This window comes from Cyanistes caeruleus, unplaced genomic scaffold, assembly GCF_971803275.1.
Source record: "Cyanistes caeruleus unplaced genomic scaffold, bCyaCae1.hap1.1 HAP1_SCAFFOLD_74, whole genome shotgun sequence".
NCBI classification, from domain to species: domain Eukaryota; kingdom Metazoa; phylum Chordata; class Aves; order Passeriformes; family Paridae; genus Cyanistes; species Cyanistes caeruleus.
The window spans coordinates 12,448-156,626 of NW_028255887.1; the positions used below are offsets into that span (position 1 = coordinate 12,448).

The window sequence follows — 144,179 nt, forward strand, 5'->3', positions numbered from 1 at the left end:
GTTGGCTGTTGTGCATTAACCTTGGCTGTTGTGCATGAACTTATGTTGCATTCCTGCCTCCAACATCAAAATGACACTTGGTCTTTTAGTCATACTTGCTGATGGCCCAAATCCTTTGGATCTGAGTAGAGGTTCCTTAAAAAGCAGCATATGCTATGGCTAGAATTATTGGATGACACATTCAAAAAATCAAGAATCGAAAGTTTCTACAAAAATTGAAAAAACTCAGCTGAAGCTGGGACCTTCCCACATGTCCGAAAGTATAGTTACAATTATGACGACTCAATTGTGCTTCCCTCAAGAACCTACTAGGCCTCTGAATCAATTTCAGCCTACAGGAAAATCCTTTAAAGATTATAATACTTAAAAACACCCTTTAAAAGATAAAGTAATAACATTATAAACAAGTGAAGTTTCTTTAGGCCTAGAATCAATGTTTTAGCTTTTATACTGCCCATAGAAGCAGAGAAACAAGTGTCACTATCTGAAGATGAGAAAGATGGATCCTAATGAGTTCTTAGCTGGATACTGATAAGACTTCTTACATGAATGTTTGCCCTTCTGTTTGGTTTACTACCACAGAGGGATAACCGCAACTGCTTTTAATAAAGTGCTTTGCAATCTTGCTTACATGACAGCAGTATAATTGTGTGGCTGCATTGCATGGAATGTATAAAGTAACTGAATAAAGCAAACAAATGCTCCACCCACACAATTGTAATCTAAAAAGCCCACTTAAATGTTTAGACATTCTGTGCAGTGTGACAACTGTTAGTGCAGTGTTTAATGAGTAGGGACAGGCCCTTTGCATAAAATATTTCCCTGTACAAATATCTATCTAAATTGTGTGAATGAGGGAGGTTCTTGGAGAGGTCTTGTCTTGATAATAAATAGATTCTTTGCCTCCTTATTTCTCTTCTCACAGGTACTGCAATGAGCATTTGTTGTGCACCCCTCATGTGTTTTGGACAGGCTGGGGGCCATGGGAGCGTTGCACGGCTCAGTGTGGAGGAGGGATCCAGGCACGGCGCAGGACATGTGAAAATGGTCCTGACTGTCCTGGCTGCAGCATGGTAAGCAATTTCCAGCTTTCTCTTCATCAAATTTCTATGGCCATATACCACAGATGTCTCTATGTCATAGAATCATAAAATCAGTTCAGTTTGATAGGGCCTCTAAGGTTATCAAATCCAACCATTAATTCAGCTCTGACAACTCCTTCACTGAACCATATTACCAGGTGAGTCATCTATGTGTGTTTTAAATACTGGCAGGGATGGTGACTCTGCCACTTCTCTGGGCAGTCTGTTCCAGTACCTGACAACCCTTTCAGTGCAGAAATTTTTCCTAATATCCAATCTAAACCTCCTTTGGCAAAACTTGAAGTCATTTCTGCCTGTCCTAACACTAATGCTCTGTGCCCATAAAGCATCTATGTATATCTATAAGCTGTAACGCTAACATGAGTGGTCAGCAGACTGTTTTTGTCTCTGTGTTGCTTGTGTGTGCTGAAATACACACAATTTATCAATCAGAAATATATATAATTCAGCTTTTTCACACTATCATCTAGAATTTAAGCTTCTTGAGGTGAGGTTGGTATAGATCTAGATTGTGTCATTGCATGTTTATAGTGTTTTTTTATTTTTATCATCAGAGTGCATAGGAACCCTAGCTATGAGCCCAGGACTCCAGTGTACCATGTTCTGTACAGCAGAGAAAAAGCTAAATTTCACATCTAAATACATAAGAAGCCAATCAGTGAATTCATGGAAGCACAGGAAAGTGCTGAGGTGAGACTGGATAGCAGTAGTGATCTTGGCACAGCAGCAGCCTAGCAGCTGTCAGGGTTTGAATCTACAATGGGATGATTTGAATGAGTAGAAGTGCTTTATTGATACCCAGTTTATTAAGAGAAACATATGGGAAAACATGTAGGGGATTTTTCTTATATCTGAACAAATAAAGGTGTGTAGGTAAAGAAGCAGAAGATTCTTTTTTTCATTTTTTCACAGTTAAACCAATTTTTACGTCTTAATTTCAGAGAGGCCTAATTTTGAGGTTTGTCATAATCTGTGGGCTGTTTGTTAGATTGGCAGTAATACAATATTAAAGAGAGGATAATTTATTACCGATTTCTAATTTGAAGATTTTATGCATTTTCCCAGGATTTGTTCTCTTTTTAAAATTTATTCTGGTGATAGAATTGCATTTTCCATAGATTAAAAACATCCAAGAGGCTTGTTCTTTTATTTCAGTTGAACTTTAAGAATTAACCCAATAACTTAGAATTCTACAAAGTTTTCCAAAATATTTGTCTCTTCTGATGGTACACGAAGAAAGCAGACATATGGTCTAGATATATTGGTAAACCTTCCTGACTTGCACTGAAAAGAGCACAATATGAAGGTTTTCTGCCTCATTTGTTCCTATTTATCCTATAATAATGTTTGTGTACTACAGCAGCATTTTATTTTGCAAAGGACCTTGCCATGGTCTTAAACCAAAAATATGTGGCTCTAATTTTCGTGGAAAGGTCTATGAGGAAAGTAGGAAAACCTTTAGTGCCAAAATTTCTTATTATAACTAATTTGAGATTAATGGTACTGAGGTGTATAATTTATTAACAGTCTCAGCACATACTCGGCTGCATCATAGAATAGTTACCAGTTCAGCTATGGAAATGTTCTGGAGATTTTTTGTTGATTAGAAAATTATCACATTGATGTTTTCAAACTTTGGAGTACATAGTTGTCTTGCTAGAACTTATGCACCAATGGAAACCCATCCATTGTAGAAATCCTCTAGAAACCCCAGTGGTATTGCAAGGAATGTGGTATGAACTCTGTTTTCTGTTTAAGTTTCACTGAATTTGAACCTGTCTTGATTCAGAGGCTTTGCAGCCATAGCAGGCCCTAGTCACTAAGAGCAGCTGGAGAAAAAGTACTTTATTTCTTCTCTGAGTTTGTTTCATTAATCTAAGAAAGTGCAATCAGAAATAATTTTATGCCTTCTTGTAATAATTGGATGGATTAAATATTTATATTAATAAGGCTTTATGAATGAGGAGCACAAATATGAAATTTGCTGGATGTTCTGCTCCAACCAAATTGTGGTTTTATTGTTGTAGGTATGTATTTTTCCAAACAGAATTATTAATTTTTACCATAATGAATAATGGAGAAGTTAATGTGTCTTCTTACTACTGTTTTCCAGTCTTTACTGCTTATAGTGATACTCAGCTTAGGTTGTACAAGATATTTAGTGAATTTAGTTTACTTCAAAAAACTTTTATCCTGAATATCTCTGAGTACTTGAGAAACTAAAAAAATCTCAGGAAGGGTTGCAGTGAAAGTGACAGTAATCTATACTATCTACTGTTTGTTTTGTATGGAGTAAAAGGTGTTATGAGCCAAATATTTACCAAGTGTATTAAAGGCATAGTTGAAAGTAGACTCAGAGACTTAAAGTGCTTGGTTCTCTCAACCATTAAATTATAGCTTTAAACTATGAAGAGCCTCTCCAGGTTTCTGGTTTACCTTCTTCAGTGAGGATGAACTCTGAAACCTTCACATCATTTGAGGAGCATGAGTTGCAGCTGAATAGTTCAGTGTCTGTGGCCTGTGAAGAGAAGAAAAATGGGTAGAGGACTGGAGAACTTATTTAAGATTATTTAAAATATTAAAAATTTTTAGGTAGTAATCTAAATATTAAAATATTTAGATAGTAACTATGTTACTTCATCTTCATTTTCATCTTGAAATGAAAAGAAATTTTTGATGCATCAGAGGTGTAGAATGGATGAAATGCAGTCTTGCAACCCCTTTCAGCTGTGCCAATTTTTTGTTTTTAGAACTTTAGTTTTTAGGGAATCATGGTAAAAAACCAACAACAACTGCTTTTTATAAACGTAAGAAAGGGAGTCTTACAGTATGCTTGCCAAAAGTATCAGGAGACTTGATTTAATTTCTTATGAGAACCCGCCTCTTCTGCTTTCCAATCCTGGCTGTGAGACTGCAGTATAGCCAATCCTAATCTATTTTCCTGTCCTTATTTTGCAGCTTTTGCCATATTAATGGCTATTTTCTATGTCCACCTAATGATTTATACCACCTAATTTTTAATGAAAAGTGTTTCTTCCTTCTAGCTTGATTGTATTGCTCCTATGCTGCAATATCACATCAGGCAGCTACTGCCTGTGCTTGTCTTTTTGCATTTTTCTTATCAGTTGGTTTCTTGACTTTATCTGTCTTATAGCAGATATCAGCCAAGCCACTTGAATATTTTTTATCAGGACTCTAGAGTTGCCTACCATTAATTCCAACTTATTTTATAAAATAATAATGATAGATCTTTTGATGCATATTCCACAGAGAGAAAACCATGATGGTATCTTAAAGATGCATCTGTTGCTTAAATGCACTCAATACATGAAAATGGGTGGCCAGTAGACTTAGGACTGAAGGTATTTTCACTGAATATGGAAAACCATAAATCAATATGATACAGGAGAATTAGACCATAGAGGCTCATAAAAGTCAAAAAGATTGTGTCCTGGGGTGATTTTATGATGTTTGTATCCCAAGTAGTCTTGCTTATGTTACATGTTAAGTTCTGCACCTTTAAGACTGGCTCTAAGAGTGAAGCAGGGAAAAGAAGAAGCCGCAGTTTGTGTTCAGAACGAGTCCTCACTCCTCCGCATCCTGCTCCTGGACCATGTTGTCTGCAGCACGGACAGACAGCAGGACATTTGCATTTAGTTAGTTCTTAGCTCGCTGAGGCAGAGAAGTTCCCTGGACTGTTTTTTCCCTTCTTTCTTGGATCTGTTCAAACCTGCTCTGGACTGCAAACCCAGACAAACCCTGGGAGCTCATACCTGTGGCCCACTGGTGCCTGGGCCTCAGCACTTTACAGTGCAGGAGGGACTGATAAGAGACTGAGTGAGCTAAGCTACATCCCATGAAAGGACTTTTTCTGGATTTGCCATCTCATCAAACAGCAAGAGGTTTTATTGTTTAATATTATTCAATTTCTGTTAAATAAACAGCTTTTTCCACTTTTCTCCAAGGAAATCTTTTTCCCGAACCAGCTGGGGGAGGGAACCAGTTGGTGTGCAGTCCCTTAGGATATTACTAATATAGACCACTTTGTATCTTTCTGACACAGTTCTTCAAGAAGATAAAAAGGGTTTCTGACAATCACAATGGAGTGACTTCAAAGTAAATGCTATTAAATTCATGATAGAGGGGGTACATAGAGTTATTATTAGCTATATTAGTTTCGAGATCTCTGTTACATCAATGCTAGATTTGCCCATTTTTTTCCAATGGACATACTAGTAGTTTGTCCTAGAAGGAGAAACATCAGATTATTGGAAGATTACTCTAGATCTTCTAAAGGAATGTGTTTAGACAGATTTTACTTATAAGTGCTTTTAGTAATTTTGGATGATAAATTTGGATTATGTTTTCTGGTGACCTGAACTTTTCGGGCATCATCGATACAAAAGTTGATTTGCATGTCATATAGGAGGCACTAGATGTCTTTGGGGGCTGAAGTAATAGAAATTAAGAGTTCTGTATCATAATTGCAGATATGAACTTGACAGAAGTGTCTGCTTTCACCTTGAAGCACAGTGAGGAACAAGACAGGAGAATGACCATGGTGTGTGAATTGTTTATGATTCTAGCTATAAGCTAGAATGGTTGTGCTGTGGTGGAAAAAAAAATCAGTTATAGCATTCAGGAAGTTTCAGCAAGTTATTCCCAAGGGAGACAAAAAAAAGGTAGTCTAGGGATTCATATGTAAACTAATCTCAGAAGAGATGATTGTAGCAGTCTGAAGATGGATAAAATCACAATTTTCATTTCATGTCTTGCAATAATGTGATTTCTCCAATATAGCGTTCCGGGGTTGCAAGATCATGTCCAGGGAGGCTACAGTTGCTGGTGACTGGCATGGTTTTCCAACAAGAGGGTCTTCTGCTCAGGAAACCGTTTATTCAATACAACAACAAACTTGGCTTAGATTAAGAGAAAGAGTCCCAAACAGAGGCAGGGTGATGGGCTTTGTAGGACAGAACCAGGGTGGAGTTTAAGGTCAGAGACTAATAGGAATACAGCAAGGGAGAAACCCCAGGCACTCAAACCCAATCAGACCTCCCTGGACTGCCACCCCATGAGGGTCCAGGGTGGAGCAATTCCTCCTGGGCTCACAGGGCCCATCCACTGAGGCAGAGGAATAGAATCCACTCTTCCCAGGCTTTAAAGCCACACCTCTCGCTTTAACAATGCTTATCTGAAACTAAATCTTTGTCTTCCTGGGTGGGGGACACCTCACACTCCAACACTGCTGTTGTCTTCGAAGTTGAGCTTATTTTGAAGCTGAATTTATCTGACAGCTTTGTGTCAATGATTGAAGTCATGAAAGCTTATTATGATTTCATCTACAAATTTCAAAGTCTCTTCCATTACAAAGATACATCTTTGTTAAGTACAGAGAAACCTTAATCTTACTGTAGTCAGTTCAGTAGCAACCTTCATTGTACAGTTGCAATTAAAAATGGGGGAAAAGGGTGCATGAAGCATAACATTGAAAATTACTTCAGAAATCTGATAGAGCAGTTACATAAAAATGTTCTGTAGCCATGCTTACTGTTCTTAAAGGATATGGCCCACACTGGAAGAGGGCTGAGCTTAGGAAAATGTGCCAAAGAAAGGGAAAAGATTGGGATTCTCATAAATCAGAGTACACAGGGTTCTAGTGTATAAAGGACTAATATATAAATTAGTGACAGGTTTAGAGAGGGAACACTGGGGTTTCTGTGCACTCTGTACTATACTATACTGAGTTTTAAGGAAATATGAAGCTAGTGAAGGCAATTAATTTCTATCCAGGGCATTGTTAAATGATGTAACTTGTTGCCAGAAATTGTTGAGGCTTAAATCTTAAGAACCAATAAAACTCCACAACTAAAATTTTGGAGGATATTAGGATGTAGCAGAATTCTAATAGATAAAAAAATTTAGATTGTTAGCATAGTAAATAAAATTTTAAAGTTTTAAAGCTTTTTTCTGAATATTAACAATTAGATTTAGAGCTGTGCTTTTTTCATTCTGCTTATGTCTGTGCTGCCATTTGACAATTACCAGGGAAGGCATGTCTGATCTAGAATGGCATTTCCTCTTTGTAAGGGAGTGTTGAATCAGTTTGCAACAAATCGTCCCTCTGATTTATTTTGTTGTTTTAGGTTTGGTCACCTGTACTTAAAATGTCACAGTGCAAACACAGTAATTGTGTTTAAACATTTTATACCAGAAAGTCTGCTCATATATAGACCTTAACACAAAGAAGTTTTGTTTCAGTATTCTTCAATTTGACCTCTTTAAACTGAGGGATGGATGAAGCCTGAATAAGTAATATGTACTGTTGCCATTTATAGCTTCACTAATGCAACAACTCTTGAAGAGTGCAAGACTGATCTGTTAGCTGACCTGACTGACAGTAGTCCTTAGCCATCTGAGTGCAATTACATGGAACTCCACCCAAATTAATTATATTTATGTGCCAGCTTTTATTTTTACTTGGTCTCAGGGCATAATAGTAATTTTTAATTTATTTGGCTATGGTAGGATTTTAATTTTCATTGAAAATAGTGTCAGACAGCCCTGTTCTTACACAAATTATATTAGGTTGAGAAATAATTAAAAAAACCTTCTGAATATTTATTGATGGAGTTATCAAAACATCCTTTTTTCTTTTTTTTTCTACTTGTTTCATTCAATTCTCCCTTTCACATTAAGTTGTTGACTTAGAATACTTCTGCACTAATAGTGCTGCCACCAAATGAAAATTTAGTTATTCAAAGCCTCTGACATTCATCTTGAACAAATACATTTGCTATATTTTTGTCGCTCTATTAGGAACGGCGAAAAGAACGACACAGACTCTCAAGGGAGCCAGAACAGGAGAATTCCTCCAATTTATTGCTTTAGCCTTGTTATATAGACTAGTTCGTGGAAAATACAGAAAGGAAACTCTTATTGGTTAGTTAACTGCTACATCACCATCATTGGTCAGTGGTGTACACCACCTCCTGACTTTCTCCTGCAGGGAAAACAAGAGGACAGACAAACAGCACCTGGCAGTTGTTTTCTGTCTCTGAGGATTGTTTTGAAATCCTCCTATGAATTTCTCAGGCTAGCTCTCAGGCAGGACTGAGAAGCCATGGGGCCTGCAGCTTGCTCCAAAGCTAGCATCCATATATTTTATATACATTCACTGCCTCTCTATAGCCACATTCCATCCCACTGTAACCAGGGAGGTGGGGAAGATATTATAGCATGGACCAGAGGCCCAAGTGAGGCTCTCTCCCTTGCTGAGATGGTATTCCAGCTTTATTCCAGAGATCGTGTGGGGAAAGAGAGAGAAAATTGATAACGCACTCCTTTTTGAAGTCAGGGGAAGGGTTGCATTCACACAGCCAATAAGGAAAACTGGGGGGGAAGAGATAAGGGGGGAAGCTAACATTCTGTATTTCAGGGGTACATCTTGGGTTATACCATTTTTCTAAACGCATTACAACACATGTTCCTGAGCCTTAAAAAAGGCAAACATACATTTTCATTGTGCTTATTTATAACTTGTATCTCCAGGATGATGTGACTGAGCTTATAGCAGCATTCTGAAATAATAATATTTAGATCTGAATACTCCAGTAAATGGGATTGTATTCTTCTTGTCTGAGAGTATAAACTCATGCAAACACTCATTTACCAGAATACAGAGTGATTTGTCCTTACAGGTTGAAGAGCAGGATGAAGTGTCACAGCCATCCTATTACAACCCCTTTTGTTACTCGAGAGCAGCATCATGCTGTGTATTTCTTCCAGCTAGAGAAATGCAGCTGAAAATAAAAACGTTAATCCTTCCAGAACAGTTTTTCTAATTCAACAATACTTGTAATTTCATCCGAAACATCAGAAAACTGAAGTCATAAAAACAGGCCTCTCAGTTTATGTTTTGAAAATCTCCAACCTTTTTACTTAGAACAATTTCTAGCATAAGAGATCAGTGAAACAAGTTACTACCTTGTAAAGATACAGGTGTTCATTTATCTATCATTTGAAATTTGTAATGCCCCTACATAGACTATGTAATGCCCCTACATAGACAGGGACTGGTCCAGAATTAGGTCAGCCCCAAAAAGCAGTTTTTGCTTTGCCTTGTCATAGAGGCTTGAGATGGAGAAAAGCCGCTGTAGATAATATCTGTATTTTTTCAGCTATCTGATTCAGAGGAAGGACAGATTCCCTTCAATCTCTTTGTAATTTAAATTGATCTCCAGAAGGAAAAGTGGAAAACCCTCCACAGCAGCAGAGCTGATTATGGTGCTGCAGATTCTTTGCCAGTTACACAGGCTGGATTGCCAGGCACCAGGTCAGATACAAGACTGTTACTCAGCCAACATCTGTGCAGTGCTCAGCACAATTGCTCCATTGCTCAAAAGAAGCCCCATCTTTAATTTATGAAAATTATGAAGGTAGTGGCAGATTCCAGAATTCAGGAATTGTAAAAGGTCATTTATATGTTGGTGCTTGTGGGGACATTGTATATGACTTTGTCAATTTAATGTTCTGGTAATGTCATACTACTGTGGATATACCACTTATTGGCAAAAATTACACTTGTCACAGCTGAGTTTATTCTGCTCCCATCCCATCAGTATAAACTCTATGAAAAACATGAGAATTAGTCAATAGACTCACATCTCTTGGCATTGCCTGACTTAGCCAAGTATTTTCAGTCTTGGATGACATTAGCAAGCAGAAATCCAGAGCATATCTGGCTGTTACTCTACCTAGAAAATTTATAATTCCACTTTAAGCTGAAATGAAATATGTGCACTATGTTCAAAGCATGAGAATAAATTAATTCAGAAGTTTCTGAAATTTTCAGGGAGATGTTCACAAAACTAGAAGTATACTGTATGTTTTCACATAGAAATACATAAAGCTCTTTGCAAAGGCACTAAGCTCCGTATTAAAAATAATTAATTTATGTATCCTACCTCTAACTGAAAAGCTGATCCAGAATTGCAATGCACATATTGAAGCATTTGTGTGAGATAGCTTGGCAGAATGAATATTTTGTTAAAGAGTTGTAAAGTGTCTCCATATGACTCTCACGGTTAGGTTCTTTTTCCCCTTGAACTGAAGTTGATGAGAGTGAGGCTGTTTTTTCTCTTGTTCGGACTTGGTTGTTTATTCTTCTCTTATCTGCATTACATGCATACAAGCTACAAGGAGCTATGTGCGCTAAGATAGAAAGGCGCAAAATGGCTAACAAAGATCTTCTTCAAGGTCTTTTGTATGTCCGTTTACCCAATTAACAGATGCCAAGTAAATTATTTTTCTTAGTGACCCAATGACCCAACAACTGTGTGCTGCACTGTGGCATCTTCTATCCAATTACCTACTACTACCCAAAAACCTCTAGAAGAAAAAGATGAAGAAGAAAGGACAAGAGACAACACTCTAAATCCTCCATCTTGTCTTCTGTTCTCTAAACAACTTTAAACTCCAAACTTTAAGTTTTTCACCCAGTGACATAAGAAAACTTTCTAATTTACACATTTACACTCCTAGCTTTTCTATTTAACCTTAACAGTTGTTTTCAGGATGTTATATGAAATTCATTGTTTTCTTGGATGTCAGAGCCAGGTATCAGAGATAAGGGCACACTCTGTGCCTCTGACTCCAACAGTACTTAGAAAAAGAAGTAATAGCAGTGCATATTATCTTCTTCTGAAATGTAGGACTAAATTAAATATTAGACATATATACCATATATATATATATATCTCGTATATATATCATCAGCAGTTTTGTATGAAGTATAAAAATGATCCATTACACAGAAGGCAAGGAAAAAAACATTGGTAAATTATAGGAATTAATCCATCAAAAATCTTGCTGGGAGTCATATGAATGTAATTTTGAAAAAAAAATAAAAGTAAAAATGTAGTGTTGTTTGGTATCTCTAGTTAGGGAACTGTTTTCACTTGTTTCCTTTGTTTTCAGAATGACTGGTGTTGTATTTGTTAGTTAGTTTTCTAAGTAAAACTGAAGAAGTATAACAATATGAGATACTCTGTCTGTAAAGCAAAATCTGGCTTTCCATTATAGTCCCAAGAAAACTAACTAATGTTGCTGTAAACTTCATAGGAAGAAAAATATATATGAGCAGAATTTCCTGTGTTGTGAGAGGCAGGTAGTATGAAATGTGGAGAAGAAAGGAAAATTTAAATAACAAGAGTACATGATTTTACAAAAGTATTTGTCCTTTCTAAAGTTACAGAAGAGCTTTGCCTAATATAGTCAGACAAATAGAGATGAGAATGAACTATTAATCTTTCATCTTTTGTAAGGTAGGTACCTTTGATTATTTGTAGGAAATTTATTGATGAGTTTAGTTCTTAGAACTGCATTTTCCCTGCAGTCCCAACCTGATAAGGAGCATGTGCTTTTTTCACTTTATACTCACCCTTTCCTTTTTTCCTCCTGCAGCACACCCTCAAGAGTGGTTTGATTTTGGGTTTTATTTGAATCTAGGTACCATCTTAGGTACAGTACTTTCCCTGCTGTTGAATCAATTTAGCCACACAGGTTTACAGCACAGAACACCATTCATTGTGGAAAAACTGACCATTTATTCCTCTCTTCCATTCACCATCTTTTAAGCAGTTAATTATCTGTGAAAGCATAATAGATTTTAGTTTAGCTTGTGGCTGCAGGTCTCCTAAGAGGGAATAACTCCTTTGGGATACGTTGTGAAATTTCTGAATTCAAAGTAAACTGTATCAGCTTACCACCAGTATCCATAAGTTTGTCAACTTCTTCAGAGGTTCTGATAGGTTTGTAGCTTCCTTTTAAAGAAGAGCATATAATGTTTTTCTCCAGAAGATCATATATGTTCATGTTCCACTAATTTCATGCTTTATTATAATTTCCCTGCTTTGCCAAATTCAGATGTCATGCTCTTTTTTTTTAGTTCCTCTGAACTTCCTGAAGTATTTACTCATTGGGATAAAGAATGTGATTAAGAAAGCAAACCCTAGAGCTGGAGCACAGATGCCAACAAACATAACTTGGATGCTTCACAGATGATTTTGAACACAAAGCTGTTCCAATTGATTCCTTCCCTGCATTTTCCTTGGAAAAAACATTAAATGCTCTGTGATTTGTTTGTTGGTGTTCTGAAGTGGTGAAGGGATTATACAAGTTCATAAAGAAAGGGTTTTTCCTAAATGAATGCGTGCCTGTTCAATTCTATTAATTAAAGTTAACAAACCATATGTCCATAGATTTTTGTACTTGTCCATAAGTGTACAGTACAAACAGTGCAATTTTCAGTGCTTTTCTGGATGTGAGTTTTTAAAGGTAAATGAGGATGTGATACATTTATTCTGTGATAGGAAACTTGAAGGTTTAATGCTAGAGAGTTTGTACCATCTCAGAAAAATTTTAACTTCAGAAAAGCACATAAGCCCTTAAAGGCCACCTGTAACACTTGCCAATTAAAATCTTGCAGTCTAACTTCCAGTTAGTGTTGAAGTTACAGAAGGTATCCATACAGATATAGGTATATCTGTGGCATATTGTGTCGTAAATAGATTGTTTTGAAGGTGTGTAGGCACTGATGTACATGGTAGTTGAGTGTATTTTAAAGTTTTACTAAGAGTCAATAGCACAGTTGTATTGGGAGTCCAAAACAGATACTAGACACCTGTGTGCTGGGGAGCTGCTTAATTCAGGTTTGTCTGAGTGACTGCCTAAGGTGAAGGATATGGAAGGTAAAGCCAACCGATTAAAAAATGTCTAAAAGGATTTTTGAGCTCTGCCTTGACTGAATCACTATAGGTTCTGCTGGGATCAGGAGATCTTTGGAGAAGATCTTTGGAGAACTCAGGCTCATCTAGATTTCCTGAAAGCCATTTTGTTGTGAAATGGTCATTTTGGTAAGCAATGACTTTACCTGTTTCAGTTAGCAGTTTAATTAAAGTGTTGTTCTCATTTCTCATACTTTGAATAATACCAATCATTGCATGAGCCTGGGTTTGTTTCTTTCATCAAAAGCAGTAAAGCATGAATGACTTCTCTGAATTACTACCAATAAAATTTGTATCTCAGTCACTGTAAGTCCTGCACAGTCCCAACTATAATTAAAAACATTGCAGAAGAGAACTTCTGAATCATATTGGCAATATTCCAGGTAGCACAGAAAGATTAGACAAAACAAACAAAAAAAAAAGCATTAGAAAACATAAAGGTTTATCTTAAAGAGCTTGTTTAATAACAATGTTGTTATTTTCAGATCAGGAGCCAAAGATGTAATGCCTGTTGTATCGAAGAGCATCTTCCTGACTTTCTGAATTATTATGTCTCCGTTTTCTTACACTTACATTGTGTCTAGGACAGATAGTGCCCATGTAGGGATTTAAAGTACTGTAATTAATACAAAAATATTGCAAATTTTGATGAAAGAATTCTCGACACATTTTTTTTTTTAAATTCAGCTCATCTTTTAAATTATTTCAAAATTATAAATGAATCTTGAAAATATGTACTGGTGAGGGACAAAAAAGTGAAATAAATGGTAGTGGATGATGACTGCAGTTTTACCTATATTAACACAAGTTACAGATTCACATTCACCATTTGCTTATGTCACAGTAAAGTTCTGAACTAAGGAAATCTGAGCTGAATTGTGCCAGGACCTTTATTACAGTTCTCCTCTTCCTACTACCCAAGATTCTTAAATTCTTGGACACTTTTTTTTGGTTGGTAAAAATTATTGCATGCTAGATTTTCACAGCATACCAAATGAAGTAAATAATTTCACTCCTTTCAGAAAAGTAGAAAAATAGTAAGGGGAAACCGTTTTTTACTCACCACTGCCTAAGCCTTTGATGGGATTTGAAATGTTGGAGAAGAACTTCCACCTCTGCTAATCTAAGGGCTAATGACTGGCTGCCTGCAGATGGGAGCTCTACCTGATTAAGGCCTCATGCTCAGAACTATTTTCAGAATTATTTTTATTTTACAATATTCTCCATGACTTGATGCTGATGAGGATTCCTTTCTGTCACTTTTTCTCCCACTCCAACATTGAAGTAGCATGCTATGAATGAGAAGTCTGAATTTGATTCTTTTCTGAAAAGGGTGTGAAAATGGAAGTTTGAAGCTCTGTGGAAAAAAATCAAGCAAATAAAACAAAAAGTTTGAATGTCAGTCTCTGCCTCAAACAATTCCTAGACTGTTATAAAAGTATTCGCATACTCAGAAACAAATTTTAAAACTTTTCAGTAGTTCTCATTATTGTCCTGGGTCTCCATTCTAAAGAGATCTCCATTTTACAGTCCTCTTTACACCCTCTATATCAAAGGACTATAATTACTGTATAATCACAATCAGACCATGACATTCATAGGTCTTTGCTGATATCACATGGTAACAAAGACATCTTAAATATAGAGCATCTGGATTTTTGTTTCACATTTTCTCATCTCATAGTTCTGAATTCAAAGATTCTGGTGGAAAATAAGTTTCATATACCTTTGTTGATATTGATAAAGACATCATCACAATTACATATAAGAAACATCATTTATTTATTTGTTTAGATTTAAAGAAATTGTGAAGTTGCAAACTCAATCATTCCAGTATAGGATCTAGTAACAATAACAGAGTTAAAGTTGCACATGAATATTTGAAAATATTCTTAGCTGTGAAGCATTTTATGAGAAACTTGCAGTTAAGCTAGAGAACAGATTGCTTGGACTCCCACCTATTTACTAACACTTCTAATCCTGTTACAGGCAAAAGAGAATACACAATACACCATTTATAAGCAGCCAAGAATTTAATCTTAGTCAGATTACAGGTTTAATGTTTCTTACATAGCCTTATCAAATAGTTTAAATTATATTCTGGTAACATAAATACAAACTTTTTGGTCTCTGCCTTTCTCTGGTGTTAGGCTGGCCCTCCTGGCGCACCTCAATGTGGGGGTTGATGGTTTCAATATGGGGATGGGTTTACAGCAACTGGTCAGTACACTGAGCCCTTGGCCAGAAGTATGACTTTGATATTTATAATTTATTTTTTCTCAATTTAGAACATCGTTGGGAACTTTTTATGTTTGTTAAGAGGCTTCATGGCTTGCTTATTATTTGTTGATTTGCAAGTCCAAATTACAACTGAATTTAAGGTGTAATGTGTGTTTTACACATGGTGTGTGCTTGCTCTTTCTTCTCTCTGCCATCCCAAAGCTTGAAAAGAATGGCTTGACTTACCTTGCTTCTGAGGTTGCATTCATTTGGTGACCAGCAACCGGCCATCAGAGATGTTTATAGCCCTTGGGCTTCAGGTGTTGCTCTCTGCCAGTTCTTTCAAAGCTTCATCTGTGCCGTTTCTTAAATAGGTCATCCTGCTCTCAGTAACTACATGTTACAAATACCTATTAGTTACAAAATATACATAGGTGTAGACATTATATGGCAACATTATAAGAGAGCTGATGAAAGGTTAAAGCACCTAATAGAGATCTGGTAATTAGAAAATTGCTATTGCTTGCAAAAGCAAATCTTCACGCAAACCAACACAGCTCAGGCACAGCCCAGCAGGTCCTTTAGCCTATCTTGCTGGCTTAATGCAAAAACCTGTGGCCTGATACAAACAGCACTTACTCCCTATTTACTGAGCTACAAAGCTAGGAAGGATGTTAGTGGCTTAGTTATGCTTAGGTTTCAGGCGGTCCATTCATTCTGGAATGCAAGAGGGGCTCCTCAGATGATTTAACAGAACTTGCCATACCCATGAAAAGAAAACAAAACACACTGAATTTTCACACACAAATCTCTTAATATGGACATCAATGTTTCAAAAATCCCATTTCAGCTAACGATTGGGGTAGTTGTCTCTGCATTTTATGCAGTAGACTTCATATCCACTGGAATAAAGCACTTTTGTCATGAGCTTATGATTCTTAGTACTAAATTAGTAGCTTTATCCTGTGGGCAAATAAAGATACATCTGAGTTTTTTGGTCTTGCTAGGGAACATTGTATATTCTCATTTAAGTGCTGATTAGTAGGAGACTTCCTTGATCAAATGCAACTGTTGTATATTCACATCTCACTGGCTGTGATGCCAGGCAGGGCCATGTTTGTTTTCACTTTGCCAAAAAGAAGATGATAACATGTAACATAAATCCACACAATCTTAACATTACATGTTGCTCTTCTGATCAAAAGTTCTTCTGAGCCAGATGCTTCTGTTTATTACTTAATTAAAGTAAATATAAAATATACATCTCTCCTTCTCATTGCTTTTATTAAGCTCCTGTGCCTAAAATATTTTTTTTTTAATTAATAATCTTCAGTGTATGAAAGGGGCTCATGGTACCTCATTAAAGGAATTGCAAGGAAATCTGAAGTTCGCATAATGTGAATCCATATGACCCTCTAGCGAGGGATTGCTTTGTTTGTTAGAAATGCAAGCAATCTCTGTACCCATTTGTCCTTCCTGCTAGAAGAAAGGGTCTCTTCAGATAAAACACCACTTCAGGGTGTAATAATCACATTTAGTACTATTATAGCAGAAGATGGTGTTCCTGTATCTCACTCAGTTTCCTCCTGTGCTAAGAATTGTTCTCTGAGACAAAATTGATGGAAGGAGTGATGGGCATGTAAAGTGCTTGAGAATGTTATTCTCATTTGACTTGAAATACTGAATAATTTAAATTTGCTTGAGGTTCAAGGTCATTGAATCAAACAAAAAGTAATTTGCATTTTCTGTAATGTTTTGTGGTTTTGAGACATATGAGCAGCCATATAATTACAGATCCGGTGTTCAAGTATTAGCTAAATGCCCTTTGGAACATTCACACATACAAAAAGAAAAGTCTTTTTGCTCTGAGCAGGATAAGGCCTTGACACATTGGACTGATTCTTTCTGGATCCCTTGTTTAAAAACAAAAAATTAACCTGTTGCATTTGCCACACTTTCAAAGGAAACAGATAGTGAAATTTCCATTTTGCAAAATCAGATACTTTCTTTGTCATCCTTCAGGGTGATACATTAACTTTTTTAACTTTATCATGAGATTTTAAAAACACTTCCATAATTTAAGAAGTCATTTGGCTATATCAGCTAGAGATTAAGGAACAAACACCTTCAAAGTTGTGACTTCTCACAAACTTGTCTAAACAGAGAGACAGAGAGGCAATCCTAGGTGACAAAACAGCTACAAAAATATTCTTTTGCTTGTATGAAATGTAAAAGAAAGAAAAAGGCTAAGTAAAAAAGCTCTGTTCCAAAATAATATCTGTTGAAAAAATTTCTCTAAGCAATACTTGATGTTGAGAGTAAGAAAGATGGGTAATGATGCATGATTTTGTACACCTTAAACAAATCCTTTGTAAACTTACATGTACCATTCCTGACATCTCTCTCATGCCTCTCTCTGGTACAAAAGTACCTGGGCTGAATGGCTTAGGTTTCATACAGTATTGGGATCCATTAGTGTTGGGGAAGGTGAAACAGGGAAACCTTATGAATGTGATTGTTTGGCACTAGATTGTGAAAATACGAAGGCTAGAATCAAAGTAGAAATGAAAGCCTGCTTTAAGTTATAGGATACTGAGTACTGGTTAACCAAAGAACAATAGCCTAGCCAGCTAGAGGAGAATCCTTGTTGATAAAACAATGTCCTTCTGCTGATAAGAGTCCAAAAGTTAAGAAGCAAGGAAAGAACTTGCAAAGCTCTGTAGAGTATAAAATGCAACACTGTATGTTAATATAGGGAAGCTCATAGGTTGTATGTAAATTCTTAGTGGGTGTGTCTCATGGTGATTGGTTACTAATAATTTGAATATTCACGATAGAAAAAGATATATTGGATTGTAACAAGAACTTTGCTCTCTTTACTCTTACCTCTTACCTCTTACCTCTTCTCTTTACCCCTCTCCCAGCTCCCCTCTCCCCCACTCTTAACTCTCAGCCCCCTCTCCCTGCTCCTACCCCTCTCGTCTTCCCTCTCTTATTCCCTCCCTCCCCCTTCCAACCTCACCTCCCCTGCTTTACCTGTGCTCTCTCCCCTCCCCCGGACCACGTGGACACCGAGGCTGGTGGCAGACATGGGTCTACCCTCCTTTTACCCTTATAATAAATTGCTTATACTTGAACAGTTTGACCCTGGAGAAGTCTCTCCCCGCGAGCATTTTTACATCTCCAATACATTAGGACAGAGAATACAATTCAGTGTCTGCAGAGTGATTGCTTTTATAAACCAAACCTTAACTGCATAGCATGTTCTGTACCTCATCATCACTGATACTAAAATACGTAATGAAACACCTATGCTTTGATGAGAAGCCACTGTATTAAGATGTACTAGAAGCTGTGACCAAAGTTTAAATCCCACATAAGCACATTTATGAATTACAGAACTAAAAGTTAGAAGATATATCATTAATTGTGCTTTTTAAGAACTGCAACAGTGTAAGCAGATGAATTAGCATTTAGGAAGCCACACTCAAGCCTTCCCTTTGTGGATTTGTGAGAATTTTATCTGCATGAAGATTATGGAAAATTCCATTCTGTTATCTTCTTTCTTCCCTCTCCCCTGGGATCCTTGGGACTGCTTGCATCTTCACACCTTCATCTCCAAACTCCTACCAAATACCTGCATTTTCTTATCAATGGAATTTATTTAGCTGTAACTGTTTTTATTTTATGTAGTCACATTAAGAACTTCTTGTGGGTATGAAAACAGCTGAATGTCGTTATCTTTTATTTATTGTCTTTATTAATTTTCTTTTTATATTTTTTCCCCCCATAAGGATTTTTTCCTAGACTTCTTAAGGAAAAATAAGAAACAAAGTAGACTACCTGTTCTACCTATTTTGGCCCATTGTCTGCCTTTACTGGTTTTAATGGTGTTCCCTTGTCTTTGAGCATCTAGAATAAAGACTTCTTTTCTTGAGAACTTCTATATTTTGGTGACAAATTCCTGAGTATCAGAGAAGGCTGTCAGAGAGAAGGATGCTTTACCAACTTGTCCAATATGGAAAAGAAACCCACAACACAAAAATCTTAATTTTCTCTTTGTGTATGTACAACTTCAGGCTACCTTTGCAACCCTGCCATGTCATGCATTGAGGCTTGCTAGATGCCAAGGCTGCTCTGCTGCTCCCCTCCTCATCCCAGTAGGCAAGAGAAAATACAGTAAAAGGTTCTTGGGTTGAGATAAGAACAGGGAGAGATCTCTTACTAGGTTGCCCATCATGGGCAAAACACACTTGACTGGGAAAATTAGTTTATTTTATTTTATTACCAGTCAAATTGGAGTAAGGTAATGAGATTTAAAACCAACTCATAAAAGAACCTTTCCCTCACTTTTCCCTTCTTTCCAGGCTAAACTTTATGGGCGTGGGCATGGATGCTGAAGTCAGTTCATTACACATCATCATTACATCAGCAGAGGCTGCTCCTTCCTCCTCAGGGGTAGACGTCTACAGTCCTCTCCTGCTCCTGCATGGGGTCCCTCCTACATGAGACAGTTCTTCATTAACTTATTCAACTTGAGTTCTTACCACAAGCTGAAGTTATTCAAGAAATGCTCCAGCATAGATGCCTTCCACAGAGTGCAGTCCTTCAGGGATAGATTGCTCCAACAGTGTAGTTATCATCAAACTTACCTTTAAAGTTTTATTTGATAGGCTAGAATGCTTATAAATGGCCAGACATTTCAAATTTAAAATCACAATGTGAATACAAAATACTTACACAGAGCAAATTGCCTTTTTAAAGAAAATAATAACACTAACACTTTTATTTTCCAGCTGTTACTGTCATTGTCCTGAAAATGGCAGAGTTGATGGTATGCTTACAGACCTGCCAAAATGAAGCCTGTATTATAAATCCTACAGTGTAAATTCAGGGCACCCATCCTGACCCTGACCTAAAATTTTGTCACATGAGTTTCACTTTTATATTCTAGCCATGGAACATAGATACAGGCAGTAAGTCTTTTCTGCATTGCTAGGAATATTAGAAATACAACATCATGCATTACCCATCCCTATTTTCCGATAAGTCAACATGGGTTTGTTTACATATTGCTTTGATAAGCAAGCACAACATTCCTAACTACTCAATGGCAAGCTGCAGCCTCAGAATCCTGGAGGCATGTGCCACAGTTAAATTTTCCAGTCTCTGGAATGTAACTCAGCTTGTAGCTTTTAGCTGTCTATGTCCCTTTTCTGGTGTGTTGAACAGAAAAATTCTAGTAGATGTCATATTCACTGAAAAACTGGGGTTTTTTTCTGCCCAATTTGATCACTGAAGTGTGAATCAATCCTCGATCATTTCCTTTTTTCCTTCCTCCCATAAATGACTTTATGTGAATGTTATGTCAAGAAACGGGGCAGAGCTGGCATGCAGAAATTTGATTTATAGCAAGATTTAGATGATCATTTCTGTGTATAAAGAGAAGCTAAGGATCCTGTGTGTACATTAAGTAGTAAAGTCTTTCTTGAAGAGCTCTCATGAGTATTGTGTTAATATATTATTGTATGTCCAACTTGTTGAAACTCATAAAATGAGTTGAATTGAAATTTGAACTGTGCTTTGATTTAAATTTATCAGGAAACCAGACTCTATTCCTTAATTTATTTCCATTACCACAGTATTTTCTTTCCTATGATTTTTTTTACAGTCTATAATCTCTTTCTCTTTTTGCTTTCTTCATTAAGCTTCTAGCTTCCATGTTTTTAGTAGTGCCACCTTGCCCCTATGCAGTGCTTAGCCTTTCTGATGAGACATCAAACAAGGTGTAAAATGAAAGACCTTTAATACTAAGGACTTTCCTCAGAGCAACAGAGCACAGTGTTCAGAAATCCTGAGCTGAAACACACAGGCTATTGTCAATTAAAACCTGATCTGTTTTACACCAGGGTATTGCCACCTACAGACTAGCTCCTATTTGAGGAGGTGCAAAGGAAGCCCTCAGTTATTTTTGCTGTATCTTCCTCATATTGGAAACAGAGCATATGAACTCAGCATACAAGTAGTGCTTTCTTTTTCCCTAGAAAAATCTGTCTTACCAGGAATTGGCTGAAGATCAGAAAGTGTTTTCTTTGCAGACAGATTTCAAAAATAAAATGTAGACAAATTAAACATTTTGTAAATACTTTATATCAAACCAAGTGCATTAAAATGTCTAAAAATAGTGTTGTATGAGAGACATTGATTTATAGGGAGGTTTTTAGACTGACACAAATTAAATTGAAAATGTGAAATGGGAGGTTCAGTTCTGATGTGATTCTGAAAAATGACAGGCACCATTGGTGGACACAAAGGCAGGATGCAGATTTGCCTAAACAGAGACATGTTGCTTTTGGGAAGCTATAGGGAGTGTGAACTTCTGGGTGAAAGTTGTAGTCAGAGGCTGTCGTGGCTTTGGCTATGGTCCAGGTGCTGCGACTTTCCCAGAGAAGCATACTTGGAAGGTCACTGTCCAGCACACAGAGACTTCCTGCCCTGCCAGGGGTGATCTCAGCACTGATCCCTAATAAGGGCTCTTGACTGATTGCAGCTCTTTGGGCAACATGGAAGGAGGGATTGAAGCCTTGTGTGGTGTTCTGCAAGAAGCCTTTATTCTTGGTCCAGGATGAGGAGAGCTCCGGCTACCGTGAAGGGGTCAGGGACAAAAGACTCCAGATAGTCAGAGGGGAACAGGTGTTTCTATAGGAGCATCAGGACTAGTCAACTGAGGGTTCAGGGGCACAGCAAATGGGGAAGGACCAATGGGGTACATAGACTACAAGGCATGCTGGGGAAGACTCCTTTAGTTGCCCAAACAAAGAAGGAACTCATCTAAGAGCTTTCCCTCCAAGGAACAGTTGTAGATTCTTTGTTAATTGGCCCACTGGCCTCCACAAGAGTCCATATGAGAGACTTACATGCTTTTAGAACAGTTTGGAAGCTAGGTGAGGTAATCTACAGCATTTAAAATGGCAACAGAGCCATATATTTAGGAAATTGAATCCTGTGTTAAGTGTACATGGTTTGAAAAATTAATATCCACTCATGAGAAAATCACAGACAATTGTGTATTTTTAATTTCTTTTTGAAATTAACTTTCTGAGCATGTTAAGCACAAATGTGAAAATTTGTAGTTAATTTGAATCTAATTTATAATCACAACTAGAGGCAAAGTTTTCAAGTATCTGTTTCTATGTTTCTGCTTTTCAGTCAGCAACTTGTAAAATTCTATGCTATTGTTTTGATTGTCCTTTTACTTTTTGTGGTATTTTTTTCCCCACATAGCCAGAAGGCTCTAACACATGAGTTAAACTGATGCTTGCTACAGCAATTTAACTAGCTCAGGTGTCCCCCTTTAGTAGAGGTCATGTTTTCCCATAGCAGAGTTGGCAGAAACAAATATGTTGGCTTTTTGGTTTCAGTGCCTCCTTGTCCAAGTGATTACAAGCTATAACTGAAGATGATTTTGTGTTTATCTACTTGACTGTAGAAGCAGTGATTGAGATGTGGGCACACAGTCACAACTGTCAGCTCAGCTGTAACTTCTGCTCAGAGGAAAGGCAGATGTTTGCGGTATGATGACATATTAAATTGTGCTTAAGTGAAATTTTTATTCAGCTTGCTTCCACAGGCCTTGGTCAAGGCCTGAAAAAGATGTTTGTAGCACAATGGATTTTTTTTAACCTACCTTCTATACCTACTTGCCATAGGAGGTGTCTAGGCTCTCAACATTACTTTAAAGGAACTTGGGGAATGGGAGTTTGTGGTTTTTTCACTCTTTTCACTTACATACAGAGGAGTGGCCTTTGAACTATGAAGATATGGATTTTCATATGCACATTAACTTTCCATCTTTGAATATCCTCTGAGTAGATGATTGGAACTTTCTGGTATTTGGTGTTTTTGAAGATGAGATAAAAAACATCTGGTGCTGGATGGATCTGGCAACTGTATCTTTCAATCTTCACAGGGCTTCCAAATCCATATTCACATCCCTTACTAAGTGACTTCATTTTCAGAAGTGCAGATCACAGCCTTTCTGCTACCTCATCAGAAAGTGCAGTGATCAAAATCTCTGAACCTGTCATGTTCATGTGAATAAATCAATCTCCAATGGGTTTAAATAATTCCACAGTTTAATGCATTTCAGTAAGCAGTTCTGCTTTTTACTGCAGCTCCTAGCTTTGAACTGACAACTCTGAATTAAAGTTCATGGCTCCACATCTATTCAGTTTCTACCATTTCCATCACTTACACATTTGTTATTTAGTAAACGCTCTAACATTTTAAGTGTTATCTCAGGAGTGGTGACATTATTAGATTTTACCCTCCAGTGATTGATCTATCATTTAAGTCACCCTTTAAGCAAAAAATACAGTAACCAAATATTATGATAATCAGCTTTTCAGAGCAAAAACAGATTTCAGCTCTTCCCAAAATTAGTTTTCTCAAATTTTGCTTCCATTTTTTTATAAAGTACTATTTATCAATCTTTATAATTAATGTGGGAAAGCCCAAAAAAAACAAGTAAATGAGCTGCAATTGAATGCTAAATGATTGCATAAACAGATAATACTTTCACACTATCAGTTCAGTTTTGATGCACCAGATTAGTAGATACATTTTTTCCCTCATATTTTGATTCTAAAATGTGATAGTTCAGCTGAACCTAAAAGATTGTTTCATTGTAGAAAGTAAGATCAATGATGAACTGTAGGCTGGTAAAAGCATTACTTGTGATATAAGGCTGCACTGATTATATAATGAATGACTGAGGATAAATTAATAAGTATCTGAAAGATTGATATCTGGATAGATATAAAATAATAATGACTGTTTTAGTTTTCTGCATCACTTGGCAGCAGGTTTTTCACATGGTTGATTTTTCAGGTTTAAATATGATGGAGCTAAATGTGTCAGTGTGTACATTTCAAGAACTACTTTATAGCTGGGCCTAATTTGAAACTGCCTTGTTAAAGAGAGGAGCTATTTTGCTGCATTGGCACATATTGTAGCTAGCACTGGGTGAATCCAAGCATCAGGTATCTAAGAATCAAACTTTTTTCAGGTCACAAAGCAGCCAAGTAACTCTGGTGTTGCCTGTGGAAACTGAAATTCCTGATATTCTTCCACTTTTGGTGTTTAAAAATTTGTTGTTAGGCATCTCCTTTTACAACAAGAACATAGCTCTCTTTGTCTTTCTAGAAATCTACATGAAGGAAAACACGAGATTAAGGTAATTTATAAGTAATAAGAGATTTGCAGTGATTATGAAGCAGCACTCTTTTAAAATTCATGAGTTGATTACCTTTTTATGCCCTTTTGACTACTGAATTATCTCCTAAATTTTTAACTCTCAGTTAATAAATACTTGGATAGCCATGACTTCCAGCAGTTTAAAAAATATATTTTAAGTTAATAACTGTTTCAGCAATTTAGAAGATTTTTATCAGGAATTATAGGGCCTACATTAGAAATGTTACTCCTCTCAGTAAGTATTTGAAACTAGTTGCAAACAGCTGAGTTATTACAGCAAAGCAAATCACCCACTTTCCATCTGACTTAATCCTCCTTCCTTTGCATTTGCACTTGTAATGAATGAAGCCACGTGTGCAGATTGTTAGCATGGCCCAGCTGAGCAGTAGCTCCCTGAACTGCAGGAAGTCACTTTTTTCCCACTCATTGATCATACCTCCCAAAATGGAATTTTGAACAACCTCCTTTTTCCCACTTACAAAGTACTGAGTAATTAGGGAAACTAAATTTATTTTCCTGGTCTTTTCAAATGGCACATTCCTAGCTCTAAAAGTAAAATTGAATTCCCTCTCTTTAAGTTTATTAATATGTATTTCATGGCTGCTATTTAAATGCTGATTTTAAATACTGAAAAGATTAATTTTGATTAATTTACAAGTAACACATCATTTACCTTTAATGATATTTATATTTCACCATCTACTTGTCATGATGTTGCTCAGATTTTTGTCCTGGCTTTCCTATGGCAGTTGAGGCCTTCACTATGTGTCAATACAGAAATCACTTTTGAGTCAGTTTTGGTAATCCGTGCAGTTATTTTTAGGTGGACAATCCCTTCAGCCTTGATTATTTATGATCAGGTAAGTAATATCTTATACTTCCTTTCTTTGTAGCAGTCTAAATGGCAACACTCAGTCCTCTTTTTTCAATTTATTTTCTTTCAATTGAATCCTTAGTCCTCTGGCAGGCTCTTCTGATTTTCTCAGATTTTATTGGGTTCATGTAGTGACATTCCCAGCTTCTTGACCCCCACTTTTGGTGGTTCCCACCTCACAGTGGAGCTGCTAGAACAAGAGGCATGCTTTTTATATGCCAGATTGTAACACTGTATACAAAACCACAGACAAGGTGGAATTTACAGTAAGATTCCTGACTATGAACTGGGGAAAATGACCACTGGACACCAATCTCCTTAGCAGCAATTTACCTGCAAAGCAGTAATTTTTGGCAGTAGCAATTTCCTTTGGGAAAGTTTGATGAGTTTGACATAAATTGTAGCTTTCAAGTGGGGAGTTACACAAATGGCTGGTAGAAAAAGGAAAGTGGTAGCTTTGTACACTCCAAAATCTGATGGGTTTATGAAGAGGTGATGAAAGTAGGAATTTTCCTTATTAAAGTAAGATTAGGGATATTGAACTTAGGAAGGATTTGAGTCCTGAACTATCCTAATCCACTGACCAGCACACAGGGCCTTGGGCTCCTCCAGGGAAAAGGGACAAGTCCACACAAATCCAGCCTTTAATTCCTTTTAAATTGCTCTTTACATCAGTGGGGATTTTTCCAATTCTTTTCTTTAAAATACACAAAACTGAATCAAAAAGTTGTGTGCAGTCAGTATTTGCAGACAAAACCCACATCTTTTTGGTTCAGAAGAAACTTATTTTTCTCCCTCTATCCATCAAAATATTTTTAAAACTTATTCTGGACACAATTTTCTACTTTACATTGCTGCAGGATTGCACCTGCAGTAAGCAATAGTCTCTGCAGTCCTGGTTCCACTGGAATCAGAAGAACTCCTCCTATGGATCAACTGAAGCAAGAACACTGTCTACAAACTAGTATCTCTAAGTGTGGTTAAAATACAGTGGGGATCTCAGAAATACTTTTAGGGTTTGTTTTCCAAATATAGCTGTGAAATTTACAGGGTAGAAGATATTTTTTTAATGGATTGAAATTAACAGGGTTTGAGTGTTCTTTCATGTCATGCTTTTGCCATAGTATGGTAGCAGCAAAATTACTCTCAACTAAGGTATATCTAATGGTATTTGGTTGAAGAACCTGGCTTTTTAAACTGTGGAATAAATAGAAATATGATCATGGACTTGTCATTTGTTTGTTTTAGTTTGATAATGCTTCTTTAAATAGAAAAAACTTTACATTTCTGTAGTAAAAATAAATTAACTATTTCTTTTTTAAAGTTCAGTTAGTGATTTTTCTGGGGTTTTCAACCACTGGAAGATAAATTTTATCTTTCTTTTGGTTCTTGGAGAAAGAGAAGGTGTATTAGTCCTTCACAAAATTTACATTTTGATGTATAAACAAGGCCCCCTCTACATGGGAACTGTTTTTCTCTGGAGTTTTATAACCCTTTTGCATTTGGCTTGGCCTTTGCTTTTTCGTACATGTGAGAGTTATCCTTTCTTTTAACTACATATTGCTGTCACAAACTCAGAGACTGAGAGATGGCTGAGAGACTGAGGTTCTCATATTTTACAGCCCTGTCTTGTCTCAGGTGACAGACATTCTACACCATTTGACTTATGAATCAGCAACACTCTTTTCTCCTGGTGTCAATACCTGAAGAATTATTTTGGGCTAGTCAAATTGAAGTTCAGAGTAATGAAACAAAAAGTAAAAATTTCTAAGTACTTTTTAATCAATTGATTGTTTGGTGATTCAAACAATATTTGAGAACTAATACAATATATTGAAAGAAAATCATAAAAGATAACTCTTGGACTGAAAATATTTAAATGCACTGTCAGTGTTGATTTAGCTGCTTTGTTTGTCACACTAACAGGTGAGAAAGAAAAACACAGATGAACTAAAGAAGTGCATTCCACATAGACACACTACATGCATCAAATAAATAAGAGCTTGTCAGGAGAAATCTCTCCATAATATAAACATATAAATGGGAACAGAACTCTGTCTGAATTCTGGTTTTAATGAAAAAAAAAGGTACTTCAAATGTAGGTAATATTTTGGTCTAGTTTTTTAAGGAGATATCAGAGTATCATGTTTTTGGTTAATTAACATCAAATTTAAACTAGTTGTAAAAATCTCAGAGATTCTCAAAATTTTTAGGAATTTGACTAAAGTAGCAATGCAGAGGCAAAAAAACATTTGTCAGTTCCGTGTCCTCCAGGAGAAAACAGTGAGTTTTGTTGCTTTGTTCAGCGCTATTTAAAATAGTCCCCTCTAGTTTGAAATTACATTTTACTTGTCCTTTTCTAAAATAATATAACCAAATAATTCTAAATAGTACTTAGTAAAAAACATGATGTTAATATCCTTTTTCCATTATGCAAAAATACTCGGGAATATAAAATGCTAGCTTGACTCCATCTCTCCCTTCAGTCTGTGGAATGTCAGAGGTGGAGTTTAGCAGCTGCTGTCTCCGTTCCTCTCAGCAGCACTATTGAAGCAGAGTGCTTCACTGCTTTTCTAGCTCTGTCTTACAACTGAGATGAGACCTCAGTGTTCCATCTGAAACTTTTATTCATCTGAGACTTACATGTGTTTACTTGATTAATGTGCCCATGATTCTAGCTTGTAGAATTGCTTTGGAGAGGCCCATATTCTTGAAATCCCTCTTGGATAAATCATTCAAGCATTGGACAAAGTGATAAGAGGAAGATAAACCAAGCTAAGGTACTAGTTTCCATACTCCCTCTCTCTTACCTCTCTATTCTTTCCTGATAGATTATGTCCTCATGCTAGCATCATTTAATATATCCATGTGTAATCTGGAGTATGCCTTTTCTCTCCCCCTTTCCTCACTTCCACATCTGAGGTAATTCAGGGTAAATTCATTGTTCTGCTTTTACCAGAGTTTTCAGCATCAGATCACGTCAGTGTTCTCAACAAGCACTGTGTGGTTTTTGATTCCTCCACGGCAGATGTGGTAGTCAGTAAAGCAGTGCAGCACTCACTGTTTGTGAGAGCAGCCAGTGGGCTCTGCCAGGTAATTTTTAGCACCAAAACTCCAAGGAGTCATCCATTCTGGTGATAGTTCTCTGAATTTTCTCTTGGAGAGACTATTTACTGCTGTAAATATTCTCTGGTTAAACTATATGCCCTTTTGTTTCCTTAACTTTCTGAGCCATTCATGGTTATTATCCAGTGTTGAATAGACAAGCATGATAGCAGTCAACTGTCATATAAAACTATGCAGCAAGCAAGAAGAAAGGAAAAACTTACAAACGGTCTTCACAGACACTCTTCAGGAACATTTTTCTTTCTATACTGGTAACAGTATAGGAGAATGCTTTCTGTCAGGGTGCAAGAAGGGACTACACATCCTGAAGCACACTGAACACTGCCAGTCTGTCTTTCTAGAAGCAAGGAAACTGATGTGTTCATCTCAGAAGTGTATTAGGAAAGCAACATTCAATATATTGCCACTAAATTAACTTCTTCCTCTACTACCTATATTTATTTGGCAAAGGCTTCATTGCATACCTCTGTAATTCTTCCAGAATTACATATTCTGCTTTACATGACGCTCAGCTTTCTATGCCATGTCTTATAAAGAAAGCTCTCATATTTCTAGTAGCTTTTGGTTTTGACTGAAAAATATCAGTACAAAAATCAATAGTAAATGAAGAACTGAAGCTTTTAGACTATCATGACTATATTGAAATAAACATTGTAGTAGCTACTGTACTGGTTGATTTTTTTTCCAGGTTACTTACTAATAGAAAAGAGTTTGGGTTCCAAGATGTTTGAAAGTAATACAGCACATCTCTTTTTCCAAGACATTTATCTTTGCAACAGAAAATAATTTGATTCAAAAATCTGAAATATGTTACAAATGTTAAATGGATTAAAAGCTGGTTCATTGACAAATTGAAAAATGTGGTGTCAATTACTGGGATGTGTCTAGTAGAGTCTGCCTGAAACCAGTTCTCGGGTCAATAGCACTTAACATTTTTATCAACAGTCTAGACAGTTTTATAAGACATTTTCAGTAAAGCTTGAACAGGACAGAGATTGGTAAGGTAGTAATTAATATATTAGATAATTGCAGAAGCTAATAAAACATATTTTAATATTGCCAAATACTAACAGCCTCTTGTGTGGGCTAACAAACTAGAGGTAGTTGTTAAGCTGTGATTTAGAAAAGGACAGGCTATCAAAGATAACTGTGTCTACTTAGACTTTTTGTTAATATTGTGGAAGGAAAAAGCACTAATGCAATAATGTTCAATATTAAAGTCAGACTGTCAGACATATGTGGTGATTTGCATGCATGCTGTATTGGTATTACTTCTTCTAGAATGCCAAGTCATATTTTGGTATCCAGTCTTAAGGAAAATCAGGAAATAGGACAAATTGAAGACATTGGGGTGCACAGGACCTGGAGATCAGGTTTTAAATCCTGCTTAGATTTAATAAGTTGAGCTTAGTTTATCATTATGTATGCATACATGGACATGAAATTTTTTTTGTAGGTTTGGGAAACACTCTCAGCATCATTGATAAAGGCACAGCAAAATTCAGTGACTGAAAAATTAAATTAAGGGGAAAATTCGGCCTCATATTAACTTGCAATTTGTTAGCTTTGCGGATTTCTAAATAGCACAACAGCTGATCCAGGAAAGTGATATACTCATCAGTGCTAGTCGTCTTAAAAAAACAGAAAAAAGAAAAGGAGAGAGAAAGGCAGATTTAATGATTTATTTTTTTATAGTTCATATGCTGCAAGGAGAACAGTCATACATGTTCTGTCCTAAGTCTAAAACACACCTGATTTAAAGAGTTGAGTCCTGAGGAGGCATGGAGTAATTACTTCCCCTGTCGTACCTAATACCAGATAGTTTGCTTGTTCTTTGCTGTCTTCTGAGACAGAAACCAGAGCAGGCTGACACTTGGATCCCAGAAAGGTAGATCATCTTTCCTAAATGGTGCCTGAGTATGATTTGTGATTGCCATAGAAGTGATCGGACAGGTTTTAAGGTAGGAAAGGACTTTGCACAGCCCTCAGGAGGGAACAAGAGTAGTCCAGCTGAAGCCTTTGGGCTAAGAGCTCTTTATTTCTGAAGTAACACAAAACTGTGAAAGCACAAAATTGTCACAAGTCTGTGTGGCCTGAGAAATTGAGAATCCTCAACATAGTAGTGCGTTCTCTGGTGTATGACTGTATTAGTGGGACAGGGACTCCTGGGTATTTCTTTTCCAACTCTAACAGATGGAAAAATTAGAGAGGCTTTCAGATAATAAACTTTCAGATTTGAAATTGTAACACAGATTTTAAATTAAAATATGGGTTGAAAGTTATTGCTCTAAACCTAACTGGGTATGTTCATGAGTTAAACTGTCTCTGAGAAGAGGTAGTGAACTGAGGAAAGTATAAGAAAAAAAGGACATTATCACCATGGGAAAGAGAGGAGCAGGTAACCTATTGATTATTAGAACATGGTATCAACTGGTACCATGTTGGTACCAGTTATAGAGGTTATGGAAGAAGGAGGTTGCACTATATGATAAAACCATTATTTCTATTATTCCATTAGTGTATTTACAAACTTTAATAGGCTCCTTTTCAGAAAGAGCTCAGTTTCTCACTCTCTAACAGGCAAGAGCTAGAGAGAAAATTTAGAAGTTTTCCCACTGATGCCTATTTCTTTCCATCTTTATTCATTTGTCAGTGTGAATTTATTTTGATATTCAATGGTTGTTTAACTTAATCTATATATTTTACAAAGAATTTGCATCAGATGAAGTATATTTTATTCTGGAAAATGAATAGTGTGATAGACTGGCATTTAAGAAAACAAAGAGAAACACCTAAGGAAGTTAAAAGTGCTGGAGGCTTGTTATAAATGCAACGGCAGATTAAGGATAAAAAAAGAGGAATTTATTATAAATTAATAAACAGCAAAACAGCGAGGAAAAACCACAATAAAATGAACAGCGCAGCGCTGGGTGGACAGGGTCTATACGCAAGGTATAGGTGCTCCCAAATCCACGTTTGAGGGTTTTTCGGCCTGGGGTTTTATAGAGATTTTGTGTCCCCAGGCTAGAATTCCAATCAGTTTCCATTCACCAAGTGTCTCTGATTGCCAGGTGAATGGATTTCCTGGCTTGGAAAATAGAGTTAGTAAGTGTCCGGGCAGAGTCTCCTCAAATGCAAAGTGATTCTGTATGTAATTTAACATATTTCATCAGGGCAGAACCGAGGGATCCGGGCTGGTGCCGATGGATATCTCGGCGGGGTTGTTCCCCCTTTGTCTTTCTTGATCGCTTTACTTCAGCATAGGTTTGGCGGGCGGGGTGTTCAGTCCTAGCGACGACTATCTTCCTGGGACTTGTCTCCTTTGTTTAACTTGATTGTCTCCGGCAGAAGTCGGCCGGGCGTTGCCCAGGTCCGGAGGTAGACTTTCAGGCTAGCTCTTTGTCCTTATGATGGCCTTTGTCCTGTCTTTTCCTCCAAGTTGATGTGTCCGCCGGGGCTCGTTATCTGGGTGGATTTTGCAATCTGTAGCTTTGGAGAGAAATCCTGCCTCGACCCGGAGGAGGATTTCTCATTTCATATTTTTCATCATTTACAATTACATATACTTTATTTAAACCTTTTCTTTGAATTTTTATTCATTCAATTCTTTATTACAAGGCTGATGAGAGTTTTTTTCCTAGCCAATAGCTGGCCATTTCTAAGAACTGACAGCAGTTTTAACCGTTGAAAAGTGAGATCAACCTGCGGACACCACCTTAAGACTTAAGCCTGGGAATTTCTTTGTCTCTTTGTTTCCCGGCTGTGAAAGGTAACTGAGATTTAGCTGCCTCCCGTTTTTCTGCCCAGGCCTTGTGGCCCGGGCAGGGGCTGGACTGAGCCTGCCGCGGCTCCCGGCCGGGAGATGGGGCCTGCGGGGCTTGCCCTGGGCTCTGGCCAGGCCAGGCCAGTCCCTGGCTTGGCTGCAGCTTTTGACTGAATGCACCAGAGACTGCCGAGCAAAGAAAGGAAAAAAAAAAAAAAAAGCTCTTGACCTGCGGCGGGCTGAGACAGTGACCACACTCTCTAGAGCAGCCATGAAGAATCTTCCATCAAAGACAGCTCCAGGTGCTGCTCCGGCAGAGATCACAGAACCATCTACAAAGCCCGGGCAAGATTTCAACACTTCCATTACCCAGATGAGACTTGCAGATTAATCCCTTTTTTCCAGAGAAAGAAAAAGAAAAATCAACATGTAAAGAGACTTTATAAACTATCAGAGACAGTAAAGAAAAAAATTAAGCTTCAGAAAAGGTAGATAATAAGGAGATGCTTTAATTAAGCTGAAATATTTTTCTGTTAAAGCTATGGAGATGGACAATAATGTTCTGAAAAAACTTTAATTCAAGACATAGTATATGGGAAGGAATGGAGTGTTTAAATTTTGGATTTTGAGCAAAAGGTGGAGTAATTATGATATAGTGAGGTGCTGGAACAGAAGGGGACAAGTAATAGTTGAAGATTTGGGGCCGTTTGAGGCAAAGAGAAAATTTCTGTTTTCCAGGGAAGCTCACAGAGACAGATGAAAAGAACTTTTGCCTTTGAATAACTCATCCTTAAAAATGACATCCCTAGACTCATGGCCCATAACACACCTCAGAGTGATGTGAAATGGGAGGAGAAAATCTGATGACAGATTTCTGGGCAGCTGGCATCAGAAAAATAGAAAGCTATAACAGAAATAGTTTTCTTGTGAGAAACTCCATAGATTAGCAGAGAAGACTTCTGTTTCCCTACAGAGACTGATGAAAAGATTCTAGCAGGAATTGGGGACTGTTTAAACACCAGAGTTCCAAAGTCTTTTGTCTCTATGTTGTCATGTGAACAAGGAAATGGTTGGGTAGTGGAGGATAAAGGAGTTTTCTGGAAGTTTATTCTGGTGTTCTTATTCTTGTAGTTTTGTTAATAAACTTTCTTTATTCCTTTTAAGTTCTAAGCCTGTTTTGCCCTTGTTCTAATCCATATCTCACAGCAAGAAATAAGTAAGTTTTCTAGTAATTTTTTTAGTTACTACTTTAAAACCACGACAATAGGTAGGACCTACAGACCATGATGATACTCATCAGAAGACATAGATCATGGGGCTTGAGAATACTGACAGGTCTGCATTTCTGAGAATACTGGCAATTCTACATTGGTTTCTTAAATGTCATCTGTTCCTTTTTGTGCATTGTAGCATGCCAGGCCTGGATGGTCTGGCAAGTGTTACCTCGGGGACTCTCAGTGTGAGGTCCAAATAAGAGTGGCAGTGAAATGAGGGACAGCCGTGATTTAGTGACTCAAAAAGAAGTACTTTAACAGCAAAAACAACGAACACATAAACTGTACAACCTATAGGGATGCACTAAAAAGGCAAGATCCAGAGCGGAAACAGTAACTTAATATAAAGTAGTTTAAGGGCAGAGTCTGAGGGTAACAGTCCAATAGCAAATGGGGATTAGGAATATGCAAAAAAAATGTGACAAATTTCACCCAATAGTAACAAAAAAAACCCATAAAACTTTCTAGTAATATTAACATACAACTTCCCAGGGGACAGTGAGGGTGAGTTTTTGCTCATCCTAACCTAAGGAGATCCTTCTTCCCAGGCCCTGATGGACTCCACCAGTGCATATCATTTCACAGGGAATTTGCTTCTGAGGAGAGGTTTAGCAGTTCTGGAGCTATGAGTAACATGCACCTCAGGGAGCCAGAATCTGTAATATAAAACATATTTTATTTGTTGTCCCTTTTGAAGTATGTAAGCAATATGCAAAATGGACAGTGCTTTATTTATTCATATGCCACTAGATGTTACTAAGGAATTATTTTCCAGTTTGTGTCATGTACTTGCACTTTATCAGAATTTTTCTTAATTAAAAAACTTCAGCATATTTAGCTTCACCTTACTTGGGGCTATTAATTTATAAAGGATATGCTTGATTATGGTACTTGGAGTGTTTGATTTACTGTTTTTATGGATGTGATAAATCTAATTTGTACTGGTATATTATTACTTTTATCATTGTGGTACCGTGCTTTGCATAGAAGCTGAAAAAACACTTTCAGCTTGAGACTTGTATTAAAAGTTCATTGATGATCAATGCTATTGAAAATGTTGAAAAAATTTCAGACGATTTATTTAAAAGGTTTCCTTTTTGTCTGCTTTGAGGATTTCTGGGGTGTTTCTAAGGTCGTATTTGATGATTATGTTTATGATGACCTTTTTCTTTCAGGAATATCAGCCTTGTAACACCAACACATGCCCTGAGTTAAAAAAGACAACTCCTTGGACCCCCTGGACCCCAGTGAACATTTCAGACAATGGTGGTCACTACGAGCAGCGCTTCCGATACACCTGCAAGGCACGCCTGCCTGACCCAAACCTGCTGGAGGTGGGACGGCAGCGCATTGAGATGCGCTACTGCTCCAGTGATGGCACCAGTGGATGCTGGACAGATGGTGAGCAAAGCAACACAGGCTCACGATGCCTCCTGCAAGTGACATGTCTGCAGTTCCATTTTCAGCACAGCATGGAAGTTTCTGCTTGCTGGTGTTATGTGTAACAGAACTGATAATTAAAAGGATGGCATAATGATCCCAGTAGGGAACCTAGCCTGTAGTTCTTCTGGAGGTAGCATCATCATTCAGACTAAGCAAGTGTCTTTCACCACCAATTATGAGATTTGCCAGGTTATCTTAATTCTCTTCACAATAATCCTGTTCTTGTAAGATTCTATTACCCCTTATACTCCTCCAAGCTTTTACTAGGGGTGAATTTGTGCAAAATTAATGTATTTACAAGATATTTTTCTAGAATATAGAATATTCTAAGAAGAACTTTTCCTCAGTAGTTAGAAATTAACAACTTTAAGATGCATACAGGTGTTTAAATAAATAAGGAGTTTGTGAACTGGATAATTTCTATTATAAAACTATTATAAAACTATTATTTCTATTATAAAATTTCTATTATAAATTATTTCAAAATATTTTCAAATTTAGAAGACTTTAAATTGGAATTAATTTGTTTCAGAATTTTCTTCTTTTCCCATCAGTAATACCTAGTTCTGTCTATGTATAAAAAAATTAAAAATAGAATAAATTGTGACAGTCATTCTAATTTTATTAATGCATTTCATTAATTATTTAGTTTTAATTGTATATCAGTGTGTATTTTAAAGTATTATATTTTAGTCATATAATCTAAAAAATACTGATTTTTATTATTATATTATAATATTTATAGGCCATATATAAGCTTTCCACTTACATAATCTCTTGTATCTTCACAAGACCCAGGCTAGCTGAAAAAAAAAAGTATAACTGAAGGCATTTGGCTCCACAAGGAGTTTCTGAGTCCCTGGACTTTATAATTCTTAGTATTTTTCAGACAGACCAACTATTGTGAAAGTCAGTTTTAAGCTCTTGCCGGTACTTGGTTTACATATCAAGGTTTTCATAGTGGGGAAGGCTGCAGAGTTGGCTTCTATGATAATAGGTTAGAAACCTCCATTCTCCCCCCATCCCCTTCATCTTGTACAAAACCTTTATTGATTCAATTGGCATCTGTGTCTCTTTGGAGGGGGCAGGATGTTAGTAATTTTTTTAAGAAATATATAGTCATGAAGTATGTGAAATCATAAAACAAAACCCATGGTACTCCAGATAAAACTTAGTTTTGTGCTCTATGTCATTCCCATTTCAGATAATCTACAGTGTCAAATGTTTGGGCTTCATTTAGGTCTGCATAGCAAGGCAAATTTTGGCATTGAGCAACTGTTGACACAAGTATTTCTTCTAGTCTGTTTTCATTCAAACTAAATTTCAGACTTGTAGTGAGCAACGATTTTGCTGTGCTAGAATTGGTGTATGACCTATCACTTGTCCTTAATGAGACTCCAAGGTGGTGCTGCTGCTTTTTGCTGTCTTCCAGCACTTAGACATGAATGATACATTTTTAAAATTTCATGAGATTAAATGAGAAAGCGTATTTTTCTATTAAGGTAGTGCAGACTAAGGAAGTTATCACAAGTAGAAGTAAAGCTACAGGAAGATCTAAATATAATCTGGTCTGACAGCTGAAATGGCAGCATGTAAGAAAGAAGTATACAAAAGCCAATGCATGACAAGAGAGGAGGTCAGTAGGGCAAACCAGAGAAGAGACAGTTTGTTAGAGATCACATTGCTGCAAGAATTTTAAACTTGACATGGAGACACCTCTCTCACTTCTGAAGTCATGATCATATAAGACCTCTCCTGGAGGTGGATGCATTAGTTGACTCCTGCAGAATATAAGAATATAATAATAATAATAATATAACAATAATATAATAACATCATTAATATAATTGTATATTATTATATTATCATTATCTAATTCTATAATAATATAATATAACCTATTCTATTCTATAAATAGAATATTTATAATAGTCTAATAATATAAAAACCCCTACAATTTGTTAAATAAAGCATTTTTTCAGTGTGCAAGTGATGGGGGCAGGGATGGTGGTTCAGGTGTATTTTTTGCTTGGTCAGCTTGAAATTATGGGGTTTTTGTCTTCTTTTGTTTTGTTTTTGTTGGGTTTTTTTGGGATTTTTTGGGGGTTTTTGCTTCTGAACATACTCCTGAATACTGACATTGAATACTCCTGAATTTCCTGACATTGTAATTTTTTTGTTGCATCTTGCTGAAGCTGCTGCTATGATTAATTTAGAAATAATTCATCACTGGAGCAATGTATGTGCATGGCCCCAACCCTGTTGCATAGTAATAGAAATATTTATCTGGGTGAAGGATTTTTGCTGACTAATTCCAAAACTACTGAATATTTAAGCACTTTTTATTGAGTACTTGACAGGGCAGAAACTATTATGCATCTGTCTGTTCTTCCTATGAGTGAGTGCCCCTATGGCTTTGTCATTAATTTGCCGTCATTCTTTGATTCTTTCTGGCCAGTGAGTCTTTAATTGTTCTGTAATGAAAGGGGATATTCAATCAGTGTTCCAAGTGGCTGAATGAAACAATACACTTCTGGTGAAAATAGCACATTTTATTTTGAGGCTGTTTGCATAGTCATTTTCAATTATGGATGTCAGAACAGTATGGAGTGGATCATTTGTTGAGGGAGAGGTGAGGGGGCACCATTTTGACTTGCTGATGATATGAAATTTGCTGACTGCATCTAAACTGCAAGATTCAGGAGCACTTCCCTGTTCCCAGGTTTAGATGTGGGCCAACACACCACCACTACTACTCCTTGATTTCACTAGAAGAAAATACATGAATAGGAGTCATGTAGAGAGCTGTATCTTTTGAAACAGAGGGAAGTCATGAGAGTGGCAAATCATGAATTGTGGTAGACACCTTCACCATTTCTGGCTAGATAGCAAGAAAAACATTGTAACTTACTTCCACCTGACTGGAGCCTGGATACTGTGAAACATTATTTTCATTATCTCCATGTTGAATTGTTGCAATTTTCTGGCTTTTACAGAAAGGTAAGTTCTTGCACAGAATGCTTGGCATACCTCATTACCGAAGATGTGTTCTGCAGAGATCAGTTCTCTGTTCCTTGCAGATAGGAGCCATTTGTTAGAAATCTTCTCATTGCCTGTAATCTCCCACAGTGCGACTATAGTCACACCATGTTAAACAGAAAAAAGTTTCACTGTCAGATGCTAGCAAAGCAAACTTTGCAGTCTGAGCTTAGAGATAGAACTTCTTGCCAGAAACCCACTAGACTCCTCCTGAGTGTGGTAAGATTTCTATCTCAATCAAGTAAGCAGTAGCATTTGCAGACTGTATTCATGCTTTTCTGATTTGAAGTTTGATTAAGAGGGAAGAAAAATAAATCTTGTTCCCTGCCTCTGGGTTTTCATATAGTGCTCAGGTAGGAAAGAGACAGCTATTTCAAATAAACTGAAAGAGATTGTGTACATTGTTGTACATTTTAATGCACTGTCTGTAAAATCCAGCATCCAGAATCTAGAAATTACATTACCCTAGGCTTTAGTATGTGTTTATGAAACATATTAAATATCTACATTAAACATGCTGGCTCTCTGTAAGATTATCTGATACATAAACAGTAATACTTTTATTGAAAACATCATTTTTTAACCCACGGATAAATATTTCAGAAAGTATGAGGTTGCCTGTTATTACTAGGTTGAATTTATCTTACCAAAGTCTAGACTCTGTAGCACTGTACAGAGAGAGCTTCAGCACCCTGAGGAATGAAGGATCCATTGAAGATAAGCGTTGGATATAATGGGTGCAGTTCACCCTCTGGAGATAGATACTGCCAACTTTCCATAGTGTACAATGCAGACAGCAATGGTGGGCTTAGACAAGACACTTGATTTTGACATGGCAAGAGTTAGACCAGGTTAACTTCCAAAAAATTAACAAAGACAATAGCTCTAATTTCAGTCATTTTAGTCTTAAAGAGTCTTTTGTTTGTTTGTTTCCCCAGGCACCTGGAAATCTGCACCTAGATTCATAGTTCTTGCTGCTTCCTCTATCTCAAACCTTGTAATAATAGTTATTTTTGAAGGCAGGATGTGAATTTCTCTGAATTACTCTTCTAGAGGCAATGATCTGTTGTGAAAAGTTTGATTAAATCTTTCCTTGTGTTACCCACAGGAAATCTATAGTGCATTCAGAATTTTTTACAAATAGAACATGTGCTGATAATCAGGAATGTTCTGTAGTCAGGAGGAGTACATTTTGAGATGTATACGCTTATACTGTCATACTGAAGCTAAGCTTTGGTATGCTGAGTAAGAACATAATGAATTCTGGAAGTTAGAACTGACTTTGATGACAAATTCAAGTTTGCTTGACAAAGCACAACTCAGTGGAACTTTGGGGTTATACTTAAATACTTAAACACAGAAAAGCTATATAAAAGAAATAAAGTTATCATGCTAACATGATATCCTCCATCTGCATACTCTTTGGGTTTTTTAAATATGCTGTCTTTGCATTGCATTAATGTTTGCCATTACATTTTACTATTTCAATTTTACTATGTTTTGAAAGTTTATAGTTTTTATAACTTACAGGTATTTAGGCCTGAATATATAAGTTTTATGCTTCAATAATATTGTCAAATAACTTGCAGACTGTTGCGTCACACAACAACATGTCCTGAGAGTGACGAACATGTCTTCAGCCCAGAGTGCACAACAAAAACTCTAGGCAGATGAAAGGCAAGGGACGGGTCTTTGTTTGGCGCTCCAGGAAAAGTTAATTCACTGAAGAGGGTCCAGGGACAAAGAAAACTGGGTGGAGGGGGCAGATTGGAGTGTCAGGGTCCAATGGGAGCAGGAAAAAAGGTGCAGAGGTGGAGTTAGGGACAGGAACAACTAATAGGAAAACAGGGGTGGAGGACTGCAGCAAACTGGGGCCAATGGGGATTGAGGGAAGGGAGGACATTCTAGGTAACATAGGGTAAATGGGGAATGAACAGGGTGACATAAACTTGGTAAACCAGTAAGGGAGCAGACTTAACAATTCATTAACATATAACTGCAAAGATGTGTGGGAGAGAGGCCTTCTCTCACCCCATCCTCAGGAGGTGTTATTTTTTACCTCCTCTCCAGGGCTGAGGGATGGAGATTTTAGTCATTGGCCTCCACAGCAGACTATCTTTAGAAAGTGACAACTCTGAAACAATCTTTGTTTATCCTTGTTACCTCTGCACTTCAAGCAGTGTTTTATGCTGTCATTTAGAAATTATTCAGGACACCTGAATTTTGGCTTCAGATTATCTTTTCCGAAAGTCATTAACCTAGACTGCTTCAATAATTCAATTTTCTTTGTAAGGTTGGAAGTGGAGGACAAATCAGTCAAATAATATAATGTATCAGGTGTCATGTCTACTTCTGTCTTACTTAGGGCTGAATTACTCAGCTACAGGCTAGACTAGGAAATTATTATTAAATTATGTGCTTTAATAGAGACTCACTTTTAAGGCAAATTAATTGAACTTGGTTGAGAGTGCTTCTGTTTTCAAGCAGAATCAGGCCTGCCAAAGTCTCATTACAGGCTTTTGAAAGGGCAGATTTTTTTGTCCTGTGTCAGTCAGGGCAGGTGACTTTCATGTTAACATGTCATTCATTACTTGTGGATTTATGAAGCTATTTTAATTCAATCAAAAACTTTTAAAACTTTACTTATATATCATCAAATCATCTTGGTTTATATCAGAATTTTGTAAATTAATTGAGCAATGGTTGTCAGTTATATTTGCATATGCAGTAAGTAAATAATCAGCAGAGCAGTATTAATTTTTCTGTAATTTTACTGATAATGAATGTGTCATAAAGGTTGGATCAGAATTTGACTTACAGGTGTTCTGTCTGTCTTGGGAAAACTATTCATTAGTTTATTGATGCAGACTGATAATTCTCTTTACAGATTTTTACAACTATCTCTGTAGATGGGCTTTAAATAAGGGCGACTAAGATTTTGTTTTGGCAACTAGACCTTTGCTGCTGCCATGCCAAGGGCATTGGCCTTTGCATCCTGGTTTGGCTATATATATATTTATCATGGGAGCAGTAAGCTGAGAAAAGCAGCTTAATGCTGGATTTTGTCAGGTGGCACAATCTGGTTTCTGTCCCTGGAGTTGGAGATAGAGCAATCTGAAAATGGCCCAAACTGCAAACAGAAGCAGCAAGCAAGAAAACCACAGTTTAATGAGAGAAGATGGAGTTTTCAGTTTTGTACCACTTGCTCTGAAAGATTCTTTTCTATTTATGCCTTCTCCTGTTGAATTTGACGTAAACTGTGATAAGGTTAGGACTTGGTTCTGTATTACACTTACTTTCTGAAGAATTTTTGCTTGAACAAATTCTACAATGTAATCTTTTGATTAATTGTGTATTGCTCCCCATCCCCTCTACCACCTCAGTTAATAAACAGGACTTCTCAGCTGAAGAACTCGGGAATTGGTTCCAGAGCCCTAGATGGGCTCCCTACCAGTGTTGACTGGAGGGGAAGAATCTTTCCTTGACCTTCTGGAAAAACTCTTCCTAATGTAACCCAAACACCTTCTTTTCCACAAGGGCACATTTCAGGCTTACATTCAGCTTCCTGTCCTCCAGAACCCCAAGATCTGTCTCTGCAGAGCTGCTTTCTAGGTGGTTGCCCTCAAAGTATGATTGCATGGGGTTGTCCTGTGCAGATTCAAGACTGTATTTTCCCCAGTTGAACTCCATGAGGTTTCTCTCTGCTTTGTCAAAGTGTGACACAACCCTTTGGTTAAACAGTCAGTCTTCAGAGTCAAGGCAAACTTGTCCAAGTCATTAATGATAGTGTTAAGAAGGATTGAACCTTGCGACTTTTCTGCAGCTGGCCTCTTAATGGTTCATCATTTTCCTCTGGGCCTAGTTGCTCAGCCGGTTTTCAACATATTCCACTTATTCAACACTGTCCACTTATCAAGCTCATACTTTGTTGACTTGTCTAGCAAGAAGTTATGGGAATCAGTGTTAAAACCCATGCTCAAGTTGAGATAAGTAATGTCTACTCTTCTTCCCTCATCTGTGCACCTTGTCCCCTTGTCCCCCTTGTAAAAGGCTGTAATATTGTTCAAGGGATATATAGAACAGTATTTCCAGAATGCATCTGATCTTGTCACTTTCTATGCTGTTAATGACATAATGTTAATTTTTTATTGTGTAGTTATTAGAAAATTCTAAAAGCCCCTTTATGAACACTGTATTAACTGCTGTAAAACTGTGAATAGGCTGGTCCTTATAATAATTTTTTTAATTCTTTGGAAAGAAGAAAATTCAGGGGCACACTTGCTGCAGACCAAATTCCACACTGAAAAGATTCTTTGGAATATTTTTCTATTTCAGAGCTAAACTACCTTAGAGCTTTCCCTTAGAAGATTCCACTCCCCAGTCCCCATTCACAAGAAATCTAATACCATAATGTCAGATAAGGTCATACATTTTCCTCAGGACTTAAAAAGCTACACATATCCTGCAAAAATATCTTCAGAATATTCTAGTATTCTTATGAAGTGATACACCCTGCAGTGATTTATGAATGGAATTGCTGCGGCGACAGAAAGCTCTGAGCACTGCAACTTCTCTAGAGAAATAGCCCTGAGAAGGGCTGAGTCAAAGCATGTGAGCAGCTTCGAATCGGCGAGTGATTTCAGCTCAGTGGTGGCGGCAGGCAGGCAGGCAACACAGGAAGCAGGGACGAGAAAGCTGGTCCAGCGTTCCACCATGGAATGACTGGCAGTCTGGTCTGATTAATACTTTTCTCACTGTTTGCATTGTTCTTAATTTAATAACTTAAAAAAAATCCTTGGCTTAGAATTCTGGTATAAAATATAAAATTATTTTGTTCTCACAGCTCACTGTGTACATAAGTTGAGAATTTCCATGACCAGAGTGATACCAAATTGAAAAAAAAGGTGTTACAGAGCAGGAAAGTGGACCTGTAATCATTATTCACATTCTGTTTCTCTGTACTTGCTCCCTTCTTTGCATTTGAATCTGTATTATATTTTTTGAAATACTGCTTTTAATATCTGTGTAATAGAATCTGGTTCAGTGTGAGAGAAATAGTTACCCTCTAAAATTCCTGAAAATTTTTATCCATTTTTAGTCATTTTTCTATTGCAATTCTACTGTTTTATTATTCATTTCACCAGTTTCTTATTATCAGTATTTCTGTGTCAATGCATCATCATTCCATGCAATAGCATGTTTTCAAGTTGGAAAAAAAATACGCACACCTTCCTCTACTTTGGGACGACTGTGAATGTATTTCTTGGGGAAGAAGTTAAGCAGTGTTACTAATGCCATAATCATGGATAGAAATAGGGTGGACACTGCAAATAAGAGGCTCCTTCATCATGCTTATGCAGAATGCTGATCCTGTTCAGTGCAGAACTGCTGTTGGGCAGACTCTTCCCAGTATTATTTCTGTGGGTCCTCATGGCATTGTTCAGTAAATCTTCCAATCCTTTATCTCCTTTCATACTTCCACAGTGCCTATGCCTGTGGGTAGAGCACAAAACAATTTCTTAAGAAATTTGTGCTGCAGTTAGAGATGCAAACAATCCCCTGCATTTCTCCACTGTTGATGATACAGTTCATCTGTACTTATGTTGGCAATACTGGTCACATCCTCTGCTGGCTGAAGTACCATTCACAGGATCTTCTCTCATCACAGCTACTTAAATAAGTACTTGCAATAAAAGCAGCAGTTATTGGTCCATCAATCATAGTTTCCACTGTGAAAGGTGAACTGCTTTGGCAACAATAGGAAATCCTAGTAATGTTGGTGGAGATGCTTAGTAATGATGCTTAGAGGTAAGGCTACAGCTCAAGGGTGATTTCAGTCTTGTGCTTAGTACAGCTGAAGGAGTCTTTTCTCATGCAAAACCAAGCCTCAAAGTGACAGAGGTACTTAAATGAGCTGCAGATTATTAGAACTTCACCCAGGACTATATCCAGGTCTATTGGTTGAATGCTGTGAAGATCTGTGTGTCCCCTCTCACCAATAAATTGTGGACTTCATCCTTTGCTGTTCAATCTAATGCCTTTACTCTGTACTAAACTTAGAAATATGTTTTCCACTTGCCAGATGAGTATTTTAAAAGTGAATTTTCTATGGGGTGGATGTGTGTGTCTCCAAAAGGCTGATTTTCATAGTTTATATGTGGCTTAGAACACTTCAACTCAGTGGAAAATAAACTGTTTCTTAAAGTGGCAAAACACTGCTTTTCACAAAAGGGCAGTTTTGCTAGACTTTATGGAATTCTTAGTGGACACTATCTAAAGTCTGAATATGGCTAGTGCATGTACAGTGCATGGGATACCCATGAGCCTCTGTGCACAGCCAGCAGCAGTGAAGGCTGGGTGGATTGAGTGGGCAGAGTCCTGAAGGAGGACCAGGAGAGCTGGCTAGATGAGTGGTCACAGGAAGCTCAATCCTGTGTCCTTTGTCACCTTTTTCCTGTAAAACAGAGGAAATTATGTCTATGTAATATATTTGGAGATTTTCTGATGGCAATTCCTGTGCAAGAGAGAAATAATTTTTATCATTCTTCATTGAGTCAATGCAGCCATAAAGTTTTAACTGAAGTTTTGGATCCAACTCTTCACTGTAGTTCTGTGTAAGTGATTATGAAATTTTTATTATGGACCAGATTTTTGAGAATAAAGTTAGATTGTGATTGTGAGACTAAAGGACAAAACCCTCCTGTTCATACTACTTGCTATTATAAGTCCAGAAGTAAATTTGAAGAGGAAAAGGTTGTTTTGGAGTGAGATACTGTTTTAATTCAGTATTACTTTTTCAATCCTTATTTTATTAGGATTGTCAGGGGACTTCCTGCGTTCTGGAAGATACTCTGCTCATACCATCAATGGTGCCTGGTCACCCTGGTCTCCGTGGTCTCAGTGCAGTCGTGACTGCAGTAGAGGTATTCGGAATCGCAAACGGGTCTGCAGCAATCCTGAGCCCAAGTATGGGGGACTTCCTTGCCTTGGCCCATCTCTAGAGTACCAGGAATGCAATATTTTGCCTTGCCCAGGTAAGCTTCAAATGTAATTAAAGAAGTGAAAATAAAATAGCTCATCTTCAAGGTTTTGCAATATTTGGTTTGGGGTTCTTCTATTTTAGTTGGTGAGTTTTGGGTTTGTTTTTGTTCTTAAATCAATTACAGTTCAAGTTTACTTTTTTAATATAAGTGGATTTGGGTAATATTTCCATGTGATGTCAATAAATTTATCATCAGTAGTATTAACAGCTATGTCTTTTTTCATTTGTGAGATTGACTGGAAAAATATAATTTTAGTATGTAAACTTATAGAGAAAAAAATACATAAGAATTCTGGCAAGATATGAGAAATCTGTCCTAGTCTTTATTTAAACTCAAAATATCATTGTCATCACAGTGGTTGCTGGCATTAAATCTTTTATAGCTTTTAAGTATAGAGCCACCAGCAAATAAGGTTCATAACTGATCACCAAATTAGATGGTTATTCAAATACTCCATAAAGATTGTTCTTGGAATCTTGAGTTTCTCCTTAATTTAAAGTGGTTTTATGGTTTTATGAAAATGATTACAAGTAAAATATATGTTTACACAAAACTACTCTGGATTAAAAATCATTGTTGTATCTCCTACCTAGGGGGAAAAAAATCTTGGTTTCAGTCATGTCTCACCCTTCATAAAACAGACATTCAAACTGAAATGATTTTGAGCTTTACAGAGGCTTTGTGAGAAAAGAAAGGGGAAAGATATAGGAGCATACATGAAGAAAAGAAGGTGCTATTGGTTTAGGAAGAGAGCATTTAAGGATAGGAAACCACAGAGAGGAAGAATGAAAGAAGACTGAAAGACTCAATTCTTTCCAGCAGCAACAAGTAAATTTAGAAATAAGCTTTCATACCTCTTTTATTGTACCAATTATCAATATTGTATCAAGTATACAATTTAATTCTATCAATTATTGTATTGTATCAATTCCACCTCTCTTTTATTGAAGAGAGGTGGAAAGGAACCAACAGAGCCAGCATTTTTCAGACAATTAGGAAATTGTGGTCCAAGTCTTCTCCATGTGAGCACAGCCCTAGTGCATGATCTGATTCATTAGTTCCCAGACTGAAATCATAGCGCCTTACTTTTTCCAGAATAATAAAATGATAAATAATTCTGTTTCATGTAACTGTACTGTTCAAGTTGTTTGGCAGTAATTTATTAAGCCAAAGATTTAGAAGACTGTTGTACCAACATGGGCAAACCTTCCCAGGGATGTATGCAGTAGGTGAATCAACCTAGAACATAGCAACTCCTTATTGGCTCCTGCTTCTCTTGCAAATAGAATGTCTCCCTTTACAAGAGGGAGGATATAAGACATTGCCTTGAGCTTCCTTGGAAGTATGTGTGTGGTGTGGTATGAAGTACCAGCTCTGCTCACAAGCTCTGAGATATCTGATTGTATCACCATACTGAAGTAACTGACACAAATTATCTATAAAATGGAGCTAGATTTGTGGTTCAGCCCTTGCTGTTGATTTTCAAATTAAATTTTGTCTTGACTACTTGGGGATTTTTTTTAAAGTTTAAGTCAAAAGTTTTCAGAAGTGGTATTTTTATTAAGCTCTGCAGCTATTCACTGTTACATTTTTGAAAGAAATTGTTTTAGCCACTAAAACACACTTACAAGTTTGTTGTACAGGCCCTAGTTTTTTATGAGATAAACAATACCTCAGACTAAAAACATTAATTTTAAGGCGAAAGTTAAAACTGCACTTTGAATTTGAAAATATTTTAAAAGATGAATTGATATAAAGTGTGGTGGACCTTTCTGAAGTGAGAAGTGGTGCCCTAATCTATCTAATAATTTTATTTAGAGACAAGTTCTATTTTTCTTTTCAGAGCAAAGCAAATTTGAATAAAGATGTAGAGAATGAATGAAGTATTTAGATATATCAAAGCCTGCAACAAGGAATCACAAAGTTCCTCAGCTACAGAAATACTGTTTGCCAGTAATTAAGAAAAAAAATATAGGAGACTAAATCAGATCTCAGATAAATCTGAAGGGAAAACTTCGCAAGCACTAGATGTAATTGATTTTTTTTTTTTTTTTGAGACATGGTAGAGTAAAATATTATTGCAGAATAAGGCTTATCCATAAATTAGACCTGATTATGAACTTGTAGGAGGGAAGTAAATTCTTACTGGAGAAGCACACCAATAAATTTGAATTCTCTTAATTTTTAATAAAAGAGACAGAAGGGCTAAGGAATGTAAAGGGATTTTGTTCTGACCTTGACCTGAAAGTATTTTCCCTAGTACTAGAATTAAAATTGCAGCAAAGAATTTGATGCTGTCTAAGATTTTCCTGAGCTCCCTCAGGGTAAGAACAGCTTCACATGCTCCTTTCTGGCACAGAACCCTTTAGTAATATTCCAGCCCAGTCATTATACTTCCAGAAATATTCTGGCTAGCAGGCAGAGGCACGATGGAAGCCATAAAGAAGCCTTTCTGCCACTGCAAGCTCAGTTCTGCTTTGCTTCCTCTTCTGCTTATTGCAGGCAGAGCAATAATGTAAACTGCTCATGATGTAAACTTCTGAGAATGGGGAGTGATAGAGAAATATACTGAGTGGTATTTAAGTGGTGTTTAAGTCATACTGAAAGTCAGTAGGACTTTATACTTCTCAGTGAATTAATCTGGGCTGTGTCATCCTCTCTTAGTGCTCTGAAGGACTAAAACAAAGAAAAAGCCCATGGTTGCAATCAAAGTGTACAAGTTTACCCTGTTTGGTTAAGTGTCTTGCAACACTTGCAGCATCTTAAATATACTTATTAATATATTAATAAACAGAAATTGATGGCTAAATGTAGGATTCAAGAACTTCAAAAAATTACAGAAGTTATCTAGACTTTGCCTTCAGTAAGTTCTATTAAACCTTTTTTAAGCCTGAAGAGGAGAGAGAAACTGAATTTTTTCTGCAGTAGTAAATGGTCCACTGATGAGCAGATTGGTAGCAGTCACTGAGCCTTTTGCTCATAGTATGTGAAAGCTGAATATATAATAGTAAATTGAACAGTGCCAGAAATTGTATCCAGGTCCTGGAAAATCATTTGTCTGTATTGTTCAAGTTTTAGAATGATCCCTCATACAATTTTTGCCTTCAATTAAATATCACTCTCCCAAATAAGCTGCAGAAATAGTTTGTGAGCCAGTATAGGGCAAAGGCATGTTCTCAGTCCTGTTTCCATCTGGCTAAGCTACTTTGAGGGGCAGGAGAATTTGAACTATTGTCTTGCCCTAGCAAATTAAGCTTTGAACCTGTGCCTTAGCTCTTTTTTATGTTTCAGAGATATGAATAGCATTAAGCTGACAAGAACTGAGCTGAACAGCCTCAATAACTATGGAAAGGATCTGTGAATGCTCACTGACATTTGTTTTCTTCAGGTTACTAATCTTAAGTCAATAATAAAAGGAATCTAAAATCAGTCATATCAGGGTTTTGTTATCCTTCGGGGCTTGCAAGATCATTAAGACAAATAGATGATGATGTTGTTTGAATGATAAATTCTTCAAATCTGAAAAAAATTACAGGAATTTGCTGAGTATAAGATCTGTTTACATGACAATGAAACAACTAAACCTAAAGAACACTGTCCTAGTTCATAGTATTGCAGAAGAATCAATTATCTCAGTAGAAAAAGACAACTTTTCTTCATTTGTGTTTTGTTTTGTTTGTTGTTGCCTTCTCTTATATTCCTTTGCATAGGGACATGGGGACACTTGGCTGATATGCCTTAATTAGACATTTAAAGAAGAACTGTGCAAGCACCACTGAGCAGCATAAGCCACAGGTCTTCTTTCTTCTGCTCAGGGCATGGTGGAGGATCGGAGGGAAAGGACAGTTTCCATCTCTTAGATTTGAAATTTTGATGCTTCATGACAATGTTTTGGGATCTTACCAATTTCAGATTTTTATTCTAGTAGTTCTAGTTTAGTTTAGTTGTGACATTTTAGCTGAGAAGATCTGAATAAATTCATATATCACTGAACATGCTAATAACAGTAATGAGTTTCAGATATACAAAAATCCCTGAGACTATTTACGCTATTTATGCATTCTCTAAAGCCAACTGCTTTTTATTTAATTCACTTTTTTATTATTGTTTTCTTCTTTATTGTTTTCATTTCCTCCTATTATTTTTTTCTTTGAACTAATACTTGGCCACAAAAAAACAAGAATGTATTTAAAAGAGTAAAATTAATCCTGCGGTAGCTTCATAAATCAGGAGGAAAAAAAATACTTCAGGAAATGGAGCCTGAAGCCTATCTCATAATATGCACTGATCTCTCTAGGCTGCTTCTATAGCCAGCAAGAAGAGGGATGACCTGCTCTTTGAAGCAAGTGTTAGTTTTCTGACTTAAAAGTCTCAGTTACAGACTTAAACCCAAGTGGACCCATAGATTTTGTTATTGTTCTTTTCTTAGAATCATTTGTTTGCCTTGTGATTCTGCACTGCACTGTTTTGACTATTTGTGTCATCCAGCATTGCTTTTATGAATAAAAAGTATCACAGAAATAAGACTTTGCCTTTTTAAACTGTGATGTAAAAATTGTTCTTTTCCCACACTGAAACACACAGCAGTATCCCACAGGACTGGGAGAAAACAGTAGACTAAGTGAGGCGGAATGGGATGATCCCTAAGTGTCTGGAAGGGAGTAGTAGGCTGCCCAACATAAAGACAGTTTATAAAAGAGTCTGCAATTTCATCTGTGTTCTCATGAAAGCAGGTGAGGTCAGTGTGTCTACCCACACTTCCTTGTAAAACCCAAAGTGCATCTGGGAAATTGTCCAGTTGTGTGGATGTTTTGTCTTGTGATCTCAGGAGATCCCATTTCTGTACACTGTTTCTTCCTGGCACATCCTCTTCCCTATGGCATGTGGATTTTTTATTACAGTGAAGATACACATACTAACCTCAACAATGGCCAGTAGGCAAAAGGTTGTTTGCTTTACTGTAAAGGAAAGACCACTGTTTGATAGCACCCTCCTAGCCAAAAAGAGCCTTCTTCCTAAAGGGACCAGCTTCAGCAAATTGACTAAAAATGTAAAGACTCTTTAAATCTTTCAATGTGGAACTACTTTAATGACTTTCTTTTGTCCAACATCTCTATGAAATTGTTATGTAAAGAAACAGTAGTGACTGGAACTTTCCTTGCTGCTTAGTATTTTTCCTCCAATAAGAGACAGAAATTAACGGCTCCATGACAAAAGGAAAAAAACACAAACAGATGGTGTTGTGTTGCTAAGCAACTTAAAGATGAAAGAAACTACAGAGCTCTATTTAGGTCTTGTAAAAGCTCAAGCAGTAAATACCCACTTTGATCTTATTTAACCATGATGATACCTTATTATCCTCTGTTACTGAAAAGAAAATGTTCTGGGGACTTTATAAAAGTGGTAGTTACAATAGTCCTTGAAAGGTTAGAGGCAGCTAAAAAAACCTCCAACAGTTACAATTGCACTGTTCAGCTCAACTAGGATCAAATCTAACATAGTCTATTATATTTGTCCTTCCCCACCTTCTCCAGACCGGCTTCTTCTTTTACATCTGAAGACACATTACAGCCATGATCACTGCAGTTGTGGAACATGGTGTTCCTGGGTGTCACACCAGTCTCTGTGTTCTCAGCCACCTGTAGATCGATGGCAATTTCAAATGCAGGTTCATTTGTAATTCTCACTCTGGTCTATTGAAAAATAAGTAGGAAAGTGTTGGGGGTCACTGCCTCCATTACAGTGAATGATGCACTGGCAGTGTTTGCAGACAATTTATGTTCTGTGTAGATAATCTCAGGCAGAATCAATTCTGTTTCATGAAGATCTATATGTTGCAGCAGACATGCCTCTGATCATTCATTTGAGCTAGTCAACGATCACTTAAAAGAAAAATAGAAAAGAAGAAAAAAGGGAGTATCTAGAATGGTAAAGCCTTAATATCATATGAAATAAAAAGCTTGGGTAACAGCTTCTGCTTTTATTTGACATGATTTAAAAAAAACCAAAAAAACCTGCAAGTTCTGAATAAAAGATACAATGTCTTGAAATTGTTATGAAATTATACAGTATATTTCATCTGCACTGAAGACAACCTATGGCTTTCTTTGATATGAGTTTGCATAATGCTGTATTAATAGAGTTATCTCAGGCAAAAAGGCATGTTTGTTTTCCGGCATGAATAAGAAAAATATGAGTAAGAGAGCAAGTCAGATACTCTAATGAGATACAGTATTTATTTATGATAGGTAGTATAAAACTCTCTCATGCATGATGATTTGTTGTAGGATGCACAAATCACTGAATTCCTTAATAATGGAAATAATTTATTTACATTGCATACTTGGAATGTAGTACCAGATTATAGAAATCCTGTCTGCCAAATCAGACTTCAGATAAATTAGTTGCAAGATTTTTCACAACTACAGTTCTTAGCAAGGAAATTCCAAGTCTATGCTTTCTTGATGTTTAAGATGGTCTTGCAAACAAACAAAATAGGGAATAAAATGCAGTATATTCAACAACTTCAGTTATAGGATTAGTAAATAGTCTTTGGTATGCAGTAGTGAATTATCTGTTTGATTAGCAATTGAGAACCTGAATCTCTACTATATCTGAAATGACATTAAAAATGCATGTATAGCTTTTAATAGAAAAATTCTAGCTCATTTTCTCACTGTTGAAGAATTTGCATAGAAATCATTCTACTCAGCTTAGCAAGTGCATTTGTGATATTCAATCCTGCAAAGCCAAGATGATTATTTTTTTTAATGTTCTACATCTCATCTAAGAGAAAATCTAAAAGCAAATACCACATAGATATTTTCATTGTAAGCTAATTTTTTTAAGATTTTTTTAATTTTTTAATGGTAAGAGGTATTGATGGAATAGCATTTCAGAAAACCAGTAGAAACTATTCCTTGAAAGGCTGTTTCATTAATTGAATAGGAAAGAGCAAAAAGACATGGTAAATAATTTACTTCCATAAGAATTCAACTAATAACACTTTAAATAGAGGTTTGAAAACAAATTTATTTCTTGTAGGATTTGAAAATTTTGGAAGTTTATATTTTGTCTCTTTTTTGAAAAAAAAACCAACCAAACAAAAAAATAAAAAACTAAAAAAATCCCAGACTGAGATTCTTTGCAGAAGGAATACTTCCCTGGGAGAACTACATCTGACTTTGTTGTGTACAAATTGCAGGTACAAAGGCTTTGGCAAATGGGTTGCAATGTGGCTGTAAATACCAGAAATACATCCTGGAGCAGTAGCTTTAATAAAAGGGGTTCAAAGGAGCTAGACTGTTGAAGGCAATGAGGTGAACTTTAATTTAAATCTTGGCTAATGGCCATGTGTCATAAACCATACGAAAAATGGGTCTCCCATGAAATCCAGCCTACATTTCAGAGGAATGCTGTGAAAACTCTGACAAGAGGTTGACATACTTGAATTAGTAAATGCAAAAGGGGGTGGGGAGGGGAAGGTAAATAATATTTATTCTTCAAAACTTGTTTTAGAAACTTAAAGTGGCAACTCCTTTTTGTCGATGTGTGTTGCTTTTTTTTAAACTTCTGCCATTGTCCTACTTCTGACATCTGTGGTAGAGCTGTGTTAAGACTGTAACATTATATTGGCCCATTAAATCCTACAACTGTGTTAGATCATTTGAAATGGGTTATAGGGTTAAGGCAATCTACCTGGGTTGTGAAACAAATTCTGTATTCCTCCATCCTTCTGTTGCTATTATTTGCCTAAGTTTTATTTCTATCAATAAAAAACTACTCTGAGCTTACAATATTTCTGCAAAACAAGCTTTGGTATTTTGTTTCCTCAAAACTGAGAAAAGAAAAGGAAAAGATAAAAAAAAGATTTTTGCCCTTAAAAATATTATGATAATCACTAAAAATGTCTTATATGTATGGGTAATTTTGTTAGGCTTTTCCAGCATACCAGGGCCTTTTAAAATTAAATTGCATTGTGATTAAATTTGTGGGAGCTATGTTCAGTGGCAGCTAAAAATATCCAATAATTTCAGTTGGCCATGAATTAGATCTGCCGAATATGACAAAGATGAGCTGGATTATGTCATGTCTCACATCAGCTTGGAAAAATACAGTATTCTTTGTCTTTTCAGTGGATGGAGGCTGGTCTTGTTGGTCATCTTGGTCAAAGTGCTCAGCAACATGTGGAGGAGGGCATTACATGAGAACCCGCTCCTGCACAAACCCAGCCCCAGCATATGGAGGTGATATCTGCCTTGGCCTGCACACTGAAGAAGCACTCTGCAACACACAGCCATGTCCAGGTATCGCAAATTAGCCCAACCATCTTTGTTCTTTATGTGCCCCAGAATAAGGCATTCTCAGTTAGGCAACATGATGTCTTTAATCAATTATTCAGAAGCAAGTAATTTCTATACCTTATTAGGTGCACAGTCAGCTCTTAGATGCTACAATGTTACAGTAAAGTACAGGCATAATATGTTCTACAGGACACTACCTCCTTCCTCCCTCTTTAAATATTAAAATCTAAATTACTATATCTGAATCTGGATTAAGAAAAATCGTGTAAAATTTGAAATGGACCATGCAAATTATTTATGAGACCTTTAATAAAAATATCACAAAGAAGTGCTTTTGTTACAACACCAAACATTCACAGCAATAAAATTGCTGAGGATAATATTCAACACATGTTATTACTAGGTCCTCCAGGTAGATAATATTTGCCCTGTTTTCATATAAAACACAAAGAAAACTTCCATGGTCTTTGTAAAATTCTTTCTTCAACTTTAGAAGTCAAGGAACAAAAACCTGACCTTTTTAAATGACCGTGGAATGCTTAGTAGATGAAATGTCTCCATAATGGTATTATGGATCATGTCTATTTCTGTAACTTTGATTCTGCCTTTTGACTCATATTAAAGAAAACTAATGTTTTTAAAATGTATTTTAAGTGTGAAATTGAGATTAAAACCGCATAAACTTTCATTTATTGGTAATTAGTGGATTACAGGCTACAGCAAAAGGAAAGAAGCTCTGATACCATACTGTATTACTTGCTTCACTTAGAGCTCCTGGACTTCATAGCAAAAGTTTTTTGCTCATATGATGAGGCAGTGCATGTCCCATGAGTTTGAATGGATCATATTATTTGTTATGATTCTTTCCTTTTCTAGGCACTACATATGTTCCAGCAGAATAAAAGTACCTACTTTGTCAAAATTAAAGCACATTGGGTTAAAAAAAAAAAAAAAAAGCGCCAAGCACAGACATTAGTTGATTATTTGATTTTTTGAGACAAATTGTGTACATTCCTATGCAGAAGTTGCATAGCTGCCTTGAAATCCTTTTAAGGCATCTTTGAAGTTTCAGAGCTGGGGTGTTCATTGTACTGGTATTGTAGCTATTTCTCTTGTTGTGCACTTACATTCTACCACCATTTTCCTATAAATGACAGTTTGCAAACATTCATAAATAATGTCTTCATCTTATTTTGACCTTCCTGTGACCCAAATTTTGGAGCAGATGCAGAACAGAGGTGAAGGTTGGTTTGATTCATCTTCGTTCAAGAAATTCTGTCCTAACTCAGAAAAACAAGCTGTTTCTTTGTCACGCAATGCACTTGAAGTGTGTCCCTCTCTGCCTGTTGCAGACAGCTGGTCTGAGTGGTCCAAGTGGTCTGACTGTGACTTGTCTGGCTTCCAGACCCGTGTTCGACAGTGTGTCATTTTATTTCCTGCGGGCAGCCAGTGCACAGGGAATGCCACAGAGAGCCGAGCCTGTGCTGTGGACTCCAACTTTATACCAGGTGGGATCAGCTAGCTCCTTGAAGGATTAGTTTTCAGGTTTCAGGACCAAGGCATAGCACTGTGCCAGACTGCACTGTGCAGATCCATGAGCTGAAGAAGAACTTGCCTTTTGTGAGCACACGGATGTTGGTCTACTGTATAGAGACAGTGTTGTTAGATCTGTTAGGTGTACATAAAAATCTGTCCCGTGGCACCCAGTGCTGTGGAGTTGTCCCTGCTGACACTGCCTGAGACTTTGGTTAGTCACTGTCACAGTATTCTGCAGGTCTCTTCTGTTCTACTTGGTAGCTGGGGACGAGTACACACAGCAAGCAAAAATAGTTTGTTTTTTATTTTAAGTGTTTTTGAGACTTGGATTATTAAAGAAACATTGCTGTAGTTTTTCTGGTTTGCATGTACAAAATGGGTGCTGTGGTTGTTAATCTGGAAATAATTTCAGAGAGTGCCTTACATCAATAACTGCTCAGAAAGGTAAATACTATTAGCTTTGCTTCTAGTCCTTATCTCCCATGACTGCTAAGTACATCGTGGACAGTCATGTTATGTATTAGACTATAGTATTCATTGAAAGTCAGGATTGTACTTTTGTTTTAAAATCACAGGAGTCATTTAAATTCACACAACAGTATGGGTGGGTCACAATGCACTTCTGTTAACAGTTGACTTTCTCCCTGTGTACATTAAAAAAAAGCTAGGGCTCTTTTCACAGACAGAAAAATCTATGTTTTAATGTATCATTTGAAATGCAGCTGTTTTTATTCAGTGCAGCAACCTTTGCTTTGTGTGACTATGCAGTAAACTATAGTACAACGTAATAAAGACATTGGCAAAGTTAAACTCTGTTTTTATGGATGGTGCATAATGCTTTAACTCCCAAATAGGATTTTCCTCTAAAACTAACATGAAAAATGTTAGTATGAGAGCAAAAATTCCCACATTATCTTTTCCCTTTTCTAAGGCTTTTGAAGATCTATTAATATTCACATTCTGTGAATCTGCAGCTTAATCCAATATAAGTCCTACATCATGTTTTAGAAGGTAGGCATTTTCAGAATCTCAAACAAGCCACCATGTCTCTTGCCCTTCTGGTCTGTTTGCTACTCCTCCTTATATTACCAGTAACACAGCAGATAGGATCATGCCCATTACACCCACCTTAGGAAATCGATCTTGCTTTCTTTGGTTCACTTGGCTCGCTTTTACTCATCCAGGTCCTCTAACTCAGGGGTTTCCTCCTTTCAGCTCTTGGTTGAAAAGACTAATGCCTGCAGAAGTGGCAGCCTTCCTGTTTTAAGAACTGGGCACATAATAGTAGCCCATGTCTGTATCTTTTTCCTCACTTCATTTGTTGCTTGAAAAGGAATTATCAAAGAACTCAAAATTCTGCTTTTTTGAAATCCAGGTACACTGTGTCAGCTACCCCAATTGTATACAGGTGATCCTTGACCCTTTCAGAGAGGTTCAAGAGACTGATTTGTAAGGCAGAACTTCCCTTAATAGAAACCATGGTCTGGAAGTAAGGAGTGGAAAAGCTCGACTGCCAACAGATTTTATTCTGTGTTTTCAAAGTTAAAATTGTAAGGATACAGGCTAGAATTGCATTTTATTAGTTTACAACTGAGACCTATGAAATTGGCAGTCATCTTTTTTTAATATGTATAAATTACCACTTTTCACATTAGTGCTAGATGTGACTTCAGAAGTAACGAGCACATTTGAACGCAGGGTAATTAAACTGTAGTTAATTTTACTTCAGTAAATCAAGTCTTTCTCCACGAGCCTAAACTCCACAAAGAATGTTTCTATGTGCATTTCATCCATTTCATTCCAGAGATGTTTTGAGGCAAGAATTAAAAATAAATTGCTGCCTTTTCTTGGGAAACTAAGGAACCTGAAGATATCATGGGTCCTTTCTATTAATTCTACCACATAGTAAAAATATTCTTTACCTTGAATTTGAAGTGGATGTAGTAGAATGAATTTTTAAACCCTTACTATGTTAATCTAACTAGAAGTTCTCTGCAGTATTTTTTTTCCTTGGCCTAAGTGGTTTATTTATTTTTCTAGAAATACCTGTGGCACAATCCAGCAGCATAGAAAAGAAACGATGTGGCGGTAAGCTTTTCAGCTTGAGATGGCTATTAAATGCTGAAATATTGATTCCCCATTTTTTCTTTTATTTCACCTTTTATAATACATATTTTATAATATAAATATAAGATATATTATATAAATAACATATATTTAATAATACCTTAGTATTATTCTACCTTCTAAATGCTGCATTCTCATTATTTACACTTGTACAGACAAAAGTAGTAACTTGTACAGAAAAATGTAGTTACTACAAGGATACAGGATTTCTCATTAAATATCCATCTGTTTGGTGACCTTTGAGAGAAGAACATGCATTATTGGATGTTTGTATTTTCTTCTTTGTCAGTGTGGCAGTCACCCTTGTACTCAAAAAGAAATACCTATAATAATCTAGTTATCAGAAGGTCAAAATTTGTAAATTTGTTACTCCATCATTTTCAGGATATTAAGTCCACAAACCTCTTTTAGACTCAAAATAAACAGCAGACAACCAGCCTGCTAACAAATTTAATAGCCCAGACTCTATCTGGGACTCATTTTCAACTTTATTGCCAGAGATAAAACTAAAAAGTAAATAAAACATTCCATTCTGGAGAGTCATGATGATCTTGAAAGGAAAAACTTTTAAAACCACATAACAATAAGAAGAAGGAAAATGAACTTTTTTTTTTTAATGTGCTGAGCTATCACGCTTAGTCTGTGTCATCATGGTAATAGCTCTTGCCAGTTCTAGTATTCTTCCATGCAAAAATAAGCTGCATTTTTAACCTAATGAAGGGCAGTGAATATACAGAGGTTATGCAAGAGTACTTGTGTAAATAGTAATTTCTTATGGGAGCCAAGATAATGTAATTTGATTTTTTTGCTAACTAACAGTGATACTCTGAAAGCATTTTGCCAAGTTCTACAGCATTGGGAAACACTCATAAAGGTGTAGAAGGATATTTTAGTGATAGACTGGTATATTGATACCGTCAGCTGAATCATCTTAATATTAGTTTGTGTTTCTAAGTACTCAGTAGGCATGTAAAGGTCCTGCCTTAGGTTTTACAAAAAATGAGACACATGTACTGGCCTATTTTTTTGTACTACAGTGAAAAAGGTTTAAGAGATGTTTTTAAGACTAGCACCAGTATAATAGTTTAAAATCCTTTATTTTTACATTTAAGCAACAACAAACAAATTTTCAATCATGCTAAGATTAAATTTCCAACATGAGTTTCTCAATGATACTTCTTCCCTAAAGTAAATCAAAAAGCACAGCTCCATTTCAAAATAACAATGCAACTTGTCTATTTTGAGCTAATCCTACTGGTGCCATATTTGATCTGGTAGTTCTGTTCAGTAACATCAGGGAATGATTGTGCTTCAGGTTCCCTCCTACAGTTTAATGAGCAATGGGCTTCCTCTCAGTTTTAACCCTTGTGTGGGTAGAGAGGGTTTCCCATGGTCTGATGCCATTGTACCTTTGAAGAGCAGAGCTGATAGAAGGGTGCTGGGCTCTGAGTTGTTGATTTTGCACTCTCTGGCTGCCATGCTTAAAAGGTGTATTGAGATTCAAGGAGTCCATTTCTTGCCACTTCCCATTTCCCTCTACAATGCTGCCATTTCTTTGTCACTCCCCTTTAAATAAAGAAAAAATTCCAAGAGCTGGAGAAGAGAACAAACTGGCCAAGATACAAAAAGAATGGTAATCATCAAGAATCAAAGCAGGGATGGAAAAACATTTGCTGATGCTTCTAATAAAAGGATATGGAATGCATTTATGGAAAGCAGGAATGGGCTTAAAAAGGATTTTGTCAGTTCTGCCACAAGTCACTGTGTGTAAGAGAAAGAACGGTAATAGCGGCAGAGGAGGTGGTATTGTAGTTCACTGAAACAAAAAAACTATTTATGTACACTATATACATAATTTATATAGAACAAGTCTGTATTATACCGTCTGAAAAAAATAACCTGATGAACTATTCAAACATATGGAATGAAATTCATATTTCTTTTGTGTTCTGAACTTGTTCAAACATCTTTCAATGATCTCTACTTAACAGGGATGTATGGGTATCTATGATTCTTATAATGGTCCCTTCAGGGAGGTAAAATGAATTTACTACTCTAGGGATAAACCATTGCAATTGAGATGTTTCAGGGAAACGCATGAAAATTCCCTTATCAAACACTTGTCTACATTTTTCCCCAAGCTGAAGCTTTTACTGCTACTGCCTTTAAATTAAGGTTGCCTTCTCTCTGCTCTGTAGAGTTCAACATGTTCCACATGATCACAGTGGGATTAAGTAGCTCAATTCTTGGTTGCCTTCTCACCCTGCTTGTTTACACATACTGCCAGCGATACCAGCAGCAGTCCCACGATGCGACTGTCATCCACCCAGTGTCACCAGCTCCACTCAACACCAGCATCACCAACCACATTAACAAATTGGACAAATATGACTCCGTAGAAGCCATCAAGGTGAGCAGAGGGCTAGGAGCTATTCTATACACCTGGACATTTCTCCAGTATCAAAAGAATTCTCCTTGATACTTTTCCACAGTGGCATTTGAGCTCAATTTATGCTGATTGTTAATGACAAAAGTAGATTGATTTCACTTGAGGTATTTTAATTGCAGATCCTTTCACTTGTCAACCTCTGTTAAGCAGGAAGTTGGGTTTTGCATTTATGTGTAATTTATACATCAGGTTTTCCTGGAAAAAAAGAAAATCATTCAAGTAGTTTTGTGGGATTTTTTCCTACTTGTGCTCCCTGGAGGCTTGTTCAAGAAGTAAATCGGGCCATTCACCATGGCATATACTCAAGGAAGTCCTTTGGCTCTATGATCCAATATCAAGGGCACTGTTCATCTCCCTGCACTATGTCTCTATATGGGAGATGTATCTGGTGAATATATTCTGGGTCAGATTCTCAGTTAGTGTTTATAGCCAAACTACTCTGTGAAAAAGCAGTACAGATAAACTGAGAATCTCTAATGATATCCATATTATTTCATCATTTTTTTCCAAATTTCTGTTTCCTTTTTGTGACATTTTAAAATAACTCTGCTTTTCAGATCCACTGAATTAAGAAAGGATGTGCATTCTGAAAATACCTAGTTCAGTATCTTCAGATTACAAAGTTTATTCATGCAGCTGCAAAGCGTTTCTGCAAATGAGGATTTTTCTTAAATCCTACCTGGATAATCCAGTTCTTAATTTCTGCATTTTTATTTCTAATTCAACAAATTTTAATGCAAATCATTAAAAACAGCAAGAAAACTCTGGATCTTCTAGTCAGCAGTGGAATATGAACCTAATTTGTAGATTTTTAGAATGCCACATCATCTCTCTACATAGCTACAGAAATAACAACAAAAAATAATCCTTTAAAAATTCATATTCTAAATATCAGTATTATTTTTTAAAAAACCAGGATTTATTATCTTAAGGCCTTCAGACATTTCTGCCACTTGAAAATCAGGGAATTAAGACAGTAAAGAGAAAATATAGTAAGTCACTAATTCTAATAGGAAGAACTGCCTATATATGATTAAAAATATTCCTAGAATTATAAAATTAGTTTTGTAATATTGGGAGGGGGAATCCCTGGCTTTTTAAAGTAGAATTGCATTCTGTAGGAATGTGATTATGCAAGAAGATGCTTCTTGCAGATGCAAGTTTCTGTAAATGTATAGGTATTTCTCAATGCATTTTTGATTGGCTTACTCTACCCAGATATTTGCCACAAAAGCTGCCTTGGTGAAAGAGCACTTAGTGGTTATCTTCCCTATGTCCTTTTCATTTTCTGATTTATTTATTTTTTCTTTTTCTTCCCAGGCATTTAACAAAAACAACCTGATTCTAGAGGAGAGAAACAAATACTTCAATCCACATCTTACTGCAAAGACTTATTCTAATACCTATTTTACAGATTTCAATAATTATGACGAGTTCTAATGGGCTTGTGTATTTTCTTGCCTCCTGTAATTCCCCAGTCTCCAAGGCCTTCAAGTGCTCATGTGATTGAGGCTTCAAAGATTAAGTTCAGAGACATTTCAAGCATGATCCAAGCCATCAATGTCCCATTGCTACCAAAAGCCCAAACCACCTCTTTGTGACATGACGTTTTCTTTCTATAATACAAGGTTGGCCTTCAGTGTCAGGGGCAGCTGTAGCCCATCAGTGTTGCTGGACCACTCATGAGGATCACGTTGCTTTGCTCAGTTTCATAAATTTCCACTCATATTTGTCTAACAAGTAACTAAGTAATTCTGGAGTTTTAAAAAGTACAAATCTAATTTTCTTTTTAGGCACTGTCTTTTATTTCCTTGGGGTGTAAAAAGGGGGTCTTGCTGTCAGCCCTCTCCTGAAGCTCACCCTGTCAAAAAGAGCTCACAAGGTGCTGGGGATGACAAGAAGAAATGTCGTGGTTTAGTGATCCTCTGCAGCAATTCTGGGATCTGTGATCTTCCTGGGCTGTGAATCACTCTGACTGCAGTTCAGCTGACCAGAGTGCAGAGAAGTACTAAGGCTGTACTGAGGGATACAATCTTGTAATTAACTCAGACACCTCCAGAGTTAGTGGCTTCCAGTTTGCAAGAACAGCCCAGTCACATAATGCTTTCACCTTGCTGAGTTTAATTTTTGCAAGGGTGTGGAAGGGCATGTCCAACAGGGAGGCCAAGGGAGGAGGGCAGATGGGAGAAGCACACTGGGAGGTTTTTCTCTGTGTCGTTAATAACCCAGCCTTGCTGCAGCATTTGGGTTTGTTGTGGCACTTCTACCTAGTGCAAGCCCATGGGACAGACTTGTCTCTGATGGCTGTGGCACTTGCCACAGGTCTGGCCAGAGAACAGTACAACTGCACCATGGATTGTGTGCCATCTCTGGCTCTCGGGGTGTGTAGGCATAATCATAGATCTGCTTTTTTCTTTCCAGCTTTTACTTTATATGCACAGGTCTGACAAACAAAGCTGGCTCAGAGAATATAGATACATTTTCAAAGGGCTGTCTCATCTTGCTGCCATGTCTGACCTGCATCAGTCAATCCCTAGAGGAACATTCTTATGGCGTTTCAGGTGATGATCTTGTTGCCTTCATTGATATAAATATTTAAAATGCTATTTGAGTTTTAAGTTATCAGTTTTATTTCCTTTTGTAGTGGTAGATGAGGAAACACAAAGTCTTATACCATTTTTCTTTGTCCTGTCCATTTTCACCCACATTCATGACATTTTTATTTTTGTATCTGAAATTCTGTATGTATAACTAAAAAGAAAATTGCAGGGATTTGAGTGAGATTTTACAGAGTATATAGTAGCAAGGAAGCATTTGCTGTTCTCAGAAGCTTGTGAGAAGAAATCAAAAGTTAATATTAAAAATTAAAGAACTAGGCTTTCATTTTCTTGCTAAAAGCAAAGACCATTGCACTAGAGTACTAGGGAGATGTGCAAGGAGAAGCAGAGTAGAAATGATACATTTCTATGTATCATTTGGTATAAGTGATACATCAAATGTACATTCTGTTTAGAGCCCTTGCTAATTAAGTTTTGTTATGAGAGACAAAAAGAGGAAAGTATGTACAGATTATAATGATTCACAACTATGTATAAAAAAATCAAAAAGTACCAATAAACACTTCCATAGCAGTGGTAGATACTGTATCTACTCATGGCAGTGAGCTACATTTTTGAATGGGGATAGATCTGAATGTAGCACTATGCTTCCAATCTGTTCTACAGAAAAATAAAAAAAATTCAAAGTGGTCTTTAAAATGCTATGCAGTAAGATGAAGACACATTTGCTATCTATTAAAGTAATTATGATCAGCCACACATTTTTTTCCCAGATGAACAGTCCTCCCTATTACTAACTCAGTCAAATGAAAACCCCTCACCTTCACACCAACTCTTCTCCAGAAAGTATAATAATGTTGAGACTCTATAATTTGTGATTTTTCACTTCACGTTAGATTTGGTTTTCCAGGAATAAATTAGCTGATTGCTCTGGGTAAGAGAAAATTTTCTTTGCTAGAAATAGAGGGGAGAAAAGCTTTCCAAATCATAACCAGGATGGTATTTGAATTACTGTGTTCATGGCAGAAGATAAACTTTATATTTAAATAAGATAAAACCTATATTGTTGCTACTGCCAAGAAAAAGCAGCACACGTACATACACACATATGAGCAGCATTGTTCCTTTCTTCCCCTGTACTAAGAGCACATTAGTCCAACTTCTCGATTTTATATTTAGACTAATTGTTTTGAGACCAATATCTTTAAAATATTTGAACTATGTATTTTTTTTTATGCCTTTCAATTACAATTACTGAAATGATCTCTTTTTCCTAACTCTTCAATGGTTTGAGGTGCACCTATCTTTATAGTGATCTATTTTTAATTCTTTTCATGCATAAATACATATATTAGATACATGTTATATATGTAGTAATAATACCCTTGGTTAACTCTGCATGATCATAGGTAGAAATCCATTTAGCAGATGCTCAGTCTGCTCACACTTCCCTCTCCTTAGAGGTTTGTTTCAGGTGTTCCAGGTCTTTGAGCAGCTCCCATGCCAGCATGTCAGGCAAGTGTTTCTTTTAATTATTTTTCTTTGTCATTTAGCTTCCTAAATTAATTGTTCTATATCACAGGTAGAAATATATTTAAAACTCTACCTGAAGCAGCAGGGTAAACATGGAAATTTCACATCACTTAAATGAGAAAAATTTGATGGCAAGATCTCCTTGTCATGCATAAAACCTGTGAGACAACAGGTTTTAAAGCCTTTAGATATTTGTGTCTTAGGTAATTTTAAAGGATCCCAGATGCACTGGAGTGTATATCATTATTTACACATGTTGTAAGTATTTTCACCTTCTGAATTCTATATAGCTGCCCAGGTAGTTTAGTACAGCTTTTCCTAGTATATGGAGCAAAGCAAAGTGCTGTATCTATTAATTTTCAACTTACTTTGTTTAGCAATTTTTCTACAATAGGCTACGAAGCTGAAAAGGCAGATTTCATAGAATTGTTTAGGGTGGAAGATGTTTGAGTCCAACAATTAACTTGGCACCACCAGGTCCCCTATTAAACTATGTCTATTTCTTCTTGAAAGTTCTTATTCTTCTTTCTGTCAAAAGTATAATAAGTGGGCATTTCCTGCAAACCCTGTTTAAGCCTGTAGAGTTCTCAAATTTTCTCAAGGATTTGGTTATAAAAGCATTATTATACTGTTTGAAAGGGAAAATCAAATTGTACCTTACTCATCAAATGCCATACTTAGATAACCTTCATCCTTTCTTTTGGATAAAGTGATCTATTTTGGATAAATAATTATATTACCTCTGATGCCATTAGTTAATATTGCTAACCATGTTTACACTGATTGCATAAATTTAAAAATGCTTCTCTATTTTGAATGCAAACAATTTGGCAGATAAATGAAAATTAGTAGAGCTGTTGCCATGTAGCCCTGTTGCATGGAGGAAGGAGGAAGAAAGACTGACAGTCATATCCTGCACAGTATATGCACTCATTGGCCAACTCCACTATGCCTAAGAACTTTTTCTGCTTATTTTTTATGTCTGAATCATAGCATATGTACCTCAGTTGCTTAGAACATGGACTGCTGTGTTTGCAGATATATTTTGGATGTTGATTTGAGTCTGATGATCTTTATGGCCTTTTTAGGTTACTCTATGTAGAAGCCTTTCCAGCCATTTGCAGTCACCTGATGTTGAAGCAGTGTGGTTTGGCTAAAACTAATCGAGATATTTTTTAATAGGATTGGGAATTTTATAAGAGGGTGGAAAAAAATAATGGGTCTTAAATGACTTTGATTTCCAGCCTATTAAGCAGTACTGATTAAAGTCTCACATGGATATAGGATAGTGTGCATTCAGTTAACTCTACCAGAGATCCACACCAGAGTCTGGGAAAATACCACACCAGCATACAAATCAAGAGCTACTGAACCACTTATGTTAGTGAAGAAATTTCTCAGAGCATCAGGCCATATGGCTGTTCAAACCAGAAAAGAATGTAAGAGGTCCCAGATATAAGTAAAATGTTAACAGGATTAAATTCTCAGTATTTTTTTCCTCATAATTATAGTATGGATATATTCACTTCTTTAAATGTGGGACCAGTTTTAATAAAATCATCACATCATGAGCACATTCCTAATCTTGATTGAATGCGTAATGGCCTTGCTGTATGAGATCAGTTCTGTAAACAGTTTGGTCTAAGCTTATCTTGCTCTGCTTGAGGCATCTGGCCAATTTTAATTGTAGCTGCCACCAGCATCGTCTATGTCTCATCTAGGAAAACATACTTAGACTGAGTTACATCCTGATGTGGGCTTGTGTCTTTCCACCAACACTGCAGTGAGCCTAAAGAGATATACTTCTAATTTTCAGTGTCATTTCCATGGCATAAGCTAGGCTCTTGAGTATAATTTTAGTCATCACATAAGTAACCACACCAAGCTCAATGGTATAGATGTAGCAAGTTACTTATTTTAGTGTGTTTACAGAACTGAGCCAAAAATATATTGCTTCTGCACAAATCCATGCACAGTACAAGATGACTTCAATAGTAAAAAACCAGATTCATTAAAAATTGTTCAAAAGTGAATCTGCATCTTGATATCAGGGAATAATTACGTGTTCGTTGTGTGGGGTATTTTAATTCATTCCTTTCTTTGCTAAATAAATGAATGATAAAACAAGATACTGCTTGACTTAATTTAAAAGCTGTTCTTCCAAATAAAGAAGGATTGTGAGATCTATGGACATTTTCCCTTTTTTCTGTCTACTCTTCTCCACAAAAATGAACCTGTGTATGGCTGAAATAGCCTTTAGCTAGACTGCTCTGTGTCACTAAATGAATACTTTACATTGTGTTGCCATGCAATGACATTCTCTAACTGGGAAGGTATAAAGAGGGAAATATGCAAACCTGGGAGGTTTGGCAAAAATTTCAGTTCCAGCAGAAGCAAGGGTAGGCAGAAGTGAAAACAAAAACATAGACGAATGTGACTGGAAGCTTGGCAAACTTGTCAATAGTGTCAAAGGAATGCAAAGGCTGGTTGGGAACAGCCAAGGCTGTGAGGCTATCCAGACTTTAAGCTCCTGGATAATCAAGCCAACTAGTAACTCAAGAAAAAGCAGCCTGACTGCAGCAGTTATTTGTGAAAATTTGCAATTGTTAGTCAGAATGGGGTGAGAAATTAACTGGTGACACTGTCAGCACCAGGTTAACCAGAGTGGGTGGAAATGCTCTCACAAGCAGCGACCACCACCATACAGGTGGCATTTTGATAATACTAAATATCCTTCTTGTTGGCAAAAAGGATAAGGCAAGAGGAGCAGGTCTGTAAAGCTGGTGCTGAACTTGTGTATTTTGAACTAGCTCCAGTCTAGTCTCACAGGATGAACACCCACAGCCAGTTAGAGTGTGCACCCCTTCTATTTCCCCCATTCACTAAAGGAAAAAAAAAATGCACCATAGAGATGGGATGCTCTTAGATTAATTCATGATGGAAGTTAAAGCACACTGAAATGTGTACTCGGAACTGACAAACCTTCTGTTTCCTGTTGGCTTTTTAGATCCAAGTTAGATGCTTTCTCACATACTTTTCCCCTTGCTTTTTCAGCTTGTGGGAAAATGATCACAGCTTCTATCTTGCTGAGTATTTGTCATTTTGAAGGAGAGATTTTATGCCAGTAGTGAGGTCTGCTAAAAATTTTTATTGTAAAACTGACTTCCAGGGCTGTGTGAAAACTGCTATAGTGATAGCAAATCTGTCTGTCTTGCTGTCAGTTTTGGTGATATTTTTTCTTGCTATAGGTTTTAAACTGAAGGTACTATAGCAATTCCTCAACTGAAATGATCATCTGAGCAGAGACGGTAATTTTCAGAAAAAGATTCAGTGTAACTTTTTGCATTCTCATAATCCAATCCTAGAGACTGAGAATGCAGAAGGTGTTATTTGCGTTTGGGTTTGTTTTTTTTTTTCCCAAGTACTCATCCACAAATCTCAAACAACAGTAGATTTGGATTTGAAAAAATAATGGAAGGTAATTAATAATAAAAAAGGTAGTTTTTTTCACCAAAATGTAAGAAAGATATTAAAGTACTAGAGAGTATCCAAAGGAGGGCAACAAAGATGGTGAAGGGCCTTGAGGGGAAGCTGAATACAGGGTGGCTTAGGGCACTGTTTGTTCAGCCTGGAGAAGAGGAGGCTGAGGGGAGACCTTATTGCAATTACAATTTCCACATGAGGGGAAGAGGAGGAGCAGACACTGATCTCTTCTCTGTGGTGACCATTGACAGGATCCAAGAAATGGTCTGAAGTTGTGCCTGGGGAGGTGTAGGCTGGATAGCAGGAAAAAGTTTTTCACCCAGAGGTTGAGCACTGGAGTATGTTCCCCAGGGAAGTGATCACAGCACCAAGACTGACAGAGTTGAAGAAGCTTTTGGACTACACTCTCAGGGACATGGTGTGACTCCTGGGTGCCCTGCACAAGGCTAGGATTTGGACTTTGATAATCCTTATGAATCCCTTCTACCTCAGCATATTCTGCGTTTCTGTGTGATTCTCTAATATATGCCAAGATTCAGCAACTATATTTCCTAATCCACTAATGTGGTAGTTTGGCAATTAGGGAAAGAAGTGGGAAACAACCACAGAAGTGATTTCTCTGGGAGAAGCTGCTGGGAGGTTTTTTCTGTGCTTGAGATCAAGTCAATACTGCCCAGTTCTGAGAACTGACAGCATTTTGCACCAGTGAAAATTAAGTTCACCTTTGTTGTCTCTATATGACTTTCATGGTTAGGTTCTTTCTCCCCTTGAACTGAAATTTATGACAGAGAGGCTGTTTTCTCTTTTTCGGACTTGGTTGTTTATTCTTCTCTTATCAGCATTACATGTATACAAGGTACAAGGAGCTATGTGCAGTAAGATAGAAAGGCGCAAAATGGCTAACAAGGTCTTTTATATGTCCATTTACCCAATTAACAGATGCCAAGTAAATTATTTTTCTTAGTGACCCAATGACCCAACAACTGTGTGCTGCACTGTGGCATCTTCTATCCAATTACCTACTACTACCCAAAAACCTCTAGAAGAAGATGAAGAAGAAAGAAGGACAAGAGACAACACTCTAAATCCTCCATCTTGTCTTCTGTTCTCTAAACTGGTTTAAACTCCAAACTTTAACTTTTTCACCCAGTGACCTAAGAAACTCTATAATTTAAACATTTACACTCCTAGCTTTTCTATTTAACCTTAACAGTTGTTTTCAGGATGTTATATGAAATTCAGTGTTTTCTTGGATGTCAGAGCCAGGTATCAGAGATAAGGGCACACTCTCTGTGCCTCTGATTCCAACACTTTGTGAATACCACCTCTTAAAAACCCAAGCCCAGGAACTTCTTTCTCTTTCTTTCCGGCCTTGAAAGGTAGCAGAACGCTGGTGCGGCTGGCTCCACTCCCCCATGGCCTGTGCGGCCTGGAGGAGCTGGGCCAAACTCAAGCAGCTTCTGGGCAGGGGATGGAGACTGCGGGACACCCCCCAGGCCGGACTGGGCTCTGCTGTGGCCCCTCCTGGGAAGCCCTCTGGGTCCCTTTCTGGTGAGGTGGCTGAAGCCCTTCCTAGGGGGCCCCTGGACTTGGGCTGAGTCAAGCCATGGCTGCTGACATCTCACTGACACCACCACTCGACACACCTTGGCCCACACAGACGGCTCCAGGCTGAGGACCATTCACTCCCTCCCAGCAGCTTCGGGGCTGAGAGAAAGCACCAGCTCAGCCTGAAATCGAACACCATGACTGCCTGCACAGCCTAGGCAAGATTTAACCCTTTCACTACACAGATGACACCTACAGACTTTAATCTTCTTTCCAGAGAGAGACAAGATGGAGCAATTGACACGTAAAGAAACATGAAATATCAAGGTCAATAAAGGAAGACTTAAGCTTGAGATGGAGGAATGATGAGGAGATGCTGAATAGAGCTGAAAAAGGCCATGGAGATGGACAAAGAAATTTCCTTTAATTCATGAAAGAGTACTGGGGAGAATGAAGTATTCAAGCTGTAGATCTGAGCAGATGTATCCATTGACAAAGCTAAGCAGATGTTGAAGTAGCTGTGATCCCATCAGATGCTTGAACAGAGAGAGAGAGGTGAGAGTTGATGAAGACCCTTTGCCCCAAGGAGAGAAGAAGAAAACCTCTGTCCCCAGAGATGATCACAGAGACAGATGAAGAGAACCTTTTCCTTTGAATAACTCATCCTTAAAATAATACCCCTTGAGTTCATGGCCCATGGACACATCTCTGGAAGAGCTGTGAAAATGGAAGGAAGGCATGATGGCAGAATTTTTTTTCCGGGCAGCTGCTATTCGTAAAATGAAAAGCCACGAGAAAACTGTTTCTTGTGGAGAATCTCCATGGCATGACAGGAGAAAAATCTTCTCCCTACAAAGACTGATGAAAAGACTATTGTATAGTTAGTACTGCTTCAGCATCCCAGGTTTTGTCTCTACAGTGTCAGTTGAGTGAGGGGGAGAAAAGGTTTCTGGAGGCTTTATTCGGGTTTCTTATTCTTGTAGTCCTGTTAATAAAGTTTCTTTATTCCTTTTAAATTTTAAACCTGTTTTGCCCTTCTCCTAATCCATATCTCACAGCAAGAAATGAATAAGTATCCTGGTGATTTTAGCTAGTGCCAGAACTCACCACATTATTTAGTGCATTGGCCGGGAAACACAAATTGGTGAATCTAAACTACTACAATTAAACCCATGGTTTTGAATGAATTCTCACATTGGTCAGATACAAGTGTAGAGATTGACTGAAAGTGAAATATAACATTTCAAACAGACAGGAAATTTAAAGCCCCAGCTTTTAAATAAAACTTTGATGACCGGAAATCTGCAGAAGAAGTTGCTTTTATATTCTTATGCTGAAAAGTGTGTTCTTTTGTCATGGTCTTATGAAATAACCTGTGCAATGGAAAAAAATGTTTATAATTGTGACGCATCCAAGGTAAAATATTTGATATAGAGCTTGGAGGTTTTTAGCAATAGTAAACATCTTGGTTTGGTATCATGACAATGCCATTGTTTATTGCAATAATGGGAGTAAATGATCCCTATACAAATCTTTATAGGGAATAATCTTTTCCTCTCCATTAACTTCTTCAAAAACAACTTTGTTATCAAAAATTTACATAAGAGCTGCCAAAGATATACTCACATTTAAGAAGAAATATTGCTGTGGTGATGCAAACATAGAAACACAGGTGCAGGAATCTAAGCCAGTTAAAACTGCAGCCTCTTTCCACTGGTGTTGAGCTCAGTTTGGATTTACACCTATTCAGACAGCTTATCAAATTTCTCCCAACTTGTCAGATTTATCAGCCTGTCTATTGGTTTATTTAGTTCTCCACAGGTAATGTAATATAATCCTTTACTGATCATCTGGGACACAAAGAAGAAGCTCAAATGATGGGTGGTAACTATTTTTCCATCTTACTTCTCATCACATATTATTCTCTCCACTGATGTTTTTGGATATTTTAAATAATTTAATTAGATGAATTATCTTCTATCAAATTGGATTCTAAGTTGGGGAGGGTGGAGAGTATATAATTTTTCTGGTTTTCATTACTCAGATTTATATTATTTGACTGCTGTTGCCGCTGAAGATGAATAGATCACACAGACACAGCTCGAGGTGTGGTGAACGGAAGAGAAGAGAAAGTTTATTTTTCCTCCCAGGATTTATAGGCTTCTGACCACAGCCAGGGATTGGATGGTCAGGATAACACTTTCTCACTGCACTGGCCATGAGAGATGCCCATCACAAGATCCGTAACAGAAAGAATGTACACATCTCTATATTTACAGTTACTGTCCTGGGAAAGTCTTTAGAAAACCATGTCAGCAAGCTCAGAAGCTGAGTTTTCAGGCTGACATCTCACCCTTTTTGGTTTAACAAAAAGAAAAGAAAAAAGAAAAATGAACAAAGGCACTAACAACAATCAAAAACAAACTAGAAACAATCAAAAGGATAAATAATAGGAAAATACAATACTCCATGCAATCAGAAGGCTGTAATTTCAGGGTGATATCTCACCCTTCCGTTATTACAAAAAAAAAAATCCAACAAAAAAAACCCCAAACAAAACCAACAAAACCCCCCCCCCAAAAAAAATTAAACAAATGTCCAACATCAACACCTGCTTGTGGATGGCTCCCAATTTGGTCACAGAGGCAGAATCCATGGCCAAATTGAAAGGTGCCTGGGAAAACTTATGAAATGCTAGGACAGCAGCCTATAATTCCATCAATTGGGCTGATCCAGCCTCATGACTCTCTAAAACCTGCCACTCAGATCCATCCTTCCAGGTAGCAATGGCCTTTCAAGTGTTTTCATTGGCCAATGATACCTGTGGAATGCAAATCTGGAGTGGCAATGAAAAAAAAAACAGTGACATCAATGGAAAGATTAATGTAATAAACTTGATGAGCAGAAACTGCTCGCAGAACTTCCTCCAGCATCTACTGTTCCTGTCGGGTCAGTGTCAGAGGTGACTTTAAATCAGAGTCCCCCTTTAATAGACCAAACAAGGGAGACAGTTGTGTTGTGGTCAGTCCCATATAAGGACACAACCATGTAAAAGTCCATTAATATCTGGACATCATTCATGCAGTGTCTGCACTGAATACAAAAAAAAATAATTGCACCTCCAGATGCGGGACTGTTTGTCCCAAAATTTATTTTGACCCTCAAATAATTTCAGGGAGGTTATATAGACAAGCAGCAGGAAACTGCTCGCAAACTCCAGAGAGGGCTAGAGCCCCATATCATCAGCAAATACTGGCAAATTTTCACAAGCTTTACAGCAAAATCTCCATTGATATCTCTGTGTGGGCTCAGCATTAATGATAGCTGGCACCAGAAAGGCAAATTTCGGTGTGTCATCGGGATGCAAAGGAATCGTAAAAAACAATCCTTCAGATCCACGATGAGGACTAGCCAATCAGCAGGAAGGATGGCAGGTGAAGGCATGCTAGCATGCAACATCCCCATGCTTTCCATCATAGCATGAACTTTCTGGAGGTCTTGCAATAATTTCCATTTCCCAGACTTCTTCTTGATACAGAAAACAGGAATGTCCCAGGGATTGGTCAAAGCTCCAGATCACCATGATCCAACTGTTCCTGCATCAAGTCACAGAGGGTGACTAGTCTATCATGAGACAGGACAACAGAAAATGCTGAACAGAGAGTCAGTCTCAAGTTCTTCTTTGTGTTGAATATGTCGGCATCAGGTCCAAGGGTCACTCTGGGGGCCCGTCAGCAAACCTGACAATCGTGATATCTACGCCAGTATCAAAAACCTGCGGAAGCTAATCTCTGACAGCATCTCACCAAGGATGGACAGGGTGAAGACCCGTTCAGGATAATCCCTGGCTGTCAGAACAGCAGTCCAGTGACCCAGGGAGATCCAGGGAACCCGAAGCCACCATCTCCCCACAGCTGGTTCTCAGCTCTGCGAACAAAAAGGCTCGAAAGGCACAAGGTGAGCAAATCCGGGTCCCGCAGGGATAGAAACAGGAGGGGTGAGTGTGGAACCCATGGCAGAAATGCACCCCAGGAAATCCAAATCAACGTCCCCTAGGTGAACAATGATGCCCTGAGCAGTGGTATGCATCCATGCCACAAGAAGAGCACTCATGCCCTCACCCACTGGACCAAAGCATTCGGAAGCACATGGAATGCCTGATACGCTCAGCTGCACAGTCATCTTACAGGAGGACAAAGTCCACAGGCCAGCCGAAGAGGCTTCAGCAGCCTGGGACCCTTTTTCTGTGAAGGCCACCGGCTTCGCCCCCGCAGCAGCACCACTCGAGCCAATGGTAAAGAGTGCAGGACCTTGGTCTGCCGCGGCCGCAGGAGGCGACGGGAGAGGGCTGCCTCCAGCCGCAGGCTCGGGTGATGCCTGGGAACCCAAGGCGGGGTGGGTTGGAGCCAGCTCGGCATGGCCCGTCTCCAGCGCCAGTAGAGGCACAGCCTGCAAAGCCGCGGCACCATCCTGCTCTGCTGCCAGGGGACAACCCGGGCTCGCAGGAGGGGAAACCCGCAGCATGGGGCCGGCAGAACCCGGCCCGGCGTCCACACCACTCACAGCACCCATCCCCACGCCCCCCGAATCCGGCACGGGGGGGGGCAGCGCTTGGAACCACCCCTAACAGCGTTTCTTCAGGGGCAAAAAGTCCAAGAAGCAGCGCTGGACCCTCCTCCGCTGGAACAGCCTGCGCGGCCGCCGGCGAGGGGCCTGGGCCTGGCCCATCCCCCACCGTGGGGCAGGGCACGGCCCAGCCGCAGCAGGGACATGGGACCAACCCTGAGGTATCCCCCAGGGCCGGCGCTGCCCCCCGTTCAGGCAGCCCCTCATCGGTCTGCGCTGGGAGGGCACACGAAGGAGGTGACCCCGCCCCGGGCTTCCATCGTCAGGGTGCGGGCCGAGGCGGGGTTACACCCCCCCATTCCACGGCGCCCCCAACATTCCCGTTGGCAAGGATCCAACCCCGCCTCAGGCTTCCACTGCCAGGGCTCTGCCTGAGGCGGGGTCACATCCACCGGTCCCACAGCGGCCCCGTTCAACCCGCCGGGGGCCCCAGCAATCCCGGGGGAGCCGACATCGGGACCCGACTTCAGAACGCCACCGCACCTTCGCCAGATCCCCAGCAGCCGGACCAGTCGGGGCTCATAACTGACCAGCAGAGCCTCGATCAGGGAATCACCTAAAGCATCCCAAGCCGACTGCAAAAAAATCGCTTCAACCACAGGGAAAAACCCCTCAATTCTCCCATACTCACACAGTCGCTGAAAGTCAGCGTATGAAACATCAATCCCTCTCTGATCAAACACCGCACGCCGTATTTCCATAACCAGGCACTCCATAGGAGAGAGCCCAAAACCAGCCATAGCCACAGGCTAGGTAATACCCTGTAACCATCACGTGCAAGACACATTGGAGGTCACCAGATGTTGCCACTAAAGATGAATAGATCACACGGACACAGCTCGAGGTATGGTGAAAGGAAGAGAAGAGAAAGTTTATTTTTCCTCCCAGGATTTATAGGCTTCTGACCATGGCCAGGGATTGGATGGTCAGGATAACACTTTCTCACTGCACTGGCCATGAGAGATGCCCATCACAAGACGTGTAACATAAAAAAGAATGTATACATATCTATGTTTACAGTTACTGTCCTGGGAAAGTCTTTAGAAAACCATGCCAGCAAGCTCAGAAGCTGAGTTTTCAGGGCAACAGACTGCCTTTTTTTTCTTGAGTCTTGGGGTCCTTCCAGGTCATTACAGACTTGTGGGATGACCCTGAGCCATCTGTAAAAATGTTTAGAGCTTTGAGAGGTGTCCTGCTTTGAACTAATTTTAATTTTGGGGTCAGATTAGTGTCTCTTTTCAAATGTTGTTAATAATAATTTTTCTGCCTCATTAAGGTGTTTAATGTCAGCATGACCTGAACATTGTCTTTTGGTACCCATCTAACATTTTTCTCTAAATCAGAACACTTAAAATTTGTACTCTAATCTCAGTCACACATCTGTGGTTTTCTAAGCCATACTTTTTCTTTGCCTGGCTTTTGTGCTAGTGGAAGCAGCACTAACCTGGAAGGGAATGCTAAGGTCTGCAGTGATATTTGGAGTCTGTTCAGAAGAAAAGAAAAATCAACTTCTTTACCATTTTATATTCCCTTTAAAGCTTCCTTCCTGATATTATTCAGGTGCCATAGTCTACAAATATATTTCTCTCCCAGTGCTCTTCAAGTCAATGTGTACAGTAAATGTCATGTTTATGGGATTTCTTAATCCCATGAACTGTTGAATTGCATCTGGTACTTCACTAGACATAAAACTTACCATCAACCCATACCACAGAGATGAGTAGAAATGATTTAAAATCTCATGATTTGGCCCCAAATATGGATTTCCTAGAAATATTCATAACTTCTCCAAAACGTCTCAAGTCATTGTTTTGAATCCTTGTTTTTTGGTGCTGGTTTTAGGGGTTTGCCCAACCCCCAGCTGCCACTGACTATCCTGGATAGGGGTCCCATGAGGAATGGCTGTCCAGGGGTCTTCAGGCAATTTCCAGCCGGGGGTAACCCTTATGAGCGCGGTCTGAGGCTTCAAGTGTTCAGCTCTTTTAGATGTGATTTCAGCTCTGTGACCAGCTCAGATCAGCCCAGCTCATGCGTTATCCCAGCCAACACGTAGATGGGAGACAGGAGGCCATGTAGCATTCTGTGGAGTCTTTTAATAGCAGGCTTCAGCACAGGGGGCCAGTGACGAACTTCCACTGAACTGGGCAAAAGCTGGGTTTTTTACAGGGAAGGGGGGAATTGGGAAAAGGATCAATGGTCTAAGACCAGGGAAAAATGACCAATGGTTTACAAGGAGATAACATGGGGTCCCAAAGCAGGGAGGGGTACACAGCTTAGTCACCATGACTAAGTAGCTTTGTCTTATCTTAGTGGACAGATCTCCAAGGAGGAAGCCTTTTGGTTTAGGGTTTTCTCCCTCATCCCTTTACTCTGTTCCTTCTCCCATCTTTCTATTTACTAAAAACTGAGGGTGGGGGAGGTAGGTATAAGGTTTTAGGGAGGTTCTGGCAAGGGTTGATGAGGGGGAACATGAGGGTTTTTAGGGAAAGAAGGGTAACAAAATATAAACCAGGGAGCAATTTGTCACCAGACTGTGTTTGGCCTATGGCTTGACTGATACAGCAGCATCTTGTTCATTTCTTTGTTTTGTCTGCTGTTGGGCGATGGGAGGATCTTTTCTCTGGTTTATGTATGCTCAGCAACAGCTTTGTCTCCATGCAGAGCTGGTCTGGTTTTGTGGCGGTCTTGTATTTGACTCAGGAGAATTCTTCTTGGTGTCTGTGGGGACAGTGTTTGCAGTGCCTAGATATGGTTTTATGTTTTTTCCCTGGGAATCATCTAGGGCCAGATGGTAGTGAAACAGGCATAGCCTCTTCCACAGGCAATCAATGGGAAAGGCCCAGAGACCTGATGTGTTTCTGGGTTCTTTACTAGCACTGGTGGCTTCTCAGTGAGCTTAGCTTGGGTCAAATTTGAAAAGTGGTGAAGGATTGGAGGGTCAGGCTTAGATGCTGTACATGTACATTTATGAAGTTAATGATGTAGAGAGCTTTGCAGAGTCTCTCAACAGGGGATATAATTTCTGCTTCTCTCCATTGTTGATGGAGGACTCTTTTGAGGGTTTGATGAGTCCTTTCTACAATGGATTGTCCTGTGGGATTTACAAGTATTTATTGTGTTCTATTTCCCACTCGTTGAAGAACTCTTTTAACTTACGAGAGGCATAAGCAGGTTCATTGTCTGTTTTGATATTTTTTGGGACTCCCAGAGTGGCAAATGCAAGAAGAAAATTCTTGATGGTGTGAGTGGCATTCTTTCCTACGTGAGCTGATGCGAATACTACTCCAGAAAAGGCGTCGACTGACATGTGCACATGTGGGAAGTGGGTCATGTCAGTCTGCTACAACTGACAGCTCTTCAGGCCTTGGGGATTTACCCCTGTACCCATAGACGTACCTGGTAATTTTGGCACTTCAGGCATGTCGCAATAATAGCTTTTGCTTGACCTTTTGAGAGCTTGAACATTCTGATGAGGGCAGATACATTTTGATGATAAAATACATATGACAACTTTGCCTGAGCAAAGATGTCATGGACGTTAGCAGATTCTATTGACGTGGCCAATGCGTCTGCCTTCTTGTTCCCTTCTGTAATGGCACCAGGCAGGTTGCTGCGTGACCTCACATGCATAGTATGGAAAGGTTGCTTTCTGTGGGATATTAAACAAGTTAATGCAGAGATCAATTGGTGTAATTTTGGATTGGAAACATCTTTGAGAAAAGTGTGTTCTGCCCTAATAGCTATACCAGCAACATAAGCTGAATCTGTGACCAAATTAAAGGGTTCTTTGAATTTCTCAAAGGCTCTGACAACAGCTGCTAACTCAGAGATTTGTGGAGATCCCTCCACTATTTGGACATCAGATTCCCACTCTTGAGTCTTGGGGTCTTTCCAGGTCATTACAGACTTGTGGGATGACCCTGAGCCATCTGTCAAAATGGTTACAGCTTTGAGAGGTGTCCTGCTTTGAACTATTTGGGGTGAGATTAAAGGCCACATTAAAAAGTTTATGTTTTGGTATGTGGACGGAAATTTGGCCTGTATACCTATCTAGGTGTCTCAATATGGACCTCATGGTTAGGTTCTTTCTCCCCCTGAACTTAAATTTATGAGAGGGAGACTTTTTTCTCTCTTTCGGACTTGGTTGTTTGTTCTTCTCTTATCAGCATTACATGTATAAAAGGTACAAGGAGCTATGTGCAGTAAGATAGAAAGGTGAAGAATGGCTAAAAAGGATTTTCTTCAAGGTCTTTTATATGTGTATTTTCCCAATTAACAGATGCCAAGTAAATTATTTTTCTTATAATGACCCAACACCTATGTGCTGCACTGCAGCATTCTCTATCCAACCACCTACTACTACCCAAAAACCTCTAGAAGAAGATGAGCTCTGGGTGTCAGGGGTACACATACCCAAATCTGACCCATCTTGGTTTTGAGCTGAACATGTTTTATACTCTATCATTATACAACTTACATATTAATTATTAAACTTACATTGTTCTATTGTATGCATTGATTTACCCAAGCATGGATTTCTCGTGATCCCCCTCAACCCCCTAACATTGTTCCTCACATTCTTTAAACAATAATTATATCTAATCACATCTAACAATTGTATCATTTATCATACACTGATTACACAGGTGCAGTTTGACATGATCTTTAGCAAGTACAAGGTCTAACACTTCCTAGGGCCTACTTTTCCAGGGCTTTCCAAGCTTAACTTTCTTTCTAAGTCCCTGAATTTTCTATGATTTTAAAACCGTTTAAAATCATTCCCCCCTTTGAAAGCATTTTCATTTCACTATAAGTGCGAATGTTTTCACTTGATAAAACATTTGTTTCTGAGTTCATACTTGACGTTCTTCGAATCCTTGATTGATGCAAATGTTGTCCTGGATGTTGTCACGAACTGGAGAACCAGAAGATGGTGGGTGTGGATCTCACGTCAGTGCCTTTATTAATTTCTGCTTCTAGGATGTTTTCTTCTGTATTTCTTCCTTTAACATGCTGTAAAGTAACCAAATTGCTAAAAATACAATTAGTAAGATTATCACATTTTCAATGATAGATTTAATCCATGAACTCACATTCCACCCTAACCCTTTGAAGATTTTGCCTAACCAACATGTAGTCAAATCCTTTTGCTGTTCCTGTGCTCTATGCTCTATTTGTTGCGACTGATTGATGTCATGTTCTACATCTTCAGTTACATTTGGGATGTGGATGCAGCAATGATCAATCTGTCCCTTTAAAAACCCACACACTCCATGCTATTTCAGGACTAGTAAGTCTAAGGCAAATCGATTTTGTAAAGTCATTTTTGTGGTGGCTTGTAATTGTATGCTTAGTTCTTTAAGTCTTTCTTGGGTGACTCTTGCTATCTACCTGACCTGTTTCTCTATTCTGATAGTTTGCTATAGGACCGAGCAAGGACTCTAGGTCTCACCCAAATTTCACTTCGCTAGAGGGTTCTTGCTAAGTGTCATCTTGATTCTATTCCTATCCTAATTTTTCCTAGCTATGCCTCTGTCTAGCCACTGAATTGATTTTGCCATTGTACCTGTTTGCCATTGTACCACATCTGTACCTGTTGCAGTCCACAACCGCAGGATCATGTCCAGGGAAGCCACAGGTTCTGGGGACCAGCATGGAACACCAACGAGACTGGCCTCTGTTCATGAAACCATTTATTCAGCGTGGGAACAACTCAGATCCAGAACAGAGAGCCCCAAACCAAAGCAGGGCAGGGATTTTGAGGGACAGAACTCTTGACGGTCTCCACCTTTGAGAGTGGAGTTCAGGGTCAGGGACCACTAGAAACACAACAAGGGAGAAACCCACAGGGACTCAAACCTAGTCAGAACTCCTGGGCTGCCCTTCACAAGTGGTTTGGGGTGGGGTAACTTCATCCAGGGCTCACACTGCCCATCCCCCAACACAGGGGGTCAAAGTTCACACACATTGCTTACAGCCATGCCTCTCCTTTAACAATGCTTATCTGAAACTAAATCTTTGCCTCCCCGAGGCACCTCACAACATGTACTGAGATTAATTTTTGCTTTAGCAATTTTACCGATGCCTATGCACCCCAATGAAATTTGTTATGTTTAATTTGTAGAACTTCTTTCATTATCAAGGGGGTTAACACTATTTGTCTTTGTGCAGTTACATACCACTCTTCTGAATTTTTTTGTGCATTTAGCAATGTCCCAATTCCTCATCTTCTATTGAATACTTCTGCTTTGGAGGCAAATTAAATTGAGATACATTAACTTTTAAAGGTATCAATGCCATTGTTGTTTGCACTTCTTGAACAATCTGTCAAGCTGTCCAGTCTGCTTTTCGATTTTCCTCACAAATTTTGGAGTTTCTTCATTAGTGTGCTTTACAGTGTATAATTACTACTTGTTCAGGTTTTTGTATTGCTTTTATCAATTGAAGGACTGCATCTTGATGTTTAATGTGTGTACCTTGAGAAGACAGTAGTTTTCTTTCTTTTTACAGTGCTCTGTGTACATGTACTACTCCAAAAGCATACTTTGAGTCAGTCCATATGTTTACCCTTTTCCCTTTACTCAATTCGAGTGCTCTGGTTAAGGCAACCAGTTCTGCCCTCTGGGCAGATGTATTTGGTGATAATACTTTTGCCTCCACTACTGTACTGACTGTTGTTGCCACATATTCAGCGTTATCTCGTCCAGTTCTCCATGAAGCTGCTTCCATCTCTGAATAGCTCTCACTCTGGTTGCTTTAGTGGGATGTCTTTCAGGTCTTCTCTTACTAAATAGATGTACTCTATTACTTCTACACAGTTGTGCTCTAATGGACCTTCTTCAATTGTGGTACCTAGGAACAAAGCTAGATTCAAGAGGTTAGTTGTTTTTAGTGTGACATCATCCTGCTCAGTCAGGATTACCTGGAATTTCATCATTCTGCTTGGAGATAGCCAATGGCCCCCTTTTTGTTCTAAAACAGTGGTTACAATATGTGGCATGTAGACATTTATGTGTCTACTCATCGTGAGTTTTCTAGCTTCTTGTATCAGCATGACGGTGGCTGCAACTGCCCGCAGGCATGAAGGCCATCCGGCACTCACGTTGTCAAGTTGTTTGGAAAAGCAGCCTACCAGCCTTTTCCAGCTTCCCAAACATTGGGTCAGAACTGCTAGTGCTAGGTGTAGTCTTTCATGCACAAACAGGTGAAAATCCTTGGATGAATCAGGCAGTCTTAACGCCGGAGCAGTTGCCAATGCCTCCTTCAGTTTGAGGAAGACCTCCTTCTGTGGTTAGCCCCAGGTAAACGGCTGCGTCTTCTGGGCTTCATACAGGGGTTTTGCAAATAGTCCATAGTCCATGATCCACAGCACCACTCTGTCATCTCAAGGAAAACTTGTAGCTCATGTAGGTTCTGGGGTTCTGGAATGGCACAAATAGCTTGAATACGATTAGTACCCAGCTTACGTTGCCCTTGTGAGATTTCACATCCCAGGTAAATCACAGTTTGTTGGGCAATTTGTACCTTTTCTTTAGACACCTTATATCCTCCCATTCCCAGCTGATTTAAAATTTCAATTGTTACCTTTATGCAGGTTGTTTTCTCTTCTGTAGCTATCACTATATCATCAACATACTGTAACAGCAGGTATTGTTCTCTCGGCACTTGCCTGTTCTCAGTCCAAATCTCCAGTTCCTTCACCAGCTGACTTCCAAATAGTGTTGGACTGTTCTTGTATCCTTGTGGGAGTCATGTTCAGGTGAGCTGAGTTTTCCTTCCGTTTTCTGGACTTTCCCACTCAAAGGCAAAGTTTCCTACTTTCTTTGTCAAGGGGTATGCAGAAAAAGGCATCTTTTAAATCAATTACATTAAGCCATTTATATTTCTCTTTTATGGATGTTAACAGTGTGCAAGGATTATTTACCACTGGGTAAATATCTTTAGTTATTCTATTTATTGCTCTCAAATCCTGTACTAGTCTGTATTGGTCAACACAGAAATTTGGGCTCTAGTGTTAACTATACAAGTAATAGGTGCATGTTTAGGACCTACTATTGCTGTCGTCAGTATGTCTCTAGTTTTGTTATTTCTAGTGAGCATTTTAAATTCAACCACCCTCTGCCTCTCTGCTTACCCATGAGAGGCAGAGTTATCAGTTTCCCTGATTCTGAGGCTGTTTGGGCTCCACTCCCAGAAGCTGAGAAGGAGACTGCTTTGGCTCACAGCCCAGAGCCTATGGAGGTGTGCTGGGTTGTACAGTGGGGGCATTTGATACAATGATCTTGGAATCAGTTAGAAACAGTTAGAAACAGTTAGAAGCCAGTTAGAAACAGCTTTACTCAACTTTTAAGTGATAAGCCATCCATTATGTTTCTGGGGACCCCTTTATCTCTAGTGACCACCCATACTGGCAGTTAGAGATTTGTTTTCTCTTTTCTGGGTTTTCGTTAAGACAACCAATGTATCTAACACCCTTTGCTTTCTCTGATTTTTCTTCTGGGATTTTTACAGGTCCATATTTTCTACTGTAATTAATTAGCTCTTTTGCAACTTTTCTCTGTGTCCAAATTTTATGGTTTCTAGCAGGAGAATGCAGTTGTGAACCTGATGACTGAGAGGGGGTGATGAAGGGAGTAAACCCAGGATTAGTGGAACCAGGTCGATCAGTCAGGTTCCTAAGAAATCTATCTAGTCTATCCACAGGCATTATAGCTGCTATGTTTTTTTAATTTTTTTTTTTTTTTGAGAAAAATTTCTGTGGGTTTAAGTGATTCTAGAAGGCCTTAAATTAAAGGGGTCATAATTTCAGTTTTCACAGGTAACACCATTGGTGATTCATAACCAGCAAATAATTTTCTTTTGTGTGTCATTTGCAAGCAGGCAGCTTTGTGAATGTTTTCCAGTAGTTGGTTGGGGGTACAAACTATAGATATAGGGGACCCCCTTTCCAAGGGGTTAAGCCCCTCTGGCCAATAAACTGCGTGCTGAGTTAGGGACCATGGATTATGTCTGTCTCCCGCTGTTAAGAAGACTCTATGTCCCCAGTACTCACTGGATTCCTGTTCTCTCAATCGAATTTGATCACCTCCAGTGAGAGACACTCGGAATACGTATTCTGTCTCTGACTTGTGAGGGAGATGCCCATACTCCCTTTTGGGTTTTTTTATTTTTTTCTTTATTTTTTATTTTTAGTGGTTATATGCAGATCAAGATCCTTATCATTGATATAATTATATTCTGCTTTAATTAGAGGTTTCGAACTAGGACAGCAGTGTTCCCCACAATTTTATCAAGTTAGTTCCTTTTGATGATAAATTTGATTATTGAGAGGGGTTTGCCTCTCTCCTGTTTCTTTTAGCAAGTCAGCATTTTTTTAATTTTTATCATGTCAGGCTGCTTGAAAGAGATTGATCTTACTCCTTTCTTCATCCAATTGTTTTTGCAAAATTTTAACTAGGTTTTGGAGGGAGTCTGTTATAGTTCTTTCTTCACTTCTTCACTTAAAGTGAGCTTTTATAGCTGCTGTAAGACAAGCTCCCAAAACTGAGCAGAGTATAGCTTTATTTTTGCCCAGTTGAAATTTTGTTTCATGTTGTAAAAAAAACCATACTCTATCTATCTACATTTTCCATATTAAACCAATTATTAAGCACCCACTCTTCCCCTTCCGGAGGGGGGAATTGTGTTTTGCTAACAGAACATAACATGCATAAAATGCAGCTTTAATTCTGCACTGCCATTTTCAGTCATTTTTAGAAAGGGAAAACCACTACAGGGAGGTATAAACTTAAATTATACACATACACACACACACAACTTTTTGCTTCCCTGTATGGGTAAAAAGAAAAAATCTGCTTGGGAGGCACTCCTTCAATTTAAAATTCTGGTTGTCTCTTCACTACACCAAGCAGTCAAAATTCATACACACAACAACAAGAACAGGCCTGCCCTTACGCACTAAGAGATTTTTTGCGAAATTCTGCAGACGGAGCCCTCAAGTGAGTGTGGGGTGCTTTTCACTTCAGCGTGTGCAGTTTGCGGGAAATTTGAGTCGCCCCCCTTGCTTTCTAGACACCCCTCACTCATTTGGGAGTGTAGGGCTAGGTGTGGCTGGAGCGAGACATCTTTCCTCTAATACCAACTGCACAACAAACCTGCAGCCCCTTCTGTCTGTCAGAAATCCTGTCCATGATTCCAGTTTAAATGTCACGATTTGCTAGCACGAGTGGGAGTCATAAGAAGTTTGTTTGATCTCAGAGTGCAAAAAGGACACAAAGGGATTTCAGTTTTAAATCACAATGATAATGCACCTTTATTTTAGGGCCAACAGTAAGGGTTATGTAATAGAGGAGAGAGAGAGAGAGAGAGAGAGAGAGTGAGGGAGAGAGAGAGAGAGAGAGAGAGAGATAAAGAAAACAAAGTAAAGAGAGAGAGAAGAGGGGGGGTTATAGCTACCAACGGATAAGACAGGGTTGCTGGGGTCTTCTTCCGTGGGGAGATCTCGCTGAATTTAATTTAATCTTATATAATTCTTCCCCAAAGTTACTTCGTTTCCAATGTGCTAATAAGCACCCCAAAGGAGAAGTACCTGGTATGGGAGCATTGCTATCCAAAATCCCTTTAAGCTTCTCCATATTATAACTACAATACACCACAAATGCCGAACCTGCGACACTTTCGCAGTCGTCTGACGGATGGCGCCTAGGCAATACCAACAGGAATTCCTTTATCCCAACCAAGTTCAGCTTTCACTGCATCTTACTGGCAGGCACCCAAAACAAGTAAAGCACCTTACCTTTCTCTCCCGGGGATGTTGTGAGCAGCGGAGATGGTCGCAGCCAGATGGGCTCCCCGAGAATCCCTCGGTGCCGGCTGGAGCGTGATCAGATTGCAAGTTCACTCAGCAGCACACACAAGGTCCCATCTGGGAAGCCAAAATGTTAGCGTTCAGGAACACACATAATCATGAAATGATTATATGAAGGTGCTTTATTAAGAGCTCTGGGTGTCAGGGGTACACATACCCAAATCTGACCCATCTTGGTTTTGAGCTGAACATGTTTTGTACTCTATCGTTATACAACTTACATATTAATTATTAAACTTACATTGTTCTATTGTATGCATTTTTTTTACCCAAGCATGGATTTCTCATGATCCCCCTCAACCCCCTAACATTGTTCCTCACATTCTTTAAACAATAATTATATCTAATCACATCTAATAATTGTATCATTTATCATATACTGATTACACAGGTGCAGTTTGACATGATATTTAGCAAGAACTAGGTCTAACATTTCCTAAGGCCTACTTTTCCAGGGCTTTCCAAGCTTAACTTTCTTTCTAAGTCCCCAAATTTTCTATGATTTTAAAACCTTTTACTATCACATGGAGAGTCCAGGTCTCTGCTGCCACAGAGAAGATTGAACAGGGGTACAAGGTCCTGTGTTGTAATTCCTATCAGAGGACGTATCCAGTTAATGGACCTACAATAAACTGTAAGTCTCTCACGATTTTTGGGTTGTCTAGGATGGTAAGCTGCTGGGGTACAATGGTTTTTTCATGGATCTGGAGTCTCAGATAAGTCCATGAGCTGGTGTACTGCACTTCATCTTCACGAATCTCCAATCCTTCTTTCTCTATGGTTTCAATGGTATTTTTAACCACTTTGTCCAGGTAAGTTTTCTCTGACTCACTTACCAGGATATCATCCATATAGTGGTGGATAATTGCATCTGGGAATAGCTTTTGGACAGGAGGCAGAATGTGAGGGACATACCACTGGCATATAGTTGGACTGCTCTTGAGGTCTTGTGGAAAATAAAGCCAATGGTATGTTTTGAGTGGAGCCTCTCTGTTAAGAGAGGGGACAGAGAAGGCAAAGCAGGGGTCATCTTGGGGATCCAGTGGGATACTGAAGCAACAGTCTTTGATTTCTATGATGACAAGTGTCCAGTCCTTAGGCAGCATCAATGGTGAGGGCAGGCCAGGCTGGAGGGGACCCATGTCCTCAATGACATTGTTGATCTTGTGAAGGTCATGGAGGAGTCTCCATCTGTCTTTTACAGGCCTTTTCAGCACAAAGACTGGGGAATTCCAAGGCCTGGTGGTCTTGACAATGTGGCCCTTGGCAAGCTGCTCTTCAACTAGGGCTTCTAGTGCACACAGCTTTACCTTTGAGAGGGGCCACTGCTCAACCCAGACTGGGTCCTCGTGTTTCCAGATGCGCTGAGGGGTAGTGTGCATTCCTCAGTGAGCCAAATCAGAAATTCTGGCTGGGAATATATAAAGAAGGTCTCCATTGAGATATGTCTCAGCCCCATAGGGTGATGGGGGCCCTTACCACGAATGGCTGGATGGTTGCCATCTAACCTTCAGTTCCTTCAATGATGACATTGTGCTTGCTGCGCATAGACACTGTGATTCCATTGATCCTTGAAATCATACCTGCTATGATTATATGGGGGGAGCGTGATAGGATGGATAAGAGCTGGCACTAACCAGGGGGAAAGGGTCGAAAGAGTCGGTGCTGTGTGTATTGGTTTGTGCCAGGGAAGTGGGGCTGGGTAGCAATGGAGTGGATCCCACAGTCCCTGCCCCAGCAAGCAGGGTGGGGGAGGTGGCAAACCCCATAGTGCCCACGGCAGGGAGAAGGGCAAGGGGGAGCAGAGGGGGCGAAGCAGAGACAGAAGGTGGAGGAGCTTCAGGTAGAAAAACCGGGTTTGCAGGTTTTAGCTCTGAGGCAGAGTCTGGGTCATTTGCAATTGTATAGGAGGGAAGAGATACAGGAGAGCAAGGGGGGTTGGAGAGGGATATTTTTAAGTAAGAAGGGTTTTTTCCTACAGCTTTGGTTATAATATGGAATATATGAATAAAACGTGTAACAGAAAAAAATCTCCGTTAGCTTGAAAGGCATAAAGTTTGGTCCTGATACTATTCAGAAAGAGTTCAGACAGATAGAGTCCCCGTTAAAGTCAGGAAAATGCTTAGAAATCCACTGGATAAACGATTTCAGATTTCTTTTAGAAAGATTTCCTTTAGAGAAAGAAAAACTGCTAACAGATAGGGTTTATAGAATATGGGAATATTAGTCTCTCAGTACGTGATAGCTGAAACTTTCCTAGTTTTAATTCCATACTGGTAGTCCAGGTCCCAGCCCAGCAGAAAAAAAGAAAAAGAGAAAAAAAAAGCAAAAAGACTCAAAGAAAACAAGAAAGTGTGCAGAGAAAGGCTGAGTTAACTTACAAATCTCAGCTGGTCAGGTCAAAATAAAAGACTGCTGGGTTGGTGATTAGGCTTCTGTTCCAATCCTTAGGGCTTTTTGCCCCAGATGGTGAATGTAAGGGTCTTGGAACTGCCCCCTCAGATATCATCTGCTAGAACACAGGGGGTGTCTTAGAGGAGTGATGAATCTGATGGTGATTCAGTCCCAAAATTCCGCTTTAGCGGGACAATGCTCTTTCCCCCCAGGGGCTTCAGCTGAAGGGTCCAGAATCCACTGGTCGCTAGTGTTGCTGGGGGTAGGACAGACCTCCAGAACCAGCCACCAACACTTGTCAATTACTTGTCCATGCCCATAATAAGCCTACCTTTGCCTATGATTTCGCATGAAATCTGAGTTAGGATTTCTCCTAAAGCACAGATTAGAGTGGAAGATACTTTCTAGTAAAAATGTTGGTCTTAACATACACTCTGCTGCAGAAGGGTACAGGTTGAAGAGGGAATTCTACTGTCCCCATCATTGGCACTTATGCAAAAAAACTAAATTAAAGGAAAGTTGGCAGCTTGGCTTGCTGGAAGTGATTTTGGAATATTAATTCCTTACTTAGATCACAGCAATTAACAACCATTATTAAAAGCCATCATGCAAAGTAACACCAGAAGTATCTTCAAGCCTCTTTCCTGGGAGTAAATGAGTACATCAATGTCCATATTTCTGGTTTTCCTTATCTGGATATAATCTTTTTAAAGAATGGCCTTTCCTGATTACAGAATCAAATATTTCTTCATTTTTTATTGTTATTTTTTCTCATAAGAACTGAAACTGTCCAAGTCATAATGAGATTACTTTCTGCATAGCAATTCCCCTCTCCACCATAACTGAAAAGCCCACCCACCTATTACCCTGTGTGCTACAGCACTAAGTTTGTGTGGTCCTCCAACCCCTATTCCAGTACAAGTTTCCAGACACTTTTACACTTGGCTCCATCCTCTTTCCAGGCAAAAGCTGTTTTCTGGTTATGAATTTTACATCTGATACCTGTGTACTCTCTGGTCACCTATGACTGGGTTGCTTCAGACTCTACCTGAAAAGACATGTCAGTTCCTCAATAAAAATGTGATTCCAGACGGCTCACGTGTGTACTTAGGGACAGACAACATTATTGGAATGTTGGTAGGTTTTCAGATTAAGGTAAACATTTTTTTGAGAAAAAACACAGTAAGTATGTGAGCACAATCCTCCGTATTAACCATAATTGATGACAGGCAAATCTGTGAATCAGATCTCAAAATCTTACCCAGCCTTTATGATTAAAATTCATAGAAGAGCTTGATAAAACAAAACCAGAAAGCAGCAAACCCCTAAATCTTCAGTAAACACATAGAAATATCAGGAAAGTTCATCCACCATACCTCTTCAGCACATGCACTTTATCTAGAGTTCAATATCTATTAAAAATTGGCACCCCATTTTTAAATGCTCAGAAACACAAAGTAGATAACCAAATAATCAAAAAGTATATTCAGAGGAGCTGCACTCCTGTCCTTTTGCAAGAACTCTGTAATGACACCAGCCAGTTATCAACCTGGAAAATTTACATATAATAACATTTAAATGTTAGGTGCCTGTTCTAGACAACACCAGGAGCTTTCCTCAAAGATTTCCTGGAAAATCAGAAAGACTTGTGCTGCTGAGCAGGTCAGGATTTGATTTGTTTCATCTGCACATTTTCTAACACAAGTAACAGGTGGGATTCAAGGCTGTTGTTTTTTACATAACTCATGTATCTCTGTCTGTGGATGAATAGACCCTGCTGAAAAGACAAAGTGCTGTATAACTGCCTTGTGGTTTTCTGCCTGCTGTTTTGAATAAAACATTTATATTTTTGTGTTTCTCGGCTCACATGCTCTCTCTCTTATGCATGTGTGCACAAGCACATACATATCCATCACAACAAAGATCACAGTTTTAGGGGTTTTTTGTACATAATGCTATTTTTTTCTTTCTGTTCCCTGCAATCATATTTCTTTCTTACTGATGCTTGAGAGCTCACACAGTATCTGAGACCATAAACACAAAACAGTAAATCAGGTTTCTGTGTGGAAGTTCTCAATGTGAGTTATCTCAATATTTGAGCAATAGCTGCTGACAGCCTTTGGCTTAAATAATGTATTATTATCTTCAAAGAAATGCATCTACAGGGTTATTCAAAGAGTCAATACAAATTCAGTTTAATATCCTCTTGATTTCCTCATTGAAGAAAGCAACATCAGGGTTACAGGGGCCAAAGAGTGATCATTAGCACTGCCTTGCTAGCAAGCTGGTCTGCCATTCCTGCTCCAAAACATTGTTCTATGAAGTTTCAATAAGAGTCAGAAGGGATGCTAATAAAAAATAAAGCACGATGCACACAACTTAAAGTATGCTCACTCACAGGTGGATTCTTTTCCTAAGAACCTCAAATCTCTGCTAGGCATAGTGTTTCATGGGGAAAAAAACATGCTATCCAGCAGTAACAAGGCACCTCTAGGCCAGGAGTCTTACAAGTTTATGTCTAATGAAATGGGCCCAGTGTACTGAACTCAGAGCTATCATTAAAAGGTGGAAACATTGATGTTCAAAACACTCGCTCGTGGTGATAGACTTCTCCAGGGTCAAGCTGTTCAGGTATAAACAATTTATTATATGGGAAAAGGGAGGAAGAGACCCATATCGGCCACCAGCCTCGGCATACATGTGGTCAGGGAGGGAGAGAGAGTAGAGCGGGGAGAGCAAGAGAAGAGAGGATAAAGAGAGGGGGGAAAACATGAGTAAGAGAGGGAGAGTAGGGGGAACAAGGGAGGTTTAAGAGAGAGGGGGGAAAAAGAGAGGAGTAAGAGAGGACACAAGAGAGTTAAGAGAGTGGGGAGAAGAAGACAGTGAGGAGAACACAGGAGTCCAAAGTTCCTGTTACAATACAATGTACCATTTTCCATAGTGAATATTCTAATTCCCAGTAATCAATCACTATGAGACACACCCACTAAAGGATTTACATATTGCCTATAGGAACTACGACATTACCATACAGTGTTACATTTCAAACTCTAAAGGTTTTACAAATTCTTCTCTTGCTGCTTGACCTTTGGATTCTCTAGCTGCAGAAGGACATTGTTTCATCAACAGGGATTCTCCTTTAGCTGGCTAGGCTATTGTTCTTTGGATATTTATTAACTAGCACACAGTATCCCATGACTCAAAGCTAGCTCTCATTTCTACTTTGATTCTAGGCTTCATATTTTCAGAATCTTTTGCTAAACAATCATATTCATAAGGTTTCCCTGCTTCATCCTCCCCAACAGAAACAGCACTGTTTCCCTCTAACAGACGACTCAGAATGTATATCAGAAATGGCAATTGTACCTGGAGGTTCTGTTTATTAGAGCTCTGTGTCCAGATGGTAGTCTGCTTTGTCCACATGATAATAAACTTCTGGCTCCTTCTCTGCAACAGATAAAATTTCTACAAGAATATTTTACTTTAACCAGTTAGCAATTTAGATTAACTTCAGCAATAGCCCTGTAACCTGCCTATAATGACCTTTTCCTCACCAGAGCCTAGATGACCAGACAATATAGACAAATATTTCATAGTATGGTTTCTATCTACACTGCAAGTATTAAAGATAAAATGTTCTTGTTCAGTATTTTTGTCATGCTCTCTGCTTCAGCAAAATCAACAAATAAAACAGACAATTGCCAAGAATTTTTTTCTTTGTGAAAGCACATGAAATGACATTTATCTTACCTAACTGAGCAAGTGTTAAGTTTTGAAAGCCTTTAAAGACAATAAATGTAGCTGCAAAATAATTTCAGACCATGAAGACTGAAGTAGAGTTTAAAATATTGGTGGTAAATATGATTAGAAGTCCTAAGGTGAGAATTATAAAGAGACAAATAAAAAATGGGGAATGTCTACAAAGGTTAAAAGGAAATATGCCACGTAACAGGCAGGAATACTTGTGGCTCTTTCTTACCAGTGCCAGTAGGTGAGATGGGTAAGTGACCTTTTGATCTTTTATAGTTGGAAGATTTGAAATTACTTATAAGTCGGAATCTCACCCAGATCGTAAACCTAGTCTACAGATTGTTGTGAGAGATAATTTTTGTTCTAGAGAAGCCATAGGCCGCTGGCAAAAGAAGAAGCTCTTTCTTCACAAGAATAGATTAAAGGTGGCACCTTGGTTTTCAACAAACACTGCAGTACTTTGTAGGGCATATTTACCCATGTATGGCAGATGCCCTTACAGCACTTCAACTCTTTTAATCAGCCAGAAGCCCACCTGTTCTGGCTGGTTAACTGGGGCTTCCAGGTGCTGAGGGCTTCTGAATAAGGTCTGACAGGTGGGATGAAGTGGTCCCAGAACTTTCTTACTGTAATTTCTCTTTGCTGGGTGGTGCTGGTTGCCCACACCAACGTGGGGTGCATTCACCCTCTGGTCAGCCCAACCACACTTGATCCTCCCTGTTGGCAAGCAGCACCTGGGAACATAATGACATCTTGCCTACCAGTTGTCTGAGTATGAGTAGCCAGGATTAACAAGAGACAGTACAATCCCTTTTTATTGGTGGGGGCACAGTGGCATGGCAAGATTAAGGAGCAGTTTTATCAAGGCACAAGGCTGAATGGCTCTCAATGGAGTGTGAGCATTAAATTTGTAAATTCTCTGAGATGCAAAACTTGACTTGTGGCAAAGGCAGGCATCAAACCATAGCCTCTGACCTGGAGATTTATTCAGAGAAGATAATCCTTTATCTCACAGAGACAGTTTTGAGTTAAAAATATAACAAGGCTCCACATCCTACCTATAATATCCCTAGAAAGGTGTGGGGTCTCATTTTAGCCTCCATAGTCAGAGAAATACCTGACACAGGTCTAAACAAGTTCTGGAATCTGGATGGAAGCATGTCACATTTTAGTGTTCTCTAATTTTTTGTTATGCTGTAACTCATCGACAGTTTTGGCAAAACCCACAGATTTTTCAAGCCTTTTTCCTATAACGAAGTGCAGAAATATGCATTGGCATTTGTCACAGTGGGGAAGGGTGGTAGAGTGCCATGACCTTCCTGGGGAAGCATCTCCAAAGGGACACCCCTTAGGTGCTGTCCTAGTTTAGGGCAAATTAGGGAGGAAAACTCCAAATGGGGATTTCCCCAGGGAAATTCCCCTCCCCACCAACTGGTCCGGGAAAAGAAAAAAAAAATTCTTTGGAGAGAAGTGGAAAAAGCTGTTTATTTAACAGAAATTGAATAATATTAAATAATAAAACCTCTTGCTGTTCGATGGGATGGCAAGTCTAGGAAGAAAAGTCTTTTTCATGTGGTGTAGCTTGGCTTGCTCAGGTTCTTATCAATCCCTCTGGTGCTGGAAAGTGCCGAGGCCCAGGCCCCGGTGGGCCACAGGCGTGAGCTCCCAGGGCTTGGCTGGGTGTTCAGTCCAGAGCAGGCTTGCACAGATCCAAAAAAAAGACAAAGGTCCAGGGAACTCCTCTGCCTTAGCTAGCTAAAACTAACTAAAAGCCAGAGAGAAGCTCTGTCCTGCTGTCTGTCTGTGCTGCAGACACAACAGTCCAGGAGCAGGATGTGTGGGAGTGATGTTTTTCCTTAACACAAACTGCACGCTTCTTCTTCCCCCTCTCTTGCTCTCAAAGCCAGTCTTAAAGGTGCAGAACTTAATATATAACATAAACCAGACAATTGGGAATACCAGTATCATAAAGTCACCCCAGGACATTCCACCCCTTATCCCCATATCGTCAACTTATTATCAAAATTAATATGTATATATTTTAAAAATATATATAATATATATATATATTTTAACTCTACAACACATACATTATATACAGACAAGGGCATTCATTCATGATCTTCACTCAACCATCAGATCTCTGTGAGGTACACATTGTGTTGTTCCATCTTTCCGCATTATCCACCATGTGCAACCCGGTCCCTGAGCAAAAACAACCCCACAAATGGGTTTGTCTGCACTCGAAGTAGAATTGATCCAAACTGTCTTTCTTAACAAACCTCTGAGATGTACTGCTGGGACTTTGTCTCCATCTACTATATGCAGGGGCTCAGATTGGGCTGGGCCTGCTCGGTTGGTGGAACCTTGGCTGTTAACTATCCAGGTGGCCTTTGCTAGCTGCTGCTCTCAATTTTTGAAAGATCTCCCACTCAATGCTTTCAAGGTAGTCTTTAACAGTCCATTGTACCTCTCCACTTTTCCTGCAGCAGGTGCATGGTAGGGGATATGGTACACCCACTCAATGCCATGTTCCCTAGCCCAGGTGTTTATAAGGTTATTCTTGAAATGAATCTCATTGTCTGACTCAATCTTCTCAGGGGTGCCATGCCTCTAAAGGACCTGCTTTTCAAGTCCCAGGATGGTGTTCCGGGCTCTAGCATGAGGCACAGGGTAGGTTTCTAACCATCCAGTTGTGGCTTCTACTAGCACGTAGCGCTTGCCTTGGCGGGTTTGGGGCAGTGTGATGTAGTCAATCTGCCAGGCTTCCCCATACTTATATTTGGACCAACGCTCACCGTACCATAGCGGCTTCAGCCGCTTGGCCTGCTTGATCGTGGCACACGTGTCACAGTCATGGATAACCTGAGAAATACTGTCCATGGTTAGATCCACCCCTCAGTCTTGTGCCCACTTAAAGGTGGCATCTCTACCCTGATGACCTGACGTATCACTGGCCCATCGAGCTAGGAACAACTCTCTCTTGTGTTGCCAATCTAAGTCTGTCTTTGACACCTCTATCTTTGCAACTTGATCCACCCGCTCATTGTTTTGGTGCTCTTCATTAGCCCTACTCTTGGGGACATGGGCATCTACATGACGGACCCTCACAGACAGTTTCTCTACCCTGGTGGCGATGTCTTTCCACTCATCAGCAGGCCAGATTCGTTTTTCTCTGCGTTGCCAATTGGCCCTTTTCCACCTTTCCAGCCATCCCCACAGAGCTACCATTGGCTACCATCCATGAATTAGTGTAGAGGTAGAGTTTTGGCCACTTGTCTCTTTCAGCAATATCCAGGGCCAGTTGGACAGCTTTGAGTTCAGCAAGTTGGCTTGATCTACTTTCTCTTTCAGTGGCCTCTGCGGCCTGTCGTGTGGGGCTCCATACGGCTGCTTTCTACTTCCGGTTCATCTCTACGATGCGACAGGAACCATCAGTGAACAGAGCATAGCAGGTTTCTTCTGCTGGCAGTTGGTTGTACGGTGGAGCTTCTTCAGCTCATGTCACTTGTTCCTGCTCTTCTTCATCAGTGAGACCAAAGTTTTCACCTTCTGGCTAGTTTGTAATTATCTCCAAAATATCAGGGTGATTTGAGTTTCTAATATGGGCACGCTGCGTGTTGAGGGCGATCCACTTGCTAAATGTAGCGTCGGTGGCGTGGTGGGTAGAGGGAACCTTTGCTTTGAACATCCACTCCAGCATTGGTAGTCGTGGTGCCAGGAGGACTTGTGCTTCTGTGCCAATCACTTCTGAGGCGGCTTGAACTCCTTCATAGGCAGCTAAAATTTCTTTCTCTATGGGAGTGTAGTTGGCTTCGGACCCTCTGTAGCTTCAGCTCCAGAATCTCAGTGGTCGGCCTTGAGTCTCCCCAGGCACTTTCTGCCAAAGGCTCTAGGACAGACCATGGCTCCCGGCTGCAGAGTAGAGCACGTTCTTCACGTCTGGTCCAGTTCTGACTGGGCCAAAGGCTACTGCATGGGCGATCGCTTGCTTGATCTGAGCAAAGGTTTGTTGTTGTTCAGGGCCCCACTGGAAAGTGTTCTTTTTGTGGGTGACCAGGTAAAGAGGGCTCACAATCTGGCTGTACTCAGGAATGTGCATCCTCCAAAAACCTATGGCACCTAGGAAAGCTTGCATTTCCTTCTTGTTGGGTGGTGGAGACATTGCTGTGATCTTATTGATGACATCAGTAGGGATCTGACGCCATCTATCTTGCCACTTTACCCCCAGGAACTGAATCTCACGAGCTGGTCCCTTAACTTTGCTCTTCTTGATGGCAAAAACCAGCTTTCAGGAGAACCTGGATGGTTTTCTCTCTTTTCTTAAAGACTTCTTCAGCCGTTTTTCTTTAAACAATGATGTCATCAATGTACTTCAGATGTTCTGGAGCCTCACCCTTTTCCAGGGCAGCCTGGATCAGTCCATGGCATATGGTGGGGCTGTGCTTCTACCCCTGGGGCAGTCGGTTCCAGGTGTACTGCACTCCCCTCCGGGTGAAGGCAAACTGAGGCCTGCATTCTGCTGCCAGGGGAGTGGAAAAAAATGCATTGGCAATGTCAATAGTGGCATACCACTTCGCTGCCTTGGACTCCAGCTTGTACTGGAGCTCCAGCATGTCCTGCACGGGAGCGCTCTGTGGTGGAGTCACTTCATTCAATGCACGATAGTCCACAGTCAATCTCCATTCTCCTTCAGATTTACGCACAGGCCAGATGGGGCTGTTGAAGGGTGAGTGGGTTTTGATGACCACTCCTTGGCTCTCTAGTTCTCGGATCATCTTTTGGATGGGGATCACAGCATCTCGAGTTGTTCTATATTGTTGGCGGTGCACCATCGAGGTGGCAATTGGCACTCGCTGTTCTTCCACTTTTAGGAGTCCTACTGCAGATGAGTTCTCTGACAGTCTAGGCAAAGTGTTCAATTGCTTGATGCCCTCTGTCTCTATAGCTGCTATCCCAAATGCCCACCTAAGCCCCTTTGGGTCCTTAAAATACCCGCTTTGGAGGTAGTCTATGCCCAAAATGCATGGGGCCTCTGGGCCAGTCACAATGGGGTGTTTCTTTCACTCATTTCCAGTCAGGCTCACATCAGCTTCCACTAAAGTAAAGTCCTGTGATCCCCCTGTCATACCAGCAATAGAAACAGATTCTGCCCTTACATATCTTGATGGGTGCACTGTGCACCAGTGTCAATTAAGGCCTCATATTTTCGTGGTTCTGATGTGCCAGGCCAACGAACCCACACAGTCCAAAAGACATGGTTTTCTCTAGCCTCTACCTGGCTAGAGGCAGGGCCCCTCTAAGCCTGGTTATCCTTCTTTCCTTGGGTATATGTCTTGGAGGTTCTTTCAAGGGAATCAGACATGTCATCATCATCATCATATTTGTCAGTTTGACTACAGGCTACTGGAGCGGCTTTCTTTTTGGTGGAGTGTCCTCCCTGAGTCTTGCTGTCTTCTAATTCATGCACCCATTTTGCCAGAGCAGCAGTAGATTTTCCATCTCATCTTTTCATGTTTTCTCTACAGTCACATAGGAAAAGCCACAGATCAGCTCGTAGCTTTTTCTCTCTATCTGGAGAACTTTTGCGTTGAGTACCAGGACTCCTGGTCTATACTGTTGAGACTGGAAGAAGGTCTTCCCTGAGTTTCTTGAAATTTTCCTTCATTTTGTCTTGGAAGTTTTGCATGCGTGTTTTTATAACTGCAATCGTTGCCTGTATGGGGCCATGCACAGTATCTGCATATGCTCGAAGCTTCTTCACCATATCCAGCACAGTCTCCTCCCGGTCATCTCGCTTCATTGTTGCTAAAGCAGAAGCGTATTCTTGTGGCTCAACTCGAACAAGTTTTTGCCACATCACATGGCACCAAGTCTGGATTTCTAGTACCTAAGTCACTCACAAAGACAATCTCTACTATTGCCATTTCTCTCAAGCGCTGAATCCCTTGTTCTATGGTTTTCTAATGAGTTTGCTGTATATAGAGATCATCTGCGCACAGATATCTTTGTGCTACACTTCTTAGGACCCGTTCCCAGAGACTATAAGGATCAGCCCCCCCCTCATAATTTCTTGGTTGATAACCGGATCATGTGACAGGGATCTCAGATGCCTTGCTTCAGTGGCATCCAGAACTGTAGCCTCACCTGCAGCATCCCACAGACGGACTAACTAACTAATTATAGACTCATCAGGTCGTCGAGTGTAATCTTTTCTCAGGCCACGAAGGTCCTTCAGGGGAGAAAGGTTCACCAGTGCCTTCTGATTTTTGATCAGTTGCTGGTCTTGAGGGTCCTTCTCCCGCATTACCATTGTCATCATCTACTGGCTGATCGGTTTTGGTTTTGAATTTCATACTTCTTGTGGTAGGAGCAACAGACACTGGCTTAGACTCACTGTCTGGTTTGGCTGCTGGCTTAGGCCTCACTGTCTGGTTTGGCTGCTAGCTTGGCTGCAGCCTGAGTGACTGGGGTAGCTGTTGATTTATCTGCCTGCCCTACAGTATCTAGCAGCATGCGATAAGCATATGCTAGGGCTCAGCTTATTGCAATGATATTTTTCTCTTTAGAATCATCATAGCAATTCTCTTCCAGATATTTCTCTACTTCATCTGGGTTCTGAATTTGTTCATGTGAAAATTCCCAGGCTGGGGGGTCAGAAAATTTCTTCAGAGTTCGGCCCATTCTCTCCCATTCTCTACACCACTCAGGATTTCCCACACCTGAGTTTACTTCTGGGGCAGGGGTCTCGTTGGCTCCTCTGGATATCTCAGCCTTCACTCTAGAGAAGTTGCAGACCATATAGAGGAAGCTTAACAGCTAAAACAGCTGAACTACCAGGAAAGTAGTATCCTTAACACTCAGGGGAAACTGGATATTCTCAAAGAAGGACATAAAAGATTCAAAGGAGAAGAAGGAAAGAAAAGGCTGAAAAGCCTCATCTGCTCTTCTTCTAACAAACTGGGTACAATTACTAATAAACTCTCAAAATGTGCTACTGGGACTAGGAGGCAGGGTCGGTGAAGAAACCATAAGCCAAACATACCTGACAGAAACTTCAGTCGTTCTATGAACTTTCTATAAAAAATTATCACCAAGCTCAGCACAATAACCATTTTAATCCGTGCCCCTCTACTGTGAAAGAGGGAAAAAACAGGTATTAAAACCTCAAAAAATTCTAGGGACCAGATCCACATGAAGGCTTCTACCCTGAGAGATATTATGTATCCAAACAACATGGCTAATGACTGCTTTATTTTAATACAGAATAAATACACCTAACAATCAGTACAGGTTTTTCCACTTTCCCTTGCCCCACGCTGGGCGCCAGAAACTGTATTTGTCCTAGTTTAGGGCAAATTAGGGAGGAAAACTCCAAATGGGGATTTCCCCAGGGAAATTCCCCTCCCCACCAACTGGTCCGGGAAAAGAAAAAAAAAATTCTTTGGAGAGAAGTGGAAAAAGCTGTTTATTTAACAGAAATTGAATAATATTAAATAATAAAACCTCTTGCTGTTCGATGGGATGGCAAGTCTAGGAAGAAAAGTTTTTTTCATGTGGTGTAGCTCAGCTCGCTCGGGTTCTTATCAATCCCTCTGGTGCTGGAAAGTGCCGAGGCCCAGGCCCCGGTGGGCCACAGGCGTGAGCTCCCAGGGCTTGGCTGGGTGTTCAGTCCAGAGCAGGCTTGCACAGATCCAAAAAAAAGACAAAGGTCCAGGGAACTCCTCTGCCTTAGCTAGCTAAAACTAACTAAAAGCCAGAGAGAAGCTCTGTCCTGCTGTCTGTCTGTGCTGCAGACACAACAGTCCAGGAGCAGGATGTGTGGGAGTGATGTTTTTCCTTAACACAAACTGCGCGCTTCTTCTTCCCCCTCTCTTGCTCTCAAAGCCAGTCTTAAAGGTGCAGAACTTAATATATAACATAAACCAGACGATTGGGAATACCAGTATCATAAAGTCACCCCAGGAGAGGTGCACAGGCATGTCTGCCTTGCCCTAGTGATTTCAGGTCCTAGCCCTAAGAACGGCTGTTGAGTTTTCTCTTTTCATGCCATGGAGAGAAACAGTTTTCTTGTAGCTTTCATTTCTATGAATAGCAGCTGCCTCGAAAAAAATTTTGCCATCATGACATTTCCTCCCATTTTCACAGCCCTCCTAGAGGTGAGGCCATGAACTCAAGGGGTGCTATTTTAAGGATGAGTAATAACTCATCCTTAAACAAAAACAAAGACAAAGGTTCTCTCCATATGTCTCTGTGATCATCTCTGGAGACAGACATTTTCTTCTTCTTTCCCTGGGAGCAAAGGCTCTTCATTGTTCCACATTCCACCCCCCACCTCCGTAAATACACATTTTAAAAATTATTATGAAAATTATATTCAACATACATTTACCTAGAACAATAAAACAATAAAATAAATTAATAGAAGGGAAGAAAAAAATTCACTAACCTTCACCCCTAGATTTTTCACCATTATTACTATATAAGCTTTCCATTATTATGCTACATTACGTTATGACTTAATCATGCTTTGCTCTTTATTTCTCTTAATTAATCCTTATCTCGCAGCTTCAGGTTAGAAACCAGGCAGAAACACTAGAAACATAGAAACACTATTTATGTAGTGTTTTAAATTTGCTAATTTGAGTTTCCTGGCCCTATGAAGGGCCACAGTTCCTTGGGTGACATGTAAGGAAGGGACAAGAGTCTTCATGTAGGGTTACATGAGGAATCTTCATTCTTCTCTTGTGAAGGGTCCAGGGATGAAGAACATCCCCAGAGTCTGAGAGAGCCAGGATTAATAAAGGGGATGTAGAGGGTGGGGTAGAGCCACAGGGCTAATGATCTGAGAGCTCAGAAGTGGAACAAGGGGGAAGGGCCAATAGGATACAAAGAATATACATACAGGGGGAAAGGCATGTTGGGGGCAACTTGTCAACTTGCCATAAATGAAGGTTGTCAACCAAGGCCTCTCCTTCAAGGGGAGTGTGACAAACTGAAACCTATAGTTTCCCTCCAAGGAAGAGTGGCTGCACTACCGGCTGCCTCACCAGCTCCCACAGGCATTACCCATCTCAGCAGCAGAAATGTGAGAATACTTAAGCAGATATAACAGTCCATCATCTCCCTCAAGTTTTATAAATCTACCTGCGGAACTGGGATGCTATAAATCTGCACATAATTAGGAAAATGCAAATGTAAACTGAACTATGTTGTGATCCTTGAGAAAGGAATAACCATTAACCTGTAAGAACTTGGACACTTTGTTTAGTGTGCTGTTATTCCCCTCTCACATTCCAAGTGTTAAGTGTTAATTGTTAAGTGCTATCATTTAACAATTTCACTGCAAAGATAAAACAATACCACTGGAATAAACACATTAACACTGGCTAATTGGTAGGCCACTAGAAAAGAATTTTCCTCTGGATGGAGTTGTTTTTAATAAGCTTCCACAGAAACCTATTTTCACCCTATGCTGTTTTGTGCTTTTTGTGTTAGTTGGGATGAAAAAAAAAAGAAGTATTGAGGTTGTAGACACAGAAATACAGAATTAATAACAAAAGACAAGGAAGACACAAAACCAGAAAATCATGCAAACAAATAGACCATGCAAACTGTTTGCAGGGGCTTGTGTAACATTTCTTGGACCCATGCTTTCCTACCTGAAAGTAAAGCTTGATGACTGCAGCTGATTGTACCTAGCTGTGAAGCCAGATGTCCTTGGAAAGCTAAGACCAGTTGCCATTCTCTTTCTTATCCAGTGACCACCTGTTGCCTGTGGAGTGGTTGTGTGTCCCACAGAAGGAGACAGTCAGAATCAATTAAGAAAATAAGGAATAAGGAGGAAAATTAATATTTTTACAGGGTTATTCATGGCTTTAATAGAGCAGAGGCATCTAAAAGTAGATGGACATGTTTTTCTGATGTTTCATGTATGCTTTCCCTTGCAATTACCCTGTTCCAAGCTGAATGGATGGATAATTTATTCCATAAAGAGTATTATAATCTCAGAGTCCTTTATAAACTCTACTTGTGTTCCTCTTGAGTCTTCTTTTTCTTTTATTTTCTTTGTAATAGCAATTACTTAGCTCACTGATTAATTTGATTTGTTAGGCAGATAACGTGGGATGCTTAAAGATTAAGCTGAGCCATTATTCAGATTTCTAATGGGCAACCCATTCTGAGAGCTCACCAAGGGGGGATGCTGCCATATAAAATGCAATTGCTAAAAGAATGCAATTTCAACTTCAATTTTAGCTTTATTTAATGGATGTTTTCTAATGGTGTAGAGTGTGTCCTTAATTTGCCTCTCTGAATGCGAGATTCTTGAAAAAGGAATTCAGAGGCAATAAATTTAATTTATTTTTTTTTTCCCAGAAGCATTCTTTATTATGGAGGCAATCAGCATTAAAAGCAAGACTGTAAAACACACCATTTTTTGGGATATCTTGTGGGGATTTGTGAGCCCTCTATCCAGGAGAGTGGTCAATCTCCTTGGAAGGATGCTACTATGATTTAATGGTTGAGGCCTCTCCTATAATGTCTCCCTGTTGCTGATATATTGCTGATACATGTACCCCAGTTCTACCCTTCCCCCTGGCCTGTTGGCCAGCCCCTTTTGCCCTCCCCCTGGGTGGTTTCTTCCCTGCTTCCTTTACTCAGGCCTTCCCTTATCCCTAGAACCTTCTCTCTTCCTCAGTTTCCCATTGGCCCAAGTTCTCTACTCCCTCCCCTACCTCAGACCAATTGGTTCTGACACCTTGGACCCTCCTCTGTACCACCCCCTGGCCCTAGTTTCATTGGTCCCAGTTGCTCCCCACCCCCAGTACAAAACACCTTGTACAGCCCTGTTTTGTGCACTTTGTTCCTGGACCCTTCATGAGCCAGAAACAATAAACTCTCCTCGTGGAACCCATAGAAAGGCCCCTCTCAACTCTTTGCCCTGACACCAGCTACATTGATTTGGCAGCGTGAGGGTCTGTGTGAGTGTGTGGTGCTGACCGAAGCAACTCTCCCAGAGATGCTTCTGGGATGGTTGCGGCACCCTACCATCAACTCTGCGCCGCAACAATATCTGTAGTGGCAAGATGTCAGGTTGGAATGCATGTGTTCTCTAATGAATGACCCATAAAAAGATCTATATACAACCTGTATACAAATCAATACAATGTTAGAGCAAAGGACAGTCAAAGCTCTGAATCGAGATTTGTACAGTATACAGAAAAGATGGAAATAAATATGCTTTTAGTGTAACCAGGGACAAGGGATCACAAATGAAGTTCATAACGGATCCAGCAGTACAGTGGTCTCTGCCCCAATCAATACAGTTTCCACCAAGGGGTACTCCTGAAATGTCCAGCCCTTCAGATTGAGTCATTCTGCTACTCCTGTGTTGGAAACCAAAAAACAGAAACTTCTGCAGATACTGAAGGGTTCAGTCTGCAGCCTTGGAAAGAGCTCAGATTGATGTAGTGATGAAGGTACACAGACACTGGATAGAGAAATTACGAATTCATGTTCCTATAATTATAAGTAAGAATATGCCTAGAGTAAGTAAATTATATTAAGTAAAATAGTTTGAGGTTTGAGCTGTAATAGTGTGACTTACAGAGTAGGTTAGAGATCCAGAAACTACAACAGAGGTGTGTATGAGTACACATGACCTGTCAGCTTAGTGGCTAAGAGAGAGATTCAGTGCAGCAAAATTAAGCAAAGGTGATAGGTTAATAAGTGAAAACAAGCTTTGTGTCAACTGCCTATTGGGCTAGAATGTTACATATTGCTGTGCAAAAAGGAAACTCGTGACGTCCCTGAGCTATGGCTGACTTGTTGCTTCTATGAATCTCACGCCTCGAGACTGATATCTTATCTGGCTACTTAAGCAATAAATCATCTCAAAGCATGGTGGTCCCATCCCTTGTTTTTCATTTCAACACCCATACACGTTTAAACGTAATGCACAGGCATGGAAATAGTATTAGTGTCCATGATTTTCTTTCCTCTGACAGGAGACATCCAACAGATGCCTAAACCCCTGAAGGATGTTGGTGGGTGGATTTTCCAAAGGTGGATGTGAACCTCTACTGTGAAAATTCAATCTCGCAGATTGCAGTCAGTCCTGTCTGACAGGACTACAGCTGTCAAAGGCAATGAATGGCAGAAGTTACCAGCAGCACTATTTTCTACAGGCACAAACAGACTGACAAATGAAAGGCAACACTTGGATTGACTGAAGGGTTCAAGCACAGGCATTGGAGGCAGCCTGATACTAGGAACATAAGAGAATGAAGGCTTTGCACTCAGCTGCCCTGTCCTGCCTCCCCATACTGAAGAAGTGTTTCTTGTTCTGACAAGCAGGTGTAGCTTTCAGACACAGGGCAAGATTGGGTGTGGTGTAAAGCTGGTGGAGGTCATGTGAGGCAGCTCCTAACAGGGGGCTGATGCTTGGGGGTGGGGAAATAGTTTACCAGCCTGTTCCATTATTGAGAGACTGCCAGCTTATTCATGAGTCTTCACAGAAGTAAAAGTGAACGTTGTCTATTTCTGTGTTTAGCACACATTTTATAAGGTTTTACAGGGTCCGCAGGCTAAGCAAGTTACTATTGGCTAATACACACAGGTTTACATTTTTTCTCCTGTACACAAGGATATTGTTTTGCCTTATTCTCTCTCCTGCAGGAAAGTTCCAAGGACTTTGGTCAGTAATATCATGACTTAATTCAAAGGCCGGTTTGTGCAGACAGGCCTTTACTAACATATCATGCCCACCTTCTACTAAAATATTCCCTACACTTTTCCCCCTTTTTTGCACAAGCCAGGCTTTGGATGCGACTCGTTGTACACTTTTGCAAAGACAAGATAACATACAACTTAAAAGCATCATCCCAATTAACACTATAAGTAAAATCCATCCCCCTTCTAGCACAAGAGACCTCAACCATCCAGTGATGCCCCAGCTGGCAAACCAACTTCTAATGGGGTCACTATCTTCTTTTAGGGCATGTAACCCATCAACCCGTAGTTGCAGTTGCTTATGGATGGAAACTGAATGATCAGTAAGATTGAAGCAGCACATGCCTTCAAACTCTTCACAACCATGTCCTTGTGCTAAGAGCAAAAAGTCAATTGCAGCTCGATTCTGTAATACTGCATGACGTACGCTACTCACATTGGCTGAAAGTTCACTTAACATTGTTGATGTTAAATTCAATTCTTTCCTAGTCCAACAAGCGAGCCTTTTTAGAGTTGCTAAGCCTTTAGCAGCAGCTGCTCCTGGAATAAAGAAGGAGGCTGCCCATATTATACCACGATTCCAGAAGTCTGGGTCTCTAATATCATTACATTGTAATTCATTTAGGCTTCACTTTGAACATTTGATGTTTTTTATTTTGTTAGCTACATTTAACAATTGATGTAAGCTTGGATGGAACAAAGTAAGTTTCCCAAGATAACAGGGACCTCCATGTGGACTAGCAGGAATTCCATTCCATGCTCTGTCTTCACAGATTAGGAATATGGAACTAGGTAATCGCTTTGTTAATTGTCCTGTGAGATTGCACTGTGAATAAAAGGCTTTCAGTGTGAGTAACGAGATCAACTATAGAGTTGACTGTTGCCCAGTGCTGCATTACTTTGTTAAAATGGCTTTTTGTCAGGGGTTCAAACATTATCCATCCACCTGAGGTATTGGTGGAACCTAACAAATCTAATTCTTCTGGGGGCTCTATGGTAACATTGAGAACTTCAATGATTTTTACTTGCCAGCAGGCTTCAAGTTGTCTTGATGTGAGGCCAATAGTGCGATTGCACTCTTGCAACATTGCCAGTCGATTCAGTCAAGTCTCGTTACTAACTAAACCTTTAAATGCTTGAGGTTCTCATTCAGGGACTCCTATGAGACAGGTGCGAAAAGGATCTCCAGGTGTGGCTAGGCTCAAACATACTGATTTTTGGCCTGTCAAGCGTGCTAGAGTGACCCCTATGTTCTGTTGCTTTTGGATGTTAGTTAGGAGACAGTTGGCTGGGATTGTACACAGCACAATTGCCATAAGCAGTTTGTTCCATGCAAATGATACCATGCTTGCAGACTCACAATTAAGGCTTTAATGTTAAATGAACTTTCAAATATGCTTATACTAACTCCTGAAGGGGGAATACTTATACTTTATACTAATACCTTTCTAAGCTTGTCAATAACCTACAAATAACCATTCCCACACAAACTAAAACTCTTTATCTTAAACTATTATCTAACTACTTTTAACACACCTGCTCTGGTATATATGTAGTCTAAGCATGAAGGCAATTTGCTGAAAGGGTAAACACACAACACAATTTGCTTTATATACAGTTAGATGGAGTCTCAACACTTTCCTTAGATCTTCTACAGAATTTCTCTCACAGACAGACTATCATTTAACACGATTCAGTCTTGAAACATCTGCTGTTCTCATGATGTCAGCTGGCAGCCGATCAGAGACTGACTGAGGGCATCAACACTCTTGTTCTTCAAATCCTTTGTGGCTGGTTTGGTCCATTGGCTAGGCACCCATAGTGGTCCAGCATCTGTGGAAACACAACTGTAACCATGCCCGTTAAATAGCAATGGATTTGGTCCCTCCCAGATACCTGTCTTTGGATTCTTATAATATAATTTAATTTCTGGGATAGCTTGCATCTTTACTTGACTATTATGAATTACCACCAGGGGCTGCTCTAAATCTCAAACTAAACTGAGGAAATTTAGAGTGAATAACACTTGCTGTAATCAAATGGTACGGTCTGATTGTTTCAGGTGTTTTCTTTTTACTTAAATACTCTTTTAAGGTCTTATGGGCTCTTTCTACAATGGCTTGTCCAGTTGACACAGGGGGAATTCCAGTTACATGTTTGACTCCCCGTTTTTGTAAGGACCGAGAAACTCATGTTCCTACATATGCAGACCCATTGTCTGTTTTAAGTTCTTTTGGAACTCCCATTACAGCAAAGCACGCTACTAAATGTCGAATTACATGTATGCTTATCTCTCCTACTTGTGCAGTGGCCCAAATCATTTTTGAAAAGGTATCTACTGTAACATGTACATATTTGAGGCGACCAAATTCAGGCCCATATGTTACATCCATCTGCCAGATCTCACAGGCTTGAAGGCCTCTAGGGTTAACACCTAAGCCTAGAGTGGTTCTGTATTGACTGCATTGTGGACAGGATTTTACAATGCCTTGTGCATCTATTGAGCTGATACAAAATTGTCTCTGTAAGGCTTTTGTGGCTTGATGAAAGAGAGCATGACTCTCTCTTGCAGCTGCGAAAGAGTCTCTTGGTGCTGCAACAACAAGACTGACAAGCGTATCAGCTTTTGCATTACCTTCTCTGAGACCTAATTCTGTTTGATGACTGCTGATGTGAATGATGCAACAAGATTCTTTTCTGTCCTCAATAGCTCTTTTGATTTGCAAGAATAGTTGACACAATCACTTATTATCTGGTGGCTTGATGAGAGCATCTTCAATACGTTGTACCACTCCTACCACATATAACAAATCTGATACAATGTTCAGCTCTCTGTCTCGCCAGTGAGACAGTGCCCATGAGATGGCTGTAAGTTCTAATGTCTGCAGTGAGTCATGTGCATCTCCATCTATGGTTTTGCTTCTCCAACTCGAACCTTCTCGCCAGGTACAGGCTGATTTTTTCTGTCGATTTCCTGTGTCAGTATATACTGTAAGGCCTTTCACTGGCTGCTGCACTACTTTGGGCTGTTGCAACCACTGCTCCTTTAGGATGATCTGTGGGCATGGATCTTTAGATTGCCTGTTGTGTACAGTTGCTGGATAATTGAGCAGCACTAATTGAGTCGGTTCTGAGTGTCTCAGCATCTACCCTAAGTTTGCTTTCTTTATCAGTAGACTAATATGTTCTGGCTCAGCACCACTAATTTCCACAATTCACATTCTCACTTTTTTGATGAGATAAGCAATTGCTTCTGTCCTCTGTGAAATACTCATTGGTGGCATATGCGGTGTCAAAATCCACTCAAGGATTGCCAAAGGCTCTGCACATTTCCTTGCTAATTTCACTGACTGTACCTTCTTGACAGGCTGCTTGGCATCTTGACAGCTCTCAAGTGGGTCTTCTCCCCCTTTCTCTTTTTGCCAAGCAGGCCACTGGCATATGATAGCACATGGGGCAATAGGATCGTTACAAATCAGAAGTCCCAAAGGCACATCTGGCAATCTTCTGTCTGCTAACTTTGAAAGCAGTTTCTTCCCTAGATATTGGAGACATTCCTTCTGTTTTACAGAAAGGGTAATCAGAGTTTGTGGATCTGTGCCTTTTAAAAGTTCCATTAAAGGTGTCATCATTTTGGATACCAGCAATGGATCGTACCCATTGCAGATCTCCAATAAGTCTCTGTGAGTCATTAAGGGTGTTGATCTCAGTAGTCAATTCTAATTCCTGTGGGTGGACTGATGAAGATGTCAGAATCCACCCTAAATACCTCCATGGAGCTTGCTTTTTACTTTTCTCTGGGGCAACCACTAAGCTTTTTGCTGTGAGTTGAGTGGTGATAAATGCAAGATCTTCATCTCAGAATGGATCCTGTTGACAGAACAAGATATCATCCAGTTAGTGATAGATAATTGTCTGAGAAAGCTTTGCAAGCACAGGTGTCAGTGCCCGGTGTACAAACAGTTGGCACATTGTTGGAGAATTTTTCATCCCCTGTGGAAGGACCACCCACTCAAATCTCTGAGATGGACTTTCTTAATTGATTGATGGTAAGGTGAAGGCAAATCACACTGTGTCCTCTTTTTGCAGGGGTATTGTGAAGAAACAGTCTTTCAAATCTATAATTAGAAGATGTCTTTCTTGTGGCAACATTGTGGGAGAGGGCTTCCCAGGTTGTAATGCTCCCATTGTTCACATCTGGTCATTTACCTTGCGCAGATCATGCAACAATTGCCATTTCCCAGATTTCTTTAGAATTACAAAGACTGGAGTATTCCATGGGCTGAGTGATGGTTGGATGTGCTTCACTTGTAGCTGTTCTTTAACAAGTTCATGTGCAATTGCCAGCCGCTCCTGAGAGAGAGGCCACTGCTCAACCCACACAGGTTCATTAGATTTCCCCTGAATCCTTGGGGTTGGCAGCCTGTCAGCAGTGTGACTGCTGAAAAAGCGATTGAATAGGAAGAGTTAGTATTGCCCTGAGCTGGCTGAGAACATCTCAACCAACAAGCCCTCCAAGGCTCCCAGGCAAAGGCATGATGTATGGACATAAGGTGGTAGTCTGTCCTTCAGGAAATCAAAACTGAATTGGATGTATGCTTCTCAGCGGTGTGGAGTATCCTCCTACTTAAGGCTCTGTGGAGAGGCCACTCTTTTGGCCACCAAACTCGGCTGACGATGGTAACATCAGCTCCTGTGTCTAACATCATCTTGACTCTTTGCTGTTTCGTTCTCTGGCACAGGGTGATTCAACTACTGGTCAATGGTTCATCTGTTGAATGAGATTCACCACTGTGTCTCCTCTAGATCCAAATCCTCTGGCTCCACGTCTAGGAGCACTTTGAAAAATATCTTTCGCAGTTGCCACCTTTTGAAACAACACCAATTGAGCAATTCTTGTCCCTTTTCTAATCGTGAGTGGAGGAGCTAAGGTGTAGGCACAAACTTGGATTTCACTTGTATAATCAGCATCAATAACTCCTGGGAGAAAAATAAGTCCTGCAACTCCAGCAGATGATCTCCCAATCAACAAAGCACCAAATTCACTGGTGGCAGAATAGATGGGTCCTGTAACTCCAGTTGGGATTTTATGGATGGTATTGTTGATGAGAGTGACATCTGCTGATGCTGCCAAATCGATTCCCAGGCTTCCTCTGGTTGCTGGTGGGTTGAGCTGCTGAATAAAGTTGAGCCAGCTACTTGTGTCCCCGCGCGGAGGCTCTTCGCGCTCTTGCACATGTTTTTTGCATGACGACATACAACAGTAGCATGACTGTCTAACTAACCATCGATCACACCATACAGTAGCTCGACAGGACCTTTGAAGGTATCCTCTGTCACCACATCGATAACAAACGTTTGGAGGTGTAGTGAAAGGTTTATGTCCACTTCCCAATTTTCTGACTGCAGCAGCAAGTAGACTTGTAGTTGGTTTGATGGCTTCTGCAACTGCATTGGCTACAAGTTGTCCTTGTTAATCCTCTGATTAACTCTCAGGGCAATATCTAACATGTCTCCCACATCTGCTTGTTTTGGGAGTGTGGCAAGGATACGCTTTATTTTTGAGTTAGCATTCTCAAAAGCTAACAATTTAAACGTGTTCTGTTTTGCCTCCTCAGTCATGTCATTCTGAGCCTTCAGGGCTGCTGACAGACAGTCAATGAAATGAGGATACAGTTCCATGAGGCCTTGCTGTACTGTTGTAAAGGAACAATGAGGTTTCGAATCAGGCACAGCATTGAAGGCTTGATGAGTGAGCAGTGCAGACAAATGATGCATTGCAAGGGGGTAGTTCAACTGTACATATGACTGTAAATTCCTGAACCAGTGAGCATGTCAGGATTAAGTCCATACAGTACATCATTTTGATCTCGAGGTGGATTAGCTTCTAAAACTGCTAACCTTTTACATTCCTTCTCCCACACCATAAGGTGTGATGGAGTTAAAGGCAGACGTGCGAGATTTTGGTTGTCTATGGGACTATTAGCATCAGAGGTGAACAGCCAATCCAATGCAGGGTTTGCAGCTTCAGATTTAATGCCATGTTCAGTAACTGTCTTTTTGACTTGCTGCAAGATCTTCCAGTCATGTTGTTCATATTGTGGATTTTGCTGATCGACAAGTGATTGAGCCTGCTGCTTGCCGTTCTCATTCAAGGATTGCATCTTGAATGATGCCAGTCCACCTTTGCTGTGATCTGTTTTCTGTTCTCTTCCTCCAGGGTAGTAGAATTAGAGCTGAAACAAGATTGTGGTGTTAACAGTGTCTCCAAAGGTGGAGCAGATGGTTCAGGATGCAGCATGTGCTGCAGTTGTTGAACTGACTCTGTTTGCTGCCTGGGTATTTGCTGCAGAGCTGTTTTCTCTTGCTGATGCTGTGCTCTGGTTGCACGTAGGGTCTGCTCAATCTGACCTTGCACGAGCTGCTCTATTTGTTGTTGCCATTCCAGTAGCTCTTTCTTTGATGTATCATTGCCATTAGTTGGCTCTTCTCCTGCTAGAGGCCATCCGTCATCGGAGTGCATTGACATCTGGGAGGAGCGGAATGTCTTGTGGTCTTCCCCAGTGAACAGTAGACGGCAGTGAAGGATAGATCTTGGGTTTGCACTCTGTGGCTCTCACTTCTGCTGATGTGTCAGGCTCTGCCTGGCTGGAATTGGCGCCTGCTCCTTCTGGGGGAGCCGTCATTTCTACATTCACATTCGGCAAGGTAACTTCCAGTTTGTGCTCCACCAGAGTGGGCGCAGCCACACCTAAGAGGGCTCTGCTGACGCAGATGTAGCCGCATTGGAGCACCCCTGAGATTTTAAAAGTTCCGATATGGTGCTACACTGCCTTCCTGTGAGCCCCTTTGCTGGCCAAACGTGCCCAACCCCAAAGAAAGCACCCAGACAGCTGATTGATGTGGCAGGAGCTAACTGCTGCGGCACGTCGGTTTCAGGCCAAGCCATGGCTTCTAAAGCGGTGGCTGCAACTGAGGACTCTGCCTTCATATCTCTTAAGGTATTCAACACAATTTTCCATATCGAACCGAGCGCTACCACGTCTTTACTCTTTTCCATAATTGCTGTTTCCCACATCAGATCCCCTATATCCATCCATTCTTCAACTGCAAAAAGCAGTGGGGGCACGGTTAAGTGCCCATGATTTTTAGCCCATACAATGAGCTTTTCCAGGTCCTTTTCCTTGGCTGCTCCACCTCTTAAAACGATAATACTCAGAAGCAGTTTTTTCGCCACTGCAAATTCAACCTCCATGCTAGTGGCACACGGCGGGGGGAGGGTCGTGACCCCTCACTTACTCCTCTGCCTTCGGTCTCCCCCAGCAACCTGACTCCTTTTTCCATGTCTCATCACGCCGCATCTCACCACGCTCAGGTCGCCTATCCAGTACCGATCCACGTCCGCGGCTTCCCGTGCCCAGATCCGCTCCGCCAGCTTCACCACTGAATCCCCTCAGCCCATGAGAGGTTCCTGTTAGGAGCGCCAGATATTGAGAGACCTCCTGCTTATTCATGAGTCTTCACAGAAGTAAAAGTGAACGTTGTCTATTTCTATCTTTAGCACACTTTTTATAGGGTTTTACAGGGTATGTATTATCGTATTATATATATATATATATAATATATATATATATTATTAATATATATAATATATATAAATAATATAATAATTATATTATATATAATTATATAATATAATTATTATAATAATATTATAATATATATTATTAATATATATTATTATATATATAATACTTGTATTAGCAAGTTACTATTAGCTATTACACATAGGTTTACATTTTTTCTCCTGTACACAAGGATATTGTTTTTCCTCATTCTCTCTCCTGCAGGAAAGTTCCAAGGACTTTAGTCTTTAATATCACGACTTATTTCAAAGGCTGATTTGTGCAGACAGGCCTTTACTAACATATCATGCCCACCTTCTGTTAAAATATTATCTACATTCCATGTACTTTTGTTTACAGAGATGTCAGATTTCATGCTGAGAATGTGACAGCTTCCCTCCACCTACCTATAGCCCAGCCTGACCCTCTGTTCATCTGGCTCTACAGTACCACTGTGCTGTATCTGCCAAAGACCCCTTGTTAGCTCTGCCGAGTCCCACTACCTGAGAGCTCCCTTCCTCCTTTATCCTTCACCCCCCTCTCACAGCTCCACTACAGAATAAATAACAGCAGTCCTGAGAGAGAAATATGGGACCTGTTAGAAGATGATGAGAAAGAAGAGATCAAACACAGGAGGGTAGAGAGGAGCACAGGAGCAGTCAGTGCTCTCAGGGTTGATGCATAGGGAGTGATGATGAATTGCAGCCCCTGAACTCTGAGATGTCTAATCACACATAGTTCTTGAGGCCGGTGAAAGAATGGTGCCTCCGACACCTATGGACTAATATGTACTTTGGATACATAGGATCCAATGGACCAACTCAAATGGACTAATTTGTACTTTGAATATCCCTGGTTTAGCCAAGGAGTCTCTGTCTTTTCTCAGATGGGACAGGCTCAGGGCATGTGTTGTGCTCAGACCTCCTGACAAAATCAAGAGAGTGCAGGAGTCCAGAAATGCAGAGACATTTCTCTGTCTATTCAATTCTTTAAAAAATACATCAGTCACATATAATATTGACAGAAGGGCTTCCAAATATCCCTGAGCAAGCCAAAATTTGTAAGAAATTAAGGAGAAAATAGAAAAATATTTGATGTATCACTGAGGTGAAAATATAGATTTTAAGAGGGTTTCACACATGGAGGAAAGATGGAGGAAAAAGGGTGTAATTTTTAATCCTTCTTCTTCCTTCTTCTCCATGCTTCTGCAGTTTTTAGAAGCACAAAGAATGATTGGTTTAGAGTTAGTCACACTTTTAATTACGTGAGTAGAAATAGAAAACTTACTTGTTAAGATGTAATAACAATACACGTGTCTGCAGTTAATAGGGTAAAAATTAGTATAAAGGTGAAAAGACAACGTGGTTCGAGGCCATTTTGTATCATCAGAACGAAATGAGCCAGGCAGTGGTGATTTAAGCTTGTGCAGTCAGTCTGGAGAGACCTGCCGAGTTTTGTAAGGATCCTTCAATAAACACGAGAAACCAGAATCTAATGAGCCCAAGAGTTTTCTTTGAATAGTAAGAACTGAGATAAGTGGTACTCCCCATGAGGGAGGATCCCAAAAGAATTCAGCCCAAAGGAGGCTGAGACAGACTATAGAAAAATTAAAGAGAGCACTCTAAGGAACAGCCACACTTTAAAGATTAAAGGTCCATGTCGGACTGCACATTCAGGCTCTCCTCTGAGAGCAGGGGATAACACAGATTACCAAACCTCACCCTGCAGAAGTTATGTTGATTGTCAGCTGTCGGCAAAGAAAGAAAGAAAACATTCTCCTCTTAAAACTAGAAAGGGGTGAATGGGCTGGCTTTCTTCTTCACCCTTTCTCTCAAGAATAGGATGTGTAACCAGGTTATGGGTAAAAGGTAGGCCAGAGTGATTAAGTGTATTGCAATGATGTTGTACCTGCTTGGTATTTTCCACATTACTTTTGTATGTGACAGCTTATGATGGGAAGACTTGTACTAAATGTGTATTCTGTTTCCAGCAGCTCCCATATTAACACTTAGATGGGCATATACGTGTCAGGTTAAGATGACAGTTTTTACAAAGAAAAAATTATAAAAGCAGTTCTGGGATAAAAGGCTTCTCAGTAATGCCTGGACTGCTGAACAGTGGGATGTGGTGAATACTGGGGTGGCATATCCTTCACAAGAGACTATTGTCTCAGCCTGCAGCAGCAGGATGAAGTCTCATTTGCAGAAAATTATTATTTCTGTGCACCTTTGGTCTCAATCATTCCTGCTTTATTCTGGAAAGGACCTAATCACAAACTCCCTGATATGGTTTGGCATTTAGGAAAAAAGTGGGAAATATTCATGACAGTGACTCCTCTAAGAGATGCTGCTGGGAGTTTCTTATCTGCTGGAGACCTGGCCATTAGCTGGCCTTTTCTGAGAATTGACAGCATTTTTCGACACTGAAAAGAGAGATCACCTTTGTGGATACCACCTTTTAAACCTAACTCCAGGAGCTTCTGTCTCTGTCTTTCCAGCCTTGAAAGGTAACAGAGCTCTGATGTGGCTGTCCCCTTGCGCCCCCGCGGCCTGTCCGACCTAGCCTAGCGGGGGCTGGGCCAGAGCCCTGCAGCTCCCAGGTGGGGAGCCTGTGACCCACCCCCACCACCCACCCTGGTCGAAAGGGCTAAGCCCTTTCCTGGAAGCCTGCCAAGCCCTTTCCAGCAGCGTCGCCAGGCCAAGCTGGCCCCTGACTCGGCTGAAATTCTGCTGCCGCTGAGTTTCACCAGAAGCTGCCAGGTAGGGGGAAGGGAAGCCATTGGCTTGTGGCGTGCTGCCTTTGAGTGCTAGCCTAGCTGTAGAGACTAGACTGAGAAGTCATCCAGCATAAACAGCGCCGGCTGCTGCCTTGGCAGAGATCATGTGACCATCCACAAGACCTGGGCAAGACTGTAACCCTTTCACTACTCAGATGAGACCTGCAGACTTAATTCCCTCTACAAAGAGAGGAAAGCGAGAGCGATCAACATGTAAAAAGACAATATGAAACGTCAAGGTCAGTAAGAGAAAACAAATCAAGCCTCAGATAGAAGGAGAATGAGGAGATGCTTTAGTAAGCTGAAATATTCTTTTGGTAAGGCCATGGAGATGGACAGTAATGTTCTGAATAACTTCTTTAATTCATGAAAAGAATATTAGAAATTAGTTAGAAAGTTAGGCTTGGCAAGCCCTGGGAAAAGTGTTAAAAGTAGGCCCTGGGAAATGGTAGGCCTTTTTGTAGTAGTTCTTATAGGCTATATGTAAATCCTATAGAATGTGTGTCATAGTGGTTGGTCACTAGGAATTAGAATATTCACTATAGAAAAAGATATCATGTATTGTAACAAGAACTCTGCTCTCTTACTTCTCTTAACTTCTGCTCCTGTCTTAACTTCTATCTCCTCTCTTAACCTCTTCTCTTAACTTCTCTTCTCTGCTCTTACTGTTGTGCTCTTAATTTTGCCTCTCTTTCTTTCTTTCCCTCTCCTCTCTTAATCACTTAACTTGTTCTATTACTCCCTGCTCTTATCCCCTCTTTCCCCCCTCTCTCTACCCCCTTAATTACCTTCTTCCCTCATGCTCCCCAACTCCTCTCTCCACTCTCCCTCTCTGACCACGTTTACGCTGTGGCTGGCAGCCACCCTCTACCACGCTCTACCTAATAATAAACTGCTTTTATCTGAACAGGCTGACCCTGGAAAAGTCTGTCACCACAAGCATGTTTTTTACACCAGTATCGGACCTTCTTGAACATGTCTAAAAAAGAAGATCAAGAATAATAAACTTCACTCTCTTGGACAATGCAACTAAGAGTCATGTTGTGCTTCTCACTGTTCCTACTGAGGGTACACTAAAAAGAAAAGTGAAATATGGAACATTTAGGAGGGAGCCAAATGACATTGCCAGATGTCCTCATTATAGAAATGTCCTCCAAACCCACAGTGGGGACTTCTAGGCACAGCTAAGCTGTAGCCTCACAGGTAAGAAGCCAGGGGAACATGTATCCAAACATGCTCATGGGGAAGGGTGTTCCAGACATGTGTCAATAAAGAAATAGAGCAGTGCACTGGAATTGGCACTGCAATTTGTTTTCCCTGGCAGATGTTGCAGCAGGCTGGAGGCAGAACAGTTGCACATTTCTGAAGGAACAGAAAAAAATCAAATTCTTTTGTAAGAAAATGTCACCTTTATGAAATTATTTGATATGGAAAATCCATGGAAGTTTTGAAGCAGAGCAACAATTCTGTGTTGACTTAGGCTGATTTTATTTCACTTCCTTTTTCTCAAACTATTTCAGCTCTGATTACATTTCTCTATTCTTTCCTCATGTAATTGCTCTTCAGCTAGGCAGTGGCATTTAAGCCTGCATAGAAATAGTTTTGTTTCAGCATGACCGGTTGATCTTTTGGGGGTAAGCCCTGTGTTTCCATTCCAAGGGACATGCAGTTTTGAGATCTACACATTTTACAAGAGGCCACTGTAGTGGGCTGGAAGCTGTCACTTAGACTAGACTGAGTCTTTAAAACCAGTAACAGACATAGCTCTGAATCTGAATTGTGGCAGCAGGAGCTGCGATTACCATTTTCTCTGGGTGACTCTCAGATGTGGATGTGAAAAAGTGAATACTAATTTATTTCGTTATATAGATTTTATCTTCCTTTCTTGAAGGGACACAGAATGAAATTCAAGTATTAGGAGTTATCTGATTTCCTAGGAAAATTCCTAATCTCACTTTACAATGAGTACTGCTGAAGTGCTGTATTAATTGGAAGATGACAACCCAGATCATAAACAACATTGTTCCATGTAAATGTTTCAGAAAAGAAGAAGAAAATACAGCTGGAGGGTCTTGACATTTTTCATTATGTGTTTATTGCTGAGTCCATGTTACAAACCACCTTTGTGGCAATCCACAGACAAGATGAGGTGGCACAGACCTTACTGTGCAGGTAAGTAATATTCTTTGAACTGTGCAGATGCCTGTCTCAATGCTAATATATTGCCACTATGAAAGAGCAGCTATGGAGACTCAGCATTGAAGAAGTGAAGGAGAATCATGGCAGGATTCACAGTCAATATTCCTGGAATAATTTTCTGTATCATAGTCAATGGCTGATTGTAAAATTAAGTAAACAGTAATGCATTTCTAGTAAGTGTTAGGGACTGAGTCTAAGAATATCTGTCACAGATACTTGTAAAATATTTCTTTACTTCTGTTTAGGTTAAGACTTAGTGAAAGCTGTTGTTATTTGTTATTGCAAAGTTAAAAAGAAAAGCCACTTTATGTTTTTGAGACATGTTAATGAACAAAATACATGTGCTTTCCTTTCCTCACTCTGACATCAGTTTATTGTAAAAAATAAATTAAAAAATAGAGATAAAAATGAAATATATGCAAAAAGTAGCATGCAGATGATTAATACAGTTTTAGATGATAACAAAGCACTTTCTGTTTCCACCCTCATTTGGTCTGGGAAAGGTTTCATGGAAGAAGGTACAATAGTTGGAGTAAGTGCATAAACTGGATTCTCCAAGGGAGTGATGGGGGGATGCAATAATGCAGCTTTAGTCCTCTGCTATATATGCTTGCATCCTAAACTCTGAGAAGCAGCCAAGTACTTCTGGTTGCTTTTGGATCTCCCACTGTTGTTGTTTTCAGTAACACTGAAAAATACTACTTAAATTAATGACTTTAATTCAGATATACTTTCATTATACATACACATATCAGTTTACTGATGACAGGAAACTGAGGGGATTGGCTAATACACCTGAAGCCTGTGCTTCCATTCATCAGAGCCTTGATGGGCTGGAGAGTTGGGCAGAGTGGAACCTAATGAGGTTAAACAACACGAAGTACAGGCTACTTCACCTAGGAAGAAATAAGCTCAAGTAGCAGCACAGGTTGGAATCTGACCTACCAGAAAGCAGCTTTGTGAAGGACCTGAGAGTCCTGGAGGATGACAAGCTGACTATGAGCTGGCAGTGCCCTTGTAGCCAATGGTATCCTGGGGTGCATTGGGAAATGTGGCCAGCAGGTCAAGGGAGGTGATTGTGTTCCTCTGCTCCGCCCTAGTGAGTTCACATCTGGAATACTGTGTCCAGTTCTAGACTCCTGAGCACAAGGAAGACATGGAGTAACTGGAGCAGGTCTGGCAGAGGCCACAAAGATGATTTGGTGTCTGGAGCATCTCTCATGTGAGGACTGAGGGAGCTGGGCCTTTTTGTCTGGAGAAGAGAAGACTGAGAGGGGATCTCTTCAATACATAAAATGTCTCAAAGGCAGGTGTCAAGAGGATGGTGCCAGACCCTTCAGTGGTGCCCAGAGACAGCACAAGAATCAGTGGCCATAAGCTAGAACACAAGAACTTACATCTCAAAAGGAGGAGCAGGTTCCTTACATAGAGGGTAGCAGAGCACTGGAATAGGCTGCCCAAAGACGTCATGGAATCTCCCCCTCTGGAAACATTCAAAACCCACCTGGACCTGTTCTCTGTGATCTGCTCTAGGTGTCCTGCCTTGGCAAGGGAGTTGGAGTAGATGAGCTCCAGAGATCCCTTTTAACCCTAACAATTCTATGATTCAGTGATTTTCTAATACTATAAATTATATAATATACTTTACAATACCATATTGCACACAGAATTTTATATTTTCTCATATACAATTGCATGTTATGTATTTATCTATGATGTAACATATTACAGCTTGTAGCAATGTATCTGAACAGCTTGGGCCATGATGTGCTCCAGCCAAACTGTATTTAGAGTTTATTATCAGACCCTCTGGAATTTCTCAAGGTTGCTGAGATATAAACTGTTCCAAAAACAAGAAAGAAGAGGCTGAAAAACAAGAAAACAGGACCACAAGAGCCAGATAACAGAGTGCAGTTGAACACCTGGACAGTAACCAATCCTGTGTCCCAAGGGGTGTGTGCAGAGCATGTGGACAGGATAGGGGCACCAATGAAAAGATGTGTGATCGTATGAGCAGTAGTTTTAGAATGTATAAATAAGTGTGTAATGTGAACAATAAAGGGCTTATATGAAATCATATTGGTTCATTGTTCAGAGCTCCCACAACAACTTCCTAATGTGTGAATATAAAATTACATAGAAAACAATAATTTATTTTATAAATCACAGTTGTTTTTTAGTGTTCCCACATCAACATGCCCTTGTCCAACACATTTAACACATTATTTTACTCATGGCATCAACAAATACTGAAATGCCATTATCTACTCAGATCTACTGTATGGGAAGGTATAAACAGTGCTGTACAGAAAAAGCTGGGGAGCAACACAGTGGGTTAGGTGCCTGACTTGAGTAAGTTAAAGGTGTGGTTGCTCTGACTGCAAGTACTGCAAGAAGGGGTAGATATAGATATAGATATAGATATAGATATAGATATAGATATATAGAAGCAACCAGAAAATCAAGCCTCAGCCACTTTCTTCAAGCTAGATATCTTAGTTAATACATTACCCACATTTAACATCACCCCTTCCAAATGCTTCCTAGATGTTTGGATGAGAGCAAATAATTCATAATGCTGCTGCCTGCCTAACCAATGCCCACAAGCAACCTGTACCACTGTACAGCTGACTTATGCAGCAAGTGGTCTCTGCAGCCACTTTGTGTTGGCGACCTACCGACTGTTGCAGTTGGATACAAAATTGATCACACGGACACAGCTCAAGGTGTGGTGAAAGGAAAAAAGGTTTATTTTTCCTCCCAGGATTTATAGGTTTCTGACCACGGGCAGGGATTGGATGGTCAGGATAACACTTTCCCACTCCACTGGCCATGAGAGATGTCCATCACAAGACTTGTAACAGAAGGAATGTATACCTATCTCCACGTTTACAGTTACTGTCCTGGGAAAGTCTTAGAAAACTATGCCAGCAAGCTCAGAAGCTGAGTTTTCAGGGTGACAGACTGACAGCCCCTGCTGCCCTCTGCACATCCTGCTCCCACCGTGCTGTCTCAGGTACAGGCCAGCCAGGCGGGAACATCAACTGATGTTGTCCATGCTCCTGTGGTGCACTGCTTGCAGTGGCATGGACCTGTCTGGCACAACCCTGCTTCTCCAAGATCCTTATTTAAGATACTCAGCCCCTTCTGCAGCAAAGTTGAGCATGTAGGTGTCATGTCAAAGTATCACACCAGGTTCTTGGCTGGGGATCAAAGGGAACAGGCACTGCGGAGGCTGTGGAAGGAGAGGAACAGGTAGACATGCTGGCTGGTGTGTAAGACATGCTTCTGCAGCCCACCTGCCTATCCTGGGGCCAGACACTTCCCTTTGCTCCCTGGCACAGCTCCAGGAAGCAGCCTTTGGGAGCCCACTGTCAGCTTGCCTGATAGCCATGAAAGGTCAGAGTTCCCTGCCAGCCCTTCCTGGCTACAATCAACTGTCTGCCTCTCTCAGGGGTGGAAAAAATGTATGAAAGCTTACACAAAACTTTTTCAGGGAATCTTTTTCTTGAAATTAAAAAGCTAGGGTATCTTGACTTCAAATATTGATGATTTGAAATGAAAAGGAGTAGTTGGGATATTACCAGTGCTTTTCAGCAGTCAGTCATCCTTGTTCTCACCTGGTAGTACAGCTTTTGTCCCTCTCATTAAGGAAAGCTAGAAATCATTGCCCATTTGATCACATCCTTGTCATAAAAACAAATAAAATCAATTAAATATTACACTACTGCATGGTCCTCTTTCATTTTTAATGATAGTTCCATTTGGTACCTCCTTCCTTTAGCTCACCAGGAGGATTACATACTCCTTCTTATTGCAATCTCAGTGCATTTAATTCTGAACACTATCCCAAATAGATCATGGAAGACAGAAAAACCCTCCAAAATTTTTTTTCATGGAATGTGGTCTGAGCTAAGTTGCTTTGCCCTTCCCTGGTGCAATGCTCTAGGTTACTGTTCACTGTAGACCTAAAGAGAAAAAAGACTGCACAGCATATTTTGGACAAGGAAAATAGGGAACTTGTGTTAATAACCACCACTTCTTCAAGGGTCAGGAAGTGAAGTTTTGAGGCTGACATCAACATCCACTGCACATTCAGTGTGCCTGGAATTCCTGAAGTTTCCATCCAGTTTTTAATTCTTTTTTTTTCCAGAACGTTGAGTGCAGAAAATACTTGCCAAAAACCCCCTGGATATATATTTGCCTCTCATAAAATGAGGCATGGTTGGATATAAGTTCAAGGAGAATTTCAAGTAAGTTTCTAATATCGGGGTCTACCCAGGCTTGCTCCATAACTCAGACCTCTTGATCAAGGCTGGTTGGGACTTCTTCAGAGAAAATATGAACCCGGGTCATGTTTAAGCACAGGTTATGCAATGACAACGACCCTCCCCAGAAATATACAGCCAACTAGGGATAAAGTGGACTCAGGCAAAACTTACCAGCTTGAAATCAAATTAATTTTAGGGTTTATTCAATATAGAAAGGAAAGAATAGTTACCATGGTTGCTGAAAATCTGGTTTTAATTTGGAAAAAAAGCTAAAAGGAATTTTCAGTGAAATTTCAGCTATTTTTTTGCCATCGCTCTGCTCTCCATCATACCTTCTCCCTCCAAACAAAAACAAAAAAATTAAACTACTCCCAAAAAATAAAACAAAACAAAACAACCTCTAAACATCAAAACCCCAATATGTCAACAATAGAAGTATCTATATTGGAAAATTCTGTCTCACAAATTTGGCTACATGTTTATTGAAGTTTTGCATCTGATGGTTTGTGTCTGCATTCTCCTCTGTTGATGTAGTTGCACACCATTATACTATGTATCCAAGGATATAGCACAGTCTTTCCTCTTCCCAAGGCATCATGGTACTACTGCTAGTGGAGACCTGAGGCAGTTAAACTCTAATTCCAAATAAATACTTCTCAGCAGTTCTGAGATTTTTTGGGTTGTTGTTTCTTTTTGTTTGTTTGTTTTGGTTTAGTTGTTGTTGTTGTTGTTGTTGTTGTTGTTGGCGGTGGTTTTGTTCTGCTTGTTTTTTTAGTATTCAGGTATTCACATTCTCTGACAAAAGAAATATTTAATCTCATGCTGCAAAGTGGGCTGCTATGACTGCAAACCCCAACTTTCTGCTAAAAATAATCTGTAGGAAAACTTCGAACACCCTGCCAGGTAGAACTACACAAAATGAGTGTTAAGAACAGTAATCTGATACACAGCATGCCATGGAGTATAATAATATAAAGTTTGTTCAGGAAAATTCAGGATTTCTTACAGGCTGAAATTACTCACTGTAGGCTGCTAGTGTAAATAGCAGCTGTTGTTGCCAAATGCCATGTTATAGCCTTTTGTGTTTTGGTCTAATTTTAAGTGTATCTGTACCTAGAAGTGCTGGCATTTGTTTCTATGCTCCTGTTGCGAAGATGAGCAATATTTAATTTTAGGCTCCGAAGACAGTTCCCGTGTGTCGCTCTATTAGGAATGGCTGGGAGAGCGACATAGACTCTCTAAGGAGTTGACTAGGAGAATGTCTCGCAGTTTATTATTTCAGCTCTGTTTTATAGACTGATATGTGGAAAGTACAGAAAGGTAACTCTTATTGGTTAACAAACTACTACATTACCATCATTGGGCAGTGGGGCACACACCCCCCCACCTTCTCTTGCAAAGAAAACAAGAGACAGAGAAACAACACCTGTAAGGCTGTTTTCTGTCTCTGAGGATTGTTTTGAATCCTCCCATGAATTTCCCAAGCCAGCTTCTCAGGCAGGACTGAGAGAGCTATGTGGCCTGTAATTTCTACAGGCTCTCTGTTTCAGAGTTAGACACAGAGTCCACACCCATGTGGACAGATAAACTCCCAAACCCCCATATCTATTTAAAGCAGAATTCTTAGTGTGGCAGTGCTTAGGGAAATTAGCAGGAAATGTGGCATGCTCTATACTTTTGAAAACAAGTTTTATTTAGGTATTTCAAAATGGATTAAACTGCCTATTACAAAGTTCCTATCTTTTAAAACAGATATATTTTAAGATACCTTTTGGTTCATAAAGAGAGTTTTGTACTTGGCTCATTCTTTATAATGTATTCATCCAAATCATTGAACTGTCTTGGCTTCTTCAAAGTAATTTTTATTGATGCAAACACTGTTTTGAAAAACATTTGCAACTATTAATACAGACTAAATAATAACGGCAACATCATCAGCAACAAAACTCTCCTGGTGTCTTGATTTTACCTATAAATCAGACACAATTGGTCAGATTTTCTTGCAGATGCCCAACTAAAAAACAATTAAAAACTTGTGTATTAGTGGTTTTAGCTAATCATAAATGTTTGTAAATTTTAAAAGCTGAATTGCACAGCTGGTTGTCTCAATATAGGACATGAGCTTGACAAGACAGGTTCATTTCTCTCCTGGCACAACCAGAGTATAAATTGTTTTTAATTAGTTTTGGTACTGTCTGTCAAACTAGGACTACATGAAAATGTTTAGATTATTAATTTTACATTTAATTAAAATACAAAATAATATGGAAACATTAGCTTCCTGAATTCCCTTTCCAAAAATAATTATATATCCCCCTGCTTCACCCCTTTCTGAATATCTGTAGAAATTATTCCAGCACTGTGTTGAGAGCAAAAATAGCTTTTACAAGATACAGAAATGTTGCTAATAAAACCAAATCATGTTCTACCCATAAAATTAAAATTTCACATTTTGATGTGACATGAAGTTATATCTCTTCTGGTGCACCCTCTAATCTTTTTTATTTAATGGATTACATGCTATTAAATGGAGAAAGGAAAAAAACCAAGATAGATGAATGCTCAGAACGTGCTTTCAGAAAGGTGTTTTTATTGGTGTAGCACCTCACAGACCAGCTGTTTGTTTTCCTGCCCCACTGTGAGGAAGGTAATATCACTTGCAGGCTTGTATCTCCACATGGATACTGGAGTTCAGGGCAGCAAGCTGGGCTTAAATGGCAGCTACTTAAAGTGCTGTGGGAGCTGGTCCCCAGACACAGCCAAATGCTCTGCTTTCCTTCCCTCTGGCTGCCAGAAAGTGCATCCCGTTGCTGTCCTGGCTGTTTTGGCTGGCCACTATCAGGTGGTTCCGTTGCTGCAGCTCTGCAACAAGCAAAGAGATTATATTAACGACTGACATCACTCTCATGTGCAGAACATTTAAAAGAAGATCCCCTTGCTTCACACCTTTCATCAGAGTCCCAGATGAGTTCTCCTGTCCTTACTCCTTTTTCATACAAGAGCCCATGTGGGAAGCTGCTTGCAGACATCAGTGTGACTGCTCTTCCTGCCACACATGCACAGGTGGCAGAGCCAGGCCCTGGTGTGCTGCTGCAAAATAAAAAGCATTTACCTCCTTAGGACAGACTTCCTGTTTTGAAAGAAATGTTTCTCTAGCATAATAAAGTTGTGTAAGACTCAGGCTCATCCATTAGTCCCTTTCTGTTCTTTTATGTTTGCCATCCTATGTCATAATGTCATAATTGTATGTCATAAAAGCAATTAACTTCCTTTTTTGGTTTCCTCTTCTGAGAAATCTTTGGTAATCTTTAGGTAGATGGAAGGAAAAAATCTTTCAGGTCTCCATTACCCTGTATACAATTAATGTCTTATGCTTAAATAATAGATCAATTTCACCATCTATTATAGAAGTCAAAAGGCACAGCACTTTTTACTTTCAATCACAGACTTATTACTGGGCAAAGACACAAATGGGGAACTGCTAGGCTTTGCTTCTGTGGATAATGAGGGCAGGGCATTTCCTCTGAGGGGGAATTATGCAGATTATGAAGAAAAGTATTTCTTCGCAAAGGGAAAATGTTTCCACATAGACAATATTTGAAGGCCACATCCATTTTGCCCACTTGCTGTTTTCTTTTTTTTCCAGTAGTTTACAACTATCTGAGATTACTCCTCATGCACTAGCCAACAAAATTGATTTGGCTATGGTAGGAAATAAAGTGAGAACAAAAGGGAAGCATCAGCTTTTGATCTCTCTTGCACTCAAAAAATGTAATCTCTCTCTAAGCAACATGAAGAGTTGCTACAGCTTCTGTGAACCCTAGCATACCTGATGAGAACCTGACAGTACTTTGCTTTTGAAAAAGTGTAATAATTATAAAGCAATGTGGCAGAATGTATACTGTAAATTTCTGCCTTTTGAAGGCAGCTGGACATGACACTATGTCTGACTGTGAAAATGTATTCCTTTCTCTACTCCTCTGGATAAAAAGAAATTGGTGATAGCTACTGAGAGTTGGGATGTGGAAAGAGAAATTGGAGTAGAGAAAAGGCAAAGCCTTTAATTAAGAAACACATCCAGGCTTTTTTGACTCTGAAAGCTCACGGAAGTTATAGAGATTCTGTATAGGAAAACAGCAACCTACTTTAAGACTGAAATACGTCTAAAGGGGAGTTTTACCCAATTGAAACAGTTTTCAGCTTCTCTGATATGATGAATTATGAAGAAATCAAGGAACAGTACAAAGAGTGAAGCAGCTTTGGCCAGAGTGACATTGACAGCATACCTTAATAAAAGTAGAAATGTGTTATCTTTTTATTTGTCAAAATTAGGCGCTACATCTCCATAAAACCACTCTAATATTTCAGCTGTCTGAAACTTCACTTGCTGAATATGCCTTTGTGTATGAAGAATTGCAGCTGAGCAATTTTAGGAAGATTTTCTTTGCCAGACAGATTTGTAGGCAGGTGGTAGTTATTGGCCTGGAAATTATATTCTTCTTATTTCTCAGTGTTCCAATCTGAATAAAAACAAATCTCTTTTCTTTTCTTCATGCTGGTCTGCAACTACCCTTTTCACAGCCACACAAGTAATAATATCCTTTTGATACAATATTATCATAAAAATATTGGATAAAATAGCTAAAACCAGAATCGGCATGTATTATAAAAAGCTTTGAGGGGAAAAAAAAAGTAACATTTTAAAAAACCCAAATTATTGTATTTCTGTAATGACAAACACAGTCTAAGACAAAAGAAGAGCAGGTGATACCTACTTTATTCAGGCTAACGTAGTTTTCTTGAGTTAGTCAGAGTGAGATAGTATACATCCAATAATGGGTATAGAAGAAAATTTAATCAAGCTGTACACTTAGTATACTTTCTTTTTTTTTCATTTTTCTGGCTTGTCTTGACAAAGCTAGAAAGTATAAAAGCAATGATAAGCTAATGAAGATTTAAGGTTGACATATTCCCATGGTGTAAATGGGGTTTATGAAGATAATCATGAACATACTACTTTTTCTTTTCTCTGTCTTTGTGTTTTCCCTTTCCTTGTCCCTCTGAAATCTCCCATCTCCAATAATCTACATTTTTGCTGCTTAGATCCTATCCCAAATTCCCTGTTTGTATATCTGTCTTTTTTTCTCCTTCCATAAATTGTCCTCCCACTTCCTGAGATTTTGTCTATTCTTTTCAACCTATTTCTTCTTCCTCAGGTTGGATTACAAGTAAAATAAAAGCCTAACATGAGGGGGAAAAAAAAAATGCACTATACCCTAAAAGATTCTGAAGCTTCTAAAGCTATGTTTGAAAGAGTTTGGTTGCAGTTGTTCATGTACCATACACCCATGAACTAGCTTAGCTGCTCAGGATAATCTCTAGCCTTGTCAGTTTAATCTTTGTTATTCTTTCTACCCCTTAGAACCTTTCAGTGCCCTTTGCATATTATTACACATTGTCTTCTCCCTTTGGAATGCTTTCAATTAAATGAGCCATCATAAGATTTCCTCCTTGAAGCTGATGCCAGGAGGAATGAGTGGGCACTACTAAGGGGACTGAAACACACATGGCATGTAGCAGTAAGAGATGGTATGATCAGATTGTTACTTCATTTTGTCATCAGATATCTGACCAATGTAGAGTGCTACACTAAATACAGAGACCTGTGTGAAAGGGCCATGCATATGGTGAGAGAAGATGATGTTCTTTACAGGCATCTTTGAATCCTTGTAACTGAGTTTAAGATACATGCAATTGAAATTGCATCAATGTATGCTGTGTTCATGACATCTGTATTCCCAGAAAAACTATCTAAGAGTATATTTAAGAAATACTTTAGGGGTAATGAAGCTTTTTGCTCCTGATTAGATATTTAGAGTGAACCAGTTAGTAGAACAACCACATTGTGTTCAGAGAAAAAAAAAAAAGTATATATACATATAAATATAAAATTTTAAAAACTATTTTCCTTTGGGAATTCTCATTTCAGATGTTTTTAAAGAATTCAGTTCTACATGTGAATGAATTCTTTCTTTAAAGAAATCCTGATGATTCTGTCTGTGTATCATGCTAATTTTAAACTTTTATCCTTCTGTTTAAAATTAATTTAACTAATTTTGTATTCTGGAGTCAGCCAAACAACTGCCTAAGCTGGACCAATGCTCAATGCTTCCTTTTTTTTCTTTAGTATGGGAGCTAATATCACTGAGCAACTAGTGTTTTTATTTGCAACGGAGTAAACAGAATTCTTTTGTGAGCTCAGACAACCTGGACAAATAGTATCTATTCTTATATGTTTTCTGATGTTCAGCAGTATGTTAACAAATTCCATCATCAGAATACAAGGAATAAACTGAAATGGAAGAAATTACTCACAAGTGAATGCCCTCTCTAAGGAGTGTTCTGCACTCTTTAATTACGAATGGCAGAATATGTCGCTAAACTTATCTGCAATATTTTACCATTTTGTTTTTTGCAGTCTGTTGTCTTGAGAGATTTGTTGTATTTCACCCTCATTTGGTGAACTGGATGTCCAAGTTACAAGGCTCTGATTATATTTTATATAACACTGTGTACTTCATATGTTGTTTTCCTTTCACATTTCATGTACACAGTTGTATTGTGTCTTCACAGTGAAGAAAACAATTTTGGTTTAGTCTTTCTAGCTTCTTTTAGTTTAAAGACCTTTTGTGTTTTTGTCTTCATAGTAAATTTTAAGCATAGAATTTTTAATTCATAAAAAAAAATTAAGTTAATACAGTCCAGGGAAACTTATAAGTAGCAAGAGGTTGCTCAGAAAAAAAGTAATGGAAATTTTTATGGGGTTTTTTTGTTTTGTTTTGGGGTTTTTTTGTTTGTTTGTGGGGGGTTTTTGTTGGTGATTTTTTGGGTTTTGTAGTTCTGGGGGGGGTATTTTGTTTGTTGTTTTTGCTTTTTGGGTTTTTTTTTGTTTTTTTAATGGAAATATTCTATTTTATCCCTTCTCAAAATAGCATTTATTTTGAATATATAAACAAGTTTTGGAGAAAATGCAAATAAACACACTGTTTAATTGCAAGTAACTTAAAATACCTTAAAAAAGTTATTAGCTGTGTCAGTGTTTCATTTGCGCTGAATCGATGTAGTAGAACGGCAAAGACATTTAGAATAAACATTATCATTAATACATACTACAAGTTTGGAACTTGATAAATTTATATAAAATAAATTTATGTAGGGATACCTAGGGTGCTACAAAACAGGCAATAGATGTTCAACTTTTCTCATTTGTGGGCTCCATAAAAATATTTCCACTACACCTTGGTGAAGCATTTAGGTTTATTTGTAACTTGACACATTTCAGGCTACTAGCAACAGGTTGGTGGGGCTTGTGCTGAGCAGGATGTTTAGTTATTGTTTTCAGAGTACTTATAAGAAAGGCCACAAACTCCAGTGGTCCACAGATCACAATTTTGAGAACCACAGACACTTGGCCAGAGCAAAACTCAGGTGCATTTTGAACAGGATGTTTGTGCCATCATCATTAAAGCATTTGGTTACCCTTAATTTGTGATGAAGCTCTCTAAGCAACAACACCACAGTCAGATGATGAGGGTTGGTCACATGCACCAGAACTTCTGGGAAATCCCTTCCTCCAGTAATCCCAAATATTTAAGACTATATTTGAATATCTGCCACTCCTTCCACAGCTCTCCAAGCTAGGAACTTAAACCAAAATGCAGGGCTTGCCTGCCTGCTTTTGCTGCTCTGCCAAGGTTTGCAGATGACTTCTGTGCTTGTCCCCAGGCTACTAAGGTGAAGCCAGGATGCAAGTGCCATCCCACATGGAAGAGGTGTGCAGGCAGGAAAGGAAGGAGAGAAGAGGAAAAGCGGCTGCTTCAGGGTACAGAAGGCCTCTTCCAGGAGTCAGCTTTCTGCTCCCTCCCAGTTCTGCCAAAGTCATCACTTCTTGTAGGCTCTGCAGAGCACCACTGCTGTGGAATATCCAGCCTTGGGTGTTTGAGTCACCAACATAATTTAACATTAATTAACAACCAACATAATTTAAAATTAATGTAGTAGCCTTATTATTATTCTTTTATTGTCAGACTCAGAAATAAGCTTCAGTAGTGTTTAGATTCCTTTTTCAGTTTAAAGGGATGACATGTTAATTTTTATTTCCTCTGATGAAGAAATACTAAGAAAAAACAAGCAGATAAAATGAAGCAAGTATTTGTGCGGGTATGAGGAAATATCTAGGTTAGATATAGGTCAGAAATATCTTAAAATCAGCACTTTAAATCCAGGGAAATCTGAATTTAGGTTTTACTACAAGCAAATATGTTAAGATGAATACACACAACTTTTCTTCTGGCTTATACTGCCATCACAAGTGGGGGATGCTGGGGGAGAAAGAATGCAAATGCCAATCTCGAGACTTTAAAAGTCTAATTTAATACTGTGAGCAATGCCTAAGTCACAGTTATACATGGATCATAACCCATAAAATTATTATGGGGTGAGTGCATCACTGCTCCAAACTGCTATCAAAGAGTGATTATAGGATTCTGTCAAACTAGAGGGCATATCAAGGAGGAGCCCATGAGTCTCTCCTCTTGACCCAGTAATAGGCAATACCAGCATTAAAAGTTAAGATGATGGACAATAATCTTCAAAAATCTACAGATGACACCAAAGGGGAAAACAACAGAAAATGCTTTTTAAAGTGTCCAACTCAAAGTGATTTTGATAACTTGGAGAAATAGCCCCAAACCACTGAGGTGATATTTCATAAAGTTTATTACCAAAGTAGTGTATTTAAAAAGAATGACAGAAATTAAAAATAGAGGACAAACTGCATGCTGCAGGAAGGGTGGAAGGGGTGAGTGTTTATTGTGGACTAGAGACTAAAGACAAGTTGAGTAACATAATGTATATGCAGAAATTGGAAACTCATTTTATATTCTCAACATTAGTCATCTCTCAGAAGGAATACTGACATCCAACTGCTCAGAGAAAAGCCAGACAAATTCACAAAGAATAATGTTTGTAAGAAAATACAAAGAACAAAAGCTTTAAAAAGTTGATAAATTATCTGATTTGTATTTGTTTGAAAGCATCAAGATTAAAGCATGATCCATATGAAAACTTGAAGGAATGTGTTATAAAAAGGAAAATGTGTTATAAAAAGGAAAAAAAACCATGACTGTGAGCATGTTTTACAATATTTTAGTATATAAAAGACTCTTATGAAGGAGGTAGGCTCTGATGTATATTATGTCCATACAGAGTAAAACAATAGATAATAAGGTTTAACCAAAACTGGAAAAGCTGAAGATTGGCTTGCAGAAAAAGATTTTAGGCTAGATCACTGGTTAGCAAGAAATACTGAGATATCTGTGAGGGGTCATAAAAGGAACCAGGAGGTACATGAGACGGACCGGCAAAATATCCTTGAACCTGTCTCAGAGCAGAAGAATACTCTGGATGATATCTTAATATCCCAGAGTTCTTGGGGTATCCTGTGCAGGGTTTTCTCTCTAATGACTCCATTTTAACCCAAAAGTCTCTACGCCTGATTGTACCTCAGAGGAATCACAGATTCTGCATATCTGGCTCACATTTGTAGATTGAATACCATTCAATCAAATTGTTGGTAGGATATCTCCCTTTCTGGTTCCTATAAAAATTTCTTCCTGCTATGTGAGGATTGGGCCCAGAGATTAATTTTAGTTCTTTACAGTTTAACTGAGGTTTTGATAGAGGACAAGTATGGAGGCAGGAACCACCTGGCCAAATCAAAGGGTAAATGAAGGTTCCATCTCCTTTCCCTAATGCATCCTTGCACTCACCTGTAGCAGTACTTTGGCAGAGATTTGCATTCAAAGAAAGTGATCTTTGGGGAATTTTGTGCTTGCACATGGATACAAGTTTTTTCATGATTAGTGGACTGATTACTCCTAAATACCATTGCACAAAACTATGTGGCCCAACAATGTGTATAAGATAAGAAAACCAAAACTTTTTCTTCCAGAGAACAGTATCAATGCAGCTGATCACAAACCACTAGTGGTTCATGTCTGTGGTAATCAGGTAATTTCTTGCCACTCTCAAAGTTTGAATGACTTAAGCATAACAAAATTTAAAAAGTACTTTCTGAGAAATTTGATGATGAAAAAAAATCCATCATTGAAATTATTTTCCCATGTGCAATTTTGTATCATCAGCTGTTTCCTTTCATTTGTATTCAATGGGCTTGCAGCCCTGCTGTTTAAATTACTCATGGTATTGGCTAAATGGATGGAGTGGGACATATTATTTGTATATTGATTTATTTTGTATGGAAGTAATTTTGATGAGCTTTTACCTTACTAGATTGCGCATTGTCATAGTGTGTATATGAATACAGCAATCTCAGAATGGGGAGAAGTTTTGAAAAATGGAAATTCAAACACATATAAATTTTATTTATTAAAAAGCATTTAATATTTAATTTAAAAAAATCATTAATTTAGGGACTGGAAATTAGAAAAACACAAGACTTAAGAATTTGTAGGTATCAGGTATGAGCTGTATGCTCAGTATATAGTCATCAGCTATCCTCAGCTTAGCTCAGAGATGCAGGCTGAGGTCTTTTGGGCTGCTAGCAAAGGGTTTTGCAGGCTGGGTGCTTAGTTCTCATCCAGCATGCTCAGTATTCCTGCTCATGAAAATTTTAAACTTTTACTTAAGGAAGCAACCATTGCACAGAGTTTTACATAAGTCATTCCAGAAGTCTATGAAGGGCAGCATATTGTTAGTAATACTTTGGGATCAGATTTGGCTAACAAGTTGTTCTCCTGATTTTTTGTATGCAAATAAAAATATTAGCAGCAGTTTAATTTTGAAAGTAATTCATTACCTTACATATGTAAATATGTATCACGCTTTTGGCATTCCAGAGGTGGATGCATTAGTGGCTGTTTAGTTATAAATGTCTTTCCACATAAAGCCAATGAATGTTTGCTTCAATGAGCACTAACTCAAGGCTCCTGGGGCTCTTAGGACCATACCCACAGCTGCTTGTGTCCTTAGTCACAGTTGTCAGGGGGATCATCTAATGATGTCATGCCTAAGACATAGCCATTCTGGCTAATTAGCTGTTAGTCTGGCAGAAATCCCTCCTCAATGAAGTTTCAGTACAGCTTGTCTTACTTTCAAGAAGCAAGTCTGATACAATTTCACCAGCAGTGACCATTTCCTTGTTCGCAGGGTATTTTGAGAAACTTATTTCTTGCTTTATTATGCTTCTGTCAGACATCAAAGGGTAGCTGATCAATCGCATTTAACTGTTTTACAGAGGTGTCCCTCAGGAAAACATCAGAAGATGGAAACTCCACTCACACATTGTAGAAAAAAAGAGTGTTTATTTATATGAAATAGATCCTTCCATTCTCTAGGCTTCCTAATTATTTTGTTGTTAATGTGAAGCCTCAGCCTTTATTAGTAGAACCTCTGCATTTCTATTGTTCTATTTTTTAACATGTTAACTGATCATGCGACAGCTGCAGAGTTCAGAAACATGTATTTTGTATTATTTGAAGAGTGACTCTGAAGATCAACAAACTGCAAAACTCAGATATCAGCCACATGGTCTGAGCAGGGAAGTTCATTACTCCTGCACTTTTTACAATTACAATTGAAATCGTGGGATTTGGAATGGATCTGAAATGACCTCTGGGGTTCCAAATCTTACAAAGAAAAGAAAATACATACATTATTAATAAGTCGGTATTGCTGGTGTACTCCACAGCAACATACACTTTTACCACTGATGATTTTTTGAGAGAGAACAATTAAGCTTGAAATTGTGTATTACAAACTGGGCTGCTCAAAATGCCAGGACCCATGCCTTTAACCTGCTAGAAATCCATTTCAGAACTTCACAGTCTGCCCCTCCAGAAATTATGGAAGTGAGCCTCTTGGGGAGAACTCTGGTACTCACTCCTGATGACAGGAGAAACAGGAAGAATGTGTAGTGGGTTGATGCTGGCTGGATGCCAGGCACCCACCATATTGGAGTCTGGAATACAGAGTTTGTGCCCTTGTTTCTAATACTTAGTTATAAGATCTAGAAAAACATTGAATTTCATATAATATGAAATTCACGAACATATTTTCATGGTGATACATGAAAACAGATGTTAAAGTTAGAAAAAGCTCAAAGCGTGTGTAGATTAGAAAGTTTTTTTAAATCACTGGGTGAAAAAGTTTGTTTAGAGAATAGGAGACAAGATGGAGGATTTAGGGTGTTGTCCCTTGTCCCTTCTTCTTTCTTCTTCATGTTCTTCTCCTAGAGGTTTTTGGGTAATAGTAAGTGATTGGATAGAGAATGCCGCAGTGCATCACAGAGGTGATGGGTCATTGTGTCATTAAGAAAAATAATATATGTGTCTATTGTTAATTGGGTAAAAATAGGTATAAAGATAAAAGAACTGCGTAGTTTGGGGCCATTTTGTGCATCAGACACGAAGTGTGCCACAAGGCCTTGTTTGTACCATCAAAAGAAATAAATGTACCAGATTGCAAAGATTAACCTTGTGTAACCAGCCTGGAGAGACCTGTTAAGTTTTGTGATCACCTGTTAATAAACACGAGAAACAAGATTCTAACGAACTCGGGAGTTTTCTTTGAATCATAAGAACTGAGATAAGCAGAGCTCCCCACGAGGGAGGATCCCAAAAGAATTCAGTCCAAAGGAGGCTGAGAAATCAAAGAATAAAAGGAAAAATACAGAAGAGATGCAGCAGAAACAGAGAAACAGAAAAAGGACTTTTTAGAGAAAAGTTACATACCAAAGCCTCTCTATCTCTCCTCTCCACACCTGGAGAGAGAAAGAAAATATGGGGGTTCCTGGGTTGAAATAAGGACTGGGAGAGGTCACTCACCAAATACCATCGCAGGAAAGACAAACTTTAATTTGGGATATCAATCGAATTCATTACTAACAAAGTAAGAGTAGGATAACAAGTAAAATAAACTTCCTTTTCTCACTCCTCTGTCCTACCTGGGCTCAATATTCTTCACTGCAGTGGGGTAGGGAGATGTGTAACGGGGCTTATAGTCAGCTCATCAAATGCTGATCCTGCTGCTGCTCAGGGAGAAGTCTTTCCCCTGCTGCAGCATAGGGTAACTCTCATGGGAGACAGTCCACCATGAACTTCTGCAGCATGAGTCTGTCCCATGAGTAACAGTTCTCTCTGAACTGCTTCAATGTGGATCACTGTTCCATGGGGTCACTACTTCAAGAACAGGCTACTCCAGCATGAGTTCCCCCATGAGGTCACAAGCTCTACCAGGAAATCTGCTCCAGTGTGGGCTCCTCTCTCCATGGGTCTGCAGCTCCCTGCCAGGACTGCTCCAGCACAGGCCTCCCATGGGGTCACAGCCTCCTCTTAGGTGTTCACCTGCTTCAGCATGAGGCTCCTCTGTGGGCTGTGCGTGGATCTCTGCATCCCTTTAATCCTCCATGGCCTGCAGGGGCACAGCTGCTTCACCAACAGTGCAGCATCATGGAGTGCAGGGGAACCTTATCTGCAGTGCCTGGAAAAGCTTCTTCCCATCCTTCTGCGCTGACCTTGGTGTCTGCAGGGCTGTTCGTTTCATATACTCTCACTCTACTGTTTTCTGGCCGCAATTATATCTATGCAGTAACTATTTTTCTTAATCACAGACGTGTTACCACCATCGCTGCTGGGCTCAGCCTTTCACAGTAGCACATTCTTCTTGGAGCCACCTGAGGCTCTGTCAGACATGGAGGAAACTTCCACAAGGTTCTCACAGAAACCACCACTGTATCCCCCTCCTACCAAAGTGTGGCCATGCAAACCCAATATAGGGAGGAAACACAGGATGAGCAGCAGATTTCTCTTACCAAAGGTTTCAATGTTGGTGTTTTTTACACATGAAGGGACATGCAGGGGCTGATTTTTAAAATGTTCAGGAATGGCATAAAGACTTTTGGTGTCTACTTAAAACTTTTTAAATTCTGTTTCTTCTTTTTTTTTTTCTTTTCTGATTCTGTGCTTCTTCTGCACTTCTCTTCACTCCTGGATTTCTAAGCTTCTCTGAGCTGAGCTCCTTGGGGATACTCCCTCATGGGGAGTCCCGCTTATCTCAGTTTCTGGATCAGGAGAAAAACTCCGAAGCCTGTTAGGATCTTGTTTCTCATGTTTATTAGGATATTATCACAAAACTTGGCAGGTCTTTCCAGACTTTCTGCACAAGTTCAATTCACTACAACCTGGCTCATTATGGCCTTGCAGGTACAAAATGGCCCTGAAAAATGCAGTTCTTTTATCTTTATACTTATTCTTGTACAATTAACAATAGACATGTAAATAATTTTTCTTAATGACCCAATGACCCAACACCTTTGTGCTGCTGCACTGTGGCATTTTCTATCCAATCACCTACTATTACCCAAAACCTCTAGAAGAAGAACATGAAGAAGAAAGAAGGAAAAGAAACAACATTCTAAATCCTCCATCTTGTCTTCTGCTTTATAAACTAGCTTAAATTCTAAACTAACTTTTTCACCCAGTGACTTAAGAAAACTCTCAAATCTACACACTTACACTTTTAGCTTTTCTAACTTTAACAGTTGTTTTCATGTATCACCATGAAAACATGCTCATAAATTTTATGTTGTATGAAATTCAGTGTTCTCCTGGATCTCAGAGCCAGGTATCAGAAACAAGTGCACACACTCTGTGTTTCAGACTCCAACATCTACTCTACCACTCTTTGAAATTAATGGGAGCTTTGTTCAGTGATTTCAAAGAGTTTTAAGTTACAGCTCTAAGTTGGTCTAGTAATGGAAGATACCAGCATTTTTAAAAATACAGAGATTTCTGCCAGTTCATCAGATGAGTTCTGGAGATATGACCCAGTTGCTAATGGTTCTCACCAGCTTTTGAAACACTGTTTGGGAAATTATATAATATTACTTCAGAATAAGGAAAGTAAATTTACAGTAACCTGAAGTACAGAAATGGCTAATATAAATAAGTAGTTTTTTCTATCTTTATCTTAAAAAGGCATTCAGAATGTATTTTTAGTTTCAAACTAAAATATCATGTACTAGAAAGCAACCTGAGATTAGTAGTAGCCTGGTAGTAGCCTGAAACTGTAAGAAAAATACTGAAATTTAATTGCATCTTCAGTTCTGCTATAATGTCATTTCAAGGACATACCTGCATGATCAAAAACTAGTGAAATGAAAAATTTCCAAAAGCTCATAATGAATCAATGAATGAAGAGTCCAAGTCTTCAATTCTAAATAACTTCATAATGATAGTGGTCAATAATACAGGTAGTTCAGTGTGCAGGACAGTCTGACTCTTGAAGCTTATGTTTGAATGTACAAAAAAAATTACTGTTAAGTTTTGTACCTAACCTAGGCCACCCAGCGTGTTCATTTCTTATCTGCATCTGGTCTCAATGTGTGCTCAATCATTCAGAAAATAAATGAGGTAGGCTCACCTCAAACTGTACCTATCATGGCCAGACCAGTATGCTGCAGCCTGCACTGGAGGCAAGCTATTATTTATTTCTCCCAACCAGCTTCCTCTTATAATATAAAACCCGAAACAAGCCATGGCAGTTTTTCTATGCTAATATCAGCTATGTGTGCCATGTCCCTGTTCCTCATGAGATTCTTGTTTTCTGGCTCTTGTGGGGCACTTTCATTGACCATGTGCCTGATTCATAACAGTCCAATCTTCAATATTTCATTCAGTAGAAATGTTTGTTTTAATTGAGTTTTAGTTCAAGAAAGCATCCAAATGAACTTCAAAATGAAAACTTAGGGTCAGACAGAAAAAATAACATTTATTTTAGTTAGTGGGAGTTCAGTTCAGCACCTGTCTTTCCCTCTGCAGAATGATACACTTCCCTCCAGATTTCTCTCTTCTTCAGCTGAGTAGAGTTTCAGCTAATTTCTCATTGTATTACTTCACAGGTTTTCTATTTGGTTCTTTTTGTATCTTTGCACATTTCAGATATCTCTAGTTCCCAGTGTACTATTCCTCTGCTCTCAGAATTAATTGAAGTTTCTGTCCAGTTGTTTGGAGTGAATTTCATTAAGGTTTTTATTTGATCTATTCCATAAATAGCTAAGGCTAACTTGCCATATTCCCCATGCATATTTTGCCCTGCATTACTCTCCTGCCTGACAAGTCCCTTTGCATCACAGATTTTCAGTTACGTGCTGGTGATCTTACCAAGACTTAATATAAATTCATTTTGAGACATGTTTCGAATGATAACAAACCCAAAGAGTTTTCATGTACCCTTCCAGCTTTGCTATCAATTCTTTAAAATAAATAAATAAATATTAAAAAAACCCCCAAACCAACAAACAAGTTTAGCTGAAGATATTTCTTTTTTAAAGCTTTCTGTTTCCACCAATGATTAATTCTTAGACTTACCCTTTGGTCAGCCACTGGAGACCTTGAATGTGAAGACTATGATATAGTTGTTTAATTCTTAATTTCTTTTTGAATTAAACCAATATTCTCTCTCTCTCTCTGTGTATATGCATGTTTGTTTGCCTGAATCCATAATACTATCCTGTACTATGTCTGCCCTGGTGCTCCTGCAGATGGTAATGGCTAATAGCAGGTGCCTTGGTTAGAACACAAAGGCAAGGCCAACAGGTAGTTACTTTCCCATCACACCCTCTCAGCATCCAGCAAGCTATCTCTCAGGGGCTTCCTGGAAGAAAGATGCCTTAAGTCGCAGTAGGACTCCTCTTTCAGAGCTCTATCCAATTGCTTTTTCAATTCATGCATTCAATCCTGTATTAAGAGGTTTGAAAACATTAGATATGTATTACAAGATGGGTATTTCAGCACCATTATCTCAGATAGAAGTATACCCAGATATTCAATTGAAATAAACTGACAAGTCTTTTCCCCTCATTTCTTGTCGGTTTTTGCAGTGGCACAGCAGGAGCTGCCAAAACCGCCACCTTTCTGAGAGCTTTGTCTTTGCAGAAAGGGGCTGGCTCAGCACACCAGACACTTGCGCACAATGTTGGTATCTGATGGTCAACAAATGACAACAAGAGAGGCTCTTTGTGTGGTAAACTCCAGTGGAGTTTATTAACCTCACACTGGAGGGAACCAGGGACAAAGAACCAAGAAGAGAGGGTCCAGGGTTTTATACAACCAGGAAAGTGTGGTGTGTCAGAACTGAGGGCCAATGGGTTAAGGGCACAGGGGTGGAGCAGTGTTATAGTTCATAGCTTGAAATATATCTTTTCCCCTTTTTTAGTTGTGATTCCCCCCCAGCTTCTCTTTCTCCTAATTGTTTACCTGGCGTCAGGTTACCATGGTTACTGAAGTTTCTCTCCTCATCTCCACTGCGAGAGGCCGGATAGAGTAAAGAGAAGACCCTGCTGGCATTTCCAGCTGCTTGAAGTTTCTTTAGCCCAGGAAAACACGGGGCTGGGAGAAGACAACCCTTCTTTCCAACACGGAAGTTTGTAACTTTGTTTTTCCTGTCCCAGAATGCCTCTGAACTATGGAAGCTGAGAGAGTATGCTTACCTTCCCTTCCCTTTCTTTCCCCCCTGGGTTGCCAGGAAACCAACCCCCCCCCCCCCCCCCCCTCTGCCCCTCTGTGGAGAATACTCCTACACCTTTGTGGGCATTTGAAGAAGTTGGTGTCTGTTATTTCTTATCTTGGTGTGTGTAACCTTGATTTGTAGAAAGTTTGTAAGATGTACTAACTGGGAAAAATAATTGGTTCTCTCTCTGATGTTCCCTCCCTCCGAGAAACCCTGTTAAAAGAGACCCCCCCAGACCCCAAATCCTTTGTCTCTCATCCTTTGGATTCCCCTTCACAGAAATAAACTGTGGAATGCAAACCAGAGAGAGAGTCCCCCCTGATTTCTTTACTTGCTCTATAGACTTGAATTCTTGAAGAAAATCAGTGAATCTCACAAATACATGCTGGCTTGAAACTCGAGTGAAGAGAGACTTCATCACTGAGCTAGCCGGGGTCTTTTTCCCCCCTTAAAATAACTTTGTTTTATAACTGCTTTAAAAAGGCAAAAAGCCCTGAGGAGAACCCAGCTGAGGAAAGCAATTTAGTCAGTTTATGAAACTGAGCCTTTAAAAAAAGTAACCCAGACAATTATCTCAAGAGAATCAATACTTTTGCTCCATAATATAGTCAGACAAACATACTGTTGTAATAAAGAATTGAATGAATAAAAATTCGAAGAAAGGTTTAAATAAAGTATATGTAATTGTAAATGATGAAAAATATGAAATGAGAAATCCTCCTCCGGGTCGAGGCAGGATTTCTCTCCAAAAGCTACAGATTGCAAAATCCACCCAGATAACGAACCCCAGCAGACACATCAACTTGGAGGAAAAGACAGGACAAAGGCCATCATAAGGACAAAGAGCTAGCCTGAAAGTCTACCTCCGGACCTGGGCAACGCCCGGCCGACTTCTGCCAGAGACAATCAAGTTAAACAAAGGAGACAAGTCCCAGGAAGATAGTCGTCGCTAGAACTGAACACCCCGCCCGACAAACCTATGCTGAAGAAAAGCAATCAAGAAAGACAAAGGGGGAACAACCCTGCCGAGATATCCATCAGCACCAGCCCGGATCCCTCGATTCTGCCCTGATGAAATATGTTAAAATACATACAAAATCACTTTGCATTTGAGGAGACTCTGCCCGGACACTTACTAACTCTATTTTTCAAGCCAGGAAATCCATTCACCTGACAATCAGAGACACTTGGTGAATGGAAACTGATTGGAATTCTAGCCTGGGGACACAAAATCTCTATAAAACTCCAGGCCGAAAAACCCTCAAACCTGGATTTGGGAGCACCTATACCTTGCGTATAGACCCTGTCCACCCAGCGCTGCGCTGCTTATTTTATTGTGGTTTTTCCTCGCTGTTTTGCTGTTTATTGATTTATAATGTCAGGAAAATTAATCCACGAACACCAGAGGTTTATGTCCAAAAAGGAGACAGAGGAGTCCTTTTTCTTTATTCGAATAAAGGGAGAGACCATGGGGCATTCCCCTGGGATCTCTCAAATTTTTGGAGGGCGCAGTGTTATAAATGCAACGGCAAATTAAAGATTAACAAAGATTAATTTATTATAAATTAATAAAGCAACAAACAGTGAGGAAAAAAACCACAATAAATGGACAGCGCAGCGCTGGGTGGACAGGGTCTATACGCAAGGTATAGGTGTTCCCAAATCCACGTCTGAGGGTCCTCTGGCCTGGGTTTTTATAGGGATTTTATGTCCCCAGGCTAGAATTCCAACCAGTTTCCATTCACCAAATGTCCCTGATTGTCGGGTGAATGGATTTCCTGGCCTAGAACATTGAGTCAGTAAGTATCCGGGCAGAGTCTCCTCAAATGTAAAGTGAGTCTGTATGTATTTTAACATATTTCATCACAGCGGGATTGAGAGATCCGGGCTGGTGCCGATGGATATCTCAGAGGAGTAGTCTCTTCTTTGTCTTTCTTGATTGAGTTTCTGTAGTATGGGTTTGGCAGGTGTGGTGTTCGATTCTGGCAACGACCATCTTCCTGGGGTTCGTCCCTTTTGTCTTGCTTGATGGTCTCCGGCCGAAATCGGCCGGGCGTTGCCTTTCTCTGGAGGTAGACTTTTAGGCTGGTTCTTTTGTTCCTGTGATGGCCTGTGTCCTGTCTTTTCCTCCGAGTTGATGAGTCTGTTGAAACCTGTTATCTGGGGGGGGGTTCTTTTGCAATTCGTGGTTTTTGGAAAAGGAATTCTATCTCGACCGGGAGGAGAATTCCTTATTCCATACTTACATTTAGTTATAATTATACATACTTTATTTAAACTTCTTATTCCGAATTTTTATTTACCCAATTCTTTATTACAGTCCCCCACCTAATAATTTGAACACATTAAAAATTCGTGTTTTCATACTTTTTCAGAGGAATATCAGGTTAAATAATGTCGTTTTCCTCTTGGTCTAATTCTTCTATATTTTCTGTGGACAACATATGTTTATTTTCAAATTCCCTCAATGCCTTAACCGCATTTCTATTCTCTTTTTCTTCCTCTAACTTCATGATTTTTGAAAGAAGGGTAGTGTTTCCCTGTGCCTTTTCTGGGTCTATTGGGAGAGAGGCAATCTGCATTCCTTGAACGACAGAATGTATCAGTCTGATCAGACAAGGAATCAGGCAGGGTAGGAAGATGACTCCGGCAATAGAACATCCTATAAAGAATACTAGCTTTTTCCACCATGCCCCTTGCCCAAAAATTTGATCCCACCAAGAGGCTTGGAGAATCGAATTCCACTTCTGGACGGGTACATGGGCTACTTTCTTTATTTCAGCGGCTAGACCCTTTATAGTTTCTCCGAAGTCATCTATCTCCATGCAACACTCTGACTCGTTATATCTGCCACACACTCCTCCCTCCTCAGCTAGCAAATAGTCGAGAGCGAGTCTGTTTTGGTAGACAAAAGCTCTCATCTGAGAATGTTGTTTTGCTAGGAGTTCCAGGGCTTCTGAAGTGTGATTTGAAACAACTTCTACCACAGCCTGTAACCGAATGAGCCGATTAAGGAGGTAGATTGGGGTCCTGTATCCCCAGCTGCCATCATTTGCCCATGTTGCCGGTCCATAATATTGTATGATTCTTTCGGCGGGCCATTCCTCCCCCTTCCACTGGTGGTTACCTCCGGCTATTGGTAGTTCTCGTTTCAATTCCCTCTTTTGTCGGGCTAGGGTTTCAAAGAGGGGAGCACCTAAAGACCTGCTTTCATCTTTAGGTAGTGTAAAGAAGAAAGGCCGAATTATTCCGAGTGTGCATGACCCTTTCCAATTTCTGGGCAATTCACTGTATGCTTTTTCCCGCATATCCAGTAAATCCCATCCGGTGCCTTCCAATCTCTGTTAAGTTTTGCCGGGTCCTCCCAATATTCCCTCAGGCCAAGAAAGGCATGGAAGGGATTTGCCCCGTCCTGTTTGTTCCAACATAGACCAATTAGATCTATCCATTCGCAATTATTTTCCCGAGATTGACTCCAATAGCCCTCGGGTGATTCCGGCTGCCAAATTTTTGTTTTTCTATCTGAATTTACCGAGAGAGTTTTTACACACGGGGTGTAACCAACTAGCTCGGTGAATTCCCTTCCTTCCCGACTGACACAAAAAGTTCCAATGATCCTCTTGTCAATTACCCACCCCTCTGGTCGCCGGGTTGTTTTGGATAATTTTAATCCTGTCCACTTAAGTAATTGTTCTGGGGTTAATCCTTCTCCCTTCCATGGCCATCTTTCGGCTGATTTCAGGCCACCACATATCCAACAGTTAGTCAATCCCAATTCGGTAGCTATTTCCTGCATCAGATCTATGAATAGATTCTGATTAGGGCTAGGTAGCTTCCAATTATCGTATTGTTTTTCTAGTTGTTCGTATTGTTCACTGAGAGAGTTTAACCTCTCCTGTTCGAGTCTTTTTTTCTTATTTTCCATTTCCTGCCTTTTTAGTTCAAGAGTTAATTGTTTTATTTTATTTTCGGGGTCTGAACCATCCTCGTCTTTTGCGAAACAGATCACCTGATCAAACTGCAGACACACTCTATCATCGTCATTTTTCAGTAAATCTAAAACTATCGGTTCATTACTGAATGACACTTTTGTTTCATGTTTCAGGTTCTTCCCTTCCCAGTACAATTTCCCCCCCATGGCACAATATTTTAAGTTTGCTTTATTGTAACACAAGGGGTTGACTCTGTGGTACGCAATGAACGTTGACTGTTTCTTTCCTCCAATCCAGACAGTTTTATTACACTGCCCGCAGACCGAGATTGGGGAAACCCCTCCTATATCTCTCTTATTTCGTAGGTGGGTCGCTTGGACCTCTTTTTCCCCTGTGTTATGGGGTTGCCTTTTTCCAGTACCTATCCCCGGGGTGGAGCACCAAATTTTTCCTTCCCGCTTACACAGGTCCATTTGGGTACCGTTTGCCCAACATTCTCCTGCGTGCAACTCCGGAGGGCAGGCAATCCATGGCTCGGTTCGCGAGACAGTTGGGCACTGCTCACACTTCCCCAGGGAGGTCGTCCCCGGAGACGCCTCGGGGCCCGTTCTCTCGGTCCAGCACATGGCTAGGTTCAGGATCGTCAGGATTCCCCACAATCGCATCCCTCTGCCATTCCCTCCGCCCGTATAGGAACATACGGCGGGGATAACCATCTTCTCGGCAGCAAGGACTGTCTTCAGGGGCCCTTGACGTTCTGATGGCAAACCTCCTTTTAAAGGTTGCCCACCGAGATGCCTTGATCGTGCCGCTCCTGCACGGTACCTTTACGTTCCGGCGGCACTCTATTATTAGAGGTTCCGCCTTACAGTCCAAATGGCCTCGTAATCCTTTTTGAAAAAATCGGAACCACTCAGGAGAGTCGAGTTCCAAGATACCCACCCGGGTAGCAAGTGCTAGAAAAAGGTTGGTCTGTTCTAATTCCTCTTTGTAACACGCGGCACACAACCCTTTCGGTTTTTGCCCTCCCAAACAATGAGTCACCCACGTTTGTTTACAATATGCACACTTAAAATGTACAAAAGGAAAGCAATAACATTCAAAATTGGTGCAACTTATCCTGTCTTCGTTGCTCATTGGTTGTTCCGCTGAAGCCTGATTTTCAAATCTCCCGGAGGGGTTACAATTTTCCACTCGGGGGAGTCGCGAACCGAAACTTTCTTCACTCGGGAAGAGTGTGTCCAGCCCTTTTCAGCTGTGCGAACCGCGGTGTCTGTAGTCAGGAGGACGAGGAATGGTCCTTCCCAGTGGGGACTGAGGGGTTGCTCTTTCCACACTTTGATCAGTACCTTGTCCCCTGGTTGAATTTGGTGGATCGGAAATCCCAACGTGCTGCTTTGAGGAATCAATCCTCTTCTCCTTAACTCCTGTAAGTTTTTATTTATAGAAATGAGATAAGGTTGGAGTTGAACATCCTCTGTTTGAGGATGTTCAACCGGCATACCATGCTTGTACGGCATTCCATACAACATTTCAAAGGGGGATAGTCCTGTTTCTGAGTTCGGCATGGTTCTTATATTCAACAATGCCAAGGGGAGACATTTGACCCAGGACATTTTTGTTTCAATTGTCAATTTGGATATTTGTGACTTCAATGTCTGATTCATTCTTTCCACTTGCCCCGAGCTCTGAGGGTGCCAGGGAGTATGATATTGCCATCTGATCCCTAACGCATCGGACAACTGTTTGATAATTTTCGAGGTGAAATGTGTACCCTGATCTGAATCAATATGGTCTACAATACCATACCTAGGAATTATTTCCTCCAGTAGAATTTTAGACACTGTTTGAGCCGTGGCCTTAGCTCTGGGAAAGGCCTCTACCCAATGTGTCAATTTATCTACTATAACCAATAAATATTTATTTCTGCCAATTTTCGGTAATTCCGTGAAATCCACTTGGATTCTTTCGAATGGTCGATATGAGATTGGCCGACCTCCCCAATTGGTTTGCCGAAAATTCGCTCTGTTTACCTTTTGGCATATCACACATCCCTGTACCTCTTGTTTTGCAAGCTCGAAGATTCCCTTACACCCGAAGAATTTTAAAAATTGTTCAGCCAATGCCCTGGTTCCCCAATGGGTTTGTGCATGTAGTCTTTTGAGTATCCCTTTTTGCTATTCCCTTCGGGACCAACTCCCTCCCGTCAGGTAACCACCATTTACCCTCTTTGAAATGTCCCCCTACCTTTTTGAAGTCTTCCTGCTCCTTTTCTGAAGGAAGCACTGAAACCTCTGGGGGTTCCCTTGGGACTAGCTCAGAAATACTTACGGTTAACAATGCCGCTCTTTTCGCCTCTTTATCCGCTAAATTGTTTCCCCTTGTATGGAATTGTCGTCCGGTCTGGTGTCCTTTTACATGAACCACAGATATCTCCAGTGGCTCCCTGACTGCTTCTAAAATTTGTCTAATTATTTCCTCATGTACCAATCCTTTTCCTTTAGTGTTGATCAGACCCCTTTCTTCCCAAATTTTCCCGAAGGTATGTACTATCCCAAATGCATATCTTGAATCGGTATAGATGGTTCCCCTTTTTCCCTTCAAGCCTTTGAGGGCTTTTAGGAGAGCAAAAAGTTCACAAGCCTGTGCTGACCAATTTGCTTTTAGGGGACCCGATTCTACAGTCTGTCCTGTTATACCATTTATGATGGCATAACCCGATTTACGTTTTCCCTCCATCATTCTCGAGGAACCATCGATAAACCATTTTTCTCCTCCTTCTAATTCCTGATCCTCCAGATCGGGTCTTACTTTAGTTTGTAATTCCACTGTTTCAATACAATTATGTAGTAGCTTTCCCGTTGGTTCCCCGTACAAAAATTGCGCAGGGTTTTGTGCAGAGGTTGTCCTTAATTCCAATCCTGGCGAACTGATTAACATGGCTTCATATTTCAG

General features: G+C 39.5%; 1 protein-coding gene and 1 long non-coding RNA gene across 2 annotated transcripts; both read left to right on the top strand.

Annotated features, from left to right (window-relative positions):
• Window positions 1-894: 894 nt before the first annotated feature.
• On the top strand, window positions 895-65,619 carry LOC111925676 (semaphorin-5A; the record flags this gene model as incomplete). Its single annotated transcript, XM_086872691.1, has 8 exons — window positions 895-1,073; window positions 34,577-34,802; window positions 44,699-44,917; window positions 53,062-53,232; window positions 54,582-54,737; window positions 56,806-56,853; window positions 59,091-59,302; window positions 60,662-65,619. Coding segments are annotated over 8 exons (1,331 nt in total), but the record flags the coding sequence as incomplete, so codon positions are not given.
• Window positions 65,620-114,143: 48,524 nt separating this feature from the next.
• On the top strand, window positions 114,144-117,506 carry LOC147646966 (uncharacterized). Its single transcript, XR_015281751.1, has 3 exons — window positions 114,144-114,436; window positions 115,276-115,405; window positions 116,562-117,506. It is a non-coding gene; the product is annotated as an uncharacterized LOC147646966 (long non-coding RNA).
• The last annotated feature ends 26,673 nt before the right edge of the window (window positions 117,507-144,179 follow it).